This window comes from Amblyomma maculatum, chromosome 2 (assembly GCF_055883805.1).
Source record: "Amblyomma maculatum isolate TAMU_Amacu chromosome 2, ASM5588380v1, whole genome shotgun sequence".
NCBI lineage: Eukaryota > Metazoa > Arthropoda > Arachnida > Ixodida > Ixodidae > Amblyomma > Amblyomma maculatum.
This window is the reverse complement of record NC_139345.1, coordinates 149,185,828-149,330,006: the sequence shown is the minus strand read 5'-3', so window position 1 is coordinate 149,330,006 and position 144,179 is coordinate 149,185,828. Positions and strand designations below refer to the sequence as shown.

The window sequence follows — 144,179 nt, the reverse complement described above, 5'->3', positions numbered from 1 at the left end:
GCTGTCCAGTGTGATTATAACGCATGATCTGAGTACTAACACAACACCAAACAAGTACGAAAGAAAACACAAGCATGGGCTAAATTGCAGCTGTTTATTGTGAACCTTGGGACTTTAAATATACGCGAAGCAGCCCTAAGTTTCGTAGACGTGGAACCAGAGAATGTTTTCGCAAATATTCTGAACAGCTGAGTCTTTGCCAAGGTACAGATGTCGCTTGAACCATCTATCGCTTCAACCCCAATGATTTCTCGGGTTTGTTTGGAGCCATAATTAGGGATAACACTCCATATTAAGTACACAGTTTAGGATTTGAGTTTGCGGTTACTGCAGTGCACATGAGCAGAGGCTTACGCCTGTTCAATGCGGCGCAGCTGATCAAGAAGCAGAAAGATGATATCCTCTCGCAGTGCATGAAAATACAAATAAACGGCACATCTGGTGCGCAGATGCATAGAGCACATTCGTGCTCTATGCATCTGGTGCGAATATTGCTCCTTGTAGGCGCATATAAGGACGTTGCGCCATTACTTTGAGCATAGTTGCCAATTGTTTCGGCCAATTGTCTCCGCCAAAATGCAACAGCCTCGGCCGCGATGCAAGACCAAAATAGTGTCAGAATAATCTTTTTGATCTACTGTGCAGTAGTCAGTCTGTTGTTTTCATGAGCTCGCCAACCGTGCACAAAAGCTACAAAAGGTAGTTAAAAGCCATAGCGGATACATTGGACTTCAAACAAAAGCAGTAGTACTAAATATGCCTAATATTAACTTCAGCGGCGAGGTTGCACCATAGTGATTTCAAATGTCGCTTTATTGAATGTGGGGACACTTGTACTTGTGTCAACGTAAATTGGGTGCTCATTTTGACATTATTGTCGTTCTGACAAGTGATAATTATAATGGTCAGCGATTGAAAGGTAATCAAGTCCTTCCCCTTGGTTTATCAAGAGTTCAATAACGAAGAGTCTAGTGCGGGGGCGCCACTGGTCGATCCTCGGCTTGAGTTGCTTCGTTTGGATGTGCACTGAAAATAATAAGCGAGAGCTTCCAGTGCACACTGCCAAACTCTCAAACAGACTGGAGACTTCGGAGCGTGAAAAATATTTGTTGCTGACATTTCTGCAGTCAACCTAGAGGGACACAAAACGAAGTGAAGCGCGTATTAAGTCTTGATGTATTTCATTTTATTCTGCAGTCGGAGCGACGACGATTCGGGAGATTTCCGCGGCCACGTTCTCGTTGCTCGACCGACATGCGGACAAGGTGATCACGTGTGTTTGGGCCTTAATTATGCTATGCCTGCTGACATCTGCAGTGCTGCTGTACGTATCTCGGAGCGCTTCGAAGCGACCGTACCTCGGCAGCTGCGCCGTGCCCGCCTGCAACCGAGCTCGCAAAGACCTCGAGCACCTGTTGGACCGCGCCGTCCACCCTTGCCACGACTTGTATCGCCACGTGTGTCGCAAATGGCGGAAGACGGTGAACGCAGGCATTGATTTTCTCGACCAGGCAACGCGGCAGGTGCTGCTGCGAGTCAACACAAGCCTCCTTTATTACAGTGCAAAGAGCGACGCTTCTATCCCGCCCGACATGGCGCACTTGGCGCGATTCTACAATGCCTGCTGGCGATTCGTTCATGAGTACCAAGGGGACGCAAGTAGAATGCTCGAATTCGAGGAACTTCGTGAGCATGCCAGACTAGTTGAAATGTCAAAGTTCGCCGACATTCTTGAGCATTTGGTGAGGCTCTCTTTCGCTCACGGCATAGATACCGTACTCCGCCTTAGGCTGATTCGGGCAGCTAGCGGCGGAAAGCGTTTATACCTTGGCTGTGGCCAAACTCTGGCTCAGAAATTTGGCGAGCCCATGCTCACAGCCGCTGTACTAGACTACCTTAGCGAGTTGCTTGCGCGCGCCAAATTTAAAAGGCGCCTCAACGCAAGTGCCATCATTGACCAAGAGCAACATATGCAGGGATTTCTCTCACTCCCGGCGAAAAGGGAGCTCATGAAGTTGAGTGCCTTGCGATCGCTAAGTCCGCAGTTCGGAACGAAAAGGATGGTCTCCGCACTCAATTCTATTCTTCCGGAAAACCAGAGGATTTCGAGCCTGTCTAAGGTCATTGTGCACGGACAGGACTCTATCCGGAGCATTGTGGGCTTCTTTGAAGGGCTGGCGGACTACGGGGTTTCGTACTTCTACGTCCAGATCATAGCCGATGCCTTGTAGTTCGACTACATGAGGAGATCGGCGTCCATGAAAAGCATGGACGTCATCAAGGGTTGTTTGGAGGCGGCGCAGAACGTGATGAGACATGCACCCTACAGCATGGGAAGCCACATATTCGAATGGTCAGCCGGGAGAGAGGGTGACATGTCGGCAAACATTCTTAGCGCAGTAGTCGCGAGTGCTACAGCGCACGAAAGCGTCCAGTGGATGGACGCCAAGAATAGGCGCAGGCTGACTGCTGTTCTATCGGGGACACGTGTTCAACCGCAACCTGCCTCTATGCGCGGTAGCGTGATGCTGCGCTCGGAAGACCTGAGAGGCGATTCAGCAATGTCTGCGTTTCCGACCGCCTACTTGCGTCTCCGCTCAAGGACGCGGCATGCGCTGCTCCAGAATCCCCCGCAGGAAACCGAAAACTTGTACGCTTCGCACTTTCTTGACAGCCGCATTTTCTACGATAACGAAACCAAAGCTGTGTTCATTCCAGCTGCCATGCGGGAAGAGCCTGTGCTGTACTCTGCCGACGTTCCCCTCGAATTCTCGATGGCCACACTGGGGACACTGATGCTGAAAGAGATAATGAGCTTTATATTTTCACGCGAGAGTTCCAGCGGCCAGTGGGTAAACGCCGAGAAAAAACGCGTCTTGAGCTTTCAAAAATGCGTGCATTCAAGGGCTAGTGCCGTCTTCAATATAACTATGAAGGAACTACAGGACTGCACAACAGACCTCTTCGTTTGGGTGTATGCAGCGCGCTTGGCTTATGGTGCTCTGAAATCTATACTAGAGCCTTTGAACGGGGCGCCTAATTGGGACATATACTGGACGAATGCACAAAAGACGTTTTTTCGTCGTTTCTGTCTCCTGTCTTGCACATCAAAAAGTGAGAGCCACCTTCTTGCAGCCCGAATTCGTTGTGTGGTGCCTTTGATAAACCTGCAACAGTTTTCAAGTGTCTTCAGGTGCCGCCATGATGCTCCACTTCGTACGTCCTCTTTCTGCAACCTATAGAAAATTTGCCGGAAGGGGAATGTTAGTGATCCACTGTTTTGTTATCCTGATTAGCCGCGGGAAAACTACGGTTCTCCTTTGAGAGTGACTAGATTGTATATCGTAGACTTATATTTGTATCCACGTGTATAACTGTTTTTCTGAAGCATTTTGTTTTGTGAAAGATTCCTTCGAAAAGAGACCTAAATATGGACATGAATCCCGGTTTATGCTGGCATAGACGTTGTTCTGTATCAGTATTTGTGCTCACGTTAGTATTTGCTCGCACTCAAGTTGCCCTTTTACGAATTATCTAAAATGTGAATTTGTTGAGAAGCATAGTAGGCACCGAAATACTAATTGCAGATTGGTTCATCGAAATCTGTACTGCTGGCATCGTGCATTTTGTTCACTTCTCTCAGCGTAATAATTTCTGTGATAAAATGTGAGTAATACCTCTCTGCCTTCTGAACACAGCTTGCCATACAGCGCCATCTGCTTTGATATGTGAACAGCCGGACGTTATCGCTAGTGCAGAACGAATGCACCTTGTACTGTGTCACTTTTCTTTTATATCGTTTTACACACTGTATCTAATTGACATTGTGGACCAAGTTTATTGGCTGGAAAAATATGAGTGTTTGTATGCGTTATTTCATATAAGGTTCGCAGCCATACATCAATGATATTCGCCCCTTCCCTCCTCCCTTGTGTACTATGTTCGTTAACACCTAGGCTTTATCAGCACATAGACACTGAGCAACTATGATTATTGTGAACCACATTAAATTCTGTCAGTGAATATGGCTGCAGCGTGTTTGAGAATTAGAAAATGAAAACATAACCTTAACTAACTTGTGACGCTAAACATCAGGAGTAATGCCGGAGTGACGTGTCTGCTACTTTTTACTGCATCCTTCCCACGACAGTTTTAGCAGCATCGTAGTCATGCTATATGCACCTGCTAAGAAGAGTTTTCTTGGCCGACGTAACCCTACCTACCGCCTACATACCCCCTTTAAGTTCTTTACATGTTCCATTACGCTCTGAGGCAATAAACAACATTATTAAAAAGTGTATAGCTCGAATTGTTTACCACTCTTTGCAGTTTCATGTGACAGAAGAGCGCTGAATGAAGCCCCAGCGACAAAACACACCTGCATGTAGTATCAGCGTCGACTATACACGCAAGAGTGAAATGTGTCGCAGGCGTAACGCGCTTTTGGACGGCTCAGAAACCGCTCACGGGTATCGTTCAACGCCATTTCGCAGGGAATGTGCTTGCGCCTTCGTCCGTTTCTTTTCTCCCAGCAGTGCATGCAGCGCGCAAGGTCTTCGTGGCTAAAGACGCGGATTGAGAAACCTCTTGTTGGCATTATACTAAAGACATAAACGTACGCAGGAGACAGGACACAGAAAAGAGGCAAACAGGACGAGCGTAGTCCGGTCTACACTCGTCCTGTCTGCCTCTTTTCTGTGTCTTGTCTCCTGCCTAGTTTTATGTCTTCAGCATAACGTCTTACCAACTAAACCCTCATCACACACTCCTCTTCTTGGCCCCGTTTCCTCAGCTTTGACTATACCCAGATTCCTTCGCCTTATTTAGTTCTGCGCCCAGCCGCGTTGGAGTGCATTATTTCGCAATGTGTATGACTTTCAGTGACTACCAAGGCGGACGCTGTTTGATGTGGTAAGTTTATGGTCGCATCTCCATTTACACTTGCCGCCGCGTTCCACACATTTCTAATCTCGAGTCTTTATGAAGCTAACGTTTTATGACATAAGCGAGTATTTATTTCTTCAGTAATAGTTCCCCAACGCTCCTTCTGGTCACGAATATCTCATTGGTGTTCTATGTAGGGTAGATGTTGGTGTTGCCCATACAGAGGGGTAGCTGTGCACTAAAGGACATTGAGCCGCCGCCGAAACTACCAGCAGCCAGCGTCCTATTTGAAGTTACATTTTCTCCAAACGTTCCAAACGTCTCGAGGTTGACGCATTGTGTGCTAACTGCAGGATAAAAGAGAACCGCGCTTATTATATACGAATGCCTGATCGGAGCACCGTAAGAAACTAACTGGACAGCATAAACCTGTGAAATTTGGTGAAATTGCTGAAATTTGTACCGTGGCAGAAAACGCCACCACAGTCCGTGTGCACACCTAGTGCGTGATCGCTATGCTAAAGCTGCGGTCACTGATCTGCGTCGGACGGCTCGCAGATCGTCAGCAAATGCATTTTCTGCGCTGCGTTTTCTATTTTCGCACTGTGGTTTGGCGAGCGGCGCGGCTAAATCAGTGTACAACGCCATGGGGGCCCCCTCATCATTGAGATCGGATTAGTCGAGTGCTAGTCGATCAGAATGCCGACGCAGTGCCCTGCTGTCCACGACAACCATAAGCCGCCGCCTCCTTTTCTTGGGCACCCATAAGGCCTTAGCGCGCGGCTGCCGTGGCGCTGATTTTTATCTCTTTTTCAAGATTTTTTCCGCCGCTTGTTTTCGACTGTCTCATGAATTCGCGAAATAAATGCTTAAGAATAATGACACATCATTGTGCACTTCGCAATTGCGCGTGATATTTTCCCAGCGATAATCATGTTTTCAGCGCCGACGAATCGGACGTTATTTATAACGGGAAGTGAAGCTTCCCGCTGATCAACACCTGATAGTTAGTCGTTTTGTACAGCGGTATGTTCGGCAAGCATTTTCAGTACCTAAAAAAGCCTAAAATATTTCCCTCGAGAGGAAGCTGCCAGCAGCTTTTAGCAATTCTCGGCGGATCGAGTCACACCTGTTACAGTCTGGACAGGTCAGAGCTGAATGAGCGTTTATGGAGGGAAATGGTGCTCTTTATAGCGGCTAGTCGATATAGGCACGTGTCGCTTCGGTGCAGAATGTGGCTTGCAGGCACTGTGCATGCGTTTCTTCTACAACATTGAATCATTCGCCAGCTGTACACGCGTCCTGCGCAATCGTCGACATCGTATGAATGTGGCTAGAACTGCATTTACCAGTCATGGGCTGTATCGAAGATGCATGTATCTTCGATACCATCTTTCAATACATTTTATGTATCGGTATCAGGTATAGAGTGCTGAAAATGAAAGTATCGGAGTATCGGCACCAAAAAATACATTTTTGTGTATCGTGTATTTTCACGATACTCGCTACTCCGCAAAATATTGAAGCCGCTGAGTGTCTGATATTTAGTTGACGGCGCTCGCTCAGGTGCCAGTACAAGCCTGCAGGCATCTTAGCTTGCAGTGCAGCCTGATTTCCCTCCTGCTCCAAGTTTTCCTCAAATGCCCCGTCTTCTTAGCCTCCATCTATCTATATTCTCTTTCTTTAAAACTGAAGGAGCCAATGGAAAGTAGGTGCTCATGAGATTGTTTACTTGTTAGTACCTAGTGTGTACCACGAAGCCGCTAAGAGGTTCACGGACACGCAGAAGCACAGAATAAAATCGACAAAAAAAAAACACCAAAGAATACAAACGCCGAGTAGGGACCATGCGCACTTCATCTCTAGCTGCTATCCAGCCCTTAGCAATCCGCCTCCTTGTCCGCATCTGAGGCATGTGGTTCTTTCAAGCAACGTGCTCAGTGTGCTGACGAACGCAGTAATTTATGCACGACCCTAGCTCTCCAGACCCTTGAGCTTCGCATATCGGCTTTGCTTGGCGGCTAGAACAAGCGCGTCTGAGGCCTCAGTCGATGCAGTCGGCTAACCACCGTTCTTGTAGTTTACAGCGTTTGATTCGAAACAAACACTTTTCTTTCTAACTGCGCCGGGAAGATACTTCGACTAGGCTTTTTCCCTAAAGACTATTACGTCTAAAATATTAAGAAATACACGACGTAAATGATATGTAACAGCACTTCTTCAGCACATAAATTTGAATAACAAATCCATGGTCAAAGAATTTTTTTAACCAAAAACATTTCAGTGAAACGTGAATACAACTTGTGCAGATGCACTTGTTTCATAACTCATTAAACTGTTAAAATGTTTCCGAAATATGCGAATTGATTGACGTCATGTTAGCCATTCTCTCTTAAAAAGAAATATTTCTTTTATCTCTCAAGAGAAGGTTCTCAAGAGAAGGTAGTGAATCTTGGCTTTATTAACTACCTTCAAGATCCTCGAGTCGACGCAGCTATGCTTCATTCTTATCTACTGGTAAAGGGCCCCTTCATCAAATGAAACAACGCGGCGTGCTCGCCGAATTATACATAGAGGCTTTTCATTATTTGCCTCGCTTACAGAACGCTTACATCGCGGGGCTATTTCGGAATTATTAAAAACGTTCAGCCATTATATTTTGTTTATCCTCTAGCGTTTAACACATAATTCGAGCTTCATAAGTCTGCTATCTCACTAACATCCAAATACCTGCTGAGTTCCCCAAGCGCACGCTGCGCTAAGCCTTATAGCAACGAAAACCGAGAGGCCCATCGGGTAAGTAACGTGTAGTATATGAAATGGAAAGCAGCAAAAGAAGTTTCAGATTTAACTCTATGTAGCCGAGTGCTCATATGGTGATTCGTATGAAGAACACTATCTTAAAGACATTGTTAGTTAGGCTGCTTGTGGAAGCTTTGTAACCATGGCTTAAAATTCAATGTGAAGTTCTGACAAAGCTGACCAGACACCGGAGCTTCAAAAAATCTGTGCTGTCGGATTCTTTCAAGCCCTTTCATAGAAACAAAAGCTGCGATATTGGTACCACTGAAAGTTCTAGAAAGCATGGTAAAATTTTCCAGCTTCGCTAATATTACCGCCTTTATCATATTGGGATTTCAGAAATGTATCGAAGTATCGAAGATACAGTGTCGAGTGTCTGTATCGGAAATCTATTTCGGTTCGGTATCTTGTATCGGTATCGGAAATACAATTTTCAAGGCATCGAGCATCGGTATCGAAGACACTTTTTTGAAGTATCTTGTCCAGCCCTGGCATTTACTTTCATTCACTAAATCTTCATAATTCGCAGCCCGTAATCACCGAAACTACATTCGCGAATCCCATGGATTGATTTTGTCTACTCGTCACGTCTACGTCCGCTGTTTGGGCGTGAAAACATTAAATGTTCTTCAAAACCGCGGCCATATTTCAAGGTAAAGGTGAAGCCACTCATATCTTGCCCGCTATTCGCCGCTTCTCTTTCGCTACTACCTGCGTTTCATTTAGGGCAGGAAAACAAAAAGTCCTCGGCATGGTCCCACTTACAAAAAAAAAATTGCCCACAAATAAGTCACTTTCTAAAGCGAAATTTGAGCGCAGCTCATCAGCGGTTTCACCTTTTGGTTAGATTGAGGCAAAGATTTCGAGCAATGCACGTATCTACAATTACAGACTTTTTTTTTCACACATATTCCTTCAAGAAACACTCCACTAACAGTTCTTGGCTGTCGTGAAAGCTTTTTGGTAGGAGAAATGAAAAGAGCAATTGAGTTATCGGGAGGTTGCGGGAAGCAGCGCGTGAGCCCATAGGAACATTGCGCGGCAGATAGCAGCGACTGACTGATGCCGCTGACGCCGCTAGCGAGTGAAGCGAGTGAGAACGGGATGCACGCACCGTGATCCGCTGATAGCGAGCTGGCGTTTTGGCAACCGGAGAGCATCCTCACTGCTACACAGGAAGAGGAGGGACCCCCTCCTCCTCTTTCTGCATGGTGGCGACAGTGTTCTACGCAGTCACGTTGTCTTGACTCGCTAGCGACGGCAGCGGCATCAGTCAGCCGCTGCTAGCGCTGCCTCTGGCGACCCCCCTCCCCTCCCTCCACCCCCACCCGACTTCCTTTCCTCGAGTTCTCCGGTTGCAGCGCGCGCTCCTGCCCCCATCTTTCGCCTCCTCTGAGTGTACTGCCACCCCCAACCCCCTCTCTTCAGGCGAGGCTCCGGTTGCCGAAGCGCCGGCTCGAACTGGGGGCATGAAAGGAGGGCGGAGCTGGTTAGGGAATGACGTGGCCGACGACGACGCGAAATTCAGGAATGGGCGCCAAAAAGGTGCGCTCTAAAACATATAACCCAAACGCACAAAAATACAGTGAACGTCGAAATTCACCATCAAATGAATAGCTGAATGGCTTTCTTCCCGGTGGCAGTACAGCCAGCTCATTGAACGATTCTCTTCAGTGCACAGTGGCGCCGTGGAACGGAGTTACGGAGAAGTTTTGTGACCAACAAGCAATTAAAAACTCTGGTCAAACGGAATCAATGCAGCGCTATAAGACAACTGCACTACTTGCCTCGAATATGTGGAAGCTATGAACAAAGTGTTAAGGAATGCGGTTTAGACGACGTATCGGGACACGGAGCATGAGATCATGCACAGCACTGAGATCTAATTGCTAGTAAGGCCGTCATTACAGGAACCCAAAAAAGCAAGCAATGTTTGCTGTGTTGCTGGGCAGAGCTTTGCTTTAGTTATATTAAAGAGCAGTTTTTTTTGCGTGAGCGGTCGGAGTTAAATTCAGTGAAAGCCCCACTGTAGTCGTTGGCTTAATAAGGCGGAAACTTGGGCGAGTTGGAAAGCATTTGAACTCATCTTTTCTAGCGCTTCTTTAACACACAAGGGACATTAGATGAAGGAGGAACACATAAGAACAGGGCGGACGCTAGTCTTCAACTGTCGTTTATTGAAGCAACATGTCATATATACAACCCCAAAGTGCACATCACACATGCGTAGTGAGGGTGCCAAGCTTAAGGTACGATAGCTCTTTATCAGATAAATACACAGATAGAGTGCTGACACAGTTTTGTCCTTGTTTATTTATACATAGGGCTTCGACAATTTCCCTTTGTGATTGAGCTTTATTGGTTGCTAGTACGCGCGTGTTCTGAAGGATCGGTGTGCAGGGTACGGGGTTTTGGTCGCCGGGGTGTTTTTTGATGAGGCACCGTTTGCAGTGATCAGCGAGATTCCCCCCAGCTGATATCGATCCCGCAGCCAAACGATGCTCTCTCAGCCTTTCATTTAAGCATCGACCTGACTGTCCAATATAAACCTTGCCACAAGTGAGCGGAATTTCATACACGACACCGACCTTGCACGGGACGAACTGCGTTTGGTGCTTTTTAGCACAAATCGACTGTCTTGCCGTACCGTTCACAAGAGGGCACAGCCGCACAAGCTTTCTTGGGGCAGTCAATACAAGATCGACACCGCACTTTTTTGCCAACTTTTTTAAACGGTGCGACACGTTGTGCACATAGGACATAGACACAAGTGGAGTACGCCTATGGGGATCATCATGGTTTTGTCACCGTCCGAATCTCACTTCTTTCAGAAGTTTTTCAGCCACAGATGTTATGGTTTCTTCAGGAAACCCAGCGTTCTTTAGGCGAAGGTTTAGCAACGCCACGCTTTCAGGGATGCAATGTTGACAAGACTTGATGAGAGCAGCGCGGATAGCATTCATTGCGATACCTCTCTTAATCAGCTCAGAATGCGCTGACTGGTAGTTAAGAATTTCTTTTTTTGTCCTCGGCTGATACAACCAGCAAACGCGTGCCCTTTCAAATCTTATGCATATGTCAAGGAACTGTAACCTATCGTCAATTGGCATTTCCGTTGTGAAGGTTAAACTCTGGCTACTGGAGTAGAATACATCAAGCACATTTCCCACCATCTCTTCCCTATTGTCAAACATTTCAAGATTCATTACCACAAGGTAGTCGTCAACATATCTAAAAATGCGTTTTACTTTGTCAGTGTTTATCCGCGCAAAAATACGTTGGTCACAATAGTCTAAAAATATATCACTAAGTGCTGGGGCGATGCAGGAACCAATGCATATGCCGTCCTTCTGAACATATTCTGCATCTTCATGCTTAACAAGAGTCGATGAAAGATAAAACGATACAAGGTTTAAAAAGCTATCGATTGACATTCCAATATCATTCTGAAATGCAACTGGAGTGCCATTTTCAATGCAGTCGCGCAAAGAAGTCATGATATCCCCTTGTGGTATAGAATAAAAAAGGTCTTTTATATCTATGGAAAAAGCAAAATTGAACTGCAAAGATTCTTGGGGAGTCTTAAGATAACTTACTAGCTCATTTGAGTTAGAAATCAAAAAAGGGTCCTTCACTTTCAGGAGACTTAATTTCGCTTGCAAGAATCTAGAAAGAACGCCTTGCCATGCCCCCCTTTCTGTTACAATTGTCCTCGGCGGTACATCATCTTTATGCGTTTTCGCGGTGAAGAAAACGCTTAGCGCCGTTTCCTTGCTGTACCTGATCTTCTTGCCCAAGTTTTCCAATCCCATCTCTCTACACAACCTTAACGCCTGTCTTTTTGCTTTGTGGCTAGTCATAGTCGGGGTAATGAAATTCTTAGTTATTGCCCTATTTGCCTTCCCTTCGTACAGATCATTTCATCATCATCATCATCATCATCATCATCATCATCAGCCTGATTATACCCACTGCAGGGCGAAGGCCTCTCCCATATTTCTCCACTTAACCCGGTTCTGTGCTAGCTGCATCCACTTGACCCCTGCGAACTTCTTAATCTCATCCGCCCACCTAACTTTCTGCCGCCCCCTGCTACGCTTTCCTTCCCTTGGAATCCAGTTTGTTACCCTCAGCGACCATCGGTTATCCTCTTTTCGCCCTACATGTCCTGCCCATGTCCATTTCTTCTTCTTAATTTCCACTAGAATGTCAGTAACTTGAGTTATTTCTCTGACCCACTCTGCACGCTTTCTATCTCTTAATGTTACCCCTCCATTTTTCGTTCCATAGCCCTCTGGGTTGTCCTCAACTTAAGTAGAACTCTCTTGGTTAGCCTCCACGTTTCAGCCCCATAGGTGAGTACAGGCAAGATGCAACTGTTGTATACTTTCCTCTTGAGCGATACCGGTAAGCTGCTAGTCATAATCTGCGAGTGCTTGCCAAATGTGCACCATCCCAATCTTATTCTTCTTGTTATTTCCTTTTCATGGTCCGGATCTGCGGTTACTACCTGTCCTAGGTAGACATATTCGCCTACTACTTCCAGTATTTCGCTACCTAATGTAAACTGCTGTTCCTTCCCGAGGCTGTTGAACATTACCTTAGTCTTCTGCATATTGATTTTCAAGCCTACCTTTCTACTTTTTCTGTCTAGGTCATCAATCATTATTTGCAGTTCATCCCCCGAGTTGCTTAGCAAGGCAATGTCATCAGCAAATCGCAGATTACTGAGGTATTCTCCATCTACCCTTATCCCTAACTGCTCCCATTCCAAGTCTCTGAATACTTCCTCTAAACAAGCTGTGAATAGTACTGGGGAGATTGTGTCTCCTTGCCTAACACCTTTCTTTATGGGAATTTTGTTACTTTCTTTATGCAGAACTACGGTTGCTGTGCAGCTACTATATATATCTTCCAGCACTTTCACGTACGGCTCGTCTACCCCCTGATTTCGCAATGCCTGCATCACCGCCGAGGTTTCAACTGAGTCAAATGCTTTTTCGTAATCAATGAATGCTATGTATAAGGGCTGGTTATATTCCGAGCATTTTTCTATCACCTGGTTGATGGTATGGATATGATCGATAGTAGAGTACCGTTTCCGAAACCCTGCTTGATCCTTTGATTGATTGCAGTCTAAGGTTGTTCTGATTCTATTAGCGATTACCTTAGTAAATACCTTATACGTAACAGACAGTAAGCTGATTGGTCTGTAATTTTTAAGGTCCTTAGAGTCCCCTTTCTTGTGAATGAGGATAATGTTTGCATTCTTCCATGGTTCCGGTACCGTCGATGACACCAGGCACTGCGTATACAGGGTGGCCAGTTTTTCTAGCACGATATCCCCCCCGTCCTTCAGCAAATCTGTAGTTATCTGATCCTCTCCAGCTGATTTCCCCCTTTTCATAGTTTCTAATGCTTTCTTGACCTCGTCTTTCGTCACTGGTGGAACGTCTGACTGTTTTTCCCTACCGCCAATCTCATTACGGTAATGACTACTTTGGCTGCTGTAGAGATCTGTATAGAACTCCTCGGCTACTTTTACTATCTTGTCCATATTAGTGATGACGTTGCCCGCCTTGTCCCTTATCGCATACATCTGGTTTTTGCCTATGCCCAATTTCTTCTTTACCGCTTTAAGGCTTCCCCCGTTCTTTACAGCATGCTCAATTTTCTCCATGTTATACTTCCTTATATCGGCCACCTTGCGCTTATTGATTAGCTTTGATATCTCGGCCAATTCGATCTGGTCTGTTGGATTGGAAGCTTTCATACTCTGGCGTTTCTTAATCAAATCTTTCGTCTCCTTAGACAGCTTACCGGTATCCTCTCTAACTATCCTACCGCCTACTTCTACCGCGCACTCAGTAATGATATCTCTGAAATTATTGTTCCTTGCCTCTAGGGTAATGTCGCCATCCTCAGTTAGAGCTGAATACCTATTCTGTAGCGAGATCCTGAACTCTTCTGCCCTCCCCCTCACCGCTAATTCGTTGATGGGTTTCTTTCTTACTAATCTGTTGCGTTCCTTCTTCAGATTTAGGCTAATTCGGGACCTCACCATCCTGTGGTCACTGCATCGCACTTTCCCGATTACCTCTACATCCTGCACAATGGCGGGGGTTGAACACATTATGAAGTCGATTTCATTTTTAGTCTCTCCGTTAGGACTTTTCCATGTCCATTTCCGGTTCTTCCGTTTGCTGAAGAAGGTATTCATGATTCGTAAGTTACTGCGCTCTGCAAACTCAACTAGTAACTCCCCCCTGCTATTCCTAGAACCAACGCCATAGTCACCTACTGCCTTGTCTCCTGCCTGTTTTTTCCCTACCTTGGCATTGAAGTCGCCCATTAGTACAGTATACTGCGTCTTTACTTTTCGCATTGCCGATTCTACATCTTCATAGAAGCTTTCAACTGCCTGGTCATCATAACTACTTGTAGGTGCATAGGCCTGTACAACCTTCAGTTTATACCGCTTATTAAGCCTAATTACGATGCCTGCAACCCTCTCATTAATACTATAGAATTCATCTATATTACCCGCTATATACTTATTGACAAGGAAACCTACTCCGAGTTGTCGCCTCTCTGGTAAACCTCGATAACACAGTACATGCCCATCCTTCAGTACAGTATATGCCTCATTCGGCCTCCTAACCTCACTAAGCCCTATGACATCCCATTTCATGCCCTCTAGTTCCTCTAACAGCACTGCTAAACTAGCTTCACTAGCTGGGTTCTAGCATTAAACGTTGCCAGGGTCAGTTTCCAATGGCGGCCTGTCCAGCGGAGCCAGGCTTTCTTAGCACCCCCTGCTGCGTCACAGACATCATTTGACATGACCACAAAACCACCTTCCTTATCTGCTACTAGTAGCTTAAGATTGTTCGTGCGTAGATATTGAACAGCATCTTTGACGCGGCCACTCACACTTTTTTGAGTTGTTTTCTTTTTCAGAAGACGCCTTCGGAGATGCACCTTCCCTTGTCTTCTTCGTCGGCTTTACTTGAAATCTTTTTCACTACGGACAGTAGCTCCACAGGAGTCATCCTGGGCTCTGTACAGAACTTGGGGCCGAAGCTGAGCACCCTTTCCACTTCCTTGGGTACCGACGTGTCGAGGCTTAAAACCTGGCCTTGCTTGCATGAATTCTTTTGTTTGGTCCTTTTCCAGTCACACAGTTGTGAAACACTTCTGGCCCACAGGTACTCCGTCTTGGATGAAGCTTCGCGGTTCCATGATTTGACCATCTCTTTGCTGGCTCCTGCATATGGCTCCATAGTTGCCGCGTGCGCGCGCAGAACAGCTTGCAGGTGACGCACCTGCCTCCACATTTCAGCTCGCATAATTTTCATAATCCTAATCGCATGCCTTGGAGATGGGGACGCCGGAAAGAAAAAGGAACGAACTTCTGGTAGTATGAGCCGATTCCTGAGCGCAAATGAAAACGTTCTTGCGTGGCACGTTGCTACAGCGATGTGGTTGATGATAACACTTGAGAAATTATGAGGTAACACAGGATACAAGACAGGGCCCATTGTACTAGAAATGATACTTAATAAGGCGGAAACTTGGGCGAGTTGGAAAGCATTTGAACTCATCTTTTCTAGCGCTTCTTTACCACACAAGGGACATTAGATGAAGGAGGAACACATAAGAACAGGACGGACGCTAGTCTTCAACTGTCGTTTATTGAAGCAACATGTCATATATACGATCCCAAAGTGCACATCACACATGCGTAGTGAGGGTGTCACGCTTAAGGTACGATAGCTCTTTATCAGATAAATCCACAGATGGAGTGCTGACACAGTTTTGGCCTTGTTTATTTATACATAGGGCTTCGACAATTTCCCTTTGTGATTGAGCCTTATTGGTTGCTAGTACGCGCGTGTTCTGAAGGATCGGTGTGCAGGGTACGGGGTTTTGGCTGAAAACTTCTGGGGTACGGGCTATTGGCTGAAAAGCTTCTGAAAGAAGTGAGATTCGGACGGCGACAAAACCGTGATGATCCCCATCGGCGTACTCGACTTGTGTCTATGCCCTATGTGCACAACGTGTTGCACCGTTTAAAAAAGTTGGCAAAAAAGTGCGGTGTCGATCTTGTATTGACTGCCCCAAGAAAGCTTGTGCGGCTGTGCCCTCTTGTGAACGGTACGGCAAGACAGTCGATTTGTGCTAAAAAGCACCAAACGCAGTTCGTCCCGTGCAAGGTCGGTGTCGTGTATGAAATTCCGCTCACTTGTGGCAAGGTTTATATTGGACAGTCAGGTCGATGCTTAAATGAAAGGCTGAGAGAGCATCGTTTGGCTGCGGGATCGATATCAGCTGGGGGGAATCTCGCTGATCACTGCAAACGGTGCCTCATCAAAAAACACCCCGGCGACCAAAACCCCGTACCCTGCACACCGATCCTTCAGAACACGCGCGTACTAGCAACCAATAAGGCTCAATCACAAAGGGAAATTGTCGAAGCCCTATGTATAAATAAACAAGGCCAAAACTGTGTCAGCACTCCATCTGTGTATTTATCTGATAAAGAGCTATCGTACCTTAAGCGTGGCACCCTCACTACGCATGTGTGATGTGCACTTTGGGATTGTATATATGACATGTTGCTTCAATAAACGACAGTTGAAGACTAGTGTCCGTCCTGTTCTTATGTGTTCCTCCTTCATCTAATGTCCCTTGTGTGTTAAAGAAGCGCTAGAAAAGGTGAGTTCAAATGCTTTCCAACTCGCCCAAGTTTCCGCCTTATTAAGTATCATTTCTAGTACAATTGGCCCTGTCTTGTATCCTGTGTTACCTCATAATTTCTCAAGTGTTATCATCAACCACATCGCTGTAGCAACGTGCCACGCAAGAACGTTTTCATTTGCGCTCAGGAATCGGCTCATACTAGCAGAAGTTCGTTCCTTTTTCTTTCCGGCGTCCCCATCTCCAAGGCATGCGATTAGGATTATGAAAATTATGCGAGCTGAAATGTGGAGGCAGGTGCGTCACCTGCAAGCTGTTCTGCGCGCGCACGCGGCAACTATGGAGCCATATGCAGGAGCCAGCAAAGAGATGGTCAAATCATGGAACCGCGAAGCTTCATCCAAGACGTTGTACCTGTGGGCCACAAGTGTTTCACAACTGTGTGAATTTAAAAGGACCAAACAAAAGAATTCATGCAAGCAAGGCCAGGTTTTAAGCCTCGACACGTCGGTACCCAAGGAAGTGGAAAGGGTGCTCAGCTTCGGCCCCAAGTTCTGTACAGAGCCCAGGATGACTCCTGTGGAGCTACTGTCCGTAGTGAAAAAGATTTCAAGTAAAGCCGACGAAGAAGACAAGGGAAGGTGCATCTCCGAAGGCGTCTTCTGAAAAAGAAAACAACTCAAAAAAGTGTGAGTGGCCGCGTCAAAGATGCTGTTCAATATCTACGCACGAACAATCTTAAGCTACTAGTAGCAGATAAGGAAGGTGGTTTTGTGGTCATGTCAAATGATCTGTACGAAGGGAAGGCAAATAGGGCAATAACTAAGAATTTCATTACCCCGACTATGACTAGCCACAAAGCAAAAAGACAGGCGTTAAGGTTGTGTAGAGAGATGGGATTGGAAAACTTGGGCAAGAAGATCAGGTACAGCAAGGAAACGGCGCTAAGCGTTTTCTTCACCGCGAAAACGCATAAAGATGATGTACCGCTGAGGACAATTGTAACAGAAAGGGGGGCATGGCAAGGCGTTCTTTCTAGATTCTTGCAAGCGAAATTAAGTCTCCTGAAAGTCAAGGACCCTTTTTTGATTTCTAACTCAAATGAGTTAGTAAGTTATCTTAAGACTCACCAAGAATCTTTGCAGTTCAATTTTGCTTTTTCCATAGATATAAAAGACCTTTTTTATTCTATACCACAAGGGGATATCATGACTTCTTTGCGCGACTGCATTGAAAATGGCACTCCAGTTGCATTTCAGAATGATATTGGAATGTCAATCGATAGCTTTTTAAACCTTGTATCGTTTTATCTTTCAGCGACTCTTGTTAAGCATGAAGATGCAGAATATGTTCAGAAGGACGGCATATGCATTGGTTCCTGCATCGCCCCAGCACTTAGTGATATATTTTTAGACTTGTGACCAACGTATTTTTGCGCGGATAAACACTGACAAAGTAAAACGCATTTTTAGATATGTTGACGACTACCTTGTGGTAATGAACCTTGAAATGTTTGACAATAGGGAAGAGATGGTGGGAAATGTGCTTGATGTATTCTACTCCAGTAGCCAGAGTTTAACCTTCACAACGGAAATGCCAAGTGACGATAGGTTACAGTTCCTTGACATATGCATCAGATTTGAAAAAGCACGCGTTTGCTGGATGTATCAGCCGAGGACAAAAAAATAAATTCTTAACTATCAGTCAGCGCATTCTGAGCTGATTAAGAGAGGTATCGCAATGAATGCTATCCGCGCTGCTCTCATCAAGTCTTGTCAACGTTGCATCCCTGAAAGCGTGGCGTTGCAAAACCTTCGCCTAAAGAACGCTGGGTTTCCTGAAGAAACCATTACATCTGTGGCTGAAAAGCTTCTGAAAGAAGTGAGATTCGGACGGCGACAAAACCGTGATGATCCCCATCGGCGTACTCGACTTGTGTCTACGCCCTATGGGCACAACGTGTCGCACCGTTTAAAAAAGTTGGCAAAAAAGTGCGGTGTCGATCTTGTATTGACTGCCCCAAGAAAGCTTGTGCGGCTGTGCCCTCTTGTGAGCGGTACGGCAAGACAGTCGATTTGTGCTAAAAAGCACCAAACGCAGTTCGTCCCGTGCAAGGTCGGTGTCGTGTATGAAATTCCGCTCACTTGTGGCAAGGTTTATATTGGACAGTCAGGTCGATGCTTAAATGAAAGGCTGAGAGAGCATCGTTTGGCTGCGGGATCGATGTCAGCTGGGGGGAATCTCGCTGATCACTGCAAACGGTGCCTCATCAAAAAACACCCCGGCGACCAAAACCCCGTACCCTGCACACCGATCCTTCAGAACACGCGCGTACTAGCAACCAATAAGGCTCAATCACAAAGGGAAATTGTCGAAGCCCTATGTATAAATAAACAAGGCCAAAACTGTGTCAGCACTCCATCTGTGTATTTATATGATAAAGAGCTATCGTACCTTAAGCGTGGCACCCTCACTACGCATGTGTGATGTGCACTTTGGGATTGTATATATGACATGTTGCTTCAATAAACGACAGTTGAAGACTAGCGTCCGTCCTGTTCTTATGTGTTCCTCCTTCATCTAATGTCCCTTGTGTGTTAAAGAAGCGCTAGAAAAGATGAGTTCATATAGTCGTTGGCGTTGTTCGGTTTAGAAACGCCTGATCGGCTGAGGAAACCCTAAGTCATACAAATTAGAAACTTCATTAAATCATCACATAAATGTTATAACTTCGCACATTATTAGTGCAAAAGCGCTGCAATTACGAAGCGTAGGAGTTATCAGTGAGGCCTCAATCGTTGATCACTTAGTGCCTCACGATTTGGGAGGTGCTGTAAGCTGGAGCGTCGCTTTTGCTATGAGAGGGCACCATAAGTGTCAGTTTTGCAGGACCCTGCGAACACGCTGCACCTAAGCCACGTAAGTTTAGTATGGCTGGGTTAAAGGTCTGGTTGTACTTCATATAACCAGTAGCCTATCGCCTTGTGTTAATTAGTACGTGTGATATAATAGACACAAGTTAAAAGAGTAGTGAAGTGCATATACCTGAACGAGGATTCGCAAGGGGAACCAGCAAATGAGAGTCTTTCACTCTGGGGCTTCATACCGTTAGAACTGCGGCTTAAGCATCTACCCTCTCTCTGGTTTAAGCGGTTTGAGCAACAGCGGGGAAGAAGTGAGCAAGAGCATCATCTATCTCTACCATGTAAACAAGATACGCTGGGCCAAACTAGTGTTCTGGTATCTTAGGTAGACCATTCATATTAACGTCTGGAGGTTTTCTTACATGTTATGATATGGAAGCTGTTATGGGGCTGAAACGTCGAGGCTAATGAAAAGGGTTCTACTTAAGTTCAGGACAACGCATAATAGTTCTGGAGTGGAAAATGGTAAGCGTAATGTTCAGAGACAGGAAGCGTGCAGAGTGGGTGAGAGAAATAACTCGAGGTATTGATATTTTAGTTAAATCATGAAAAAGATGAGGGCATGGGCAGAAATACAGTGCGATGAGAGGATAACCAATGGCCGCTAAGGGCAACAAATCGCATTCCAAGGGAAGGAAAGCGTAGCAGGAGGCGGCTAAAGTTACGTGGGTGGATAATGTGGATAAGGAAATTTCGCAAAGTTCAGCGGGATGGAGCTGGCACATTACCAGATTGATTGGAGGAATATAGAAGAGGCCTTCGTCCTGCAGTACATATAGCCCGGCTGACGATGATGATAATGGTATGCAAACCAGTAGAGTATTTGTGTTGCAGAACGCATTGCGGCGACATGTGTGGTGAACCCGAAACTCATGGTGCGCGAAACGGACAAGCTATACCACTGTGAAATGCAGGCGCTTTTTTTCTGGCATGGAAGTTATTTTATATGATTATGCATATACAGTCGCCCAAATCATTAACTGGCGTGCGTGACGGCCACATTTTCTGTTATTCTTAGCGTTACAGGGGAGCTAACCTGCAAATAGTTCAAGTATAAGCAAAGGCTCACCAAGCCCTTGGGTTCTCTTGACATTGCGGCAAGTTTTTTTCTGCGCTGAGGTGCAGGAGCGAAGAAAAGGCCGCTATAGACCCTATTCACTATCAGGTTTAGCAGGCGGCAGTTGTGGCAACCTTGTATTGTGGAGACGCCCTAACGTTGGGCGGTTCGAAACTGAAAGCACAAAAAAATGTTTCCGACGAGTGGGCGCCGGTCTACCGGCGTCCTCCCTGCTGCACACCGTTCATTTGTCGGGCCCTTGAGACGCCGTTTGCAACGCCGTCCAACCAGAGCTCGGATTTCACCCACGTCGTGTCATGATTCGCCGCAGGTCCTCTCTGTCTCTTTCTTTCCCCCTCTCCAATGTTTCGTCGTGCGAGCCATGGTTGCCAGTAAAGCTGCAAGGACGTCACATGAATAAGCTCTATACAGGAAGGGGCTATATGCAGAAGTTATTTACATAGCATTCAGCTAGTGGTGTATCGGAACAAAAAGCATCTAGCGGAACTAAAATGGCGGTAACGGAAGACAGTGTCAAAAGTGGTTCCACGTCCAGAGAAAGGTCTCGCCATAAATATGCATGTGCTGAGGCCTCACTGACTAGAATCACCTCTTGATGAAGCAAATGGTTCAACATTGCGGTCCAAATGAGTGTTTCCCCTAACAGTCATAAATTAGTGACTCGCGGTTCCTAAGTAGGTCAAGCAGCTGCACGTTATCATGTTTAAGTGGTCATTCTGATGTATCTGACGTAGTGTGCGCTCCTTTAGGGCACTTGGCTGTTGAGGCATGCTCAAATTAACATAGATTAGATAAGATAGATTAGATAAGATAAGCTAGATAATATAAGATAGATAGATAGATTGATTGATTGATTGATTGGTTGATTGATAGATAGATAGATAGATAGATAGATAGATAGATAGATAGATAGATAGATAGATAGATAGATAGATAGATAGATAGATAGATAGATAGATAGATAGATAGATAGATAGATAGATAGATAGATAGATAGATAGATAGATAGATAGATAGATAGATAGATAGATAGATAGATAGATAGATAGATAGATAGATAGATAGATAGATAGATAGATAGATAGATAGATAGATAGATAGATAGATAGATAGATAGATAGATAGATAGATAGATAGATAGATAGATAGATAGATAGATAGATAGATAGATAGATAGATAGATAGATAGATAGATAGATAGATAGATAGATAGATAGATAGATAGATAGATAGATAGATAGATAGATAGATAGATAGATAGATAGATAGATAGATAGATAGATAGATAGATAGATAGATAGATAGATAGATAGATAGATAGATAGATAGATAGATAGATAGATAGATAGATAGATAGATAGATAGATAGATAGATAGATAGATAGATAGATAGATAGATAGATAGATAGATAGATAGATAGATAGATAGATAGATAGATAGATAGATAGATAGATAGATAGATAGATAGATAGATAGATAGATAGATAGATAGATAGATAGATAGATAGATAGATAGATAGATAGATAGATAGATAGATAGATAGATAGATAGATAGATAGATAGATAGATAGATAGATAGATAGATAGATAGATAGATAGATAGATAGATAGATAGATAGATAGATAGATAGATAGATAGATAGATAGATAGATAGATAGATAGATAGATAGATAGATAGATAGATAGATAGATAGATAGATAGATAGATAGATAGATAGATAGATAGATAGATAGATAGAAGACCAATTTGAGGCCACGTGGCGGCCTCGTGCGTCTTCTCAAGTTTGGCAACGCAATCTTGGCTGACGCAATAATCGTGGCAGCTGGTATCCACCCGGGCGGGGCCGGGGAGGACGTCATCTCGACGAATATTAGGCAGCACTCGATCCTCGTGGCAACTACAAGCGCCGAAAGGAAGAGACGCTACGCGAGCCTAACCCACCTCGTGTTCGAGGGGGAGAAGATCGAATTGACTGCCTACGTGGCGACGCCGGAAGATTGCGGCAAGGGCGTGGTACATGACGTGCCACTTACTTATACCGACGAAATCATCATGGAGAGGCTGAGAATCCACGGCAACCCGCCAGTTTTGGGTGTGCGGAGACTCGGCAAAAATTCCAGAACTGTACTAATTCTCTTTAAAGAGAGAGAAGTACCACGATGGGTTCGCCTGACTCCGATGGCGCAGCGGTGTCAACTTTACCGCAAAAAATATGAAGTATGTAATGCCTGCGGAAGACTCGGTCAAAGGGAGGACGTCTGTCCGGACCCGAGCAACCTCTAGTGCAGAAGCTGCGGAATTGAGGCCACCGCAAGGTCACCAGTGCGAGGCAAAGTGCCAGCTATGCGGCAAGGGCCACCTGCTTGGTGACCGAAAATGTAAGGAAATATACAGGACTCCGTACGAGGTGAAGAAGAAGCAATGGGAGAAAATGTCAAGGATAAGCCAGCGCATGACGACAACAGAGGGCTACCGAAAGTCAAGCAAGAAGGAGGAGGAGACTTCCGCGTTAGAGAAGACTCCTTCCCAATGTTGGACTCTACCGCCAACGAGACGCCACCGCAGCAGCGAGGGCGTTCCAGTTCTCGCTCCATGGGATGCTCCAGGTCTGAGTCCAGGAGACGCTCGAGTTCGAGGGACGCGGCCAACCCATAGACCAAGCGGAATGCCAGTGGAGACTGGAAAAAGGTAAGCTTCAACAGCGGGGCCTCCCAGGCTAAACCTAGGAAAGATAAGAAAGACGAGGAAGTCGAAATAAAAAAGAAATTGAGGAGCTTAAGGGGGTGAATAAAAAGCTAACGCAAAATCAAAATTTGAAACAGCATACGGAAAAGCAAGGGCCTCCCACTCCCGCGAAGCAGTTGCCACCTGCTCAGCCAGTCGCCCCGCCACAAGCGGCGCCACCGGCGAAAGGGGATGAGCAAATAGCGACTGAGGCGTCTCGCCCTCCCCCGGTGAAGCGCAAAATAATGAAAACAGACCCGTTCCAAGCACTCGAAAATAGGCTTGACGAAAAATTGAATTCATTCATGAGCCAAATGACCAAATTCATGAACCAAATTCAGAGCCAGGTACATGCACTTGCAGGGGAAGGGCAAAGATTCGAACCGAGCTCATAGCCGTCAACACGTGGCAGCAGAATGTCGAGCAACCCAGCTGCAAAATGGCCAGGCGCGTAAATGACAACCAAATTTGGCAGTGGAACTGTCGCGGCTTCCAGCGCAAGAGAGCGCTACTGCAGCAATACCTTCCACTCATAACTGAGACTCCCCTCGCAATCGCCCTTCAGGAAACAGGGAAAGGAGCCAAACTAATGGAATACCAGGTTTTCAACAGCGATAGAGGCGTGAAATCGACGGTGGCGACCTTTGTCAAGCGCAATGTAGCGGTGATAGAACACGATTTGAATTCGAGAGATATCGAGATTCCTCGAGATATTAACGGGACGAAAGAAGGATCCCAGTCTATTTGTTCTTAACATTTATAGCTCACCCAAGCAAAAGAAAATTAGATTTAGGGCCCTTATGCGCAAAGCCATCAAGGCGGCCGGGAATAATTCCTTGCTGATCGTTGGTGACTTTAACGCCAGATATCAAGAATGGGGCTATGCTATACAGGACACCAAAGGTAGGCAGCTGTGGGAGGACACGCACGAGCTAGGTCTCACCCTCCATACGGATCACGATCATCCAACGAGGACGGGTAACAGCGCATGCGTGTACACATCCGCAGACCTGACATTTTCAAAAAAACTTACAGGGTTTAGACTGGCAAAATTCTGAGCAAAATTTTGGCAGTGACCATTTCATTGTCGTTTCGGTCCTCAAAGAGGGTGTCAAGACGCACAGGGCGTGCCAACCGGCCGTTACGGAATGGGATCAATTTAGAGAAATCAGGGCAACCGAGCAATTAGAACGGATTAAGAACATTGAGGAATGGACGGAAGTACTCAAACGCCACGTTGGTGAGGCCACAAAGACGCTGGTAGGAGACGACACTCCTGGTATAGCAGATAGCCGATCGCTCCACATGTGGGACGCTAAACAAAGCATGGAACGCAGGCTGAAGAAACAAAAGTGGAACAATAATCTTAGAAGACGAATCGCGAGGCATAACAAGGAAATTGAAAGCTACGCGATCAAATTGTGCGAACAACACTGGCTCAGCAGATGTGACGAAATGGAGGGAGGCATGAATCTCTCCAAAATATGGGGCATGCTCCGGCATCTGCTGGACCCAACAAATTCAAAAACTCAATCGGGAATAAGATTGGCAAAAGTCAGACACACCTTTGAAGGAGACGATGCAGCGTTTATGAATAAGTTAGTAAAAACGTATGTTGCAGACAACCAGTGTTCCCCACTCCCGAGCTACGGTGGCACGCCCAATGAGGCGCTTGATGCCCCCATCATGGAAGCAGAGGTAAGGGCGGACATTGTAAGACTAAAAACTAAATCAGCTCCGGGCCCCGATGGGATCACCAATAAAATGCTAAGGAATCTGGACGATGACTCTATTAGTCTTCTAACGGAATTCATTGGAAAAGTTTGGGAAACGAGCCAGTTGCCAGATCAGTGGAAAACGGCAAACATAATACTAATACCCAAACCGGGGAAAACCCCGCAATTGGAAAATTTGAGACCGGTTTCCCTAACCTCATGCGTAGGGAAGTTGCGGGAGCACGTAATACAGATGAGATTAACGTGCTTCATGGAGCAAAACAACCTGTGGCCGCACGAAATGGTCGGTTTCCGACCACACTTGTGCACGCAGGACGTAATGCTCCGACTAAAGCATGATATCATAGATTCGCGATCGAGAGACGCCAAAGGGATCCTGGGCCTAGACCTGACCAAGGCCTTCGACAATGTCAGGCACGAGGCTATCCTCGAAGGGCTCGAAGTACTCGGAGTAGGGGAGAGAACGTACATCTACATAAAAGACTTCTCATCGGGCAGAAAAGTCTGCATGATATTTCAAAATTTAGGATCTCCTATGATGGAGTTAGGAAGCAAAGGCACACCGCAGGGCTCAGTGCTATCGCCTTTCTTATTCAACGTGGCAATGAGAGGCCTCCCGAGTAAACCTAACCAAATCAGGGGGCTAAATTTTAGCATGTATGCGGGCGATATCAACCTCTGGATTAACCATGGGAGCGATGCGAGTACGGAGGAACGCCTGCAGGCAGCGACCGACATCATTGTCGATTACGCGGCTAAAAGGGGACTTTCGTGCTCCCCGCATAAATCTGAGTTGTTCGTTTGTAACCCAAAGTACCTCCTCTGCAAGAATAGCGGGGAGTTTCATATTCAGGTGGAGGGCAAACCGGTGCCAAAAGTAGATCAGATCGGGATTTTGGGGATGGTCATTCAATCCCACGGCCATAACGAAGAGGTCCTGAAAAAAATTAGAAAGTTACGTGATGCAAACCCTCGGGCTCTTGAGGAGGGTCGCCACTAAAGGAAGAGGCCTCAATAAGAGAAATTTACTAAAACTAATCCAGGCATACGTAATAAGCAGAATCAGTTACGCCACGCCCTACCTGGACATCAAGGCCGGCGAAAAAGAGAAGTTAGACTGCCTGATTCGAAGATGCGTTAAGAAGGCGCTAGGACTGCCCATGGGTACCTCGAGCGAACGACTGCTCGAACTCTGGGTGCATAACACGTGGGCAGAATTGGCGGAGGTAGTGCGAGTCTCCCAATTAGAGAGACTAAGCACGACCGAGACGGGCAGGGTAATCCTTGAAAAAGTTGGCCTCAAACCAGACAGAGGAGTTCAAAAAAAAGTCACAATTAATAGTGAAATCAGGAATGCCTTGGTAGTCCCCCCCCCCCCCCTTCTAGGAATATGCATCCAGAATTTAATGTCGAAAGGAGGGCCAAATGAGCCGAAGCTCTGGAGCGATGGTTCAAGAACATGGGAGCAAAGGAAGTAGTCTATGTTGATGCGACAAGTGGCAGAACAGGTGCGGCGGTAGCTTCGGTAGTCGATGGCCGAGGGGCACCGGTATCCGCGGCAGCCATCAGAGGCCGCATCATATAGACTGCGGAGGAAGTTGCGATAGCGCTAGCTTGCGTGGGAACAGAAGCCGAGTTCATAATTAGCGACAGCAAAACTGCCATTCATAATTTTGGGAAGGGGAGGATATCGCCGGAGGCGGCCAAAATCATCACCCAAAAAACGATAAATAGGAAAATTCAGTTAATTTGGACACCCGCTCACGCTGGCGTCCCTGGTAACGAGGCTGCTCACGAGCTAGACCGAGCTCTCTACTTCCGGGTAGCCGTCGAGCCCCCCGAACACTGGGCATACGACGAGCGTCTGCAAAATTGCGGTGAAATCATCGACCATTATAAATTGGGACGTAGACTGGTACCCCCGCCAGATGTTAGACTAAATAATAGAGAAGCTGTCGCGGGGACGCGGCTACAAACTAATACGTTCATGAACTCGGTCTGGGCGTTTCACGCGCTACCAGACCTTAGGGACAATGATCTCTGCAAACACTGTGGGGCGAGAGGGACCCTCGACCACATAATTTGGGAGTGCCCACAATCTCCAGGGATAGGGCAAAACATTACAAGTAGAGAAGCCTGGGATACCCTGCTGCGAAACGCGGACCCTGCGATGCAGCACCACACCGTCCATCTGGCAGAAGAGGCCGCAAGAAGCCAAGGGCTACCTGCCAGCCTCTAATCCGCGGGCGCACGACTCCCGTTTCCGATGCAATTAAAAGTTGTACAACCAACCAACATGTGGAGCGCCACAGCTGGTTGCTATGGTTACAGCGCATTCGCAAATTGTAGCCTCGGACAGGCACGGCGAAACTCGCTTCTTCTATAGTGTAGCTTTCGCTATAAAACCATAGTTATTAATTTTATATCTAAAACCATTGTTATAAGATCATTGTTATTCATTTTATATCTAAAGCGTACGTAAGAAAGTACTTTTAATGCCCGCGAATAACGACGGACATAAGAAGCATGCGTCAAGAAACATTACACATTCTGCATTATATGACAAAAACGTTTAGAGCTTCAACTATTCTTGAACCAAATTTCATGAGCGTTAACCACCGGCCCCGCAGACACAGCTTCTGCTGCCGCTTCATACGGGTTCACTTCAGCGCTCGGCAACCTTCTCGGCAATGATCTAGTCTGGCTTTTCGTTGTTCGATTGTGTCGGGCAGCCGTTCTCAGCAGCCTGTCTGGCACGGCTGCGGTCTCTGTCTTTAGCAAAGTGGCGAATGGGTATAGTACATTTAGCTAGGGTAAAGGAAGGAGCGGCGCAGATGGAACTTTAATAGATGTTCAATGCAGAGTGCTAGAGTGTTTTTCAGTAAGAACTTAATGAAGACGACTTTTACTGCGCAGCGCGAGAGTTAGGTGCAACTTTATACGAGGCGTAATTGGCTGCAGCGATAGCATAGGGCTCGAGCTTATGAATACAACGATATTTGCTGCACAGTGCGAGCGTAAACATGTGGCACACTAAACGGCACACGAGTACGTGGCGCCATCTGTTGACCGTATGAGGCACTAGGCCAGAATCGCGGGGAAACTCTCAAATGAACGTTTACTAAGCGCTCAAAAATTTGGCTGTTTTATCGTAGTTAAAACGATTACGACGCGCGAAAGCTTTTGTGCATAAATTGAAGTTGAGGAGATGACGATATGCAATGTTGATCACAAAAATATGGTGAGTTTAACGCGCTCGTTCATCGGCGCGTTAAACGAGTCCTACAAAGTAAATGTATTGCCCCCGTCTTATGACAAATCCCACACAGTGTTGATTCCTAAACACAATGAAGCAGATAAGTTACAGCATATCGCCCTATCGCACTCACGAATGTAGACTACAAAGTTTTTATGAAAATTCTAGCCCGTAGACTACAGTCAGTAATTCAACAGTTAGTTGGACCACACCAGACGTGTGGGATCAAGGGTCGATCCATTGTTTCCAATGTGCATAAAGTGAGGAGTGTGCTTGAGTGCTGTGATCACACAAACAGTTGTGTAGCCATCCTTCAGTTGGATCTGGAGAAAGCACTTGATTGTGTCTCACATGAAATCCTGTTCTGCATACTCGACCATGTGAATGTAGGGTCCGTCATTCGCGAGGGAGTGGCCATGGCGTACCGAGGCTGAACAACAACCTTGATTGTAAATAATAATTTGGGGGCCCCCATAAACGTGCAGCGATCGGTGCGCCAGGGTTGTCCCCTCAGCCCTCTGCTATTCTGCATTTACATTGAGACACTGTGTTTAAATATCATAGAAAACGACAAAATTCATGGCTTCCAATTGCAACCTGCAGAGGTTAAGCTGCTGGCATATGCGGACGATGTGGCTGTATTCGCAGTGAATCGCGAAGGGGTAATCGATGCCGTGTCGTCTGTAAAAGAATTCACAAAGGTTTCCGGCAGTAAAGTTAATTGGTCAAAGTCCCTGGGGCTTTGGCACGGAGAATGGCCAACGATGCCCGAGAAGTTCGCAAACATGTCCTGGGTGACAACACCAGTAACGTACTTGGGAGTCCCACTAGATAGTTATCGCGATAGCGAATCGTACTGGAAGGCACAGACTCAAGCCATGCGGGAAAAGGTGGAGGGGTGGAAAGGGCAACAATTGTCAGTTTTCGCCAGGGCCACAGTGTGCAATATGTTTTCTTATGTCGAAGCTGTGGTACGTGATGCATGTGTTGCATTGTGCAAGGATGAACGTACGGAGACTGCACCGGATATTTGCCATTTTTGTGTAGGCAGCAGAATGGGAGCGATGTAGCCGAACCAGTTTGTTTAAGCGGGTGAAGGACGGTGGACTGGGTTTGGGGCATTTATTTCTACGACAGATTGTCAGCAGATTTCTTTTTGTTCGTGATGTAAAAGATCCATTTTTGCGTACTGTGTGCCAATTAAGGCTCGGAAATGCACTGCCGGACTTTCTTGTCTCGACCGAAAGTGTATCAGGACGCATTTTTGGTTATTTTAGAGAAGTTGTCGCTAGTGTGTGATTCCTGTCTGTTCGATTTTCTTATGAATATTTATCTTGTGTTAGCAGGAAGAAGCTGTAGAAGGATTTGTGTGACGTAGTTCTTCCCATACCAATGTACAGGGCCTTATACAGTGGCGGACCAGGACGCGACGTACTTAAGCGGGTGAAGGCGATGCAGGTGCCGTCAAATGCAAAAACATTTTTTCTTTAAGTTACACACGGAAACACTGCCAGTAAAGAAGTTCTTGGAAGAGAAAAATTTATTTTTACCTTGGGGTTCGCATTGTTTAATTTGTAAACAGCCAGAAACTATAGACCACGTTTTCCTGCATTGTTGGGAAGGGGTATACTTTTGGGATATTTTACAAAGGACTTTAAAAAAAAGGAATTTCCATTAGACTCGCATGGTATTAGGTACTTGCCAGTAGAGAATGCGGATGGGGTGCCATTTGACCTTATTTTGCTAATGGCCCTCCACTGTATTTGGCGCTCGAGAATGGCAGGATACCATTGCGATCCTGACGCACGGCCAGCACGGATCTATTTTCGGGAAAGCATGAATAGATATAGTGAAATTCAGAAACTTGCTCCTGAAGCTCCAGAGTGGCTCGGAAGATTGGAGCCATTAGCGACCCTAAGAGAATTTTAGCATGACGACGCCACAACCCACCTGGCTGATTGTTGCATTAATGAATGCTCATTGTGCCCTGTAAGTGGTTTTGTGTATTGTACCGAAGTCAGGCAATAAAGAAAAAAAAAGTTCATCGGCCGCGCCGATAGGTACGGAGCTCCATACTTCCTTCCCACAAGAAATTCCTGGGTTCGAGTCCGCTCCACTACGACATTTTTCTTTACGATGTTCCCATGCATCTGCTCCACAAGCTATCAAGACTCGGAGTGGTAGCCTCCAGATTAGTACCTTCGCTCTGATATCAACGCACTTTTCCTTGCGTGTGGCAAGGTCTCAGTTTTCTTGCGCTAACACTAGGTGATCATTTTAGGAAATCTAGCGTGAAGACATAGAAAGGAGTGAATAATAGACGAACAAAGCATGGTTGCACTCATGCCTAATTGCGTGGGGAAATATTGTCACCCGTACCATAGCCAGGCTATGTCCGTGCTAACCGTGTCAGTTGTGAAGGGGAAGAAGACGAAGATCGTGAGGAGTGCGCGTGGTTCTGGGCCGCTGTTGTTGTTGTGGCTGTAGGAAGAAGAAAAAGAAAATGCACGGGCCTGCCACTGGCTCCGTAGGTGAGCCACCTCCGCCGCCCCGTGCAGACAGAAGAGAAAATAGAGAAGAAAAGGAAGAGGGGGAGAAAGACACGCGCCGCAACACCAGCCGTCGTCCACCACGCAAACGGTGGCGGGTGCAGTGACGGCCCCCAACAGATAAAAATTTTGTGGCAAGCCAGCCCCCGCCGCAAGCGGCGGTGACCCACCTGTCCCAGCCCCATCATGGACCGCCGCTGCTTTGCCTGATCAAGCGCTTGTTCTCTGCCCCTGCGCCTCAGCGTCCCAACCCCGTCCTTTGACCCTGTCCTTCTGGAATGCCGTCCGGGTAGCAAAAGAACCCGCGACACTCTGATGGAGACGCGGGGTAAATGCAGCACAGCCCCTCAACGTCCGCTACTCTGAGTCCGTCCCCAAGTCTCAGCCGCCGCCCCTTCGATGAGGAGGTCGAGATACGTGCCAGCCGGCGACTTCAATGGCTTGCTCCCGAATTCGGTCTGTTGCCGAACTGCTATTCTCCACGACTTACCATGAGCCGTAGTACCACGACCCAATGTCAGCCGACGGACTCGTTTCTCGCACTGTCCGTGATATATCTACCGATGACTCCTCGTACGGCTGTCACGTTCCATGACGATGCCTCCGAAGATGTAGAGGATTGGCTGGAACAGTACGAACGTGTATCCTGCCATAATGGCTGGAATGCCGAAAACTGTCTACAAAATTTGTATTTTTGCCTGGACAGAAATTTGTATTTTGCCTGCTCGGCACTGATTTGAAAACTGCGAGGCCTCCCTTCCATCCTGGGACGTCTGTAAAAAAGAGCTGCGAAGAACTTTCGCCAATCAATATCGGCGACAGCGAGCAGAGGACCTTCTGCGAACAAAACTACACGATCGACCTGATGAAACAGGGACAAATATTGTTTAACACGTCTTACGACTTAACGCGAGGGCCGATCCCCGTGCCACTGAGGAATAAAAGGTGCGCGCACTCATGCGAGGCGTCAACCGTGAGATTTTCGGCGGGCTTATTCGAGATCCGCCGACTACAGTGGCTCAATTTGTAACAGAGGCGACGAACATCGAGCGAGCCCTGGTTACGCGAGCGGACTATTATCTTCGCCTTACTGGAGACATCGGCATTGCTGGAGGTTCCAGCGTTTCGAACCTTCCAGCTGCTCGCTTTCCGGTCGATTCCCTCGACACCGCAAACGGGCGAGATCATCCGCGAAGTTGTACGAGAGGAGATACGGCAGCTGCTTCCAATTGCTGATGGCACGACATACTGTGCCCTCACGGATGCTCTCCGCAAAGAACTACAACGTGCCCTTTATCCAAAGTGCTCCATTGCTTCTTCACCTACTCAGCCCGTCGAGACATACGCGTCCGTCGCTAGTCGCCCGCCGCCGCAGCAGCTACCAATGCCGCCTGTTCTCCGTCAGTATTTGTCTATACAACAGCGAATCCCTGCGTACGATCTTCGTCTGCAGCAGCACTGGATGAGCAAGGCCTACACGTGGAGGACAACCGACCAACGCCCGCTCTGCTTCCACTGCGGAGAAGTAGGCCACATCTACCGTCGCTGTCCTTACCGCGAGCTCGGTCTTCGCGGCTTCCAGCGGAACGCTCCCCGCCCGGAGTTCGGCGAACAACCCCGTGATATAGCAGAATATCTGCGCAGTTCACCACCACCCGACCATTATTCACGTCGCGACCTTCGTTCGCCACCGCCCCGCCGGTACGATTCTCCCCTTCGCAGCAATCGGCGGGAAAGCCTGTCCCCTCGTCGGGAACGCTAAGCCCGGCGACGTCTGGAGGTGGCTTGCCGAACCCGTTCCTGTTAAACAGCCTCCACGGGCCTCGCCCAGTTCCCCCACGCAGACCGACGACCAACCCGGCGACTTTCTGGCGACCTTCCCGACGAACTTCGCGCCGAACATCCCGCCGAACTTCCCGACGAGCTTTCAGATGAACCCGATGGAGCATTCGATGACCCTCCCGGCACAGTGTACAACAATCTTGATGTTGTGATCGACGGATACGACGCAACGGCACTCGTTGACACCGGTGCAGACTATTCTGTTATGAGTGGAGAGCTATGCTGCCGACTTCGCAAGGTAACGACCCAGTGGGATGACCCTGATATCAGAACCGTTGGAGACCACCTCATGCGACCCATCGGCAGATGCAATGCTCGCATTAAGATTAACGGCCTCAGGTGCCTGGTAACCTTCGTTGTACTATTGTATTGTTCCAGAAACATTATTCTCGGCGCGGATTTTTTGAGCGATTGTAGCGCTGTTATCGACTTTACCAGCCGCCGCGTCACGCTTCGTCGACCTCGATATACCTCGGCGCAAACAAAGCCCCAAGTTTGCACGGCACGCGTTTTGGCGGAGCACGTGACCTTACCGCCTCAATCTAGCGTGTTTCTCCCTGTCACGTCCGACTATGTAGCTTCTGGCGAAGTTCTGCTGGAAGCATGTGCTCAGCTGCTTCTTGAGCGGGGTCATGGCGTTGCTCAAGGTCTCGCGAAGCTGGATACTTGCTGCGCACACGTGCTTGTCACCAACTTTCGCGGCACTCCACAGCACCTCTTGGTACTATCGCGAGCATTACCGCCCCTATTCAAGCTGTTACCCTTTCCGAAGACGCTTTCTATTCCTTCTCTTCGCAGCAGAACGTTGCACCTTTGGGTGCCAGCATTACACCAAATCTTTCTGAGCGAGAGAGCCAAATTGATATCGCTGCTTGCGGAATTCCAAGACTGCTTCTCCACGTCATCCGGAGTTCGCCAGATGACCATTGCCAAACACAGTATAATTACCGATGACGCTGCGTCCCCTGTTCGTCAGTCGCCTTACCCGTTTTATTTCAAAGAACGCGAAGCTATTCAAAACCAAGTGCAAGAAATGCTGGCCGATGATATACTCCCACCGTCGCCCAGCCCATGGACAGCTCCAGGGGTACTAGTAAAGAAAAAGTATGGCACTCTTCGATTTTGTGTTGACTATCGCCGCATCAACATCACCAAGAAGGATGTTTACCCCCTTCCTCGCATTAAAGACGCACTTGATCATCTACGACATGCCCGTTACTTTTCATCCATCGATCTGGAAAGTGGTTACTGGCAAATCGAAGATGACCGCGACCGAAAGAAAACTGCGTTATGGACACCATCTTGTCCGGACTACAAGCTATAAGAAGCGCAAGCCTCACTCTGATGCCAACAAAGTGAAAGTTTCCTTACGATGAACTAAAGCTTCTTGGCCACGTTGTAAGTAGCACAGGTGTCCGTCCAGAACCCGATAAAACAGCCGCCGTCGCCTCCTTCCCTCCACCGTCGGACAAAACGCCGTGCGGAGGATTCTGGACCTCTGCGCTTACTCTAGGAGCTTTGTTCCTAACTTTTATCATATCGGTGCACTACTTACTCATCTCACGAAGGAGAATGTCCCCTTCCAGTGGTCGGATGAATAGCAGCGTTCACTCGACCGCAAAGCTTACAGACCTCCCCTGTACTCGGGCACTTTGACCAGGACGCCGAGACTGAAGTTCATACAGACGCTAGCAACAAGCGCCTAGGAGTCGTGCTCATTCAAAACCAGAATGGGACAGAGCGTGTAATCGCTTACGCAAGTCGAACATCATCGAAGGCAGAAACTAACTACTCGACCACTGAAAAAGAATGTCTCGTGGTAGTTTGGGCGATTGATAAGTTCAGACCCTACTTGTACGGACGCCCATTTCAGGTGGTTACCGACCATCACTTTATGTTGGCTCAGCACTCTGAGAGACCTTCAGGGCGACTTGCACAGTGGGCTCTTCGATTGCAAGAATTCGGTGCTACTATAGTTTATAAGTCCTGTCGCAGGCCCACAGATGCCGATAGCCTCTCGAGAGCCCCTATTGAATCAGCATCTTACAGTCAAGACGACGAGTATTAAGACGCTTTTTTAGGCGCCATAAGCACGGTCGATATGGCAGAGCGGCAGCGACACGACACTGAAGTGTGCGAGTAATCGCCCATCTGAGAGGTCAAGAAGACCCCATTCCACGCGTCTCTTTGCGCGTTCTACCCACATTACGCCTTCGACACATTGTGCTTTACAAAAAGAACTTCGCAGCGAGTGCGAGGTCTTGCCTACTAATTGTTCCGGCTGGCCTACGTAATGAAATTATGGACGCCTGGCATGACGACCCAACATCCGTACATTTGGGACACAGCCAAACACTCGCACGGATTCGTTCTAAGTATTACTGGCCTCAACTTGCTCAGACCGTTCGTCACTATCCAGGACCTGCCGCCAATGTCAACGACGTAAGACTCCGCATATACAACCCGCAGGACATCTTCACCCCATCCCGCCGCCTATGGCTCCGTTCCAGCAGGTAGGCATGGACCTGCTCGGACCTTTTCCTACGTCCAACTCGGGACACCGCTGGATTTCTGTTGCCACGGATTACCTCACGCGGAATGCTGAATCACGAGCTTTGCCTTCTGCAACAGCGGCTGATGTAGCGAAGTTTTTCGTCGAGTCCATCGTCCTCCGTCATGGTGCTCCCGAAGCCTTGATCACTGATCGCGGTTCCACGTTCGTGTACCAGCTAATGGCAGAGATCTTGCGTTTAAGCAACACGCACCACCTCAGAACTTTTACTATTGCATACCACCCCCAAACCAACGGGCTTACTGAGCGCCTTATTAAGACTATGGTCGACATGATATTCATGTATGTGGACGTCGAGCACCGTACATAGGACGACATTCTTCCCTACGTAACTTTCGCTTATAACACCGCAACTCAGAAAATAACCGGGTTTTCGCCGTTCCGCCTGGTGCATGGCCGAGAGGTGATTACCATGCTTGACGCCATGCTTCCCCATGAGCCGGAGGCCTACTCTTACGACGATGTCCAACTGGTAACCCAGCACACGTAAGAAGCCCAACAGTTGGCATGACTACGCATCCAAGACCGCCAGCTCATCGATGCACGCAGGTACAACCTCCGGCACCGTGAGGTTCATTTAGAAACTGGTGATAAAGTGTGGGTGTGGACTTCCGTTCGCCATCGCGGTCTCAGCGAGAAGCTCCTAAAACGTTACTTTGGCCCATGCGAGGTCGTTCGCTGTATAAGCGACGTGAATTACGAGGTGCGTCCGATTATTCCGAGCACATCTCGTCGGCCTCCTCATTTTTAAGTGGTGCATGTGGTTCGCCTCAAAACTTACTCTGAACGCTAGGAGCACGTATTATGACTCTGCGCTCCGCTCGCTTTAACGTTTCAGTTACGCCGGAGCGCGCATCGGGACGATGCGCCTTTCAGGGGGAGGAGTAGTGTCACCCGTGCCATAGCCAGGCTATGTCCGTGCTAACCGTGTCAGTGTAAAGAGGAAGAAGACGAAGATCGTGCGGAGTGCGCGTGGTTATGGCGCCTCAGCGCCCCAACCCTGTCCTTGACCCTGTCCTTCTGGACTGCCGTGCGGGTATCGAAAGAACCCGTGACAATATGATAGGAGAGCAAGTTCCGGCGTTATTTCCTGTATGAGCTCGTTGTGCGTTTGGTTGTGCGTTTGGTGCGTTGTGACGTGTAGAAGTTTATCTTTACTTTTTTTTACTTGCCTAAATTTTTATCGCTGTTTTTTTAATGTTTCCCTCTCCTAATTAGCGCTTTGTCTTCTAGTTTCTTATAGTTTTTAATTTTTCAATCTATAGTTTTCTGGTTTTGTTTCCTCGTGTTTCTTTTCTCTTTATTATTCTTGTTTATTTTTATTTTGGACTTCGTCGTTTACCTTACTTTCATTATGAATTTTTTTTCCTTCAGTCAACTCCCTACAGCGTGCTTGCTATAGGCAAGGGTGATTGTGGTCATATTCGCATGAAGGCAAGGTTGAGTAGTGGTTAGTGCGCTCGGATTGAACGCGAAGAACTGTTGTCGAGTCTTGGTGTGGACAAGATTTTTTTTCCCCTCTTAATGGACTGATGAAGAAATGCTGCGGTACACGCTGTGTCCAGATCTCCTGACATGGTCCCGTACATGTTACTCATGAGGTAAGAAATGATTTTGCATTGAAAATATGCCCATGTACTGGTTAACCCGAGGAAAAGCAGTGCTCGTTCGTGTCGATGTTGAAAAAACGAGCTCCGCTCGGGTCTCGATGCTTTTAGAAATCTTTTTTCGCTTAGATCAAGCCTTTAAAGTGGAGTGGGTGATGACGATGGGGACGCCGGATTCGCGTCAGCTGCAGCGAATGAAAGCAAATTGGTGTTGCTCTAGCTGTGCAGCTCCAGTCTTCTTTCGAAGCTAAACAAACCTAAAACCTGGTAAATAAGGACAAGCAAGCTAAGGAGACGGAGTAACGGACCTGGGTCACATTTAGATCAAGTAGGTATAATCGAGGAAACTTTTTGTGGCTTGAATCATATCTGCGCTGATGGCCGTTGGAAATGTTGAGAATATCTAGTTTACATGAAGTGAGGACGAATTATAACCAGTTTATAAGGCGAAAGCCTTTAATGGCTTATACTGCTGTGGACAAAGTGTGTCCCGCTTTTGCGGCGGCTGTCGCGTGGCGTTTGGCGCGCGTTCAAGTGTGGGATCGCAGATGGCAGGAATGCTAAAGATGAGACTTCTGGAGGAAAGGTGCAGTATCCGACTTTCTCCGACAAGTGTGCGTTTGGATGGTACGCCATCTCTCGTTACGTGGCGTTCCTTGGCGTGCGTTCAAGTGTGGGTTTGCAGATGGCAGGAACGCTAGACAAAATGAGACTTCTCGGGCTTTCTCCTTTCACTACTTTAGTCGCTAAAGTCCCTCGTAATTTTTATTTTAAAAATACAGCCTGAAGCGTTAGACTGTGAAAGCACGCCTAGTTTATTGGACTGTGAGCAGCATGTTTTCCTAATGGGGGAATATAAATGCATATGCGACCGGATTAATCTTGTAGTCTTCATTCTACGCGGATGAAGGAAAGCCCGCTCTGCCTTGTAAATAAAAACGAAAAGCTATATTACATGACAATTCAGCTCCGCTCCGCTTTTAAGCATTTCTAAGCGCCGTGCAAAGTGCCCACTGATGTTTTTCTCGTTCCGATAATTATTTGACATTAGCGAATTAGGTTTTTAAATATCGCGCTAAATGCTCAGGTATGAATGGTAAAGTTGTCGAGCGCAACAAGAGCAATTTAAAGCGAATGTTTTCGATAAAATCGCCTTATTTTGCCTCTTTTAAGCATGAAATACTTACTGTTTCCTTTGTTGGTGACCTTTGAGGTGACCTCCAGCCAAAAACCGAGAACCAACATCCGGGCAGCAATTTCCCGTCATCCGGGAACTGATTTCCTATCACCTGCGCACGGATTCCCAGTCATTCGGGCACCGATTGAGCCTTAAAGAGACGAATTCACCTCTCCCGAAGCCCTCTTACAGAACCCCGGCATATGACCAAAACTGTGTGTGTCCGTACCCCCCCCCCCCCCCAGGGTTTGGCCCTTTGGATCACCAAAGTTTACGTCGTCCAAATTTGACCAGCCTGGTATTTCATTTACTTAGGCGTGGCTTATTCAATGGTGATCATCTAATTTAGGTGGGCCCCACTAAATATGGCCTACCGGATCTCAAAAATATGACTTCGAGAACTCTCTTGGGCCCTAAAGAACGCTTTAATCTGGCAGTGTTTTTCTTAGTCTCGTATTAGAGTGCTGTAATTGTGGAGCATTGGGGGACACTGAGCACTCAGTCGTGTGGCATTTTTAAACTTCTAGAGCTTTCCTTATTTATGAATAAAGCGTACTATTCTAAGTCTACTCGTCGAGAACACCTGGGTTAGACTATTTTCTTGGCGCTCACAAGCTTCCTATTGTGATATCGCGTTTACAGTAATATTTTAAATGTTCATTAGGCAATGTCGACTAATAATTCAAGAAAGAATACCGGTGGATACTTTCCACGAGTCCTAATAAAGTTCACTCAATTTCAATTGGGGAGAACACTATGGTAAAATTCAATTTGACCCATCTTAGATGGGACATCCTAAATACAAGGTAATAACTTGATTAAAAGCTATTTGTTAACCATTACAAACTAAAACCTTATAATTGTTTAGCTTAAGCCTATACCATATTGCGGAATCTAAGCCGTTAGTTGTTTGAAGCAAACACAGCTTTTCGGTTTTCTAATGGATATCGAGAGTCGAATCATGCCGAATGAAACAAAGCAATAACGAGAACAAAATAAGGAAAAAACGCCACGACACGGCATTGATAAAAGACGACTCCGTAAATGACAAGAGAGAAAAACCGACAATAACAAAACACTGCGATAAAAGAAGGCTATAAAGAAAACAAAACAACTATTCCAGATATAATAGGGCAAGAGTTACCCAGTAAACACAGCGTAAAACTTCCAAGTCAAATGAAGGTTTAAACAAAGGCTAAAACAATATTCAATTAACCGACAGTTTGTGGCAAAAGGAATTTTCGCGGCTTGATTGTTCGTGGAGGCGTCGTAGCCGCGGAGTTGATCGCTAGCGGCTATCGTACAAGATGAGGAGAAACGATGAGTTCATCGAGGGCGCGGTGAAAAACAAAAGACACTCTCCCAGAGCGAGCGGCCGCAAGAGTTGCTCGAGAGACTGCATCTCTAAAGCCCTGCATCTCCCCAGAGCGCACTGCCAGGGGCGTGCTGCAGTCTGCCTTTTTATACTCTCGGCTGGTTGGTACTGCCCGCGAAGGGCGCTGTCCCGGAGAGTCAAGACTAAGCATGCTCGGAGGAGCGGGCAGATCCCGTAAAGTCCTCTCTACACATAAAGCAGCTTGTGACACCGCTGGTCTACAGGACGGCCACATCGGCACTTTCCAGAAGTCTGTCTGCGACAATGCTCGGTGAAAACCTTCGTGTCTATTTGTTCTGACTCTCTCGAGCATTGTTTATTGTTTTGAATTCTCTCTGTTTGTTATTAGAGCCTCCCTGGTTGCATGCTCTGAGTTTCTTTTTGTGAACCTTTTGTCTATGTGTTTAGCATTAGTGTGAATTCCTCTGTATCCTTGCTCTGTATAACATCTGTTTTGTTTGTTAACTATGAGTCCGACCCTATTCTCTGGCTCGAAGCGGATAAAGCTCGCCATCAAACGGCCACCCACTTCTGTCATTCCAGGTAGCTGACTCCCGGCTGAGCTTGTCACGCAAGTCCGGGGCACCTCCTTTGAGACCGGTCAATTGCACCCCCTCCCCCCCCCACACACACACTAAAAGGGTGTCTGGGAGTGCGCGCACCAGTAGTGGCGCATCTTCAGTGAAATTTAATTAATACCGGTTGACAGTCATCGCCTTTCCTTGTGAATCATCTGGTAATGTGACTTTGTCGTGTCACTGCACGACATCCTCACCTTTTTTATTCACTACGTACCATTCCACTATTTTTCGAACTCGCTCATCTGATATGTCTTTATAATCACATTAACGACGTCATCACTTCTTCCAAATTATTGTTGTTATGAGACATGAATTTGTGACGTCATCAATAAGCAATTAGCACATACAATTTCCCTACCTTTTCAGAACTTGTCCTTGTCCTTGGCGAGTTTCAGTTCGTCGATCTCGACGAAGACGATTACGCTTTGCATCGTGCACGGCCCAACTAAATGCGTACCATTGTGAAACTTGCCACGATAAAAAAAATTTCGCAATACGCAAGTTCTGAGCGCAGTTTCATCGTGGCCGAGCCAGCTATTGAAGCGGTAAAATGTTTTGCAAGTCTTTACGATCATAACACACAATACCGCATAAGGTTGTCGCCGATGAAGGAAGCAAAAATTTGGAGCCTTCATTCCTTCATGCCATCGCCTTAATAAACGCTTTAAAGTGGTCGAGCTCCGAACTTGTAGCGAGGGTCGCTAGGTATCAGGTGTACGTCTATCAAACTTTCGAACGTGGGCGGGCTTTCTCGTGAGTGTCAAAGCCTTAAGGTGATTCAGACTACTTGAGGTTCGCCAGTGCTCTTACATCGCAACGTACACAGGCGTCTTGTTTTTCCTCTCCGTCATAACAAGGCCACCGTGACCGGGATCGAACACACGTGCACCAGGGAACAAAAATCACTGCCTCTCTCATAAGCGAAGGCAGATGTAAGCGAGAAGTGGGTAGATGTTGTTCTTGTTGCGACTGAAGAAAGGAGGAAAAGAAAAAGCGCGGGCCTGCCAACTAGCTGTAGCTTAGCCGTCACCGCTGCCTCGTGCGGACAGTGAATTGAAAGAAATGACTAAAAGAGAAGGAAAAAAAATGACTGTGGATTAGCTAGGCTATGCCCGTTTATGCAAGCGAAGGATGTTTTATACTTCTTTACGCCCGTCCCTCAGCCGTTTCAGCCTTCCGCATGATGCGAGCTGCATCTCGTCTCCTCTTTAACAACCAGCGCGATATACCCAGGATTTTCAACTCAGATTTCCGCTTTCGACGCATGACCCGCGATGAAATATTCGGCATAGACGGAGCTGCGTACTGGCTCCCTTCTTTCATCGCTCACCATCTAACCAAAGTTTTTAATTTTAGCCGCTTTAACATGAATTGGAAGGAGGCGGCCTGAACGGCTCCTAATTTTTAAGCTATAGGGGAATCTCGTGCTCACAGCTGGCGAGCTGGCGGTCGGAGACTCAGAGCTGCGGGGGCGGCGGCGGCAGTAGCTGTGGTGAATCACGTGGTATTCCTTCTCATCCTAAAATTCATTCAGAATCGGCGGCACAGACAGAAACTCGCTCGGATAGAAAAATGAAGCTTTCACCTAAAAAAAAGAACAAAAAAAAAGAACAGGCGCGTCCAAAAAGTCGTCGTCCCCGCCGAACGCCGAACCGGCTGGTAATGCGGCATGTACAACAGACAACCCGATGGTAAGATGCCTCCACCCTTTAAGACATTCGCCCTTAGCGGTGGAGACTTCACGTTCGCGACCGGATGATACCGTTTAGGGGCCCGGATTACGGGAATTCGGTACTTGAAAGCTGTCCCTCGGTTACAGCTCGACATCACCTCAAGTCGGAGACAAAAGAAATCAAAAGCCTTTCATGTCTAACGGTGCAGAGTCCTGACCACTGACTACTGAGTCGCTCTGGCGCGGCACCATTGAGTCATTTTGCAAGCAAATTTCCTCAGTCGATATCTGTAACTGCAATTCCGATTTAGGAATAAAGAAAGCTCTGTTCAGTTGCAAAATTAATTGCGTTTCAATTCTCAGTACGCTGTCAAGAAAAAAATTGAAACTTTAATGTCTTATTATTTGTAAGAATTCAATGAAAACATTTCCGCCATTGTATACAATGCATATGTAGAGACCACATTGGCCTTTCATGGCATTTTCATAAAGCATATCCGTACGGGATAAAAAATAAAAACCCGGCAGAAAATAAAATCGAGATTCGAGATAATATACTGAGAAAATAGATGCACAAAACAGTTCTATTTTCCACTCAGTCCGATATTCCGTTTCTTCTCTCTGCACTGAACAAGCACAAGAAATCAAATTGATGAAACAAATGAGAAATAATTTCTGCCCATTGTTTTATAGACTACAACAAGTTCTGAGGTTGTATTTGAGGCAATACTCAAATCAAAGATACTCTCCCTGAAGTTCATGATAGCGATGTCTGCATAGAGACGTACAACCGGCCCGCCTCTTTAAATATAAACCACCTCTAGTTCTGCAACCCTAAGTGGAATCTCTGAGGGGAAAAATCAAGTATTCCCAATATGGTATAGACCTGCCTGAACAATCCGCTCTAAGACCCAAACATTATGACATTTATTGAGGGGTGCAAGGCTACCCTCTTCATTTCTGTCCTTGAGGTTAAGGAGTCCTCGGAATGTGTCATGGGCATTGACAACACAGACTGTCCCGCTGGAATCCCGGGCTATGGAACCCACCTACGCATTCCGCTTTCTTATATCCAGATAGTTTTCTGTCAGTCAGCTCTGAAAGGAGTCAAGACGGCACTAGAAGCCACTGGTGGTAAGGGCTGTTGCGTTCGAAGTTCGAAAGTTTGGGAGCTTTCGCCTGCTTGGCCACTCTTTCAAAAACGCTACCTTCGCATCTGTCATTAGCTTAACCAACGCAGACGCATCTTAAAAAATGAAAATTAGGTTAAAAAGCAAAAGCTAGTTTCTAGTATGACCTCGGACACTGTACAGCAGCGCATCTCGCAAGTTAATCACAAATCACTCTGCAATAAGGAGACCTGATGCAATTTGCACTCTGAACTCCAACATGGACGGCACGTTACAGCGGACAGGATTGGGCCACGGCGGGCACTGCTATAGGCACCGGAGCCGCGAACGTTCGCTACGTACGGGCCCCTAATCAAGGTAAATGTACAAAGGTCATCCAAAATATGTGCGAACACGGCTCAGCGTAGCCGCGCTCCGCGGAGCCCCACCACATCCGGCGCACGGCCGCGCATCGAAGCGAAGTAGCGCATGCGCACAGGAGCATGGAAGCGGCGGTGCTTCATGTCGTCTGCCGCAGCAGGGCATTCCTTCTAGGCGCATTTTTTTTAGGCTATTTACTCCGTAGCAATTCCTGTGGTCGTTTTTACCGGGACCCGCATTTCCCAACTTCAGAAATTGCATGACAACAGGAACGTAAATACAACGACTGGCTTGATAAAGTCCTGCGATGAACTAGAGGTTCATACAAGGTACTGTCACGCATGTGCAGAACACAATTTCACGCGCCGGCAAGTATTATTGGCGGGATATGTTTCCAAAGTGCGCCACTAGTTGCCTCTGCAAAACACCCTTAAACCTTGATATATATATATATATATATATATATATATATATATATATATATATATATATATATATATATATATATATATATATATATATATATATATATATATATATATATATATATATATATAACTTTTATTTGACCAACATATCTAGTGACTATCCCGCTCTTGGGACTGTCGCCTATAGTTTCAGGCCAATAGTTCTTGAACCCCGGCGGCATTTTCGGCCAGTCGAGCAATTTCTCGTTGAGCTCTTGGGTCTGAGCGTCGCAGGAGGGTCTACCATGTGTATTTTGTTATATTTTTAGCCTACCTGATGATATTATGTGATCTAGTGGTCCCCTTTTCTCACATCGGTCTGATCTTATTTCCTGCCATATATGGTTGGCCAGAACTGGGTTTGTTTACGTTTTTCTCTGTAGGTTTCTCCACGCTGCCGCTTCTTCTTTTCCTAGCATGGGGTCAGGTGATGGTAGGACTTTCCTGCTTAGTCTATAGTGCGCTGTTATTTCGCTATAGTTTATCAGATCCCGCTGCAATAGCCTTGCTCCGTTGGCACTCCTCCAGCCCGGTGTGTGAGATCTCGAGCTAGTTTCTGTGCCGCTTCACTTCCAGGCACGCCTGCGTGGGCTGGCGTCTAGACAAAGGTGACGTCTCTTTCTATCGGCTTTTGGTCGATGATTCTACCTGTGGTCGTCGCTATGATTCCGGTGGTGTAGCTCCTAGTTGCGCTTTTGTGGTCACTCACTATGTGTATTGTCTCAGTCTGAGCAAGTGCCAGTGACTTTGCAGCCTATTCCGCGGTCTGTATCGATATTGTTTTTTATGAAATTTGCTGTTACCAGTTCTCGCTTGCCATTGACTACGATTCCTAACGGATAGAGTTTATGCTACAAAACGTTTTTGGTTCATGAACTGAGTGGTGACCAGGCACGGCGGCCGAAAAATGGCGACCGAACGAACACCAAAATTTGGTCATGTAACCCACTATCTGAGCTGCCTATCAGACTCAACGATTTCTTATCTTTACGTAAACGAGCTCAGTGTCATGCGGAATTAGCTTACACTTTCTAGTTCACTCGCGTGGTGAGCGCCAGGCAATGCACTGAGGCTTCGCGTCCGAATTCGGCAGGTTGTATAACTGCCTGTTTTGAGGGTAATTTCACCCCGAAATCGAGCAATTCACCGCCCCCGCATGTAGCAAGCGAAGGCCATTTGGAAACCATGCGTAAGCAACAAGACGGTTCACTGCCAGCCTGACTATAGGCGGACCAACTTTCACCTCTATGAGCTGCTTACTATAATAAAGTTTTCAGTCAATAGAATATTTTCAATAAAGCAAAAGTTACTGGCGGCTAGGGCATACGCATCTCAAGAGACCTCATTTGGTATATGCAAGGAAAGTATTTCATCGAACCAATTCGTCATTCCGCCTCCGTGAAAAATTCTTTTCTTTGCCATCCTCTCTTTTATTCTTACTTTATTCTTTATTTTCCCCTTATTGTCAGTTTCAGTAGAAATTCGTTTACGAGCCGCAAACGTTCGCTACGTGCGCCCCTAACCAAGGTAAATGTACAGGGCCGTCCAAAATGAGCTGCTTACCACAGCAAAGTCTTCATTCAATCAACCGACTAACCAAGTACGTTTTTGGCACTGTACAAACCCGAAAAACATTCCAAGTGTCTTAAATGAACTGTAACCTGTATCGAAATGCAGGTGAATGTTGTGGGCTCAAATTGATTGCATGCATTCGGAAGCATACACGGGTGATCGGTGCCATGCAGCAACGGCATAGGGGGAAAATTTTGTCGGCCTTCTCGTGGTTCTCTCTAAGCAATGCAGGAGCCAGATTGTGGTATAGGCCATGTGGCAAGCACGTGCCACAGAATGGCGTCGTCGTTATCACTCTTTCTGGTTACATTGCTGCCTTCCGGCCTGCTTTTCTCATCCTCCTCCTCCTCAGTCAATCAACCAACTAACCAATTGCGTTTTCGGCAAGAGCTGCTTACTCTTTCTGGTTAACATTGCTGCCTTCAGGCCTGCTTTTCTCCTTCTCCTCCTCCTCAGTCAATCAACCAACTAACCAATTGCGTTTTCGGCAAGAGCTGCTTACTATAGTAAAGTCTTCAGTCAATCAACCAACTAACCAAGTACGTTTTTGGCCCTGTACAAACGCGAAAATCATCCCAGTGCCTTAATTGAACTGTAACCTGTACCGACATACCGGTGAATGTTGTGGGCTCATACTATTTGCATGCATTTGGAAGCATAAACCGGTCATCTGTGCCATGCAGCCGCGGCATAGAGGGCAAACTTTGTCGGCCTTCTCGTGGTTCTCCCTAAGCAATGCAGGAGCCCAATCTTAGTATAGGCCATGTGCGAAGCACGTGCCACAGAATGTCGTCATTGTTATAACTAGTCACTGTCGAGCGATAATACTCAAATTATATTCTTCTGTACGGATTCAGGATAGCATTTGGGTTAGATATAACCACAGTGAACAAACGACACTATTTTAGAAGAGCAGTTTATAAAAACATTAATGCCTGTCTGTAGGCGAAGACCGGATGGAATGTTGTGCGCTGGAATCAGCTTTTTTCTCTTTTTGAGGTAAGAAGACAGCGTGGACGATCTTTTTATTTTCCTCTCTCTTTCTTTACAGTCTCTTTTACGGGTTAACCTCCCGGCCTTTCCTCCTAATCTTCCTCCTCTTTCTCCTCCTCCGACAACGGTCGTTTGATGACTCTTCATTGCCCATTTCCTGCCAAAAAGAAGTACATACATCATAGCTCATTCGTGGCCTTGTTTCCGCCCATTCCTATCATTCCCCTTGACCCCTGCTATTGTGCTCTTTGGAAAAGCACATCGGGCAACGCTGTTTTAGACCAAAAAAATACAAATTCAGCTTGTGCTAAAAGGGGCACCTTGTGGTTCGCGACACCGGAGGCGCACTGAATCCGCGGATGTTTTCAGCCCGCAGGTGTACAGGCCACTTCCAAGCTGTACGAGGTAGACCACTTTTCTCGGGACAGATCCATCAAAGTGCGGATTTCAGATGCGCTACAGAAGTGCCAAGAAGATTATTAGCGTCTTTGTGACGTTTATGATCTTTTTGGCCATGTACCTGTGAGTACCCGTCTCAGCCACTCTAAGCACTGTGATACCGAGGAAAAAGAAGTTGGGCAGTAAACCTGCTGACAGTTTTCTAAATGAGAGCATTCGCTAAGAAATACACATTTCAACCTACCGCAGTCTCATAAACGAATTTCTACTGAAACTGGCAGTAAAGGAAAAATAAAGAATAAAGTAAGTACAAAGGAGAGGATGGCAAAGAAAAGGATTTTTCACGGAGGCGGAATGACGAATTGGTTCGATGTAATACTTTCCTTGCATATACTAAATGCGGTCTCTTGAGATGCGTATGCCCTAGCCGCCAGCAACTTTTGCTTTATTCAAACTATTTTTTGAGGACTAATTACCTACCTTTCTAGTTGTATTTAAAAACCAAGTGCCGTTTGAAAATTCTAGACCACCTAGAAAAAAATATATCTGCAATGTCTGCATCAAGGTATCATTTGCGCCGTCTTATTTACTTTACTTCCATGAAAGCCATCACATACCCACTTGCTGGCTAATGCCATTCAGCCAATCCGCCTCTTTCATAAAATGTGACGCCCTCCGGGAGTGGTTGAAACTTCGTCTGATACTGGTTCAAAACGTCCTTGGGAGATGCATCCGCCAGCGAAATGACGGTGCGTGTTCTTGACCGCTACCGCCATCTATCTCATATGCCGGTCACGAATATTAACTACACATGGCCTCCAAGATCAGCTACGGCTACGCCGATCGCGGAGGCCAAGAACTGCGCATGCGCAGTTGAGATTGGTGGTTTGTTTTCAATCAGAGAAGAATCGCGCATGCGCAGAGCGGCCCTGTGAAAAATGCGGATTTGCCCGCAACAACCCCATAGTGCAGAACGCTCCAGAGAAAAAAGCAGCTTTTCCTCGATCACGTTTTTTGATAGGCTAAATCATATCATTGTGACGTGGGAGCCTTAACCCTTTGGGGAACATCCCATAGGTAACCTGCGCTAGGTTTTTCTGCGACTCACATAGCTCAGTGTAACGGGCACCACACACCTCGATCGCTTAGTAGGATGACTGCGGCTACTCCGCCTGTGAGCGCGGAAGGGCGGCTGAATAACTGCCAGAAGTGAAGAAACACTCCTGCATTGAGAAATGTCAGGATCCGATAAAACGTTTGCTGTGTATTCGTTTCCATCGGGGCCGTTCGACCAAATTAGGCGAGCGATCGCTCTGTGTTGGATGTTTTTGCATTTAGCATTCGTTTTGAATTCTACTAATGGAGACCTTTTCAATAATACACATTTTCAAAGTGAAACGTTTAAGCAACTTTTTTGAATTCTATGTCATTAATCTCACTTTCTAGCATGGTTTTAGAGAACACTTTTAATGTGAAAGACAATTATTGGCATTCAATAATGATTTACTCTCTTCTCTTGACAATGGGTTAGAAACTAATTGCGTATATTAGATTTTTGCCATGCCTTCGGTAAAGTGTCTTTCAGGCTCCTTCTACACAAACTGACTAAGCCCAATATTGGACAAAAAGTTACTAAAATAGACTGAACACTTTGGAACTAATAGCACCAATTCGTTCGCGTTATGACTACCTGTCCTCATCAGTTCACATAACGTCAGGTGTCTCTCAAGAATCTCTTTTTGTTCATCCTTTATTTCTGATCTACATCAACGACCTGACTAACTAATCCACATCAACAGTCAGAATTTCTGCCTATGATTGTCTCATATATCGGTCAGTAAATGTACTTACGATCTCAATGTGTGTGCTTCTAACTGGTGTTTTTCATGGAAGATATGGCACTCAACACGACTAAATGCAAAGTAATATGAGTTCTTCTAGCTGGGGAGCATATGTGTGTGTGTGTGTGTGTGTGTGTGTGTGTGCGTGCGTGCGTGCGTGCGTGCGTGCGTGCGTGCGTGCGTGTGTGTGTGTGTGTGTGTGTGTGTGTGTGTGTGTGTGTGTGTGTGTGTGTGTGTGTGTGTGTGTGTGTGTGTGTGTGTGTGTGTGTGTGTGCGTGCGTGCGTGCGTGCGTGCGTGCGTGCGTGCGTGCGTGCGCGCGCGCGCACGATGCAGTGACCACATGATGGTAAGGTCTCGAATTAGTCGAAATCTGAAAAGAACGAAACAGATTAGTAAGAAAGAAGCTCATCAACCAAATCGCGGTAAGTGGGAGGGCAGAGGAGTTGAGGATCTCGCTACAGAATAGACAACGTTTTTAGATTAGGTTAATCTAAAAACGTTGAGAATAGATGTCCAGCTCTAACCGAAGATGACGACATTAGCCTAGAAGCAATGAACAATAATTTCAGCGATATCATTACTGAGCGTGCTGTAGAACTAGGCGGTAGGATAGCTAGAAAGGATACCGGTAAACTGTCTAAAGAGATGAAGGATTTGATTAAGAAACGCCAAAGTAAGAAAGTTTCCAATCCAACAGACAAGATAGAATTGGCAGAGATATCAAAGCTAATCAATAAGCACAAACTGGCCGATATAAGGAAGTATAACATGAAGAAAATTGAGCATGCTATAAAGAACGGGGGAAGCCGTAAAGCGATGAGGAAGAAATTGGGCATAGGTAAAAACCAGATGTATGCGCTAAGTGACAAGTTTGGCAATGTCATCACGAATATGGACAAGATATTCAAAGTAGCCAATGAGTTCCATACTGACATCTACAGCAGGCAGCGAAGTAACGACAATAATGAGATTGGCAGTAGGGAAATGCCGTCAGAGGTTCCCCCAGTGACGAAGGAAGAAGTAATAAAGCATTAGAAACTATGAAAAGGGGGAAAGCAGTTGGAGGGGATCCGGTAACAATAGATTTTTTGAAGAACGGGGCGGGATATCGTGCTCGAAAAACTGGCCACCGTGTATACGCAGTGCCTGGTGTCATCGACGGTACCGGAACCATGGAAGAACGCAAACATTATCCTAATTCATAAGGGGACGCTAGGGACTTGAAAAACTACGGACCAATTAGCTTACTGCCTGTTACGTATAAGGTATTTACCAAAGTAATCGCTAATAGAATCAGGGCAACTTCAGACTTCAACCAAGCAAAAGAACACGCAGGTTTTCGGAGAGGATACTCTACTATCGATCTTATCCATACCATCAACTAGGTGACAGAAAAATGCTCGAAATATAAGCAGCCCTTATACATAGCATTCATTGATTACGAAAAAGAATTTGACTCCGTAGAAACCTCGACTGTCGTCATCATCATTATCAGTCTGACTATACCCACTGCAGGGCGGAGGCCTCTCCTATATTTCTCCACTTAACCCGGTTCTGTGCTAGCTGCATCCACTTGACCCCTGCGAACTTCTTAACCTCATCCGCCCACCTAACTTTCTGCCGCCCCCTGCTACGCTTTCTTTCCCTTGGAATCCAGTTTGTAACCCTAAGCGACCATCAGTTATCCTCTCTTTGCACTACATGTCCTGCTTCTAGCGTCGCAAGAGTTTGCCCTCGCGCTTGTAATCTTGTTTTTTTTTTTTTGCTACTGTGTTAATATTGTATTGTGCGATTCTTGTATTGTTAATAATTTATTCATAACTTAAATGTAATGTACCGCTTGTTCTTCCCTTCTCTCCTTGTTTTCTCTTTTTGTCAAGTCCCACTCACCTTTATAAAGTCCACAAATTCAATTGGGGAATTGTAACATATAAGCAATTATCATCAGAAATTAATGAAGGCCTCCTATCAGTACAATGCAATTGCACTCTGTATGATATACCATTATATAAATTGATGCTCTAGCTTAAAGGCCAGATTTTAATAGCAACTCAATAACTCACGGTAAATATTTAAGTCTTATCATCTATCCAGTGCATTCATACTCGACATCAGCTATATACCTACATGTGCTGCTATGACATGATTCGAAGGTTTGACGCGGTGGCTGAAACGGACGCCGTTCATCGGTGCATGGCTTTTGTACTGAATATACATCTCGCTATAAAAAAGCGCTGGCACAGCTGGAATTATATGGACGAACCAGTAGAGTAATTAGTGTTGTTTCTCCTTTGTGTGCGGTTTGTAACGTTTATTTAATGAGGCTTTGTCTGTGGTACCACATATAAAATAATGTTTACTCTATTTGTTTTTGTCCTTTTCGCAGTTTTCAGGAGAGAAATGAGGAGAGTGCTTTCATTTGGAAGTACGCGTGAGCCCTATCTTCGCGCGCGTTATGTGAAGATACGCGTTTGTTTGTGTGCAGCTGTACTCGATTCATTCATTCTCAAAACAATGAATACATTATCTACCGGGACACTCGAAATACAACTGCAGTGGACAGATGTTAGCACTATAAAACGATCTTCGTTATCGTTTTTGCTCAAAAGTACGTAAAATTGCCCGGTTTTTATTAGTACCTTTTAGTACCTTAAAAGAACGAAACATTGCACGCTGTGCATAGCATCGCACACGTTCACTGTACTTACCGCGGGAAGTACGTGGGCATCCACTTGAAGGTTCACATGAAGAGAGTACGTGGCCATCTATTTGAAGGCTCACAGCAGAGAGCTAGTTCATTTTGGTGGGGGAAAAAAATATAGAAGTTCAACGCTACTGAACCAAATGTGGAGCTAAAGTTTTGGCTTCGGGCGTTCGAGCGTTGCATCCAACACAACAGTATTCTGTTGAATGCATTAAGTCGAACCGCAGTTCTAGGAAAAATCCACTGCTGTGCGGATCCACACGATCACCTTCCCGCGGTGGCGCGTGCATACGCAGTGCGGAATCTGCCCTTCTCTCCACGCCGGCGCGCGCATCACCTGGGACGTCGCTACCCTCCTCCTCCTCTTATCTGTAGCGAATGGCGTGGCGGAACAACTGTGAAACGGCCCAATTCCTTGTCATGGTAACAGCGCATGTACAGTAGTGGCCTCTGCCCGGCTCCACGACATGTGTTTCACTAGCCAGTGTAGCGTTCGCTACAAAACATTTCGCCTCCAGTAGGGATTTCATTGTACCTGAGGCTTGTTTCCTCGCCAACGTACATATAATTTGCTGTGCACAGCCACCGCATTGCGCAAGCCTCCAATAGCAACAAGAAAAATCTGAGTAAAAATTAAACATTTCCTTCCGAACACCCGCACAGTGCACCAACAGCATGTTAAGGTTAATGTAACGTTGCGAAGATTCTGCGTGGCCTCACGCAATCAGCCACAGTCACTGGGAACACAGACGTCTCGGACAGTCTGGTTAACAGCAGCGTTGGAACCCTGGAGGACCCATTACGTCATTGCGTCCTACATTTACAGGCAAATATAAAGTATACGTAAGGCTGAAAGGGTGCTCCGGGGTGACCACCTTGTTTCAAGCGACAGCCAACTTTGGTTCCAAAAATGTCCTCGGTCTTGGACAACCTTCCATGGTGTGCAGCTGGCGGAGCCTGACGTACACCAGAGCGAAGATGTGGGTGTGGCACTAATAACAGAATACATACGTTTCAGACTTTCCTATAACTTTTTTCTTATTTGTTGTCCTCAGTGACTACTGCAAAAAACGCAGATAATCAGGCTACAATTCTAATATCGTGCGAAAATGAGGTTGCACGAACTTTCAGTGGATATGAACCTGGTGCGCGGCAGTTTCATCTGTACTTGTGGCGCCATCTGGGAGCTGCCATTTCATAAGGCGAAAGTTTCACTGCGGCCTCTAGGATTCGCTCAGGTGTAAAAGCACCTGAGGGCATGCGTTTAACGCGTAAGCTACGGGAACGGAGGCTACGAGCCATCGTGGAAGCCGCTGGTTTAACTCTACTCGTGGCGCCATCTGGGAGCCGCCGCGTCAGACGTCGGTAGTTTAACCCTACTCAATCCTGCCTGTAACGACCGCAAGCACCAGCATGGTTAAGACGCTCGACTGCTGAAGTCGTTTGCTCACGTTCAAATCAGACAGGTTCCAACCCGCTCTGTGCTTTTTCTTTTTTCTTTTTTTTAAGCCTGCCATTGGTCAGTCATAGGCTCCATCTTTCTATGTTGGCTTACGAACTCGAGAAACCCATCGGGAAAATCGCACTTTGGAGGCACTATATCGGACTTAGTTTTAATTACCCGCGCCAGGCCATTGATTGTGCATGCCTTTCGCACTAAAATATGTTGAGACGAAAGACTTTGGCTCCTTAATTTCGATGGGGTCTGTAAGCCCGTGCTCCTCCACAGCCGTGTGCAGAACAACCCCTCCACGAGACGAAATATTCAGAAATGAATGCAGTCTAGGTGTGCTATGAAAGGCCAAAAATCCAGATTGAAGCCCAGATTTTCGCTCTATAGGAAAATAAATTTGTCTCGTTGCTTGCCAGAAGTGTTTCAATGACTGGCCTAAACACCGTGGACGAAATTTATTAACACAAATTTCAGAAAGCAGAAAAAAAATCGTAAAAAAGTATTCAAATTTATTTGCTTCGAAGTTAGAAAAGAACTGAAGCACATATTGTGTATTCTGGAATTTATTGGTGTCTTTGACTACTGTGGTCAATTATTTCCAAGCTTCTTATGCTAGTTTTTTTTTAATATTGTGTAAATGAGACTTTGTTTCTATGATATTAATGAAGCTTAGGCATTTCAATTTTGATTTTTTATGACAACCTTTCATTTATCAGGACTTCGACACATTTTATAGCAGCATTGAATAAAATAGAATGTATTAAAATTTTCTGAAACCAAACCAAATTTCTTGTCGGCCTGATGTCCTGAACGAGTTTTAACTCTAAATAACACTACACCTAGGTACCTCAAATTCTCACAATTAAAAAAGAGACAGTTTAGCTGATTTTGCTTATTCTGCAGATAGTTTTCCTATGCTTTCTTTAATGCGAGAATTTAGCGTTTCTAACATTTCAGAGTATCTCTCCAGAACATTTTAGGCTTTGAGGTTCTTAAAGACTTTCCACGTAGTTTAGGTGTGTTATTTTTTGCACCTGAAAGCCCCGCCGGGGTGGTGCAGGGGTAAGACGCCCCACCACTGTGCCGGAGTTCCCGGGTTCGAAGCCGACCTCGGCGGCTGCGTTTCGATGGAGGCGAAACGAAGTGGCGTCCGTGTGCTGTGCGATGTCAACGCACGTTAAAGATCCCCAGGTGGTCGAAATTATTCCGCAGCCCTCCACTACGGCTCTCCTTTCTCTCTCTCCACCTTCACTACCACCTTCCTCTCTTCCCTTACGATGTGGTTCAGGTGTCCGCAGAGCAAGTGTGACAGATACTGCGCCTTTCCCTTCCTGTGAACCGATTATTATTATTATTATTATTATTATTATTATTATTATTATTATTATTATTATTATTATTATTATTATTATTATTATTATTAAAGCACATTGACTTAGCTGGAGTTTTCTGTACGTTATAATAAAAATTTTACGCCGTGGCCTAGAGGTAGTTGATGTGATAGCTATCTTGTAGTTTGAAAGGAGGGGGGGGGGGATACTACTTTACGTAAACGCTAGCTTACTTTAGACAATTCATTCAACTATTTTTCAAAGTAATGTACAAATTCAGTTATGACACACTGTTGTGAGTATGGTGTTTGGTTCTTATCAGTGAGCACGGGCAAATAAGAAAAAGCGCTCTGCTGGTTCATTGGCATTTGCTGCGGTGCAGTGTGAATGACACATTTTCACATGTACAATGTTCAACCTTTCTTTTATTTTGTATCATTGCTGGTTTGTGCAAATATATATAGAATTCTTAACTTAATCTGGAGGCGCTCGAATTCGAAATCGCACTTGAAGGCACTTGAAATGTCCTCAATCACTGTGCTGTTTGGAAAATTAGGATAATATTTATTGTGTCGGTTCATACATGCAACATTCTAAATCCCAAAGAATTTTTCTAAATGCATTCACGTTAAAATGTGCCGGTGCTGGAAATACAAAAGTAGTCTCGCTTAATATGTATTTTGCGTTCTTCTCTGAAATTGCTTGTTTTAAACGCATTACTGTGCGATGGCAGCGCTACATCAAATTAATGTGTGTATAACTGTATGTATTTGCGTTCGATTTGCTTGATATGCTAGTATTTGAGAAGTTGAAAAATTATAGATTTTTGGCGCAATTCTCGCCAACAATACATATGACACAACGACCCTATGAAACTATCTGTTAAAAGGCTTTTTGTCTGTTCTCTGCATTTTGTTATAGAATGCAGAAACATATACATCATTTTTGTAAGCATTATCCTAATGTAACACGCACTCGAATAAGATTGTAACAGACTAAGCGGACTTAAGCGCGGACTTAAGCGCGGACTTGAGCGCGGACTTTCTAAATCAAGGCTTTTGTACTGTTTCACACATCACAATTATAATAGTTTCAGAACAGCCACCGGGATAACACTTTCGTTACGGCGCGTTTTAGTTGGCGTCGTAGAAAGCTCTCGCTGTTCAAGAGGCTGCGGATTCCCGGCCCAGAACCGAGTCTTATATGGGGCAACATTAAGGAGATCAAAGCGAAGGTAAGTTTCCAATATTGCATTACACACGCTTAGGTAAACTGCATGTACGCTGCCGATGTTCCGCCCTCTCAGAAAGTTCTCACTCACCACAGCAAACCTTCTTACGGTTTCTCTAAGGATCTATGAAATGCTTTACATAAGGAACCTGAATTTGCTTTTTTGGAGCATTCATAGCACATTTTGTATAATCAGTGCACGTGGAACCTCTATGATACTATGCTACATTTATGGAAGGACTAGAAGAGCTCTAAACCAGGAAAAAGAGTGCAGCCTCAGCTCGCAAGTCGAGCCATCGTTTCGACAAGTGGACTTGTCTTCGTCTGGGCTCACTACACTTGTAGCCTTTGTAGCTACAAATTTACACTTGTACCTGTTAGCTTATCAGATCTCTTTGGAATGCCTGACCCCTTTCAAGCAGAACCTGTTAGGATCGAGCCTGCCTTATGCATTGACTCATTATATATACCTTGCATTGGGGTCTTTTCTGCTACTGCTGTTTTATATTTTGTATCTTTCAGGTCACGGGACCACCGGTTCCAGGCTAGAAAATTCATACCTAAGAAAACATTCACTCCTTGCACTGCTGTTTTCTCCCCTCTCTGTGACTTTTCTTCTTCGGAAGCAAAATCATATTTAAACCACGCTAGTGATGATCGCGCTGCCCAGACGAAGACAAGACCCGTTGTCGAAACATTCGCTCAGCTTGCGAACTGAGGTTCCCCCTCAACACTCGTTCACTGCTCTTTCACACTGTGTAAGCCATTTCCTTTCTCTCGTTAAACCCATTTAGCCACCTAGGAATTCTAAACCAGACACCATGTTTTAGCCGCTTTGCTTTGAGAAAAGCTGTAGCGGCAAACTTATACAAGTGTCCTAAATCATCGGTTCCCCATCGAAGTGCAAAGTAAGATGCAGCCGTTTGAAGTTCGAAGAGATAGACAATTTACATACGCAAAGTGAGTCAAGGTGATGATCGAAATCAATATGATCGAAAAATTGCTTGAGGTCACATTCAAGCGTTCGGAATTCCCCAGTTACCTATCTGGAGAAACTTGGTTGTTTCCTAATTACCAATCGCGTTCGTTGACGTAACCAGCCAATGATAAGGCGGTGCTTTCCCATTCTCGCGAGTCCTTTCACCGCGACGCTGGTCGATTGACGTTTAATGCACCCCATTGCTCCTCGGAATTCTTCGGCGCCGACGAAGGGGATGTATGCCCGTCCGCTGTCGGCCAGTTGTCAGGCTTGCATGTGCTCGATTGTACAAATGGTCGCGTCTCCACCGACTGCCGATTTATGAGCCGATTTCAGGTCAGATCATCGATGCTTTGCTGTACACGCACTGCAAAGGATATTGCTTCAGTAGTACTGAATGTACGGTTTACTGTTGAAACGGCGCGAAGGACCCGAACACAGGAAATAAAGGACAGAAAAGCGTGTACTACAAACAGAGTTTATTGCAATAAACGCCATCTTTTTCACTACAGTTCTGGCTGTAATAATGCGCCGGCGTTTAAATGTGTTTTCCGCGCTTATCTCAGTTGATAGTAGAGGCTGTATCTGTCCCCAATAAATACCTTGCGTTCGAGTCATTAGGGAAGTTTATATTTATGCTATAGCTTACCCTTAAACAAAGCTGCATGGCTCTGATGTCATCGATGGCGTCACAAATGTGCGGTTGATTCCTGTACTGCCTAGGAGGTTGTTCCAGCCAATTCTGCATAGCCGGCTTCATTCAGCATCCTGCGCCCAGCTTCTGCTTGGTCAGTTCAGTTGCACAAGGCACTCAGAGTCTCGTTACAGCAAAAACACTCATACGAACACTAGAGCCGAGTAGAGAAATTGTATCTTGTATGACCATTATATATCCCGAATGGCCCACCGGATTGCGACGTCATAGTACAAATGCCCTGGAACATATAGTTGAAACACAGCTTTCGCACAAAATCATTGGTCAAGTCAGGTTAAATCCTAGATAATATTAGCGCTAAACAAATCTACAAGCAAGATGTCTTCAGTTATTTCACTCCAGAACAGCCAATAACCATGCCGGAGGAAATGTTGTACCATTGGAAAACTAGCGCGTGCCCGGCTGTAATGATGATAGAGCCCAGCACATCTCAATTGGCCAATGAATGCTGTAAAAACAAGGCGATAGGTTTGATATCTCTACAGAGTGTGCAGTATATTATTTATTTATTTATTTATTTATTTATTTATTTATTTATTTATTTATTTATTTATTTATTTATTTATTTATTTATTTATTTATTTATTTATTTATTTATTTATTTATTTATTTATTTATTTATTTATTTATTTATTTATTTATTTATTTATCGAATACCCAACCCCATCCGGCATTAAAATGGAAGGGGGGGGGGGGGGACACGAACACAGAGGAAACACTATAGAGCACATATACAAAATACAAGTTAGGTCAGTTACACTCACAAAAAAAAGAAACAGAGCTTTAGAAGAATGAAATACAGACCGAAAAGGACAATAACACCTTTCCATGGCTACACTTTGGTGGATTTAGACAAAATGCGAACACACGCGTACTCGTGCAAAAAAGAGGAAACAAGGCTGGCACCACATTTGCTCGTGACCAGAAATTCCGTGTGAGCCGTGAAGCAAATCCCAGTGGGAAAAAAAATAATAATAACTGCAAAGTATGAACACACATGTGCACACGCTTGGATAATAACAGGGAAAACAATGCATTCGAATCCAGTCGCGACCCAAAAAACCTTGTCAGCAGTTAGAAAGACAGAGAGAGACAAACATTTATTATGAGCAGGCGTGAAATATTCAGCCGTAGGTAGGCGGCCTCCTCAGTCCAGGAAGCCGTGCACCCGAGCCATCTCCCGAGTCCGGTTGACCAGACAACGCCGAGCCTCCAGGCTGGGGCTAGACAGCTGTCTCCCACTGCTCTTCGGTTATGGCCATGGTAGTTATAGTACCAGTTGGTCCCTTGCATTCCCACACCTTATGTTGTAGGGTGTTTGTTACGTTGAAAAATGCGCATTCATATCTGTAGGTGGTGGGCGAGATTCTGTGTACTAAGGTGCCGTGGACGTGGCTGTTGATTTTGATTTTTCCGAGGGTGACTGCTTCTTCTCTGGTTAGTTTCTTGTGGGGTGGGGAATATTTTCTTTTATCAAGTCTGTAATGCAGGAGGATGTCAGTATATTTTTTGGGTGCATCCTGTCCTCCCCGAAATCCCTCTGGAAATGGTGCCCGGTTAGCATATCCTCGCGCTGAGGCGTTGGCGGTCTCGTATCCTTCCAGGTGAGTGTGTCCCGGAGTCCATATGATGTAGATATCTGGGAGGCGATGAGTTGTGGTGCGACGCAGGATTGCTTAACGAAGAGAAAAACAAAAAAGGGGGGGGGGGGGAATGAAAAAACGGTGAAATATCTTCGAGCCATCAAACTGCTTAACGAAGAAAGAGAAAGATGCGTCACAAGGATATGCATGCAACAACAAATGAGGGCAAGCGGTTCCACTGCTGAATTGTTTTCGGGAAAAAAGAACTGAAAGATTCCGTTTTTCCCTTGTACTGGTGAACTTGTTTCTCGTGATCCAAACATAAGAAGATATAATGAGTCTAAAGTTGTATTTTTCCCGCGAAATACCAGTTTGATAATGAGAAATGTCATAAAACACCTCTAAACGAGGCACGACAATGCGATGTTCTAATGATTCTCAGCCTAGTGTGTGTTTAGAAAGGGCAGCACTAAACAATGTCTTTGGCCGAGTTTCCTAAAACGTAACGGGTAGATTGGTTTGTCACTTTTCTAAGCTTATCTTAATGAGGGCAGTGGAAGGATCCCATACCATGCAGGTATATTCTAGAACAGAGTGTGCACGTTTGACTTATATAATTCTTCACTGGTCACTTGATGAAAATTTCGTGCGTTGCTGCGTAAGAAGCCAAGGGATTTAAAGGCTTTGACAATGATGTAATCTACGTGCCGGTGCCAACTTAAATATGGTGTCAGATATACGGCTAAATATTTATACTTGCTAACTAGTCTTAATGTTTTACCGACTAATATATAGCGGAAATCATTTGTTGTCTTCTTTCTTGTAAATCTCGTGTACACTGTTTCTTTTAGGTTTAAATTCATCCTCTATTTTATGCATCACGCCAGTAATGAATCTAGGTCATTTTGGATTGCTTGGCATTCGTCGTCTTGTAAATTTTCTGTACAATGTGCAGTCGTCCGCGGACAATCGCATACGCACCGATACCGGTACACTAACGAAGGGAACGAAGGATCTGCTTAAGAAACGCGGAAGCATAAAACCATCAGACCCAGCAGACTGAATACAACCGGAATAGCTAGAAAGGTTAATCACACGCACCGTCAACGGCATAAGTATAATATGGAGAACATGGACCATGCTCTAAAGAACGGTGGTAGCCTGGAAACTGTAAAGAAAAAAAATATAATTTTCGTCTTTTATCAGCGTCACGGTGCAGCCATTTTTATTAATTTTGCGGTCTGATTCCCTCACGTGCTCCGGGTTAGGTACGCCTAGCGGATGCAAGCAGCAAGAGCGCTATAGCTTTGGCACAGGTCTACCTATATACATTTTATACCCACACCGAGTCAGCAAAACACACACCAAGAAAAGAAATACAGCCATTACAAAGGCGTGACAGGCGTGAGGCAGTGAACATGTGCTCGAACGCGACAGCTGAAGCAATATAAAGGCACCTTGCGGTTTCCAAAATCATAAAAGCCATGTTTTCCAGGATTCTCGTTTTGGCCATCTCGCGGCGAAACTGTGCATTCGTAAAAGTTTTTGACACCTTTCTATAAATATTACAGCTTAACCTGACTAGGTCATCGGGTTTCTTCATGGAATACGCCTCTGTCATTCGCTACGCCCACCTTTGTTCAGCTTAAACGAACGACCGTTCGTGACCTAGTGAAATTCCAGACAACAAATAAAACAAAAGCTTTCATGAGCAATGAGAAAACCACCGATCTTACAATCCCACTTCATTAAAATTAATGAAATTTTTCTTCTAGCCCAGTTACTTTCATTTGGTTACTGGCACCTTCCTGAGAAATTTGGCCTTAATCCGAATACTTGTGACCTGATCCTGAATTTATATGGCACCGTTGAGCGCATTGCGAACGGCAAGACGCATAGACCAAGCCAGAGAATTATGTATCTGCTAATTGCATTCGTGCATTAAAACCGAAATGCTCCCGCGCTTAATTCGCGTTTAACCTAACCACTCAAGTTGTCCGTCGTTTTTTCTTTTATTTATTGTCGATGAACCTCGGGCTCTGTTTCCCTGAATCATGTTGAAGAACTTCAAGTATGCCGTTAAAAGGCTTATCATACTATTTGCCTCCGAGAAATAAGGCAATGCTGAAACCTACATTTCGAACAATTTGAGAAATATGTGTACCAAATTTCATTAATATCTGATGCAGTTTTTCGTCCTTTCGTCCACAGCAGGTATACATTGGCTATTTTCAGCGTTTATATAAAGCACACCAGCTGTATGCATTTGTGATTTATTACCAGTGGTCATAGGAAGCACTCCCTTGTATGTTTTGCTATTTTTTTTTTGTGCGACTCCGCAACTTAAAGTTTTGATCGCAGTCTGCACGTAGGGTTCAGCGGCTGCTTTTTCTGACAGGACGAAGAAGTACGGCGACATAGTTGGGTGAGTACGGCTAGTCCGCTGCCGAATGTATTGAATTTTAGGGGGGATAGCGACGTAAAAAGTCGTGTTTCACGGAAGTCCGCATATTATTGTTAAAAGCAGACTTTTGGTGTAATTGATTACTTTTCCGGTATAGCAATGCCAGTGTTGGCGCAGATTAAAAAACATATCGTTACTAGTAAACTGGTTCCTTGAATACTGATACGTAAATTAAAATCTGTTGTAGCAGCGCGCACCGGCGTGAGTGTCAGTGGGCAATATGGACTCTCTACCGATACTCCTATGCTGTGTTGTCTAGCTCGATTGTATTGCAAGGCAGACATTATTGGCGTGCATATCAACAATAAGAAACTGTTGCTTAATTCGAATAAGTAAGTTGAAAACCTGTACTTGACGTTTTATGGGCCGGTACCATTAAAACGAAAGTTCATACCCCTGCAAGCAGCTCGCCCAAACTGCTGCCTTTCTGAACGGGACAGTTACTGCCGATTAGTGATAGGTCTTTGTCGCTCAGGAAACCTAACCTGAAGGTTTATGTTGATAGGTGCTCTGCTGAATAGGTGACATTGTGCTCTGCTCGCAAAACTAGGGTTTAGAGAAGTAAATGTGGGTACACTTTAATTGCTTTGTTTTAATACTAAGTTACAGTACGACTATATGATTTAATTTCGCGTTTCCTCCTTTTTTTCGCGCAAGTTTCACCGGTTTCTTTTTTTGCGCTCGCGGGGCTCGAATGTTGTTCTTATTTTACAGGTTAGATTGCACGACACATACCATAACTGCTGCCCTGTATCTTTGGCCATTCCCCAGGGTACTCAGGAAAGGCTAAGAAAGGAAATCATGACTGCCTTGAACAAAGAGGTACCTTCATTTTTCTCTTTGCAGGTTTCTACGTACCCGTTCTCTCATTATACTCATTTCTCACCAGGGCAAACTCTGCTACTACACAATCGGTCAGTTAAAGTTTCTCGGCATGGTCCTGAAGGAGTCTATGCGCCTTTATTACCAGAATGTTGAGTGCGCATATCTCTTCCTGATTTAAACTTCACTGTGCAACAATTAGAGAAAATGAGTTCGTTGTGTTCATACTGCTTTAAAATCGGTACTCTTCTCTCATGGGGAAAGCTGCTGATCTGCTCTGCCTCGGAAAAACAAAAACAGCTGTCTGGCCCGAGGCAATGGCATCCTCGTGGGACCCCGAAAAATGGGCTTTCTCCAGGAAGGCTTCCTTCCTGGCACGCAAGGAGAGCTAAATCTCACATTTTGCCGACTGTATCCTCTACAAGACTGTAAGTACTGCGTCCTAGAAAGCCGGGATACAAGTTCGTTCACGGTAGAGTGTTCATACACTGAGCGCACGCCAATCAAGTCAGTCTTGTTCATGAAAAAAAAACATTTACTGAATGCTCAAGGGCAACTGTTTACTATTTCACTGGCTTATACGTCATCGTTTCCGGATATTAAGCTGGCGGTTTATAAAACGGTGCGTGCTTTCTTCAAATCATCGGGATATCAAAAAAGTGCGCGTGCTCGCGATACGTTTTATTTCTGCTTGTTCATCATCATCATCATGATCAGCCTGATTATACCCACTGCAGGGCGAAGGCCTCTCCCATATTTCTCCACTTAACCCGGTTCTGTGCTAGCTGCATCCACTTGACCCCTGCGACCTTCTTAATCTCATCCGCCCACCTAACTTTCTGCCGCCCCCTGCTACGCTTTCCTTCCCCTTGTTTCTGCTTGTTACTCGCACGCTTTCCGGCAACAAACTTGAAGCCCTGCATTGAAATTAGCATTGTGGTTGTCACCCCGTTAGGCAGTAGGTAGTTATGACTTTTCCCTGGAACATTTATCCTGCGGAAGTACCTTAAAGGTAATCATCCAAGTGCGGTGACACTCCTGAATACCTCAGTGCCTTCGGCATTCGAATTTGGGTCCCAAATGTTGCGGTGTAGGATTCCGGCTTGGGTGGCTTCATTTCAATGGAGTCAAACTTAGCAATTCTGTTCGCGCTATGCGATGTCAGCCGCCATTTATACACCTCAGGTGGTCTACAGTAATGCAGTTACCTACACTATGCTTCCTCACGTCCTATGTGACGCATCAGGACCCTAAAGCCTTCATACAAGTACGACACCCCGCACAGCAGTGTCATGGCGCCATTACACAGCGCTGTTGGTACTCATCGCGCGAAAACATTCAGTGGACAGTGTGTTTTAGTGGACAGCATGCTTTTTTTATTTCCGGCACATGCCGCAATAATTGATTTCGTCCGTTGCAGCTTCGTAACGAGGCGCGCAGTCGGAGACTTCGATTACAAAGAAATCAAGATACTCAAGGGCGTCAGTGTCACGGCTGCTGCAAGCTGTTTGAAGCGGGATCTAAATATCTGGCTGAATCCGACAGAGTTTGATCCTGAAAGGTGGGACGCATTTTTTTCCCTTCTGCTAGCTTAACCTGGTGATGTAGGCTAAATTCGCGATGCTTATTTTTTCTCGGCGAACAATCAATGCGCACACGGCGCCCCGTATTTCGCATTCAAGTGACACTCACTGTGTTCCGGTCTGCCTGTCATGACGAAGCGTCAAAATGCTATATCGCCCGCAGGTGGCGCTCCAAAGTTCTTATATATTTATGCATGACTTCCACAAAGGGCTACGAACGAATAAAAATGGCCATAATAATGTTTCTTATGCCCATTTTTATTCCCTTCAACATGCGACAGAACATTCATATCTGTGGGATTGTTATATCAGAATAAGCCTGCAAGGATCCTTGCATTCTGAGTCACACACGCTACACGCAGGCCACGCAGGTACGTTCATATAGCTTGGCTAAAGCTGACTTTTATATGCCGGGTGGTAGTCTACGCCTTCGCATCACATTCTTAAAGGTGGACCTTAAGTATCCCCTATAATTTTTTCCTGTTCGTTATCTAATTGGCAGTTTCAGCTCCGTCTGGCTTCTTCCTGCCACCGGGTCAGGGTCTTCTCCTGCCCCTCGCTCGTTTTCAAAAGCTACAGGTTATCATGCAACTACATGCGCTTTAGATCAGTTTTTTTTTTTTTTTTCACCAAAATGTGAGGGGATAAAACATTTACTAACCCTGCTTGTAAAATGTACCTAACTACTGAATTAGCACGACATATCCTTCCGAATCTTTGCCCTGAGTAGCAATCCGCCCTTCCAGCGTTTTTTCTCCTTTTCTAAAGCGGACTGGAAGTCAATTTTTGCAAACGTATCCACAATATGTTGCGATTCGCACTACAAAATGGTGACCAGCGAGTTGTCTTCATCCCCAAAGCAAATACGTTAGCTGCCGTTAAACCTGGCGGTAGGTGGGAACGGAAACAATAACGTGGCTGTGCTTGGTGGGAAAGTGTGGTACATATTTTCTTCTTCTCAGCATTAAACAGTCTCAGTAGAGAAATTGGGAGGAAGCTTAAGCTCCGCCTTTAGGGATACGATGATCCCGGCCGCGGCGGCCGCTTTTCGATAGAGGCTCTGCAATTTCAGCGCATTGTGAGCTCTCCACGGATCTTCTTTCATTTGTACATACCATGATCTTCTTCTTCCTCTTGTACATACCATCATCATCGTCCCGCGCCGCCGGCTCTGGCGCGCGCTTGGGTTTTCTCCATCAGATTAAACGCTGACACGGCATACCTTGCCTTGCCTTCACGACCTTTACGCACCTATTACGCACCTTGGCGCCCCTCTCGCCCAGTGTGCTATTATTGTGGAATTCGAGGACATATATCTCGCTTTTGTCGCCGACGCATTCAGAACGAGCGACGTGGTTATGACGCCTTCGAATGTGACATACCTGCATATTATCAGCGACGACCAATTCCCAACCAACCTCGTCGATTCTCTCCACCGCCAGTATCCTCGTCTGAACCAAGTGGGGCTCATGTATCCCGACGCCGGTCCCCTTCCCCATACCGCCGCTCTATTTCGCCACTTCGACCAGCAACAACTGTTCCTGTCCGTAATTCGGAAAACTAAGCGATGCAGTTTCCGGAGGAGAAACTGCACTTTGCGAACTTACAAAAAGTCCTCCTCATCGCCCGTACAATATGATTTCCATTTTAGCTGAAGGATTCCCGGTCGAAGCTTTGATTGACACAGGAGCTGCACTTTCTGTTATTCATGCTGATTTGTGCCACCGTTTGCGGAAAGTAACGACACCATATGATGGACCTCAACTTCGTGGAGCAAATGGCGTCCCTCTGAACCCTTCAGCAAAATGTACAGTTCGAGTTGTTATAGACGGCGTCCGCCACCATGTGCAGTTTGCTGTGCTTTCACCGTGTGCGCATTTGATGATTTTAGAATGGGTTTTTTTTGTCAACCACTTCAGCGTTAATTCCTTGTGGCGACCGTGTCATCCATATGACAGTGATTTTTCATCTGACATATCTGCACGGCATCATTTCCTCATTACCGCAGCTGATACTGTATTGCCTCCACAGTGCGAAACACTTATTACCGTTGTTTCCGAACACAACAGTGACGGGGATGTACTCATCGCACCATCTCATCGTCATCTTGCACGTGGAATCGCCTTCCCATCAAGTCTTGTACGATTCCGCAGCAGCTCAGCAATGGTAGCTGCCACGAACACTTCCCATGAATCCCTCGTGCTGACTAAAGGAACTTCCCTGCCATGCATAGTGGATGCTCACCCTATATCCATGATGGTGCTCACTGCCCCGCTACCTCCGCAACGTAATTCATCGCAAGTCTCTTTCCATGCTGTCGAAGACAATCAATCCGAACCTCGTGCCACACCAACGACAAGAATTGCTGCAATTGCTTCAAGCCCACCAAGCCATTTTTGATGCCACTTCCCCACCACTGGGACGGACTAGTGTTGCACATCACCGCATCCTTACCGAAGGTAACTCAATTGTACGCCGATGACCTTATCGAGTTTCTCTCTCGTAAAGAAAAGTAATTGAAGAAAATGCCAATGACATGCTCCGTCACGATATTATTCGTCCGTCAACAAGCCCATGGTCCTCCCCAGTAGTATTAGTTAAAAAAAAGGACGGATCGGTCCGATTTTGTGTTGATTATCGCGCACTCAACAAAATTACCCGCAAAGACGTCTACCCGATGCCGCGTATTGATGATGCCCTTGACTCTAAGGTGCCGAATATTTCTCGACATTGGACCTCCGCTCAGGTTATTGGCAAATACCTATGCATGAGGACGACAAAGAAAAAACCGCTTTCGCAACTCCCGACGGACTTTACGAGTTTAATGTTATGCCCTTCGGCCTTTGTAACGCACCCGCAACATTTGAAAGAATGATCGATACTGTACTTCGTGGTCTCAAATGGAGAACCTGTTTATGTTACTTGGATGACATTGTTATCTTTTCGTCAACTTTTACTGACCATCTCACGAGCCTGAATGAAGTCTTCACGTGTCTTGCTTCAGCGGGCCTTCAGCTGAACACCAAGAAGTGCCACTTTGCAGAGAAGGAAATTAAAATATTAGGACATCTGGTTAGCCATGACGGCATTCGCCCAGACCCTGAAAAAATAACCGCGGTCTTGAACTTTCCTCGTCCGCAACGGACTACAGATTTGCGCAGTTTCCTAGGCCTGGCGTCGTATTTCCGACGATTTATAAGACATTTTGCAACTATTGCTGCGCCACTTCATGAACTACTTAAAGCGCGCAGCCCTTTCGTGTGGACTGAACAGTGCAACACTGCTTTTAACGACCTAAAGCACGCCCTCACATCAGATCCAGTTCTTGGCCACTTCAGCGACAGCGCTCCTACCATCCTGCACACTGATGTCAGTGGTCACGGTCTTGGCGCTGTACTTCTGCAGCGCGATGCAACTTCACGTGAGAAAGTGATTGCCTTCGCCAGTCGGACCATGACTCCAGCTGAGAAAAACTGAAAAACTACACCATTACCGAGCAGGAATGTCTCGCCGTCGTCTGGGCTGTTCAAAAGTTTCGCCCTTACCTATATGGTCGGCATTTCACAGTTGTGACCGATCACCATGCTCTTTGCTGGTTATCTTCGCTGAAACATTTGACAGGCAGACTTGGCCGCTGGATTCTACGCCTGCAAGAATACCATTTCGACGTCGTTTATAAATCGGGCCGCCAACACCAAGACGCCGACGCTCTTTCTCACTGCCCGGTTTCGGAATCAGCCTGCTGTTTTTCTTCACAATGCATTTCTACCTCTGACCACAGCCGATCATCGCTTCCACCGACACATATTACGGCAGTTTCTTTTGACGACTCTGAGAACAAGCACGCTCTCCGCTCACAGCAATTAGCTGATGCCTACTGTCGGCCCATCATCGACCGCCTTATCGGCGCTTCGAGCCCACCCAACGCTAGGCTTCGCCGACAGCTTCGCAATTTCAAGCTTGAAGATGGCATACTACGCCGCTACGTGTATTATCCTGATGGAACTCGCTGGCTCCCAGTAGTACCGCGTGTGCTTCGCCCACGTATACTAGCGGCTTTCCACGATGACGCTACTGCAGGTCACCTTGGTTTTACCAAAACATACGACCGCGTAAAAAGACGATTCTTTTGGCCTGGCCTGTCTACCACCGTAGCTAAATACGTTGCTTCCTGCCACCTGTGCCAACGTCGCAAGCGGCCGACTTCTTCCCCCGCTGGTCTTCTACAGCCCCTTCCCTGTCCCGCCACACCATTCGACGTAGTCGGCATCCACTTATATGGTCCCCTACCTCTCTCCAATGGTGGTAACCATTGGATTATAACAGCTGTCGACCACCTTACACGCTATGCTGAGATGGCCCCCGTACCGACTGGTTCCGCTGAAGAGGTAGCTAATTTCTTTTTGCGGTCAATTGTATTGCGTCATGGCGCTCCTCGGGTGCTTCTAAGTGACCGCGGGACGGCCTTCTTATCGGCAGTCGTATCCGAAGTTCTTCGTGCGTCATCGACCCTCCATAAGACAACCTCAAGCTACCATCCCCAGACTAACGGTCTGACTGAGCGATTTCACCGCACCCTATCGGATATGCTATCCATGTACATCACACCGGATCATCGAAATTGGGATACTGTTCTACCATTCGTCACATTAGCCTATAATACTGCAGTACAGCAGACTACCGGTTACTCCCCATTTTTTCTCGTTTTCGGCCGTCCTCCCACTACAATCCTCGACACTTCCTTCTTCTCTACGCCCGACTACTCATCATTATCAGCCCAGTTCTTATCCCGTGTGACCAGATGCCGTCATCTTGCCCGCCTCAACACAGAAGCGTGCCAGCAAGACCGCAAGAGTCGCTACGATTCGAAGCATCGCGTCGTCTCTTTTCGTCCTGGTGACGAAGTACTGCTCTATACACCACTGCGCACCCCTGGCCTTAGTGATAAATTTCAGCACCGCTATCTTGGTCCCTACAAGGTAATCAACCAAACTTCCCCAGTAAACTACCAAGTCACACCTGTTGATCGCCCAGCTGACCGACGCCACCGTGGAACTGAAATTGTTCATGTATCTCGCTTGAAGCCGTTTTTGCGCCGCGGTACATCGGTTGGTTAGGAGCGGCCAGGCTGGCCGCTTCCGCCGCCCCGGGCAGATTGTGTGAGCTCTCCACTGATCTTCTTTCATTTTTACATACCATGATCTTCTTCGTCCTCTTGTACATACCATCATCATCGTCCCGCGGCGCCGGCTCTGGCGCGCGCTTGGGTTTTCTCCATCAGATTAAACGCTGACACGGCATGCCTTGCCTTGCCTTCACGACCTTGCCGTCTGGACCTGGCCTTCTTTCACAGAATGTTAAAGAACCAAAGGTGATCGAAATTTTGGGAGCCCTCCACTACGGCGTCTCATAGCTTGAGCCAGTTCGGGACGTTATATCCCTTAACTAAACTAAGCTAAAAGCATTACGACGTGATCGATATCCTTAATGTCTACTCTTGCGGATCCTTGTTCCCAAATATCCATTTCGATGCTCGCTTAATGTCTTGTCCTTTAAATGGTGTCTCTATTATCTTGTACGTAATCATTAGCGTACCACTTGTGAGCCGCCTAGCCGTCGAACTATCAACCGGAGATATCCATAACGGCCCGTTTTAAACAAGCCGTATGAACATGCGTGCAGTGCCTAAGGGTTGCGTCCTGAAAGACCCAATTCCCACCTTAGCCACCTATCTGAAGTGATATGCCCAAATTGCCAGCGCCTAATATAGTTCAAGCACGTTATGCAGTTTGGTGACGGCGCACAACCCGAAGATCAATTGGTGCACGGCCATGTAACCTGCCCGTTACCACCTGTCATAATCATGGCCCCGAGTTTTCGATCACAACCATTGTGCCTGACTTTCTACGGAAAGGGACGTTACCGCCATTGAGTTAATTAAAATAGCAGTGACCTGCACACGTTCAAATTCGATATTATGGTGTGAATATGACGGCATTCGCTTGTAACAAGCATCAACAAAGTCTGCGGTCCCCATGATCGTCCGTCGACGATCATGCACAGCTGTACTAGCACTTCCCCCTGTTCTCAGGGGGTGTCGCTCATGAAAGGCTTCCTTATGACCATCGTTCGGTGACGCTCTTGCATATCCCACAGAGTTGTGCCATTTGAAACATCACATTAGATTTATTACCTTTTCGCCGTCTGTTTAACGAAGAACGCGACAGGTATCTATAGCTTATTTGCCTTATTTCAGACAAATTCACGTTGGTTCGGCGCCATAACTTTTCCTCATGGGCGGATGAAAACCAAGCCGTAATCACCTCCCTACGAACTCTCTGTGTCACGGCGCAGCATCTAGCACGCTGTGTAATCAAGGCTTCCTGTCGCTGTTTGTTTATTTACTTTTTTCTTAATTTGTTTGGTTGTTTATGTATTTACAAAACGTAAATTCTTGAGCTCATTACCAAGCTAGTGCGGACAAAATAAAAAGAAAAATTATGCACTCTTGTAAGTTTTCAAACATGCAATAAGCGTCTTCAGGTAAAATCTGCGTCATGAACGGTAGATCTTAACTAACCCTGATATCTGGTGACTGTTGCATGCCAGGTTCAACGACGAGAACAAACGCCACATCCATCCTGCCTCTTTCCTGCCCTTCGGACACGGCCCTCGCTCCTTCGTCGGTCGGGCGTTTGCAACGCTCAACGTTAAAGTGGCTCTTGCTATACTCCTCTCAAGATACAGGGTGCGCGTGGACAAAGAACGCCATGCGGTGGGTGCCTAGGGTTATTTTTTCACTGTGCTCACACTTGCTCTTGACACATTCATCTATTGTTCTTATTTTAATACAGAGTGTATAAGAGCTGGCCCAACACTTTCATTTGGCAGGACTTTTGCGAATATCTCATAAACTTGAAATGCGTCTACATTTTTAACCCCCCAAAAAAGAACAAATGCGTCCTAAAGAGACTCCTGAGTGCTTCCATGAAATTCAGAATTTTTTTCATAGCATTGAACTGCAGTTCGTAAGTAGCCCATCACAATCGAGGTTCATGAACCAATCAATTGGGATAACGTAGTAAAACCGAAATTTGGCCTTCTAGCTCCTTCAAAACATAACACATCTATCATCTCCAGTGACAGGAGCTCGACTGCTCGCAATTTGCCATCAGAAAATAAGGCGGCTATAAATATCTAGTGGGGACATAGCTGTACTTCGAGAAGAAATTATGAGGATGGGCAGGCATTAAAAGCGTTTTGTGTTAATCACATTTAACGTGAGAAGATCAGCCAGTCTGACATAGCTGTACTTCGAGAAGAAATTATGAGGATGGGCAGGCATTAAAATCGTTTTGTGTCAATCACATTTAACGTGAGAAGATCAGCCAGGCTCCTATTCGCATTCATTTTCTGCGTTGTACACCAAACTGGAAAACTGGAATCTCGTAAGTTCTTTTTTTCCTTTTCATCTATAGCTTGATACCAGCATTTCCTTCCAGATCAGTATATATCAGGCACATGCTTGTAGCCCGGTAATATTTGACCCAGTACTATTCACAGCTTGTTTAGAAGAAGCATTCAGAGACTTGGAATGGGAGCAGTTAGGGATAAGGGTAGATGGAGAATACCTCAGTAATCTGCGATTTGCCGATGACATTGCCTTGCTAAGCAATTCGGGGGATGAACTGCAAATAATGATTGATGACCTAGACAGGAAAAGTAGAAAGGTAGGCTTGAAAATCAATATGCAAAAGACTAAGGTAATGTTCAACAGCCTCGGGAAGGAACAGCAGTTTACATTAGTTAGCGAAATACTGGAAGGAGTAGGCGAATATGTCTACTTATGACAGGTAGTAACCGCAGATCCGGACCATGAAAAGGAAATAACAAGAATAAGATTGGGATGGAGCGCATTTGGCAAGTACTCACAGATTATGACTAGCAGCTTACCGGTATCGCTCAAGAGGAAAGTATACAACAGTTGCATCTTGCCTGTACTCACCTATGGGGCTGAAACATGGAGGCTAACCAAGAGAGTTCTACTTAAGTTGAGGACAATCCAGAGGGCTATGGAACGAAAAATGGTAGGGGTAACATTAAGAGATAGAAAGCGTGCAGAGTGGGTCAGAGAAATAACTCAAGTTACCGACATTCTAGTAGAAATTAAGAAAAAGAAATGGACATGGGCAGGACATGTAGTGCGAAGAGAGGATAACCGATGGTCGCTGAGGGTAACAAACTGGATTCCAAGGGAAGGAAAGCGTAGCAGGGGGCGGCAGAAAGTTAGGTGGGCGGATGAGATTAAGAAGTTCGCAGGGGTCAAGTGGATGCAGCTAGCACAGAACCGGGTTAAGTGGAGAAACATGGGAGAGGCCTTCGCCCTGCAGTGGGTATAATCAGGCTGATGATGATGATGATTATTTTGATGATGATGATGATGATGAATATTTGACCTATTTTAAAGGCAAAAATCCTGTCTTAAGATGCTCATCAGGAGAATGCGCCGATAGTGACTGTTCGAGGAATGCGTGACCGAAAGACAAATCCCAATCAAATCTAACACAATCCACATACCAATCAAAACAGAAAAAGTAACTACTAGCCACACTAGTCATAGCCCAAATCTAAGTAAGCTCAAAATTAAATCCATGATCCAAATAAAAAGCCAAGCCCAAAATAAAATTCAGAATCCAAGTAACAAGCCAAGCCCAAAATTAAATCCAGAATGCAAATAACAAGCTAATACCAAATCCATTCAAATTAATTAGATATATTGCCTTTATTGCACTGCATATTGACTTGCAACGTTAGTCGTATCCCGAATCGAAATCATACCCCAGAACCCAATCTGGAATTCATATAAGCCAAATGCACTCAGGATTGTCTATAATGACTTGCGACATTTGCCGTCTCTAATCCAAGTCATAGATAGATCCAAATTCAATCTAACAGAATCCACACATGCCAAATAAGACAAATTGCCGAATCATGATTACTTGGATGTAATGCCTTAATCACATTACATGGCTAGCCGCACTTTTCATAGCCCGAATACAAATCATAGCCAGCAATCCAATCTAGAATCGATATAACAAGCCAGTACCGAATCCAGTTAGGATCAAATGGCTTTGTCTTAACGAAATCTAATCTAGAATACGAATCCAATCCCGAACAATTGGCTATAATGTCTTTTTTTCGAAAAGTTTGCCACAAGGCATAAGTTGAGAAAGGGGGAATGGGACGCAGGAGATAGAAAGTTAAAAGAAGGAGTGAAGTCCAGTTGCGGTTATGTATTCGCAGAGGTTGGCAGTGTAGCGATTGTCCATTGTCCATTTCTCATAATCACAATCGCGATTCCACCGCAGGCCCACCTTCATGATTATCCGTTGTCTAATGTGAGTCGTTGATGGACACGTCCACAAGTGACGCACATCGCAGACGTCAGGTGCAGTGTCACAGTGAGGGCACCTGTCAGTCACTGGTAGATCTTTTTCCCGCCATCGATGTCGAACAGATGGGCAGAGCCGCCCCTGCCCGGATCCGGCGCACTGTTACCTCCTCCTGCCGAGTAAGACTACGGGGGAGAGGGTGCGAACACGGAGGAATGAGAGCGCGTGTTCGCTGGCGCAGCACTGGCGAATCGGAAACGTGGGACAGGAACGGATCTGGGGGAAGAGGGGAAGGAGGTGGATCGCCTGATGTGTTTATGTGCGTCATAGCATACGATTGAATATTATGTGGATCGCGAGCATGTCTTAAAGGGACAGAACACTGAAATTTAGGTCTCGATTTTTTTTTTCGCCGCAGTGGAATGATTGATGTCTAAAACGTTCGATTTCATAGCGGTTTTGTTAGAAACGGTGTAGAAAATTTTTCCCGGGAATTTTTCGATAAATGCGTGCGCCTGTTTTTATTTAGTCCGATGCTGGAAACCATGAGCAGCGACCGCGATGACGACTGGTGGTCGACAAAAAAGGCGTACCGAAAACAAATATAAATTTCACTCGCCCGGCATTAATTCGACATTTTTTGCGTAGAGTAACGTCCTTTTCAGTTTCACACTCAATGCTGTTACGACACAATAACGCACGCCCTCGTCGGCGAAAGTTTTAATGGACACTGTCATTGCTTCATTCACGAAATTGTAAGCACTGTGGCGCCACCTAGTGGAAAAACCTGAAAGCATACCTCTCGCGGTGCGAAAGTAGGGGTAGTTTTTATTTAAAGACGCACTGGAGAGAGCACAAAATATAATAAATTATGGCAAGCACTCCTAGAATAAAAAAGAACAATGTGCAGATACGAAGATCAGCGATATTTTGCTAACATGTAGCCACGTGGAGGGCTACACTGAAAGTACTAGGATTTCTCCTCTAGATAGCGCCTTGGTTGTTTTTATGCGATTTTCAATGGCAAATTAAAATTGTAAAGCCTCTTTTCTTTGATATTGTAGTGCTCGATCTGTACCATAGAAGGCAAGATCTTTTCATTTCATGACATATTTTGGCCAGTGTTCTGTCCCTTTAATGACATTGCATGGCTAGCCACGTTAGTCATAGCGCGAATCTAAGCCATAACCAAGAATAAAATTCAGAAGCCACATAACAAGCCAATACCGAATCCAGTCATAATTCGGATATAATGCCTAAAGGGCAAGGCATGGCGACTTGGAATACTCTGAATGCAAGTCAAAGTAAAAATTGAATTGATAATCCACATAAGTCAATATCAAAGAGTAATAATTGCCTGTAAAGCCTTAATGGCGATTCATAATGACTAGTGATATTATTCATAGCCCTAATCCAAGACATAATCAATAATACAATCCAGACTCCACACAAGCCAACCAAAAGCAACGCAAGACGCCCCTGTGTGCTTTCGCATTATCGCATGTAAATAGACTTAAGTGCACCATTTGAATTTTAATTTGTTTGATGCTAGTGATTTTGTAATTAGAGTTCCTCGCTCCTTGTACTCCATCAAAGGCGCACCATTACAAACAAACCATAAACTATTTTATTACTAGCAAGACATGCTAGCAACAGCATTGTAAGCAACTGGACCAGTACACAACAAGCAACTGCTTTTTTGCAGATCGTTTACTTCTGTTCCTATAGACGTCACTTGATTTGTGCAAAATATATCTTATAAGCAAAAACACGTCAAACCTGTAACAGCCTAAGAACTTTGTTAGGACCCCACAGAGAAGTTCGCGTCAGCACATGTGCATAGAGATTTTTGAATATTATGAATGGATTTCTACGCACGATGTCATCAAGCTGCGCAGTGGTTTCCTGACTGCATCCCTGCCGAACTCGGTGTGGCTAGTTCGAAGACGTCTTATAATTTCCATTCTGTGCACATCTTTGCTAACGTTTTAGACCGCAAATAAAATACCGGGAACATAAATGTGCACATTTGTTAATCTATCCGCAGCGTCTGTGAAGTATTTAGCAGGCCTGTAACTGCCACACTGAAGAAAACCCGTGTGCTGTACAGACGGTAAGGAACATCATATGTTAGGTATATAAATGCACCTAAACCACAGTATATACAGATAAGCTGCACAGAGAAGCCAAAGAGCATCGAAAATAATTCGCAAAGCGTAGTCCAGTCCCTCGCAATTTTTCTGCCATAGCATGGTTTATGGGGTTGAGGCCACCCTTGTGCAAGCAGTCAAGAAATCGACATGTCATCTCGTCCAAGTTAACGTCGCAAGCACAGAAACTTATATTCAGCTTCGTACAAAGAAATAGAAGTGTCGCTAATACAAGCTTCAGCTTTTTCCTTGCTTGAAAGGCTTCAAGTGCCAACCGCGTGTGTTAATTTTTGCTTCTGCCAAAAATTGGCGTCTTATCATACAGCGGTAACATTTGCATGCAGGAATATGAGACACGAGATGAACACCTTTGTCATCATTCTTCTTAATATATGTAGCGCATGTTCCCTACGTCGATCATTAATACAACTGCCTGCCTTCTTGTCTGCTTGCACAAGTACGGCCTCAGGTCTACATATGCGTTGTTGCGAAGTAACATAACGTGCAATAAGAGAGTAATTACCCATTGACATCCACCCAAGCGCAGCCTTGTGGCTAAAAAGGAAAGGTATACAGCTTTCATACCAGGGCGAATTTTTCTTTATCTACGAAGTTTCTGAGGAAGCTGTATAACTTTTCTTTGTAACCGCATGGCTGCGCTTGGGTGGATGTCAATGAGTAATTACTCTCTTATTACAAATCCGCTCCAACTTGCGTGTTTCCTCTAAATATTCGATCAACAAAATTCCCACTTCGATTTTTTGATCAATTTGCTCTCGCCCTACCATCTGTTCTGCTGATCATCCTGGTTAGTTCAGTTTGTAGAGCGACTGCCCCGTAAAGGCAGTGGCGCCAAGTTCGACACCCGCACCAGAATAAATTTTTCTTTACAAAGTTCCTGAGAAAGCTGTATAGCTTCTCTTTGTAGCCGTGGGGCTGTGCTTGGGTGGATGTCAATGAGTAATTACTCCCTAAATACAACTCTACTCCACCTTGGGGATTTCGCCTTGAATATCTGATCAAAGTTCCTGAGAAAAGCTTCTCTTTGTAGCCGTATGGCAGCGCTTGGGTGGATGTGAATTAGTAATTACTCAATAAATAAAAATCTACTCCACCTTGGGGATTTCGTCTTGAATATCCGATCAAGAATGAAGTACTTTGAAGGGGCTACCGGCGATTTGCGATGAACTTTTCGCGTTATCTCCGAACATTTTACATCGCTTACAAATGCAGATGTGTAAATTAAATGAGAAGCGTCACAAGAGGAAGCATTCAAAGAACTTAAGCACCGCTTACGGTCCCCTCCTGTCCTTGAGCACTTTGATGAAAGCTCCGAGACAAATTCATACAGATGCGAGCAATGTGGGTCTAGCGCCGTTCTCATTCAGGAGAGTATCCTCCTGCTGTCTTCAAGGGACAGTTGTTGGTTTTAACTTTACGCAGTGGAGTCCTCATAAAGACGAACTTCGCACTAAAAAAAAAACACTAATCTCCTTGTCGTCAAAAAAGATCCCCGGGGAAATTCTGCAAGCGTCCTAATTATGAACCGACATCAGGACATCTCGCGTTTGCATGCACGTTGCGCCGAATATAACAGGAGTATTATTGGCCGACGTTCGACATTACGGGAAACCATGCCATGAGTGCCAGTGACGCAAAACCCATCAGACCTGTCGTGCACTGATTCCCATACCACCCCCGACCGAACCCTTTAAACAGATTGGGATGGATGTCCTCGGTCCCTTCCCAATATCATCTACTGGTAACAAGGGGGTTATCGTAGTCAACGACTGGCTACTTGGCCCGTTACGCCGAATCCTTAAGCAATGCCCTGTGCCACCACAAGGGAAGTCTCAGTTTTTCATCGAACATATTCTCCTGCGACACGGCGCCCCTGAAGTGCTCATCACGGACAGAGGAAAAACATTTACGGCGGAGCTCATACAAGCCATCTCGAACTGCATCTGGACATTCAACCGGAAGGCGACGGCGTATCATCTGCAGAAAACCACTCACAGGAAGTCTGCAACAAAACTATTGCTGACATGCTGGTCATGTACTACATGGACGCAAAACATAAAACATGTGATGACATCTTGCCACACGTGATCTTCAGATATATGACACAGCCGTTCGGGAGACAAGGACGACACTGTTCCAACTTGTGTATGACGGGAAGCCCTGGACCCCGTTCGATAAAATGCGGTCGCGTGTGGCCGAAGAGAACAAGGTCGACGTGGCCGCCTACAATCACTGAGCAGAGGAAGGCAGATGACCCGCCTGGCTGCGCATTAAAGACCAAAAACGAACCGACTCCAGACGCTACAAATTACGGCGACGCGATGCTGAGTGTGTACAAGCCGGGCGACTAAGTATTGGTTTGGAAGCCAATTGGCCTCGTGGACTGAGTGAAAAGTTTTTGCGCTGATACTTCGGCCCGTACAAGGTCCTTCGCAGATTAGGACAATTAGACTACGAGGTCAGGAATGACCTCGTAATTCCTGCCATTCCCGACGGCATGACAGCATCCCAGCGACGCCACGTGCACCCAGAAGTAGTGCATGTTGTACGCCCTAAGCCCCATTACGCGTACTAAACGCCATTGATGTTTAATTCCTAATGTTTATGTCCGCCTTTGTCTATTTAGTTTGAAACATCGAGCCAACTTTGGGGGGGGGGGGGGGTGGGGGGGGGGCTGTAATGGCGCGAACCATTGAAAGCTTTATTTGTTGTTTTCAACAGCAGCCAGCACGCTTTCTTATCACTGTGATCGTAGGGCAAGGAACAATCTGGTTCATGCTCGTTATCATGAGACGGACTTTATCACCTTGTAGCGCAAGACGCTCGGACATTTTTCACAAGTGTCACCGCGAAGCACAACTGCTTTCTTATCGTTTCAGACTTTTCCGGGTTCCTTCGGCAGGTTATCTACGTGGTTCATCGCCAACTTTAAATTGAGCGCTGCCGAATCCTACGGGCATTTGTAACTCGACGACCACAGAGCATGACTGCTACTATCGCCGCTGCCTAGTTTTTAATTTTTTTGAGAGCCGCAAGTCAGCACAATAAAAAGTTCATTTCTGTAAAATCAAAGAATGTCCGATTCTTGCCTAGGGCCCAGTCACTACCACGTTACAGTATGACCTGTTTAGTGAACTAAGTGAACAATAACATATATTCTATTGATGTACGAAGGCAACACATAAGAAAGTTCGAAGTTCTTGACACATTCACAGCAGAAATGAAATGTTGCACTGTCCGTGCTGGTTTCGCTACAAGCAGGACAAGCAGAAGTAAAAATAAAGTTTTACAAAATATTTTCAAAACGAATATACTTCGGAAAAACCCAACACTGCAAAGAGTAATAAATGCGCTGCAACAACTGCGTTTAAGATGTCGTATTCCTTGGGAGACAGGTACTGCATTTTGTTCAATGCAGAATGCATTACCTGCAAAAGAAAACAGTTGCATCCTGCAAAAATATGTGTTCAAAGTATAAAGATAGCATTGTTCTGGCATCATCATGCCCGGTTTCGCCAACAGTTCGTCGGACCCTGGTGCCACTAATCACCAAAGAAGGAACACTTGACCGTCATCGTGGCACACCCGAATGCCTCGGAGTAGGCAGCCACGTGTCGGAAGAGGTCGTTGCAAACCCGGCCAAGCGCACATCGCATGCGGCAGAACGCGACGAATAGCAGCATCTGCGGTGTAAGGCGAGTCTCGAGTTCGTGGAGATCGTAGTAACTGCTTTCGATGGCCACTGAGGTGTGGTAGGCCTTCAGGAGCACCGCCGCTGCAGCCTCGCCCATCAGGACGTCTTCACGCTCGGCGCACACCGCCCTGTCCAGGAATGCCTGCCGAGTGGTCCTAGAGAGCCAATCGCGCAACTTCCGTTCTCGATCCAGGAAGGTGCCAACCTGTCAGTACAATGCAAAGAACACATCGTCCATGGTGGACAACCGGATATAAATAGCGGTGTAGCGACTACTGAATGGAATGCTAAGTCCACTGGTTATAGAAAAAAATATTGTGTACGTTTCGACCGTACCCTCAGTCCCTCCTCTAAATCTAAATGAGAGGCGATTTAACTGGTTAATCACGGATATCGCGACAATGTGATGTGATGTGCTAACTTTATTTTTCCATCAGATAAGGAGGCCCCCATCCCCGCCTCCGGCACGCAGGCCTACGGGACGGGAGCTGAAATCTCCGCGATCAGAAGCAGGCAAAGATGTCTTGGCTCTTCGCGGCTTCTTCCGCAGGCGGATGACTGGTCGCTCTGGAGCAGGGACCTCGCTCGTTAGCAGCAGGGTGTTTTTTAGGATTGTGTTTACTGTGTCTCAATTAATCAAGATTGTTTTGCTCTGTTAATCAAGTGACCATGCTTCCAGACCACACAATATATGTGCTTTACAGATACGATCTTATTAAAGTATTGTTTTTGTTAGCGATAACTTTGAATATGAAGCACACTATGTACGAAAGCCTGAACGTTGCTGCTGCACACGGTACATTGTGCATCCCTTGTCGAACACAGCTGTTGTTGAGACTGTAGGAAGAAGGGGGAAAATGCATGGGCCTCCTACAGGCTCTGTGGCTGAGGCATTTCCGGTGAGGGCGGAGGTGGTGAAAAGTAGCTGCTCCTGGCCCTACGGGGCTGGGACTGGTAGGTCAACGCCGCTTTCGGCGGGGGCTAGCCAGCCATAAAATGTGTATCTGTTGTTGGCCGTCATTACACCCTCCACCGCTTAGGTGGTGGACAACGGCTGTTGCGGCGCGCATCTTCCTCTCTGTCTTCTTTTTCTTTCTTCTCTACTTTCTCTCTTCTGTCCGCACGCCCCGCCGCGGTGGCGCAGTGGTAAGACGCCCGACTACTGTTCTGGAGTACCCGGGTTCGAACCCGACCTCGGCGGCTGCGTTTCGATGGAGGCGAAACGAAGTGGCGTCCGTGTGCTGTGCGATATCAGCGCACGTTAAAGATCCCCAGGTGGTCGAAATTACTCCGTAGCCCTCCACTACGGCTCCTCTTTCTCTTTCCACTTTCACTCCCACCTTCCTCCCTTCCCTCACGGCGCGGTTGCGGTGTCCACAGAAAACAAGTGAGACAGTTACCACGCCTTTCCCTTCCTATAAATAAATCAGAGGCACCGGAGGTGGCTCAGCTACACAGTCAGTAGCAGGCCCGTGCATTTTCCTTTTCTTCTTTCTACAGCCACAACAACAACAACAGCGCGTCTTTCTCTCCCTCTTCTTTTTCTTTCTTCTCTACTTTATCTCTTCTGTTGTTGTCGCTGTGGCTGTAGGAAGAAGGAAGAAGTAAAATAAGATGCACAGGCCTGCTATTGGCTCTGCAGCTGAGCCACCTCCGCTTCCTTGTGCGGAGAAGAAAGAAAAAGAAACAGCCGTCATCCAACACCGAAGCGGTGGCGGGTGCAATAACGGCCTGCAACAAATAAACTCATAGCCTGAGTCTCTTTGGGACGTTAAACCCGACAAACCAACCAACCAAATAAAAATTCGTTGGCTGGCTAGCCCCGCCGAAAGCGGCGTTGACCTGCCGTCCCAGCCCCGTAGAGCTAGGAACAGCCACCCTGCCCCCACTGTACGACTCTAACGTGCGGCGACATATCTCATCTACTCTGGGATTGCCCTGCTTTTTCTACTGGACGCTCCGAGATCAAATCCGACCGCATTGAACTACAGTTCCCTTCTAGAAACGGATGCTAACACACAGAAATTTGCCAAGTATGGCTCCCTTAGTGGCCTGGTTAGAGCAATATTATTTGAGTGACGACCTCAACAATGAAGATTTTGTCTGCTCCCTTTACCCCGATTCATGGCCATGAGCCTTCTCACTCAATAAAGGACATGCAATGAATAAATTGCCACGAGGCAGCGGAGGTGCTGGTAGAAACACTTTATTGCCATTGAACAAACAGTGGGGGCGAAGCCCCCTGCATGGCACTTGGGTGCTCATTTACTATGCGGGAAACACCCTCATAAAGCAAAAGAAAGTCCTTGAAGAGCAATCCTCCTCATAGCACTGGAGATATTCCGTTGTTCTTGACTTGAAGTGCTCTTCAAGAGAGACTCCCAGTAAGACTCTGCGACGTTCGGTAATGGGGGATGAGGAAAGATGGGGCATGTAAGAAGGATGTGTATGAAGTGTGCTGGTTTGCCGCAGAGTCTGCATGATGAGGAAAACTGGTCTGGGTATCTGGTATGTAGTAGTGTAGGGTATAGAGCACTCCGAGTTTGCAAGCTTCGCCAGTGTACGGCCTGCGCTATGGTGAGAGAGGGGGCTGGGGGTGTATATTCCCTTCGTTTGTCCCGGTAGTACAAGAGCTCAGCTACAGAGCCAGTAGCTGGCCCGTGCATTTTCCTTTCCTTCTTTCTACGGCCACAACAACAATAACAAGCCACCTGATTGATTATGATTGAACTGATTTATTGGAAGGGAAAGGCGCGGTAACTGTCTCACTTGTTTTCTGTGGACACCTCAACCGTGCCATAACGGATGGGAGGAAGGTGGGAGTGAAAGTAGAAAGAGAGAAAGAGGTGCCGTAGTGGAGGGCAACAAGCCACCTCTGCTGCCACGTGCGGACAGAAGAGAGAAAGTAGAGAAAAAAAGAAGAGGGAGAGAAAGGCGCACGCCGCAACAACAGTCTTCCACCACCTAAGCGGTGGCGGGTGCCATGACGGCCTACAATAGATAAAAATTCGGTAGCAGGCTAGCCCCCGCCGCAAAGGACGTTGACCTACCAGTCCCAGGCCCGTAGAGCCAGCCACCCTTCACCTCGAATACAGCCAGTGTTCAGTTAATAATAATAATAATAATAATAATAATAATAATAATAATTGGTTCAGAGGAAGGGAAAGGCGCAGTATCTGTCCCACTTGCTGCAGGGTTCAGCTGAACGCATCAAAGCTCACCGGCGTTCTATAATTAGTTTACAGGAAAGGGAGGCGCGGTATTTGCCGCACTTGTTTTTGTGGCCACCTTAAGTCCCTCAGAGAGCTCAAAGGCCAAATTGGCTTCATGCATCTGGTTTCTGCGAGGGAGGAAGGAAGGAAAACCTTTAACCCTATATTATTTTGGCGGTTTTTGGGACGTCTTGAGATGTCTGCTTGTTGCATCTCGTCCACTTCTACACAACGGTTGGTGCCCTCAGCCCAGGGCTCCGCTGGCCATTGCCTGCCGCCCGTTCAGCTGGCTGTACCAGACCTTGCTGGTCTTCGCAGCGGTCGCTGGACAGCAGTCTCCCATTGCTCCGCACTCGAGTTTCGAATTTTGGGGAGCCTGCCTATGCTTTGAGAGGCCCATGTGATGTGATATAGTGTGGGTTTTTCGTCGCACCACGGACATCTGTCCGCGTATATTGTAGGGTGCATTTTGTTCAGTATGTGTAGGTTTGGATATGAATCTGTCTGTAATTGTCTCCAAATGACAGCTTCCTCTCTGTTGAGAGAACTGTGCGTTGGGGATATCGCATTCTTCTGCCTTTATAGTATGCGGGTAGTAGTGCTGCAGCACTTAAAAAAACGATGCAGATTTATCCCTACCTAAACTTGGTACAGAGAGCGATAGGACCTACCGCACTGACTCAGTGATTAAGACGCTTGCCTACTGATCCGGAATCCCCAGGTCGAACTCGGCAGCGGCGGCCGAATTTCGATGGAGGCGAAACGCGAAGACGTCAGTGTGCTGTGCGCAGTGCACATTAAGGATCCTCAGGAGATAGAAATTATTCTGAAGCCCTTCACGGCTCTTCCTTTGTCTCTCTGCTTTCGCTCCCACCTTTTTCCTACCCTTACGGCGCTGGTCAGGAGTCAAAGGAGAGGCGTGAAATTTACTGCACCTTTTCTTTGCTATAAACCAATTTACATTCATGGGCAGGTGCGGTAATACATGGTAAATTACGATTGAAAAAATTGTAATTACATTAAAATTACTCTTCTGAAAAGCACAGAAAGTAATTAAATTACATTACTCATTACTGCTACCAAAAAGTATTGAAGAAACATTAAAATTACTTCGGCTGAGTAATTCAATACCTTTTAAATTACTTTATAGTTTTCCTCCATGCGGAAACTAAGTAAAGCTAGTAAACAAAACAACTAGTTCTCCCGACTCAAAGTACACGCTTTTTTTTGTATTCCTGTCAAATTCCATCCCGGAGACCTATTCCTTCCCTATTCCCTACAACACTTGCCATTACAAAAATAAGACAACCGCAATAAAAAAACAAAAGCAGAAGCATGGTCGGAAAATTTGTGAAAGGAGCGGCGAATCCGGTGTCTTGCTGGCCCGGAGCTGTCTCCGTCATTTGAAGGGCTCGAAGAGTCTAGGTTATTTATCGATTGGAGGTGGTAAACGGTGACAGTTCCTGGCCCTACGGCACTGGGACAGCAGGACAACTCAGCTTGCTGCGGGGGCTAGCCAGCCACCGAATTTTATCTGTTATAGGCTGTCATTGTACCCGCCGTGGTGGACGACGGTGGTTGTTGCGGCGCGCGTCTTTCTCTCCCTCTTCTTGTTCTTTCTTCTCTATTTTCTCTTCTGTCCGCATGACCCGCCGGGGTGGTGCAGTGCCCTCTGCACCGCTTCAGAGGGCACTGCACTTTGGAGATGTGAAAGAAGTCACTTATGAGCAGTGGAACAGCCCGGGTTTTGAAGAGGCCGAATCGACAACTCGGCTAGTAAAAATATTGCTCAAAGAGGGGCTTTCGATCGATGATTCGCCCCACATGTACAAGTTTTACGGAGGGCTTGTGTTAGTGGTGGTGCCTGGACGGCCAGCAATATGCTTAAGATGTAAGAAGACAGGCCACATTCGACGTGACTGCCGCACTCCGAGATGTAGTTCGTGTCATATCTTCGGGCACGACTGGGAGGGATGCGTCCGCACCTATGCCCGTGTGGCCACGGGTATTGTGCCCCCTCAAGACGACGGGAGCGAGTTGATCATGGACCAGGAGGAACTGGAGAACGCTGGAGCCATGCCCCCTACAGGATCCGGAGAGTGATGTCCAACAGCCGGAGCACACCACCGGCGGAGGGAAGACGCAAGTTAGCGAACCCGCTGCAGAAACGACTGGAAAGGGGGAGGAGGCTGCTATGTCGTCAGATCAGCCAACAGCGAAAGGCACTTCGGAAGGAAGCGTTGCTGAGTCCCCGATGGATATGACAACCGCCTCCATGAAGAGACCACGAGACTACGAAAAGGTACCAGCTACAGAACGGGAACTGCGTCGACTAGAAAAGCAGTGGAGGGTGGAAGGCGCTAAGAAAGGCAAGTTAGCCTTATCGCAAACCGCGTTGCGTTCCTCGTCGCTCACTCGCGACGAGACTGAAGAAGTGAGCCTTTAGTCATTGTTTGTTAGCTGGGTTTAGAGTATGGCTTATTGGAAAAAACCGCTAAAAGTATGCACTCTAAACGTCCGAGGGCTCGCCTCGAGACGGAAGCAAGTGCAGTTGAACCGTTTGTTGAGCGAACTAGATTTAGACATCGTAGCCATACAAGAAACAAAGGTTGAGGATGAGAAGCAAACAGATAATATGGTGTTTGGTTTTCGGTCACGCTTGAATGTTTGCGTAAGCCATGCAGTCGGTTTGTCGGCAGGTTGCTGTCTTTTCCTGAGCAAAAGTGTAGGCATAGCAGTGGGGCAAGTAATAACTTGTGCAAGGGGGCGTTTCGTCGTGTGCGACATCATGTACAAAACCTGTGCGGTGAGGGTGGTGGTCCTGTATGCACCAACGACACAAAAAGAACGGCGCGACTTTTTTGAGCAGTTGGTGCCATTCCTTGAATGCAGTCGTGCGCTTATATTTTTGGGAGATTTCAACTGTGTTGTAGACTCTAAGGATCGTTCGAATAGAAATGTTGGAAAAGACCAAAGTGCCGAATTGCTGAAGTGTGTCCTCAATGAGTGCAGCTTAGAGGACGTATCAGTCCTGGTGAATGGTGAAAAACGCGTGCATTTCACACATTTTCAAGGTAGTAGTCACGCGCGACTTGACAGAATATATGTGTCGCCAGAGTTTTCGCCTACCTGTGAACAGTATGAAGTGAAACAAGTGTCATTTAGCGACCATTGCTTAGTTACGGTCACGCTGGGCGGAACGAAGCAGTGTAAATCAAAAATGAACTGGGACTTATGGAAAATAAACCCGAGGCTTACAGAAGACGAACTATGTTTAAGAAAGGTTAAGGAAAGCATTGATATTTTTTATGAGAGCTAAACAGGCGGTATTGAATCCTGGGAACGATTTAAACAGGAGGTTAAAATGAATGCAATTGAGCGCTCTTCCATTATTAAGTATGAGGAAAAGAAAGAAGAAAAGCAACTGCAAGAGCTCTTAAAATATTTAGGGTGTGATGAAGAACGAATGCCGGGTATGTTCATGCTTAATATAAAAGGCATCAAAGTTAGGCTAGAAGCTTTGGATGCCCAGAAGTACAGAGGCGCTGCGATAAGACCTCGCACGGAAAAATGGCTGGGTGGCGAGATGCCAACAAAACGCGCCCTCGCTGATGAAAAGCGATATGCGAGCGCGAACGAGATAACGGTTATTGAATACAAGGGGCAGAGGCATGATGAGCAAGACGGAATTACGAGCGCCTTCGTGGAACATTACCGTGAGCTGTTTTCGAGCAAAGCACCAAATGAAGAAGGGTTTAGAGATAACTTTTTGCCTCTGATGCCAATATTAGGCAAAGAAGTTACTGAAATAAGTGTGGAGGAAATAGAAAAGGCCATTGATGAATTGAATGTCGGAAAGTCCCCGGGTCCAGATGGTTTGAGTGCGGCCTTTTACAAGAGTCCTAAAAGTGAGTTATCTATCACGCTCTATAGGCTTTTCAAGGAGTGCTTTGATGTGGGTTATTTGCCACCATCGTTTAGCAACGCGCATACGGTCTTGGTTCCCAAGACTGAGGAGCCAGCCATGCTTTTAAAAGTAACAAGCTATAGACCGACCACGTTAACAAATGTTGATTATAAAATTCTGATGAAGATGTTAGCTAAGAGATTGCAATACATTATAAAATATATTGTTGGACCTCATCAAACATGTGGAACAAAGACCAGAAGCATATTTAATAATATTGTTACTTAGCTGTATTCGCTGTTCGTGATGAGGATGAAGAAGTGCAGCAGACTCCGAGACGACGACGACGCTGAGTGTTGTGAAATCGGTGCCCTCATCAACGTTAGTTGTGCGGACAGCTTTGGGACTGTAAATCTTCCACGTAACATCTCTTGGTGGAGGTTAATCTATTCGATCCCCTGTCACAAGCTGGATCTCCGCAGCGGCCGCCACATCGGAACCACCACGATGACTAACGACGCCTCTACCTCTACAGCCGCCGCCCCTGCTGTTGTAATGGCCCACCCCCGTGACCCCGGAACCTTCTGCGGGACCGACGACGTCGACGTGGACGACTGGCTAGCCCTATACGAGCGCGTGAGCAAGCACAACCGGTGGGATGCCACACTCATGCTCGCGAATGTAATATTTTACTTGGCTAGGACCGCGCGGGTGCGGTTTGAAACCCACGAAGACGAGCTAACATCTCGGGATATTTGCCAACAGAAGCTGCACGACCTACTCGGAAAGCCTATTGGCCGCCACATTGCCGCCAAAAAAGCGCTCGCCTCTCGGGCCCAAACGTCTACGGAGTCATACCTCACTTACATACAAGACGTCCTGTCTCTATGCCGCAAAGTCGACCAAGGCATGCGTGAGGAGGATAAAGTCGGCCATATAGTAAAAGGCATTGCCGACGATGCCTTCAACCTCCTGTTGTGCAGGGATTGCTCCACCGTGGACTCTGTGCTGCAGGTGTACCGACGTTTCGAGCAGGCGAAACAGAGGCGCATATATCACCGTTTCGACCGGCTGCCGAACACGGCTGCTAGCTCCTCCTGTATCGATATCCCGACTCCTCGACCGCCTGCGAACGACAGCACTTTGACACGCATTGTCCGCCAAGAGCTTGAGGCAATGACTCCCGCGGCCTCGCTGTCGCATACACCCGACAATACCCTGGCTACCATATCACTTATTAAGGCTGTTGTTCGCCAAGAGGTTGCGAATATGGGCCTCCATTCTACCAGCACCACCGACACCACGGATTCAGGACCTGCCCCTCCAGTAATTGCTGCCACCTCAACCAACGCCGGTTTCTCGCCCCGATATCGTTACCGCAACCCAAATGAATGGCGTACCCACGACAATCGCCCCATCTGTTTTACTTGTTCTCCCGTTGGCCACATTTCCCGCCACTGCCGTAGTCGCTGGTACACGCCATCTCGTCAGTACACCTACGTTGACCGCCGCGGAGACTATGCCCCTCGCTATTCCCCACCTCGCCCCGACCAGACCCTTGCTGACCCCGGTTCCACTGTCCGTGCTGCCACCCGTTCACCATCCCCGCAAGCACGACGTTCGCGTTCTCCTCTTCCTCGCCGCAATTCGCCACCGTCATATTCTGGCCACGTACCGGAAAATTAGCCAATGCAGCTCCCGGAGGTGACGCTGCATTTATGACCCGGACTGAAAAACCTCTGTTGACCCCTGCCCTACAAAATAACCGTATCGACGTCCTTGTGGATGGAGTTCCCGTTTCTGCTCTACTTGATACAGGCGCCCAACTGTCCGTTCTCAGCTCCCCATTTCGCCGTCGCCTCAAGACAGTCCTTACGCCAGCCGTCTCGTCCACAGTTCGCGTCGCCAATGGCAGCCCTGCTGCCGTGGTTGGCATTTGTACGGCGCGAGTTACAATTGCTGACCGTCATGCCCCAGTGCTGTTCACCGTCCTACATGAATGCCCCCACGACGTTATCCTTAGCATTGATTTCTTAACAGCCCACTCTGCCCTTATTGACTGCTCTAGCGGCCTACTTCGCTTGGACCTTCCGCTCTGCTCTGAAGACCCCTCCTGCTCACCCCGACTTCAATCAGCACAGTTTAACCGTCTTCCTCCTGAAACTGCCGTTTACATCCCTATGTCTCCATTTCCACCCGTCACAGATGGCGACTATCTCGCTTGTCCCATTACTGATGTCATGCTGCAGTGGCACGTCACCCTTCCTCACCTAATTGTGCACATATCCCAGAACCGCACCACTCTCCCAGTCCTTAACTTCAGCTTTTCAACTCAAGTTCTGCCCGAGGGAATTTCATTAGCTTCGCTGTCACCGATGACCGATTGTGCCATTTCAGCTCTGTCTACATATCATACAACTGCCGTCCCTGTCAACACCCCCTCGTCGTCCACATCGCGCCCTGATCCGCTTAACAGCATGATATCAGCTGATCTGCAACCTGAATTCGCCGCTGATTTACACAAGCTTTTGTTTACCTACAGTGACCTTTTTGACTTCGGCACCCGCCCATTGGGTCAAACGACAGTTGTAACCCACCGCATTGACACCAGGGACGCCAGTCCTATCCACAGGCGGCCCTATCGTGTTTCGCTTGCCGAGCGACGCGTCATTCAAACGGAGGTCGAAAAGATGTTAACGAACGACATAATCGAGCCTTCCAGTAGCCCCTGGGCATCCCCTGTCGTGCTGGTCAAGAAGAAGGATAACAGTTGGAGATTCTGCGTTGACTACCGTCATTTGAATAAGATAACCAAAAAAGATGTATATCCTCTTCCGCGCATCGACGACGCGCTTGATAGTTTGCACGGAGCCAGCTACTTTTCATCCATCGACCTTCGTTCCGGCTACTGGCAGATTTCTGTCGACGAGAGAGACTGTGAAAAGACAGCGTTCATTACCCCTGACGGCCTCTATCAATTTCAAGTCATGCCTTTTGGCCTATGTAACGCCCCTGCAACTTTCGAACGGATGATGGACTCATTGCTGCGCGGCTTCAAGTGGACGACTTGTCTTTGTTACTTAGACGACGTCATTGTTTTCTCGTCCACTTTTGACAGCCACCTCTCTCGCCTTTCTACCATTCTCGAGCTATTCCACCGCGCCGGCCTTCAACTCAACTCAAAGAAATGCAGTTTCGGCCATCGGGAAATCAAAGTGCTTGGTCACTTGGTTAATGCTTCCGGTGTTCAGCCTGACCCTGACAAGATACGTGCCGTCAGAGATTTTCCCACTCCGCGTTCATCCAGCGATGTCCGAAGCTTTATTGGCCTATGTTCCTATTTCCGACGATTCGTCCCGAACATCGCAGTCCTTGCTCGTCCGCTCACCCAACTCCTCAAGAAAGACGTTTCATTCTATTGGGGGCCTGAACAAGTTGCAGCTTTCTCAAAGCTTATTGCTGCACTTACTACTCCACCAGTCTTGGCCCACTTCAACCCTTCCGCCAATACTGAACTCCGTACCGACGCAAGTGGCCATGGAATAGGAGCTATTCTCTCTTAGCAACAACACGGCCGTACAAGGGTGATTGCGTATGCCAGCCGCCTCCTCTCAACACCCGAACAAAATTATTCTATTACAGAGCGAGAGTGCCTGGCGCTTGTCTGGGCTATTACGAAATTCCGCCCTTATTTGTTTGGCCGCCATTTTACTGTGATAACAGACCATCATGCCTTGTGCTGGCTTTCCTCTCTCAAAGATCCTACTGGCCGTTTGGGGCGCTGGGCGCTACGATTACAAGAATACACCTTTTCCGTCGTCTACAAGTCCGGCCGGCTTCACCAAGATGCCGACTGTTTGTCACGTCATCCCGTCGACTCCCCTAGTCCTACCGACTCTGACGATGATGCATATGTCTTATCTGTCTCCGCCTTTGCCAACATTGCCAAGGAACAGCACCTAGATCCTTCTCTGCATTCCATTATCCTCCGTCTTACCTCCGACCGCCCTGACCCATCTCTCGCCTTATTTGTGCTCCACGAGAACACCCTATACCGACGTAATATGCGACCAGATGGCACAGACCTTTTGCTCGTCGTTCCACAACCCCTGCGTTCCACCCTCCTTGAACAGTTCCATGATGCTCCCACGGCTGGCCACTTGGGTGTCTCTCGCACATACGACAGCCTGCGCCGACGTTTCCACTGGCCGGGGCTCTACCGCTCTGTCCAGCAGTACATTGCCGCGTGTGAACTGTGTCAGCGTCGGAAGAACCCCACAATTTTGCCTTCAGGTCATATGCAACCAATATCCATACCAACTGACCCATTTTCCCGTATAGGCGTTGACCTCCTCGGCCCCTTTCCAGTTTCCACCTCGGGGAACAAATGGATTGCCGTCGCCACCGATTACGCTACTCGGTACGCTACTACCCGAGCCATCCCGACCAGCTGCGCCACAGACGTCGCTGACTTCCTTCTAGAAAACGTAATTCTTCATCATGGTGCTCCTCGCGAACTACTAACTGACCGTGGCCGCTGTTTCCTGTCGCGAGTGGTTGACGAAATTCTCCGTTCGTGCTCCTCCGCCACAAATTCACCACCGCATATCACCCCCAGACCAACGGCCTCACGGAACGTCTAAACCGTACCCTCACAGACATGCTGGCCATGTATGTGTCTGACGACCATCGAGATTGGGACGTTCATCTCCCCTTTGTCACATTTGCCTACAATTCATCTGTCCATTCTACCGCTGGATACTCCCCATTTTATTTATTATTTGGCCGACACCCGTTACTACCCTTCGACACCTCTCTACCCGCGGCAGACGCCACCAGTACTTACACCAGTGATGCCGTCACACGTGCTCATGATGCCCGCCGGATAGCTCATGCCAGGCTCTTTGCATCCCAAGACTCTCAAAAGATCCGGTACGACAGCCGCCACCGTGATGTCCACTACACTCCTGGATCTCTCGCTTTGCTGTGGCTCCCGTGCCGTCGAGTGGGCTTGTGTAAAAAACTTTTGCCCCGTTACACTGGCCCTTACCGTGTTTTGCTCCCCGTGACCGACGTCACCTACGAAGTTGAATCTGTGGTTCCGAAGTCCACGTCCACAGCTCCAACCTCCGAAATAGTGCATGTGTCCCGTCTGAAGCCCTATCATCAACGTTCTACTTCGCTAACATAGACCGCACCGGGACTGTGCTTTTCCCGCGGGGGGGTAGTGTTACTTAGCTGTATTCGCTGTTCGTGATGAGGATGAAGAAGTGCAACAGACTCCGAGAAGACGACGACGCTGAGTGTTGTGAAATCGGTGCCCTCATCAACGTTAGTTGTGCGGACAGCTTTGGGACTGTAAATCTTCCACGTAACAATATTCATGTAGTGCGTAGTGTGTTAGAGTGCTGCGATGCTCTAGACAGGAGAGTGGCCATGGTTCAAGTGGATTTCGAAAAAGCATTTGATGGTGTGTCTCATGAAATATTGTACTGTTTGTTGGGACATATTGGTGTTGGTGCCGTTGTATTGAAAGGAGTTATAATGGCTTATGCATGTTGTTCTACACGCCTTATGATTAACAAAGTGTTATCTGAAAGAATTGATGTAAGAGCATCTGTGCGGCAGAGATGTCCACTGTCTCCTCTCCTCTTTGCTATATATTTGGAACCATTGTGTTGAATGGTAATTGCTAACGACTATATCCGTGGTTTTAAGCTGGGATTATGTGAAGTGAAAATATTGGTATACGCTGATGATGTGCTTTTTTGTGAAGATCGTGAAAGCGTTTCGGAAGCTTTGAAAGTAACACAAAGGTATTGCAGGAAGACTGGTAGTGATGTTAATTTAAAGAAAAGTCTCCGAGTCTGGCACGGAGAATGGGAAGAGGAACCGGAAATTTTCTGTGGAGTAAGATGGGCTACAAAGCCCGGAGTTTATTTGGGAGTCCCATTGGACAAATACGGGGAAAATACGAAATACTGGAATGAAAAAGCGGAAGAAATACGGGAAAGGACGAAAGGATGGATAAGACGTAACTTCTCGATTTTCGCCCGTGCGACTGTATGCAATACCTTTTTGGTGGCAAGAATAATGTATTTACTTCAAGTATTGTATTGTGCTCGAAGCAATATACAAAGGTTCCATCGTGTATTTGCGGTCTTCATTTTGTCGTCCATCTGGGAACGAATTAGCAGAGATAATCTCTTTCGGCGAGTTAAAGACGGAGAGTTGTCTCTAATGCATCTATATGTGCGGCAGATGGTTTTAAGGTTTTGTTTCCTACGTGACCAAAAAGATGCAATGAGAACCTTTATGCAAATCATGCTATCCAGTGCAATTCCAGAGCTTATAGTGTCTTCATGCTCTGCTAGGGGATACACTGTGTCACGCTTCCTGCGGGAAGTGGTGTGGTCGTTCAAGTTTTTGCGCGTGAGGTACTCTGTAGAGTATTTAGCGACGGTACCACCTAAGCGACTGTACAAGGATCTTATTTCACAATTGTTTCCAGCTCCATTGTACAGAACCTTATACTGTGAAGGCCCAGGGAAAGATGTGCTCAAACGAGTTAAAAACATGACTGTTGCACCGGGCATAAAAACATTCTTTTTTAAATTGCATACAGGAACCCTCCCAGTCAAAACATGGATGGAAGAAAAGGGCCTTTTTGTACCTTGGAGCTCAAACTGTCTACTATGTAGGAAGCCTGAAACAGTTGAGCACGTGTTTCTGGATTGTTGGGATGCGGTGTTTTAGTGGGATGTGTTACAAAGGACACTTAAAAAAGACCTGCCATCGACGCCACGTGGAATTCGGTACTTGACAACTATTAATGATGATTTTCAGTACGACATCATCATGCTATTGGGCCTTCACAGTATTTGGAGGAGTAGGATGGCTTATAGACACTGTGATGTCGATGCACGATCTGTATGTGATTATTTTGTTGAACAAGTGTATAAACTAAAAGAAATTTTGAAGCAGCAAGAAGCTGCGGAGGAGGTCTTGAATCTGATGGGCGAACTTGTGGTAATGAAAGTCTTTTAGACACGGTTGTCAGCCAAGGAGCATGGCAACCACGATCTTTTACTGATGTATTTGTACCAATTCATGCAACAAAGAAAAAAAAGCCGGGGTGGTGCAGTGGTAAGACGCCCGACTACTATGCCGGAGTACCCGGGTTCGAACCCGACCTCGGGGGCTGCGTTTCGATGGAGGCGAAACGAAGAGCCATCCGTGTGCTGTGCGATGTCAGCGCACGCTAACATCGCACAGCACCAAGATCCCCAGTTACTCCGAAGCCCTCCACTACGGCCCCTCTTTCTCTTTTCACTTTCACTCCCACCTTCCTCCCTCCCCTTACGGCGCGGTTGAGGTGTTCACAGAAAGCAAGTGAGTCAGTTACCTCGCCTTTCCCTTCCTATAAATCAAAATCAATCAGGCAGCGGAGGTGGCTCAGCTACGGAGCCAGTAGCAGGCCCGTGCATTTTCTTTTCCTTCTTCCTACAGCCACAACAACAACAACAACAACCGAAGCGGTGGCGGGTGCAATGACGGCCTACAACAGATAAAAATTCGGTGGCAGGATAGCCCCCGCCGCAAGCGGCGGTGTCCAACCTGTCCTAGTCCTATCAGGAGAGTAGCACTTCGAGGCTAGCAGCCGTCGTTGTGATTGGCTAAGCCGTTTTGTGAGGTCACAGCCACATGGCTTCGCGAAGGTAATTCAAACTAAGTCCGGTTAATGGCTCAAACTCGTGACTCTCCCTGCCAGGTCTTTCAAGGTCGCCAGCCAACGGAAGGAGTGGAGCCCACGACTGACCAACGATTGACCATGACCTCTTGTAGTGCTTCCGGAATAAAAATGAATCGATTGGAGCGGTACCAACCCTCCCAGTTCAAAAGCAGGTACACAGCTTCAGTAGCCGAGTGTGTTAACCACTGAGGCACCGCGGTGGACTCTCACTCGTTATAAGCAGGTGGAAGGTTAAACCTCCGCCATTTGACGCGGGGCTCCCAGATGGCGCCACATCTACAACTAAAACTGCAACGCGCGAGGTCCTTAGCCAGAGAAAGTGTGTACAACCCTCTTTCTCACGACACTAAAATACTACACGAAAGTTTCTGAATTTTAATGCTAAAAGATTACACACCAAAAGCGGTTTACGTAGCAGTACACATGGCCACTACGCAACAAGCAAGCAAAAGCAATTTAAAAAAAATGAAGCCATACGCGATCAACGTAATTCGTGTGCTGGTGTATACATAACACATAATACTGCCTGCCGTCTACGTCTCTGCACTGACTTGGCTGTCATACAACCTGTTTGTGCCTTTTGTTTTCATCGTGGTTTTGTGCCATCGGGATGGATGGATGGATGGATGGATGGATGGATGGATGGATGGATGGATGGATGGATGGATGGATGGATGGATGGATGGATGGATGGATGGATGGATGGATGGATGGATGGATGGATGGATGGATGGATGGATGGATGGATGGATGGATGGATGGATGGATGGATGGATGGATGGATGGATGGATGGATGGATGGATGGATGGATGGATGGATGGATGGATGGATGGATGGATGGATGGACGGACGGACGGACGGACGGACGGACGGACGGACGGACGGACGGACGGACGGACGGACGGACGGACGGACGGACGGACGGACGGACGGACGGACGGACGGACGGACGGACGGACGGACGGACGGACGGACGGACGGACGGACGGACGGACGGACGGACGGACGGACGGACGGACGGACGGACGGACGGACGGACGGACGGACGGATGGATGGATGGATGGATGGATGGATGGATGGATGGATGGATGGATGGATGGATGGATGGATGGATGGATGGATGGATGGATGGATGGATGGATGGATGGATGGATGGATGGATGGACTAAACTTTAATGTCCAGCAGATAAGGTGATCTACCCACCCCCCGACACGCAGGTCAAGGGGCGGGTGCCGCCGCCTCAGAGGCAGGCCGGGAGGTCTTGGGTCCCAGCAGCCTCTTCAGCCAGTTGGACGAGTAGGAGCTGGAGCTCAGGGTCCGAGCTGCGCAGCAGGGTCTCCCAGGTGTCTCTACAGCCTATATTGTTCGTCCTGGGAGAATACGGGCATTCCCATATTATGTGGTCGAGGGTCCCTCTCGCCCCACAAAGATTGCACTTGTCACTCCTAGCCTCAGGGAACATGTGGTTCGCCATAACCGGGTGCGGATATGTATAAGTTTGCAGTCGCCTCCACGCCACTGCTTGTCTGCTGTTTAATTTCGGGTCTGGTGGGGGTACCAGTCTACGATCCAATCTGTAGTGCTGCGTGATCTCCCCATATTTTAGCAAGCGCTCTCCGCTTCCTCGGTCATCAAGTGGCCCTGTAGCGGCTCGGCGGTAGAGATCTCGAGCCAGCTTGTGAGCCGCCTCGTTGCCGGGGACGGCTTCGTGCACAGGAGTCCAAATTATTTGAATTTTCCTATCCAACTTTTTCTGGCCTAGAATTCTGGCTGCTAAGGGCGAGATCCTGCCCTTGCTAAAATTTTGTATGGCAGTTTTGCTGTCACTGATGACAAACTTCGCTTCCGTTCCGACGCAAGCTAACGCGATCGCAGTTTCCTCGGCTATTTCTTTGCTCCGCCCGCGCAAAGTGGCAGCTGTCACGGGATTGCTCCGGCCGCTGACGACCGTTGCTACCGTGAAACTGCCACCACCTCCCGCAGCGTCTACATAGGCCACTTCATGTTCCGAAATTTCGCCGAATCTAATTTCTAATGCTTCGGCTCGTTTTTTCCTCCTGTCTTTGTTATATTCCGGGTGCATGTTTTTTGGCAGCGGGGGGATCACCAAATTTTGTCTGACTTCTCTAGCTACCTCCACCTTGACCGTGGGACCCCTATCCGGATTTATTCCAACTTTCGTCAAAATGACTCTTCCTGTCTTCGTGGTGCTAAGTCTCTCAATATGAGAGGTTCGCACCGCTTCCGCAAGTTCTGCCCATGTGTTGTGTACCCCTAGAGCCATCACTCTCTCGGTGGATGTGCATATAGGCAGTCCCAGCGCTCTTTTTACGCATTTTCTCATTAGAGACTCATTTTTTTCTTTTTCCACCGCTTTCAAATCTAGATACGGCGTTGCGTAGCTCACTCGGCTGAAGATGTAGGCCTGTATCAGTTTCATCAATTTTTTTTCCTTTAACCCTCGGCCTCTGCTGGCCACCCGCCTAATTAGGCTCAGGGTCTGCATCGCGTGATTCTCAAGCCTCTTGATGGTCTCGCCATTATGTCCGTGTGACTGGAGAATGAAGCCCAAGATTCTGATTTGCTCGACTATTGGTACCTCGTTACCCGCCACTTTAATTTTGATCTCCGACGGTGCCTTGCACCTTAAGTGCTTCGGATTGTATATAAACAATTCTGATTTCTGCGGCGAGCACGCTAGGCCTCTCTCTGCCGCGTAATCGACTATAATGTCGGTGGCGGCTTGGAGCAGGTTTTCGACGCACGAATCACTTCCCCGGTTGACCCAAAGGGTGATATCATCCGCATATATACTAAATTTTAATCCTTCCAGCTTTGCCAATTGCACGGGGAGTTCCCTCATAGCCACGTTGAAGAGTAGGGGGGACGGCGCTGATCCCTGGGGCGTACCCTTACTCCCTAGCTCTATTGCGGGGGATTCCAGCGTCTGGAACTTCATGCAGGCCGCTCTACCCGTCAGAAAGTCCCTGAAGTACCGATATGTCCTGGTACCTACATTAATCTTGTTCAGCCCTTCCAGGACCGCCTCATGTTTTACGTTGTCGAAAGCCTTCGTGAGGTCGAGCCCCAAAATTGTTTTCGCATCTTTAGACTTTGAGTCTATTATGTCATGTTTGATTTGGAGCATGACGTCCTGCGTACACAAGTGAGGACGGAACCCGACCATCTCATGTGGCCACAGATCACCCTGCTCCATGAAACTCATCAGTCTGGTCTGGACGACGTGCTCCATCAATTTCCCCACGCATGAGGTTAAGGAAATTGGTCGTAAATTTGCTAGTTGAGGAGGCTTCCCTGGTTTCGGTATTAAAATAATACTTGCCGTCTTCCACTGTTGTGGGAGCTCGCCTTTTTCCCAACATTCCTGCATATACTCCGTTAGATACCTAATGGAGTCATCATCTAGGTTCCTGAGCATTTTGTTCGTTACTGCGTCAGGACCTGGAGCCGACTTCGTTTTAAGTCTTACAATCTCCGCCCTCACTTCCGCTTCTGTGAGACTTCTGTGGTACTCTCGGTGTGTATTTGGTGAACGCATGTAGGTGTGAGATGCGCCCTCCAGCTCTAGTGGGTGCCTTGAAGTTGTAGGCTTCACACAATGCCGAACGCCCTTTTGCTATAATGGGCATTCCAATCCTTCCGCTTAAGGGAGGGTGCCATGAGGGACACATTTAACTTCAGCGAAGGCCTGAAAGAGACGTCTATTTTGGGAACGAAGCACGGAGAAATTCGCACTTGCGCGGAGCAGGTTGTGCAGTCTGTGGACAGCCTTTTGCTTAATTCGAATCTACAGTGTGTTTAACACGTTACTAAGGCTTACAGGAGTGTAAGGCTACGTTTCTGGGATGAGCAAAGATAATGTGGTAAATAGCAGTCAGAGCGAAACAGGCTGAGATCGATTATCGCTGTAATTTTTAAACAATTCCTTATATTTATTCCGTTCGGATAATGTTGGTCCTGCACACTCCTATTTGCCTTCTACTTTCAATAACCTTCACAAAGCTACCTAAGCACGCGCACTTTGCATCTCACAATAAAACTTATTATGAGATCCAAACAAAGTACACAGGCAATTTCGCTACATCATGGTGAAATCTGTCGGAATAGTGTTGAACAATGTAATCTCCAACGGTTGTTTTAAATAATATGTGATTTAGTTTTATTTTTCTTCATTATTAAGGCGTATTAGTAATCCTGTATTTTGTGAACAATCCGCGAAGATTTCTACACTTTTTTCCATTTTTATGTTTGCTTTACTGCTGCTTTATCTCTCGCATGTTAGTGTTAATATCGGCTCGGGAACGCTCCATCAGTCCTGATTCTCGGTTTGCCTAAACTTTCTCCTTGAGCTTTGATATGAAACCAAACAATTTTCCAAAAAGAATTTCCTAAAACATCTGTTCATTTATTCAGAGCACATTAGGGCAGTTTTACATATAACTACATTCACCGACCCTTGCACATCATCTAATTTGCGCCTGCACCAACCATTGAACATCAGCCTGAACCAACATTGTTCGTAGAGAAGACTCACAACGCTGGGCCACGTTTTCTCCCTTTTCTCTGGTTACTGTCTTTTGCCAGCTCTCTGGGATTTCAGTGTTGACTCTCAGAAGGTAAGCCTGGTGAATATATCAACCAGCATATCTCTTCGGAGAGTGCACTGATCCGAGATTTGAAAGCAATTAATCGTTTACCCAGGCGCGAAGGGTGTTATAAAAGAAGTTACCCTGTAGTCCAAAGCTTGAACGACTACTTGCGCCAGGATTCCTCCAAGGCTTCCGTAGAGGGCCGGCGGCGGCGCATTGGCATCGATCAGTAGTCCCGTCACAACGCCCGGGCTAAGGTGCACGCTATTCCACCAGGCGTCGTACTCTACCGGCCGAGAGTGGTGCTGCAACAGCGAGTCATCCAAAGGCCAGTTAGCGGCGAAGAGCTTATGCTGCCGCGCTACGTCCAGCCATCTGTCGAAGACCGTGCGGTGTCGGTAAGGCCGTTTCCCATCCCTCGCGGCGCCCAGCAGGAGTGGAGTACGCCGGTCCCTGGCTAGGCCTGTACGTTCTAAAACCAATGCGGACCAAGGCTCCAGCGTCATATTGCCGACGATGGCGACGGCTTCTGTGCGTGCCTCCTCGTCCATCCACCGCGCTGCTTCGAGCAGCTGAGACGTTGCCGCCTTGATGTCTCCGAAGATAGTAGTCACGGCGTCTAAACCCGACTGCTGGAGACTCGAGGCAACGCGCTCTGGTAGCAGCACTGACTCGTAGCGGCTTTCGGCAGCTGCGTAGCAGCTAGCTGGTCTGATGAAAAGAGAAGTTGTTGATACAAAAGTCGTTAAAGACGTTATCAATATCGCCAATCGTCGCATCCGTTATATAAGATGAGAATTTATCACAGTCACTTAATCACCCTCTCCTCTTTAAAGTACATTATCTGAGTGACGTTTTCAGGCATTTCAGTGTGCCCCCGCCGGGGTGGCGCAGTGGTTACGGCGTTCGACTACTGTTCCCAAGGATGCGGGATCGAATCCCGGCCTCGGCGGCCGCTTTTCGATGGAGGCGAAAAGCAAGGCGCCCGTGTGCTGTGCGATGTCAGTGCACGTTAAAGAACCCCAGGTGGTCGAAATTTCCGGAGTCCTCCACTACGGCGTCTCTCATAGCCTGAGTCGCTTTGGGACGTTAAACCCCACAAACCAACCAACCAACCATTTCAATGTGAAGCTCATGCGAAGAGGCTGGCACATATCGGCAGTGATGTTACAGCAAGAAGCAATCGAGAGCAGACCGTTAACATTCCCCGACCAAGCCTGTCATTTGAAAATATTTGGCAGGCGGTTGTCAAGACCCTCTACCACTTCTGCTTTGCTCCCAAACCTAATAATTAAAAAGTTAGTTAAATACATTTTAACGCGAAAGCATTTCTTGTCACGTAATTGGCGTCGTCAGAGCGTGTCCGCACACTACTATCAATCGTTAATGAGAAAAAATCGTGTCTACGTCAGGACTCCAGCCACCATCTTTCCTTGCCGCCGCCGAGCGCCCTTACCGCTAGACTAGCTGACTTCACGGGTACGTGTCCATACTTCTTCTTGTTTAATGTAAGGACGCTGGAAGGCGTTCAGGGAAGGTAAAAAAATAATAAGAGTGATAATAGAAAGCAAAATATATAGCGAGTGAAGAAAAATAAAAACGGTAAAATTAAAAATAACAATGAAGACTGAAACACAAAAACAAATAATGTTTAAGACTAAAATTTAAATGAAGTAAAACTAGAAACTATAAATACAAAAATAAAAACACTAAAGACACTCAAAAGAGTTAAGTGAGTGAACATAAACTTGTAAACGATAGAAAAACAATGAAACGCAGAACGAGCTCATAACAGAACTAGGCCCGGAATCACTTAATGCTTTTGAATTTCCGCACGTGATGAGGCCTAGTGCACCCTGTCGTTTTTTTTTTTTGTTTGTTTCCTAATAAGGTTTAGATGATTGCAAACTTCAGTAGACTAGTTCATGCAGCGCGCAAGAACACTCCCTTAATTTCATTGGTTTCGGGTATAGAGATATTTCTAAAACATTCATCACACTTTGACGGGACACCAGGTATATATGCCCCTCTACGTAAGCTTCATGCGATCGACCTTTCGTTGTGCTGCCTCTCAGACAGCAGACAAAATTAAAATATCCCGGTGCAGACACAGCAAAAAAAAATCATACTGTTTGCGAGTGGTTTTGGGAGATGCAGAGCGAATTTTATTCTTTGTCCATTTAAATTTAAGCCAGTGTTTTCCCATCAATCTTGTTATATGGCGTATATGTTTCTGCACGTGTCGATCATCGCTACAAAGTTGCCATACCTCGCCAGAACAGAATGACGTTTGGACACTCATTTCTACCAAGAACATGCCATCACTGGAACCACTTACCTGCTGCCTGCTGACTTGGTCGCTATCACCTACAACCATTACTTTCGCATTTCTCTCACTAACTTACTGTGAAACTTCAGGTGGCACATTACCACTGCTTGAGGTTTTTATTTTTTTTTGTTTTTTGTAGTTAGCACTCAGTGGGCAACCAAGAAATCCCACTGTCATCCCAGCATGTTGTTTCAGATCTTTTGCAACACCCAGCACCTATTGAAGCAGAACTTTATCGCCCATTTAGCGGATTGAATGACAAAGCCCCTGCCCTAACTGTAAACGAGCTTCTTGTTAGCTAAAACGATTCGAACATATATGCACGTAACTCTTCTAACAGGGCTTCTGCTGTGGAACTGCGTAAGAAATTTCTGAGCGTGTGCACCTGACGCTAGGCTACACAGCAATTCGTTCTCGATTTCGACGCCAGGATTTTGAATCCATTTTCTTGGAAAAGGGAGGGTAAAAAAAGTGGGCTTGAAAAAAGGGCAGCCCAATGCGGAAACTACCTAGCATCTTGGGCAGCGTGTCCCATTTCGTGGATGGAGTTCAGAGCCTGGCCTCGGACGATGTTCGCGTGCTCCTGGACAAACCACCAGGCGACGCAACGCAGCAGCTCGCCGTTGGTAAAGCGGGCCAGCAAGCGGTTGAGCAGTGCGAAGGGTGCGTCGTCCGTGAGCAGCATCCGATCGTAGGCGCGCAGCTCGTGCGGCCGTAGGTGCGCACCCAGGAATGCCATCCACTGGGCGCTGCTTACGTTTGGGGTGTACAATCCGGCGTCGCCCAGGCGCACCGATCGAGCTTCGCGGGAGGCGCCATGCACTGACCTGCGGGGCACCCAACGTATTGTTTTTTTCTCTCTCTCTCTCTCTCTCTCTCTCTCTTTGGACTGGACCACGCCACCCCTGACGCTGAACCGTATAAAGAGCGGTGAAAAGAAAACACAAGAACAGAAGTGCGAAAATCACTGACTTTTATAAATATACATTTTGTTTGAGCAAGAGTAGGCGGCTTGGGGTTCAGCGGCCAAAGAACAGTATTGTCAAGGAGTGTGTTATCGGGCTAATATCGGGTGACCAACCTAAATATAACCAAGGTTTTAAAAAGTTCAGTTAGTCCTAGCACAGTGAAACCAATTCAAAACATTCAGAGTCATCTGCACTAATCTGCAGTATTTTTTCGTTCACTAAAGTTAACTAATGTTAGAAATATTAGCTGACTTCTTAATCACCGAAATAAAAAAGAAGTGTCAAAGCGAAAGTTGAAGATTAGCTACGCTGTTTCCATCAAGCTAGCATTTACGTTCAGTGATTTTCGTACCAACCAAAACCGATACCTGGATAATTAAAGAAAATTCCTAGTGAGAGCAGCGCCACTTTAAAGCCCCGAGAGGCATCCCACACAAAATTCCGCTTTCCTCTGCAGTTCTTTGCCCGACGACGCTAGGTATACACACTTGGCGCATGATTTAAATAGCACCTGGTCACATAAGACAATTTTTGAAAGTCTATAAGTAGAGGTGCGTAAGGCGTAGCTTCACTAAACAACACAGCTAGCCGTTTTTCGAGAACATTTGCATTGACACTTTCCATCTCAAGGCAATAATTAAAAAAATTATCTGATTAGTCTTCACTAATTATTCAACTTCGATGAACGAAAAATACAGCACATTTTAGTATAGGCGACTCTGGACAGCTCTGATTTGGTTTCAGGGGGCTGGGGACCACCGTATATTTAAGACCTTGGTTACATTTAGCTGCGCGCGCGCGCGCGCGCGCGCGCGCGCGTGTGTGTGTGTGTGTGTGTGTGTGTGTGTGTGTGTGTGTGTGTGTGTGTGTGTGTGTGTGTGTGTGTGTGTGTGTGTGTGTGTGTGTGTGTGTGTGTGTGTGTGTGTGTGTGTGTGTGTGTGTGTGTGTGTGTGTGTGTGTGTGTGTGTGTGTGTGTGTGTGTGTGTGTGTGTGTGTGTGTGTGTGTGTGTGTGTGTGTGTGTGTGTGTGTGTGTGTGTGTGTGTGTGTGTGTGTGTGTGTGTGTGTGTGTGTGTGTGTGTGTGTGTGTGTGTGTGTGTGTGTGTGTGTGTGTGTGTGTGTGTGTGTGTGTGTGTGTGTGTGTGTGTGTGTGTGTGTGTGTGTGTGTGTGTGTGTGTGTGTGTGTGTGTGTGTGTGTGTGTGTGTGTGTGTGTGTGTGTGTGTGTGTGTGTGTGTGTGTGTGTGTGTGTGTGTGTGTGTGTGTGTGTGTGTGTGTGTGTGTGTGTGTGTGTGTGTGTGTGTGTGTGTGTGTGTGTGTGTGTGTGTGTGTGTGTGTGTGTGTGTGTGTGTGTGTGTGTGTGTGTGTGTGTGTGTGTGTGTGTGTGTGTGTGTGTGTGTGTGTGTGTGTGTGTGTGTGTGTGTGTGTGTGTGTGTGTGTGTGTGTGTGTGTGTGTGTGTGTGTGTGTGTGTGTGTGTGTGTGTGTGTGTGTGTGTGTGTGTGTGTGTGTGTGTGTGTGTGTGTGTGTGTGTGTGTGTGTGTGTGTGTGTGTGTGTGTGTGTGTGTGTGTGTGTGTGTGTGTGTGTGTGTGTGTGTGTGTGTGTGTGTGTGTGTGTGTGTGTGTGTGTGTGTGTGTGTGTGTGTGTGTGTGTGTGTGTGTGTGTGTGTGTGTGTGTGTGTGTGTGTGTGTGTGTGTGTGTGTGTGTGTGTGTGTGTGTGTGTGTGTGTGTGTGTGTGTGTGTGTGTGTGTGTGTGTGTGTGTGTGTGTGTGTGTGTGTGTGTGTGTGTGTGTGTGTGTGTGTGTGTGTGTGTGTGTGTGTGTGTGTGTGTGTGTGTGTGTGTGTGTGTGTGTGTGTGTGTGTGTGTGTGTGTGTGTGTGTGTGTGTGTGTGTGTGTGTGTGTGTGTGTGTGTGTGTGTGTGTGTGTGTGTGTGTGTGTGTGTGTGTGTGTGTGTGTGTGTGTGTGTGTGTGTGTGTGTGTGTGTGTGTGTGTGTGTGTGTGTGTGTGTGTGTGTGTGTGTGTGCGTGTGCGTGTGTGCGTGTGTGCGTGTGTGCGTGTGTGCGTGCGTGCGTGTGTGCGTGCGTGCGTGTGTGCGTGCGTGTGTGCGTGCGTGTGTGTTTGTGTGTGTGTGTGTGTGTGTGTGTGTGTGTGTGCGTGCGTGCAAAAGACGCTAGAACGCAATTTCGCAAGAAGGGAAACGCCTTGATTCTTCTGTTCGTCCACGTCCTTGCAGCTCTTTATTCTCTTTAACCATTCCACCGTAAGATACATTGCATATTTAAATGGACCTTAAGGTGCGTGTTTGCATAAGTCCATCTTTGGCAGTTCAGCCCGTATTGTCCTTAGTGCGCAGCATGGCAATATTAGTGCGATGTCCGCAGGGGAATATCTTAAGCTTGAGTATATTTCAAGTAAATAAGTTATACTAATTAGCATTCAACCAAGCGCTGCCCTACGTATTCAACAAAAAGCTGCCTAACTTTCATAGAAATATTCATTGAAAAAGAAAAAGAAATTATAACTGTCATTGGGATCGAAGCTTCGACCCCTGCTTGTTCAGGGTTGCTGCTGTACTAGATTTATAGCGTATGCTAACCAGGACAGCTAGCTAGCAGATGACGCAGTGATGTCGAACTGTCCAAACAAAATTATCTATACGGCTGTGCTTATATAGAACCTGGCGACTAACTACTAATGTAGTCAAATAGGGGACTACATGCGTGCAAGGTCCATCGACGCTCTACCTGAAGCTAGGAGGAGCGACGGCTCGAGTTATGTATTTCCATTCCTTCTTTCCTATCCCACTAACTCGAATGTTTCACTGGATGGAGGTTATCATATTCGGAGCTAGCCTTCTGTGGCTATGCAGCCAAGGCTACTACGACAGTGCGTTACTGAGTGTTTCAACTTTCAACCAACACCAAGTATTTGAGTCATATTTGGCATTAGTTAAGGTCTGGGTTTCAGCTCCATCTTTACATTGAATAACAAATTTTTGACCTGCTAATTACATTGAAATGTGCTCCTTACACCACTGCAGGCATATGTGAACATAAGTTCCTGACTAGCGATTAACTTACGAGACGTAAGTTGTCAGAATAAGCACGTTGCGAAATCGTAGACAAACTGATGAGAAGACGAAGCGGACGTGCCCAACGTACACTTCGAGAGACTGCCGACAAGCAGTGCAGGCTTCGGCATGCGCATGGCACATTATACTGACCTTAAATTGCTCTGCGATAACATGGTCTATACTAACACATTACTGATAAGTATTGCACTATATTGTAATATAGTTGTCAAGTTAATAATTTGATAACGGTAAGACATTCTAGAGCACGATACGCGATAGTTCAAGAGAAAATTTATCCTGCTGCGAAGTAAGCTTGTGCGTGTCGGTTCTGCAGCTTTGTTGCATAGTCACAGAAAGTTTTGCCGGAGTGTAGGAAGCCTGCCTAATTTGGATGGCACGGAGTTTCAGCCAGATAGCCTTAAAAGGCCCCGTTCTCTGGAATAACTGGCGACAGCCTTTTCGGCGTTGTAAGCGAAAAATAACGGGTGTGGTTCAAGTATGCGGTCGTTGGTAAGTGGCACGGCCGTGCAATGACGATTGGTGGTCAATGTGTGTGACCCAGCGAGGGCACATGACACTGTCGAGTTGGGAGGGACTACCAACTCGAGCTTTGTATTTTATCTTGTAAACGAAGCCTGGTCGTTTCTTTTTTTCATGGTAGGTTCCCAGCGCTTTATTTTGCCTGCTTTCTTATTTCTTTTAAATGATACCTACTGCCTGGAATTTATTTATTTATTAATCAGCCAACATCTTGTGCGTGTTTCCTGGCAATTGCTGTCTTTGTCTTTACGATCAACCGGCATTGATTTCCAAATTATAATTTAATTTGAAACATATTTTTGCGAAGAAGATCGGCAGTTGCGCAAGAACAGCCCTCGCGCTAGGCCGGCCATTAAATCATCTTTCATCCTGTTGCCATGCTGTGCCATCTTCTCTCTTTTCGCCACGTATCATCTTGGTGCAGTGCGGTTAATCCCCCTGCTTGCCTTGAAGCGCCGACGCCATCCGTATGTCAGAAACCGTCGGCCAAGAGCCCGTGGACATCGCCGCGCAGCTCCGCCCCAGCCCTTCTTGCCCAGACCCAACCAGGTGAAACTACTGCCGCCCCGCGCCAAGCCCGAATATGAAGGCAAGTCGCACATACGAACCGACCAGAGCCGATACCAGACCAAGGAACTGAAGTATCCGAAGGACAGAATACGCTACCCCCGGCCAAGCCATCCGACGTGACGTCGTGTCATCGGCCCCATGGTTATTTTGGAAGCGGATGGTTGAAAATCTCCAGGGGAAGCGGATCACCCAAGCATCAATCATCGTGGTTTCAAGCAAGCTATTTTATTCTCTTCTATGTTTCCTTCGATATCATCGCCATCACCTCATCCTAAACTTCAAGGAACAGATCGGGACTATGACTCGGAGACACCGAGAAAGGTTGCAGAATATCGGCAATGGCTTGGGAGGAACCGTCGCGCTAGGCCAGTCATTTAATCACATTTCACCCTATCGCCACATTGTGCCATCTTCTCGTTTGTCGTCACGTTTCAATATTTCAGGCTTTCTTTTCTTTCTAGTCCCAGCTCATTTATTTTGACTTAAGCCTATTATATGTATGCTGAGGTAGGCATTTCCTCACAATTTATTTTTTAATACGTTATAGGTCACTTTAGTACAAAATTAAAAGGATGTCTGGCAGTTGGTAATTCATATGTGACACGATCATGCACTGACTGGTCGTCGAGTTGCCTGACGTCATGAGATGTGTCCGCGAAACGTCGTAATAGGTTCCGACGTCAGAATAATTTCACCGTACAGGATGTCGCAATAGGCTCTGATCTCGGTATAATTTCACCGTTCGGTAAGTTAGGCCTAGTTCCTATAAAAACCGCCGTAGAGCTGCGTGTCACTTTAGTCCCGCATGTCTAGGATAGAATTCCTGAGATGCCGATGTCGTCGACGACGAAACCAAACAAAAGGAAGAAACGAAATTATGACAAGTGCAGAAGCACACAAGATAGAGGTAGAAAAGAACAAGAAGAAAAGATTGAGCTCCTAAGCTAAGCTAAGTACAATCCAGTAATTTTTTTTTAACGTCGTAGCTTGTTTCGAGGCTCACACCACAGTGTAACAAGAAATATTCTTACACCATAGCTTGCACTGTTTACATACTTAATCTGATCGAGGCTTTCAAGCATGCAAAGTAATTAAATGTATAAAAGAATGGGCCTCTGATGTTCCAACTTTGCGAGTGCCATCTATTTCATCCAAGCCTTCATCGATAATTCTATATAGCTATGTGGTGGCTTTATCACGGTTAGCAGATGTCGGAAAAAATGCGAATAAATTTAACTTCCGGCTGGTTTTTAATTTCAGAGTTAACTATTATTGCTAGGGAGCTGGCGAAAAAAGATTTGTTCGTGACCATTAGTACAGTCATATCTTCTTCTAGAGCTTTGATAAATGCAGCTCGAAAATCCCACTACTGGTGGTGGTAGGGAAAGCAATTTATTGTATACTAAAGGAGAGTACTACATGTAGGTATGCTTTGGCCGACTTTTACAGAGCCGACCCATACCACACTAGGTGGAGTCCTTAGTGTGGCCTCGACCGTTGCCCGGGCTCGCTCGACCAAGGCCTTTTGAGCTTGTAGGTATGAGCAGCTGAGCAGCGTCGCCTTGCCGCTTAATCAGTGACGCCCATTAAATCACCTCACTCTGTGCCCCGCGTGCCAAGTGCCTCCCTCTACCACCCACGCTGCGATGCTCGCTGCTGCAACTGCGTTTGCTTTGGACCCAGGAGACGAAAGGGTCATAAATCATGTACCGTGTGCCACTTGGTGACCTTCACTGGCCTACATCGGTTGGCTCTTTGGGCTTTGGAATTAGGCGAGAAATGCCAAAATTTCTTCCGCTACAGCCCCGAATGTAACCGCATTTCCTAAGTTCGAAGAGCTAATGTGGCTACCACTGATAGCCACATACCCCTCATCTCAACCAGGTGCACATCAGTACTGGTTAGACACTTAACCATTAGAATTTACTTAACAGCGTTTCAAGCTAACGTCGCTCACTCGTTGTCTGAAGTTCGCCAATGATAGCACTACTGTTGAGCAGGAGACAGTTGTTTTACCTTTAGAGGCAGTAGCCTTGAAAAGCCTCGTATATCTACGGATGGACAGAGACTTACCTCGAAACGATGTTGTTGACGGCGTCCTCAGTCTCCAGAAGGTCTTCGATCCAAGATGTGGGCGTGTCGTCGGCGTTGAACACCGCGTAAAAGGTCTTCGCGTAACGGATCCGTGCGCCATGTTTCGGCGTCAGGCTGAGCCAACGGTGCCAGAGTACGTTCATAGGAATGCCGTTCACACGCAGGCTGTACCTGTGGAGACAGTACGCTGTAGCAAGTTCTCTTGGCCCATATATATACCGAGTGTTTATGTTATGAGATACGTATATGAGATTTGAAGTGACAACGGAATGGAAACTATGGCAGGCTGTATACCTGTGGAGACAGTGCGCTGCACCAAGTTCTCTTGGCACGCATATATATATATATATATATATATATATATATATATATATATATATATCGAATGTTTACGCTCGGTATATGAAATATGAATAATTTGAAGTATATGAGATGAGAATGTTTACGTTCGGTATATGAGATTTGAAGCAGGAACGGAATATATTAGTGGTAAAGAAGCCCATCAAAATATTAACAGAAGAATGAAAGCCACAAAATCGGAATCTCGCAGTACAATACGTATTCGGCTGTACCCGAGCAGAATGACATCAGTGTAGAAGCAGTTAAATATAATTTCAGACATATCATTACTGAGGACTCAGTAGAAGTAGGCAGCAGTATACTTATACAGGTTACCTGTAACTGTCAAAGGAGACGAAATGTCTGCTTAAGATCGCCAATGCATGATAGACGCCAACCGATCAGACAGGATGGAACTGGCACAGCTGCCAAAAGCTAATCAAAAATTCTAGGAGGCACATGCATGACACCTAAAGAGCGATAAGGCGAAAGCATTTAGGACTAACTCTACTCTAGTGGAGAACGGTGGAGGTAGGAGCGCGTGCTGCAATTGGAGAGCATGCACGGTAGAAAGAGTAAATGGTAGCGAAACTGCCATAGAAGCCTGCGTGTCGAGTCTGATCGAGGCTTTAGTTTCTTCGCGCGCCCCGCGAACTGTGCAGCAAAGCAAACATGTGACGTTGTAACGTTACAGAAGCTTATGACGGACGTCCAGGGCGTCTTTCAGCCTCCATCGAAAAGAGGCTGCTAGGGTCAAGGTCAGATCCGCGCTTTCGGGCTAAGCATTCGAGCGCCCTAACCTCTCAGCCACCGAGACGGGTAGACTGGTCAGTGCGGGCGCACTATAGAGGAACACAGATGATCACAGTAGCGGCGGAGGTGGTTTTGTGTCAAATTACTTTAAGTAAAACGAAACATCTTGTTAGATTCAAGGAAAACATCTCACTTCCAATGCTCACAAATTTATCTACTGAGTCGGCACTCCAAATTAAGAGAGAAAAACACTGCAAACTGTACATGCTCAATTTTGAAGAAGACGAGCAATACGCATTGCAAGCCCTGGTTCAAAATGCAAATACATTTTGATAACAAACGGAGATTAGCACTGGCAATTTACAATTAGTTGACTTCTTGTTGCACCTTTTGCAACACTTCAAAGTTTTACAACACCCCTTTAGATAACATTCGCCGAAAATAATATTTATGGTTTTCCTTCCAGCTATTCAGACCTATGAAAGATTGTTTCTCTCCCTCAGTGAAGCTAGGGTGCTCTAGAATACAACATGAATTCTTAGACACCTGCCTCGACTCCCCGGGTAGTCGTCGGAGACTGAGCTGGAACCACAGCTGGACACCCCAGTTGATGTTCAAGTCCAGGACAACGTCAAGGATGTGTCTGTGCCGAGCTTCGGCGGAATGCGGCCAGGGCAGGCCAATCTCCTTCAGGAATGACACCACCGACCGGCTCTCGCCGGCGGAGTCCACGTTATCGGAGATGCACGCGTTGTAAAGTGCGAATGCCTCTGCAGTACAGAAAATACAGGTATACAGCCATTCACGAAAATTTACGCAAAGAAAATGTCCAGTAAATATCATATTTTTGATGCCTCCTTACTAAAGTTCATGGTGCATTACAGACGGTGTCTATTCCTCTCTCGCATTGTATTCTTCTGTTGTTGTTTTTTCCCTCGGCGCATGACATCTTATCGCTTTTAAGTGTCTCCTCTCCGGCGTATGTATTAGAATACTTCCCAGACCACATTTGAAGCACTCCTATTGTTTGAAACGCATTTCTGACGTGGAGTTTTTCAGCAATGTAATAAGGTGTTAGAAAATATCTGAACTGTGCTAACTAGTAAGCCGGTAAAATGTTTCCTCCCTAACTGCTACAGTGAGGAATCTGTTGAGAATTTGCCTTCTTGGCTCGTCATTAGATATATAAATTTTATTAAAGCGATTGATTGCCTTCAAATCACTGTGAGGCAACAAAGCTTGGCCGTCCCATAAAAATCTCCTCTTTCACGTCTGCGTTGGAGCAGGGGCGTCCAGTGCAGGGCGTCCAGTGCAAGGTGTCCAGTGCAGAGCAGTGGGGAGAGGGAATGTCCCGTGGTACGCGCGTCATGAGGTGACGTATACTAGCGAGCATTGTAGTGCAGGCTCAAACCTTCAACTTCAGCCAAACCTCTGAATAATAGCAGCTGATTACGTGCACTTCCACAGAACGTTAAGCTTAATGTGGTTTGAAACCTTATGCTTGCCATTTTAACTTCCTCCAGTGTCATGAAACGAGTGTTTTAGCCGAAGAAGTAGAACCACTTTTCTTCGCCTTTTGCAGATACTAATCTTACTCATAATGCGAAAGTGCGAATACTGCAGTCATGAAACACATGACAAACGCCCTCGCCACCCCTCCCCCCGACCAATCTCCGTTTCCCGCCCCAAGCTCTGTGGTCATATATATGGCCCTGCGTCAGGGTGGTGGAACAAAGCGTTGCAATTTTGATACGTTTAATGAACTATATAGTACACTCCCCACTGTCGATGTCAACGTGATTCCGCGTTCTTGCTTCGGTAGTAACTTAACTGTCACAATTTAGTTTAAAAAAGACATCGAAAGCGCTATTAATTAACATGACGGCTCACAATGGGCGATTAGGGAGATTAGTCCCGCTTTTACACATTTGCGATTAAAATTGCAGCATTAGGCACGCCACTCGCAAACAAAATGATTTAGTACAGCTAAAAACATTAGTAACTATTTAACGCATCTGTTTGAAAACTTTTATTTGCCGATTCACTCTGCTCATGGTGTGCAAGGGCGGGAAAGCACTGATATAACGGTAACGCAACCGGCGCACAAGCGTTGAGCGCACAGCAGTTAAACTCGCGCATTTACGCTGTGGGGCATCAATAGTTTTTCCTTCGCTAAAGATATTCCAATGATCGCTTGCTGCAAATACTCTTTACTCACATGGTGCGCATATACGGGCAAAGCCTGGGAGAAATATTCAGTTCATATTGATTTTATTCAGCACCAACTCCATTTCAGATAGTTGAGGTGTTCGGCCACTGTCAAACGAACGCCCGAAATGCAGCGCGATGTTATCACGAAGCTGGGATTACACGGCGCAAAGGCGCTACAATGTTTTTTTGTCGACTTGGTGCGAAATTTCACGTATTAATTAAAGCTATGCCGTCGCGTCTACGAAATAAAATTTTCCCGCGAAATAACGCCGGCAGCTCGTCTTTGGGGTCTCACCTGCCGGCCTCCGGTGCTTCTCGAGAAAGCGACTCCCACGAACTGACCACTGCCACTGCATCGCGTCCAGGGCGCTGGGAAAGAGGTCACTGTGCCAGCGCATCCGACGGCAGGCGTAGGCTTCGGCATCGCAGCATGCATCGTAGCTGGGATCCATGCCGGCCGCCAACCAAGTCATGTACTCGTGGCAGTGCTCCGATCTGCGACGTCGAAGAGCGTTGGGTAAACCAACCTCAGCGCACTTTTCTATTCATACCCTCTCCGCATTTTTGATGGAAGACGCGAAGAGAGTGACTTCACACAACAGCAGCTCTTGTAACAGCAAAACACACGGATATTCTCTGAATAAATCGCGTATTATTCTTGCAAATAAGGATTACATTTTCTAGTCGGTACCATACCTAACGCTATAAGGGGAAGATTAAAACAACTAAACGTTTCCATTTTCTGCAAACGTTTGTTATAATCACGCTACTTTAATCTGGAGGACTGTTTTTAACCAGCTTTCGAGGATTGCAGATACAGACAGTCGTTATTTCTATAATGTAATAACATGCTATATTAGCGTCTGAACCCAGTCTGAAAAAACTACAGAAAATTTTCTGTCGTCACGACAGAATTTCTGTGCGGTGTTTGACGGGAAACCTGTTGTGACAACAGAATGTTCTGTAGTAACATCAGAATTTTCCGCAGTTACAACAGAAAAGTGCTACAGGATTACAGACAACAGAAATATACTACAGAAAAACTACAGAACTACAGAAAACTACCACAGAACTACAGAAAAAAACCTGAAGTTTACGACAGAACTAGAGAGTATTTTGTCGTATTTTTGACATGGTTCTGTAGTTTTTTTCGACTGGGAAGGGGCCAGTACAACGTCCTCTCTACGATGGGCGAGAGGGAACGTAGTAATGGCGGGCCTTCGGATTAGCTGTGTTTTCATGACCGAGGCGCTGGCGTCAACAAAATCGGTGTATACCAGTGGAGCCGTCGGAATCCCACTGATATGTCACGCCATCGTTTGCGATTATAAAACTAGTGGTAGCCTCTACGCTACCCAAGTGCTCGTGCGCAGATGGCCACGCCTCTCGGAAATAGCTGTGCGGATGGCTAACAACTCTGTACACGCGCCATCACGTGTTATCTCTTGCTAGCCTTTTCCATTTATTCCTCCTCTATTACGCGATACCTAAATAGCTCGTTCCGCCGAGAAACCAACTCCGCCTCGATAGACAGTGATTGGGAAAAGTTCTGATTGATCGACATGGTCATGAAGTCGTAGCCACATAACCTCGCGCGGAAATTTCCAGCGCCGCATTCAAATAGAACTAAAGGATTGGGGAAGGGTCAGACTGAATCCAAAATTGGCTAAAACGTTCCTATAAGGGGCTATTTCGGAAAGTATTTCGTTAAAATAAATTTGTTGTTCTTAGGCTTGGAACCCACACTCTATGCATCCCACGAATGGTTACAGGGCCACCTAGTGAACACATTGTAAGGCGTATGATTTATTAACACCTGTTTAGAATGTGTTGTAATGTTACAGTAAAAGTTTTAAAAATGATTTTTAGTAATAATTTTTAAAGAAATCGCGCAATAGAGAAACGCTCTAAAAGCACTGTTATTCTTGTACTTGCCTACTGAAAAAATTGTATTAGGCAATAACCTCGCATTTTCTCACACAATCTCACTCAATTTACATAAAAAAATCACATACAGGTCGCATATAACTGCATAAGGTCTCATAGTTTCTTGTACATTACCATAAATTATGTACTATATTTTATGATAATGATGTGAACCGTATGAGAGTCTATGCGATTAGATGAGGTTATTGTCAAAGTTGAACTTTTAGTTTTTCAGTAGGGTTCTGCTTCGAAATTTCAGCGCTCATTCTTCAAACTGTTGTTCGATTGAGGCTTGTGCTGTTGGGATACACTACTCTTATACACCTAGATGTATAGCCTATTAACGACTCTAAATGCATCCGCAAATAATTACACGTACATACCTAGGCGTTCATATTTCAAGCAAATAAATTTGGAATGTCCATGTCACCCACGTAAAAAACTTTACAGACAGCGTCCTTGGGTATTTCCGCCACAATTTTTCATCAGCCCTAAGCTCTTTTAAAGCATTTTCCTACAAGGCATTCATGAGACCGAAACTCGAATACACTAACTTCGTTTCCGATCCCCATCAAACTAACCTAAATAGTGGCATTGATACAGTCCAGAATCGAGCAGCCAGGTTTGCTTCATCTGACTACTCTTATCATACGATCATCTCAGGACTAAAACCACGATTATAGTTACCGTAGTTACCTATCTAGTCACTCGTCCTAAATCAGCACGTCTACGTTCATTTCATAAATTATTTCACAATATTACAGTATCGAACCAAATCATACATCACGCTCGCGTCGCTTTTCCCGTCATAACTGCCGTATGACTGTATATTCTGAACGTATCCATAATACAACATTCCAGCAATCTTTCTTCCCATAAACTACTCGTGACAGGAATGACCTCCCGACTGAAGGGCCATCGTCACCAACCTTCAGCTATTCAAGTTCGCCATCGAGGAAGCGCATTTATCGTTGCGATTCATTGACCATAATTTTCAATAATGTGCGTTCCTTCTCGCTGTGTTATCCTCACCCCTTATGAAATGTCATGCAAGGAATCTTTGAGGAATAATAAGGCCAAGCTTAAGCGTTGTCCTAATTTTTTCCCTATCCGTCCAGCCAAATCTGGTATACTATACCTGTGCACACAGCGACAACTACGCGGAGCACGAGAGGTGGAGTTAAAATGTATTCCTCTGTAAACAAAAACTTTTTTGTTGACAAAGAGAAAACATAAAGCAGTGCCACCGGTTAGCCCGACCTCTACTCCCGTTTCTTGTCATAAAGCTACCGAAGCTGTTTCTTCACTACCCTACTGAAAAAATTGTATGAGGCAATAACTTCACATTTTCTCACATAATCTCATTTCATTCACATAAGAAATTTCATACAAGTAACAATTGCATAATGTCTCATAGTTTCTTGTACATTATCAAAACTTATGTAAGATATTTGTGATAATGATTTGCACCGTGTGAGAGTCTATGCGATTAGATGAGATTTTATGAGGTTATTGCCCTGTAGAACTTTTGGTTTTTCAGTAGGGTAGGAATCTACCATATGGCTCAGGCTCAACTGTGTTCGGCACAGTAGGGCCGAAGAATGTTATATAATTTTAAACACGTGAGAAATAAACGTTGCCGTTGTGTAAGAGTGTGAATAAATATCTACCAATATTGGTATCTGTAGCGCGCGCTGACATCGCGCAGTTCACGAGTCGCTGCACTTCACATCCATCTAAACGCCGCTGCCCCGCCGACTGCCCTATAAATACTCAGCCACTGCAGTGAACGTAATGCGATATACTATATCTGTATATGCCCATGTTGATCCCGGAGTACGCCACGCAGAGCCATGACTCTAGGTTATTTATTGCCGCTTTCTGCGTGAATGCAGGGGAAAGCTGTTTCTATAGCGATGCCCATGCAAGCCAAAATGCATGAGCACAAAAGCACTGGAAGCCCATCGCTTGTGTTGCTTCTGGGCTCAAAACATGTGTCAAATTAGAGCGCCCGAACACTCTGAGCAGCTCATCAGAACGGACCTCAGCGGGAGCTACTTCGAGATATACCTTAATCTCACCTCTCTAGACAGCGGCCTCACCTGCAGCCCACCATCGCCACAGCAGTGTGGTGGTACTCCATGACCGCCAACAGAGCCCATGCGCCCATGGAGAGCACCAGAAACGACAGCAGCACCAGCAGGGCCCCCACCACGCGGGACCAGAACCGGTGGCCTAGCAGTGGCGTCGCCTGCGAAGAACATCTCCTTGAGTTGTGCCGCTTGTGGTCTCCGCGTGAACAAAGTCATGTGCGGCCATTCAGTGTCGCGTACGCTTGCAAGAGATTCCAATGACTAGTCCAATGAGGAGGGCCTTTGTCTGTACGACACCTAGGAGGTCGGAGTATGAGAAGCTCCGATTTGGCAAGAGGACAAGCCAAGCCGGCATTTGCGGCAAAAGATACTACAATGTCTGCTCCGGCTTGTAATGTATTTTCCATGGCGTCAATACTACCTGTGGTGGTCCACAGTGTAATATCATCGGTGTATAAGGATTGGGACATGGCAGGGATTTGGTTGAGGGCGTGTGTCATGGGGATAAGGGTAATATCAAAAAGCAGTGGAGAGAGGACAGGCTTGAAAGATGGAGACGAGAGCGAGCCGATGGTGATTTCTGCTGTGCGGTGACTAAGAAAGGCGGGCATGTACTGAAAGGGCAAGAATTGCTCGGGTGCGCTTTGCGTGGCGGGGGTGAAGGACATATTCTGACATCATCATCATCAATCATCATCATCATCAGCCTGATTATACCCACTGCAGGGCGAAGGCATCTCCCATATTTCTTCACTTAACCCGGTTCTGTGCTAGCTGCATCCACTTGACCCCTGCGAACTTCTTAATCTCATCCGCCCACCTAACTTTTTGCCGCCCCCTGCTACGCTTTCCTTCCCTTGGAATCCAGTTTGTTACCCTCAGCGACCATCGGTTATCCTCTCTTCGCTCTACATGTCCTGCCCATGCCCATTTCTTCTTAATTTCCACTAGAATGTCGGTAACATGAGTTATTTCTCTGGCCCACTCTGCACGCTTTCTATCTCTTAATGTTACCCCTACCATTTTTCGTTCCATAGCCCTCTTGGTTGTCCTCAACTTAAGTAGAACTCTCTTGGTTAGCCTCCACGTTTCAGCCCCATAGGTGAGTACAGGCAAGATGCAACTGTTGTATACTTTCCTCTTGAGCGATACCGGTAAGCTGTTAGTCATAATCTGCGAGTGCTTGCCAAATGCGCTCCATCCCAATCTTATTCTTCTTGTTATTTCCTTTTCATGGTCCGGATCTGCGGTTACTACCTGTCCTAAGTAGACATATTCGCCTACTACTTCCAGTATTTCGCTACCTAATGTAAACTGCTGTTCCTTCCCGAGGCTGTTGAACATTACCTTAGTCTTCTGCATATTGATTTTCAAGCCTACCTTTCTACTTTTTCTGTCTAGGTCATCAATCATTATTTGCAGTTCATCCCCCGAGTTGCTTAGCAAGGCAATGTCATATTCTGACAGTTGCAGCATAACATCCAGTGCGGAAATATGTGGCCGGAAGCCGACCATTTTGTCAGGAAAGAGATTGTGGTCGTCTATGTGGTTCTGGAGGTTTGCGAGCACAACATGTTCAAAGAGTTTGCCAAGACAAGAAGTGAGAGATATGGGTCGGCGATTCTTGATGTTGAGTGGTTTGCCGGGTTTATGAATAAATGTGATACGGGCGTGTGTCCACTGGGCCGGAAGGGCTCCCGAGCGCCAGTATTGGTTGAAGAGGTCCGTGACCGCATCGACAGACGGGTCATCCAAGTTACGAAGCATCTTATTTGTGACTCGGTCCGTCCCCGGAGCTGATGTCGTCCTGATCCTGTGCATCGCTGCCCTAACTTCAGCTGAGGAGATTTCATCTTCAAGGGCAGGGTTGGGAGAACCGGTGTAAGAAGGGAGGGGGGTAGAAGGGGTTGTAGTGATGTACTGATATTTTAAGGTCTGAAGGAGGACGTCATCATCTAGGGAGAAGCTGATGAATAATGCGGGTAATATTCTTGCGCTGCGTGGCCTTGGTGTGCCCAAGAACAAGGAGGTAGCGTAAAAGCGACCAGGTGTCTTTAAGGCCTAGATTACCGCTCATGCGGTCACAGACCTACCCCCACTGCTGGTGAGCGAGGTCCCTTGTATGAGCTTCAATTTCTTTTACAAGGCAGGAAATTGACCGTTTGAGGGTGCGATCATGCTTTTGGGACAGCCAGCGTTTCTGAAGGCTGGCGTGTGCTTCCCTCGGCTAGTTCCGTACGCAGCTAATCAGAAACGCGGGATCAGTGGCACAGCATGGGCATTTGGTAGACGCTCATGCTATCACAATGGGGCCATTGAACACATGTCACGTCATGCGGAAAGTATCCTGGGACCTCCTCCCCTCTCGTCCCCTCGCCCCAGCCCCCCCTCCCCACACACATACACAATCCCACAATGTGGGCACAGCTTATCCCTGTTAGGATCGTAATGTTTGATTATTGCAGGACAGCGCAGAGTGCCTGTTCGCAGTCGTCTTAAAGTTCACTCCTTCGTCTTATTCAGCTCCTTCGCAGGAGCCGGGAAGAGGCAGTTTTGGTCGCTATGATATTTTATGATGTCTTAGAACAGCAGAAGCAGCTGGTTTGTGTGCGAGTTAGAAGAGCTCTTTTGAGGAGTCCAGTGAGTAAGCGCTCGGGCAACCGCGGTCAGCGGCCTCATTACCTCATAAGCCCATGTAGCCAGGAGCCCAAATGCGGTGCGTTTCCAACGAGACACAATCGTCTATGTTAGATAATTAATTGCATGTTAACCTTCATTTTAATTAGACATACAGCCTCTTAAGATTTTGTAAATACATTTCACAAAGTGAATCAATGGTGCGTGTTCCGATCGGGCTTTTATGTCTAGCCATTTAACCTTCTATTATGAACTGTATTTCAAATGTCTCCCGTTTAGCTGAAAGATTCTGCCGAGGGGTGTAATTAAAGATACATAACGACCACGGCGTTTCAGAGCGATGTACAAAGTTTGAAAACTAGGACTGTGTCGCCATTCTCAACAACGCATCCATGCTCAGAATTCTGGTGCATTCTAGTGAATTTATTCACGATTGTTTTCCCTTACGTTTGCGTAATATACGTTTGCTTAATATAAATATGTAATGAAAGCGCATATAAAACTTTCCAATACGAATCGAATGCAAATATGAAAAAAGAAAATATCTTCAAACATCGGATCAGATATCAAATATGTGATCAGTAAATAAGTTGGACATTAAACGATAGCAAACTTCTTGGTCTTGCTTACTTTAGAATTCACATGAATTTGCAAAAACATTTAACTAGAATTGCACAGAAATGTATACTCTACTGAAAAATCTGGCGTAAATTTTATGCAGAATTTTTTAAAATTGTTTTACCTACATCCTTAAGGACCTCTCTAAAGCCACATGAAGCTGTCATGACACTACAGGGAACTCTAAATAATTCAACCTTCAAGGAGCGAGAAAAAAATGTCCATCAAATGGACCTGAACAAACGGCCGAGAGCTTATCCTCGCAGTAATTTTATCTGATGAATACCTGCACAGTGGTTTTCTGCATTGAGAGCGAGGTGAGAGCGACGTCTTTCCCAGTTTCGTAAAGTTCTTCTTTGAGCGAACATTGTCGTGAAGGCCCTCTTCGTAAAAGGGGAACCCGCGAAGGTTCCTCTTCACAAAACGACCCCTTCGTATTTTAGGGATGCTTCGCTGCACAACCTACAAGGGCAGCACTGCGACGAAGCATCCCCACATCGCGACGGGGCCTTTTTGTGAAGAGGAACCTTCCCCTTTTACGAAGAGGGCCTTCCTGGCCCTGTAAATCCACGTGGTCAAGCATTGCAATGAGGCGCACAGTGTGCTGAAGCTGCGGCGACTTCGAACATTCTCGGTATATTCGATAATTTTTCAATACTCGGAAATTCTGAATATCAGTTTTTCAAACACGAATCGAATAACATCATCATCATCATCAGTCTGACTATACCCCCTGCAGGGCGAAGGCCTCTCCCATATTCCTCCAATTAAGCCGGTCCTGTGCTAGCTGTATCCACATGACCCTTGCGAATTTCTTAACCTCACCTGCCCACCTAACTTTCTGCCGCCCTCTGGTACGCTTTCCTTCCATTGGAATCCAGTTTGTTACCCTAAGCGACCATCGGTTATCCTCTCTTCGCGCTACATAACAAATATATTCAATTTGTATACGAAATTTCGAACATTAACACGTCCCTACCTTTAAGCGATTCATCAATGTAGAAAATTCTAGCATGGCAGCTGTCCAGTGGGGGTGACATATGGCTGTGTACAGTATCCATTGTCATGAAAAGATGGTGCGACTTGAGTGTTACGCGACAAGCCATATTTTCTACAAGGTGCGCAACATATGCAGGTTATTAAGAATTGCTTGTTCTCTTCTTTTTATCACTGCAAAGAAAGAATTCGTGAGCTTGCCTTCCCGTGTACAATCCGAGGTCCTTATTTGTTAGATATCTCGTCTCAACCGGTCAGTCGTCTGGCAAACTATATAATCCCGCTCTAAGCCGTAACCAGCATGATAAGGTTTTGAGAAATAGAGCGTTGCCTATATAGTGCGAAAATAATCGGTGCCTGTCTCAAAGCACTCTAGTGCAGCTCACCAGGTTCTCCATGTGTTCCAGGAAATGCTTGTGCACGCCACCTCTACGAGAACGCGCCATGTTGCCGGTTCCGCCGGCCGTTTCAGGAGCTCTGCAGGCCACGCTGCCCGAGCTGCGATCCGGGTGGAGGACACCGCTGCGCTGGGAAAACATGGCTGGTAGGCGTACTGCTCCAGCTGACTAGCTGAATTGAGGCACCGCTGGGGCTGACATGGTGGCAGCTGAGCAGTTCCTTTTCTTCTTTGTCGAATAACGTGATACACGCGCAAAGATGCAGTGAGAGAATGCGGAGGTGGAGGTTGTTGGCTACAGAAGACAAGGGACGGTTGCTGGTCTTATTCTGTTTTAGGAGTTATACGAGCTTTTGTGAGACAAAAAAATCAAAGTACAATAATTACACTCCTTACGCGAAATTTGAACGCAGCTATTTAAGCGCTTTTGCGATACTTTGAGGCAATAATTTGAGATGTATGTAAGTATGTATGTATGTATGGTTTGGTTTGTAGGGTTTAACGTCGCAAAGCGACTTAGGCTATGTGAGACACCGTAGTGGAGGACTCCGGAAATTTCGACCACCTGGGGTTCTTTAACGTGCACTGACATCGCACAGCACACGGGCGCCTAGCTTTTCGCCTCCATGGAAAAGCGGCCGCCGAGCCCGGGATTCGATCCCGCGTCCTTGGGCACAGTAGTCGAGCGCCCTAACCACTGCGCCACCGCGACGGGGTGTAGGTATGCGCGTGTATGTATAAATATATATTGCCACCTAGCGTTGCTAGGTGGCACATGACTGAGGAGTGAAGGAAGACGAAGTTGAAAGGGCGAGAAAGCGTCGCTTTCGCGTTTGCGTCTGTGCTGCTTGCTGCCGTTGTGTCTGGGCTACCCCCCTGCTATCCTTGGTATCATTAATCACCGTGTACATGACAATATATATATATATATATATATATATATATATATATTGTTACGTGCTTTGTACGCACGGGGGGTTTATTTACATGGATCGGTACAAACAGGACTGCGGCGAAGCGTACAAACGTTCCTCTGCCCTCTTCCTCTTCCTCTTCCTTCCTCTTCTCTCTCCTCTTCTTTCTTCTTCACCGATCTACCCGACCACTCTTCTTCATCTTCCGTCGACGTTTTACGAAGGCGCGTGACAATATATATATATATATATATATATATATATATATATATATATATATATATATATATATGTGTGTGTGTGTGTGTGTGTGTGTGTGTGTGTGTGTGTGTGTGTGTGTGTTTATGTATGTATGTATGTATGTATGTGGGTATGTGTATGTATGTGGGTATGTATGTATGTATGTATGTATGTATGTATGTATGTATGTATGTATGTATGTATGTATGTATGTATGTATGTATGTATGTATGTATGTATGTATGTATGTATGTTGGTTGGTTTGGTTGGTTGGTTTGTGGGGTTTAACGTCCCAAAGCGACTCAGGCTATGAGAGACGCCGTAGTGGAGGACTCCGGAAATTTCGACCACCTGGGGTTCTTTAACGTGCACTGACATCGCACAGCACACGGGCGCCTTGCTTTTCGCCTCCATCGAGAAGCGGCCGCCGAGGCCGGGATTCGATCCCGCGTCCTTGGGAACAGTAGTCAAGCGCCGCAACCACTGCGCCACATGTATGTATGTATGTATGTATGTATGTATGTATGTATGTATGTATGTATGTATGTATGTATGTATGTATGTATGTATGTATGTATGTATGTATGTATGTATGTATGTATGTATGTATGTATGTATGTATGTATGTATGTATGTATGTATGTTTGGTTTTGTGGTTTTGTGGGGTTTAATGTCCCAAAGCGACTAAGGCTATATATGTATGTATGTAAGCGTGTATGTACGTACGTACGTACGTACGTACGTACGTACGTATGTACGTACGTACGTACGTACGTATGTATGTATGTATGTATGTATGTATGTATGTATGTATGTATGTATGTATGTATGTATGTATGTATGTATGTATGTATGTATGTATGTATGTATGTATGTATGTATGTATGTATGTATGTATGTATGTATGTATGTATGTATGTATGTATGTATGTATGTATGTATGTATGTATGTATGTATGTATGTATGTATGTATGTATGTATGTATGTATGTATGTGTGCGTGTGTGTGTGTGTGTGTGTGTGAAGTTACAAAGCACGCTATTTTTCTCATAAGCCAAAGAGAATTTCCCAAAAGAGCCACGAGCGAGCGGCGCAGCTTGAGCTTGGCTTTTTTTTTTTGTCGTTTAAGAAATCTTTTTTTTGTCTCATGACTCTCTCGTGACTCTCTTTCGCTCGGTTACACCGGCAATGACGCCAACGGCGACGTGGCTCAACCGCCGAGCGGGAGCACAAAACCTGCGCTCTGACACGGAGTACAATGAAGCTTCACTTGAACGAACTTTAATTGACCTTAGGAAAAATTTGGTGCGTTGAAAACTGAAATAAGTGCGTTGAAGCTTGTTTCCATTAGCTACAAAAAATATCGGGTGTTCGAATCATATCTGAACTCATTTATCTGTCAATGCGCTCTTTTGCAAGCGAAGAATGCAGTAACCTTTTGCTGCCCGTTTGTACTTAGCGCTTCGGTGGTCTCGAACTCAGTCACTGTGCCCAACCTCTCGTGAACCTTCTTTGGCAGAACGGTCTGCTGGGCAGTCAAGACCTCAAGCAGATTATTGCTTCAGCAGATTATGGTTAACCAGCATTCATATATTTTTTGAAGCTCAACGACCTTTTCTGGCGTTGAAAGGCCTAGTTCGGCTGAAGCTCTTACTCGACTGCCTATGGAGCCAATTAAGTGTGCAAAGCCACCAATAGATTCGGCGGGCTGCTAGCTTATTCAGATATCGAGTACTGTTTAAAGCTAATTAACAGCCACATTTCGTCGCGCTGGAATGAAGCATGGTTCTCAACGTACAAACATGCCACAAAAATGCGGGTTGTGCTTGTTGAAGTGTTCAGTATTACCTGGGAGGCACAAGATGATGCCGCGGAAAATATCCACAGAGTTGAAATGATTAATACTCAGAATTTCGATAAAATGAAGGGTGTTGGCATAGCGTTCAATAGAGTTTAATAATTATTGGTTCACAGGAAGGGAAAGTCGCAGTATATGTCACACTTGCTCTGTGGACACCTGAACCGCGTCGTAAGGGAAGGGAGGAAGGTGGGAGTAAAAGTGGAAAGAGAGAGAAAGGGGGGCCGTAATGAATGGCTACGGGGTAATTTCGGCCACCTAGGGATCTTTAACACAACAAAAACATCGAACAGCACACGGACGCCACTTCGTTTCGCCTCTATCGAAACGCAGCCGCTGTGGTCTGGTTGGAACCCGGGAACTCCGGCACAGTAGTAGGGCGTCTTACCACTGCACCACCCCGGCGAGACTCTATAGAGCTTCTATGGGGGATTTAAGAAATTCGTACAACTGAACACTTGGCTTAAATGACGTTCGTTCAAGTGGTATTCTATACTTATGCACCGCGTTGTACCGAGGCATAAAACTCCAGTGTTCATTTCCTGCCTAAGGGAGCACGTTCAGCCTCATGGCTGCAAGAATATATTTATAGGGATAGTGACATCTGCGTTCATGCTGCTCTCCTTGGACATATTTGAATAGGGGTACCATTTGCGTGATTTTACCCATGAAATCATTTTAGCTTCCGTTATCGGCGACTTTAGGCGGCGTCGAGCTAAAACACAGTCAACATCCGGGAACTGATTTTCCGCCATCCGTGAACTGAAATGGGATCATCCGGGCACCGAGCGAAATTAAACGAGACGAGTTATTCGGTTCTCCAGGGTGACATGGACGCTTAGCAAAACAATGGCATCCATAAGGATGGCGCCATGTCGCGCATGCTCAGTCCGTCGCTGTGCTGTGGCATCAGCTCATGGCATGTCTCTTTTTCGCAGGCGGATTCATACACACTAGCGAAACACTCAAACGCGCTGCTTCTCCTACATTCTTGTCAAGATCTGTGTCGCGTCGTGGCCGCGTATAGTCTTCTGCATCATTCTGCATTACAATGTCATCACCGTCACAGCTGCTTAAGCCGAGCAATGGAGCCTGATGAAGGGTGAGGTAGGAAGCTTCTTTCGGAAAGCGATCGCTTAGCGAATTATACGCTACAGCAGAAGACTGCTCATCCCTGCCGACAACGGGCTATGCCCATAAACATTTCATGCTTACATCTACTCTCCATTACGGGAGATGCAGTAGTTTTAGTGCTCTGGCGGTTAAGATGTCACTTGTGCAAAGTTCGTTATGTCTAGGCGTTGCGACGCTCAAGTCAGACTCATTTGTTCAAGAAGCAGACGTTCCACTGCGGACGCTTCTCGGTCCTTCCGTTCTTTTGTCGTTTAGGTGGAACATACAAATTTTATGTATTGTCCCTTGCGAAAACTCCATTGTATCAATAAATATCGGCAAAAAAAAATGGGACAGATACCGCGCCTTTCCTTTCCTGTAAAGCAATTATAATTATATGCAGCACTGCAACGAACGCCAATAAGAGGCAAACGATGACAGGCAAATGATATATGAGGAAATATAGGCTTTCGCCATTCTCCTGGTAAGAGATATCTAAGAGACCATCTGATTTTTTTTTACTCTATAGAAAAATACATCTCAATGCGAAACACAGTTGAAGACACGTGCAATCTGAAATGCACCCTTGGAACCAACATCAACACCAAAGACTCGTATATATGGCCAACACGAAAACTTTGGCCAGCCAGAAGTGTAAAATGAAACGTGACTGTCGCGTTCTCTATTTGGAGGTAAAACGAAAGCTTTCTTGGTATGCAGTTTTAAGCTATTCATCCAACACAATTTCTCGGTTTTAATTTCAGCTTGCAATCGGCGGCAGTCTTCTATATTCTCAATCTTATGGAATGATTTGAAGTATTCGGCGACCAGCAAAATTTTCCAGTCTATTACATGTAACGGCAAATCATTAATAAAGAGTAAAAATAAAATCGGCCCTAAGTTGGAGCCTTGAGGCACTCCCGATGATTATATAAATTCGTCAGGCACAAAATTGGAAAATCAAACAACAATATGGCGGCTGCCAAGATAGATAGATGGATTTATTGAAAGGAAAAGGCAGAGAGGTTGGCCCGAATAATTCAAATCTGGCCTGCTACACTGCACTGGGGAAGGGGAAGGAGAGAAGAAAGAAGGTCATGATGGGTGACGACGTGGGAGAAGGCATATGAAATATATATACAGACACAGCAGCTTGCTTTACAAGTGCGAATCAAGTCCACTGGCGCTCAAATAACGGCAAGGAGCACTCACTGCCTGGACGCCCTTCCCCTTGTCCTGCCAAGAGCCCAACAGCAGTTCCTCCGACAGAGGCCTCTTGTCTAAATGCTTCAAGGAAGCAGCTAGCACATTTCTTTCGTTCGCATACTCTGGGCACACCAATAATACATGGTCCACAGTCTCTGGGATGCCACAAGTTGAACATTCCGGTGAGTCCATCTGTCCAATTAAATGTAAGTACTTGCGCGTGAAAGCCATGTTTAGACGAAGTCTATGTATCAAGCATGCCTGATGACGCGGAATATCACGCGGAACATTAAATTTAAATGTTCGATCGAGCCTTCTTAGACGGATGTGTCGGGCGTCTGGTTGAGCCCAATAAGCTGCTGTAGCAATATTCATACAACTCTTTAGAAGACACGTCGTATCCGCCCTTGAAAAAGGCACAGCTGTTTGGAAGCCATTGATGAGTGCGCTTTTCGCTTCAACATCGGCCTGCTCATTCCCATGGAGGCCGCAGTGGGCAGGGATCCATTGAAACATTATCATGTGGCCTTGCAGCTGGGCAGATGTGATGAGCTCCATAATGTTTAGTGCCAGGGACTGATAGGCAGTGTGGCATAAGAAGTTTTCCAAAATTTGTAATGCAGTCTTCGAGTCCGTGAATATACACCATTTTTGAGGTGGTTCCCCGCATATATAGCGAATAGATTCCCGAATGGCTACAAGTTCGGCAGCGGTTGATGTAGAGGTATGTCCCAAAAGGAAATGCAGAGTCGTTTTCTGAGCTGGTATGACCACAGCTGCAGCGGATGCCTGTGCTGACACAGATCCATCGGTGTATACGTGAATATAATTGGGATATTCTGACCAGATGTGTGCCAGAGTAAGTTGTTTGAGTCCACTAATTGGTACCATTGATTTCTTTAGTATTCCGGGAACACGAAGGTTCACTAAAGGTTTATCCATCGTCCATGGTGGTTGGGTGGGACGATATGGGAGGGCATATCCTGTCGGTACTTGCGACTGATGGCAGCGGAGTGCACTTGTAAAACTGCAGTCCGGCCTCTCATCCAGAATCTTGCTGAGTGGGTGAAAACGGTGTCTTGTAACTGCTAGTAAATATACACGAAGTGGTTCGTGTGACAAGTATATGGACATTGGGCGAGCGTGTGCCTCTTCAATTGTGCCTTTGTTAGAGGTGCATCTGGGCAGTCCAAGGCATATTTTCAGTGCCTGCGCTTGCACGCTCTCTAAAGTCCGCAAGCAGGAAATGCTCATACTAGAGAGTACTGGGAAACTGTACCGGATGTAGCCAACAAACAGAGCCTCGTAAAGCCGTATTAAGGAGCGCTCAGTTGGACCCCATTTGATTCCAGCTATGTAACGAAGTACATGGCAAAAATTTATTAGCCTTTTCTTCACCATAGCAATATGTTTCGACCAAGATAGTCGGTGGTCAATAATTACTCCCAAGAATCTGTGCCTGGAGACGTATGGTATTACGACTCCATGAAGGGTAATCGGGTATCGGCTGACACATTTTCCCGTAAACGCGATTACTGCACACTTTTCTGCCGCTAAAAATAAACCTTGACGCCGTAAGTACATCGATGTTGATGACACAGCTCGTTGCAGTCTCGTACGTAGTTGTGGGCGCGTCGAACCAGAGGCCCAGATGCAGATGTCAGCATATGCACTTATGTGGATGTTAGTTGGCAGTTCACTCACCAGGCCAATTAGCGCAACGTTAAATAAAGTTGGGCTGAGAACTCCTCCCTGTGGAACTCCACGACCGACCTGAAAGAGGGTAGTATCTCCTTCAGGCGTAGTCATGTAAACAGAGCGGCCGCTGAAATAGCTTACAATCCACAAGTACAGCCGGCCACCAACTCCCACGTCGTCAAGTCCATCAAGAATAGCTTCATGGAAGACGTTGTCGTAAGCTCCCTTTATATCTAAAAATGCAGCAGCTACTAGTCGACGGTGACGCTTTTCGTGTTCTACTGTCGCCACAAGGTCGATGACGCTGTCAATGGAAGAGCGTCCGCGGCGAAATCCAGTCATCATATTCGGATAAAGATCATTACTCTCTAGATACCACTCAAGTCTTGCCAGCACCATGCGCTCCATAACTTTTCCAACACAGCTTGCTAGGGCAACTGGCCGGTATGAGGTATAGTTCGAGAGGAGGCTTTCCAGGCTTCAAAAGAGCAACCAGGCGGCTAATTTTCCAGTGTTCCGGAATAGTACTAGAAGCCCATATATCATTGAAATAATTAATTAGTGCAGTTCTACCATCCTTGCCTAGGTTCGATAAGGTTGAATAAGTAATCCCGTCAGGACCAGGTGCAGATGAATGCCGACAAGAAGCAAGAGCGGCGTCTAATTCAGCTATTGTAAAGGGCACGTCGTATTGATCATTCGGCGAAGGTGGTGCAAAAAACCTCTGAAATTGGTAACTGTGCCTGGTTTGTGCCCACAACCATTTTACAAAAATCTTCAGCTACGTCAACTTCATTACGGCGTTGGTAGAGGGCCAGGGCTCGAAAAGGGTGCCTTTCTCGCGGAGGTGTGCGCAAGCTTCTCGCAACATGCCAGATACGCGACAGGGGCTTACGGGGATCCAGTGATGGGCAGAACTGTCTCCAACGTTGTCGTCCTAACCTCTCCAGGTGGCGCAAAACTTGTCGTTTAGCTCGGCGAGAAAGTGCGAGATCTTGCGCGGATTTTGTTCTTCTGTACTTCCTCTCAGCCCGCCGACGGATCGCGCGAAGCCGCTCGAATTCCACGTCGATGCTGGACACTGACACCGGCACACTAACATAGCGAGTGTTCTCACTGAGAGAGGAAGTAATGAGTCCCTCTATTTGAGATGGTGACTGGAGGTCCACGCTGGAAGTCTCCACCGCTGCCCTAAAGGCGGGCCAGTCTGTGTATTGCACACGAGGTGAAGTGGCAGGTGCCAACCACTTGATGCATATGTACGTTGGTATGTGATCAGCTCCCATGTGTTTCCACATCACTACACCAAGAAACGGAGGGATGGAGGCTTCTGGAAACAAACGCCACATCCAAGCAGCTGCTGTAAGTTGTTCCGCGTAGAAACGTCGGTGAGCCGTCGTTTATATTGACGAGATCTTGCGTATGCATAAAGTCTGCCAGGTCTCTTCCTCTATTGCTCATTATGGCACTACCCCACTGAGGGTGGTGAGCATTAAAGTCCCCCACAATAATACGAGGAGCTGCACAACACTGGATTGTTGAAAATAGATATGATTTGTCCAAGCCATCCCTCGGTGGAATATAAGCGCCAATTACAGAACATACTCGTCCTTTCAGGGTTAACGTCAAACAAATGTAGTGGTTCGTGTTGTGGGGCTGCAGAGCATGGCGGACGTGCGCAATGTCTTGGCGTACACATACCAGCACTTTGCTTGTTTCGTCTGCTTCTCTAGACCATAGCAGAACATATCCAGAAAGGCGGAAAGCAGCCGGCATGTTGGGCTCACTGATCACAATCACAGGAAAGCGGTACTTCTGTACCCGCTGTCGGAAGTCACTCAGCCGACCACGCAGGCCTCGGACATTCCATTGCATCACTACACTGCGGCGCAAGTGCATCGTCACAGAGGTGGGGTTAGTTTGTCGCGCCATTGTGAATTATTTCAATGCCGCCAAGAGCGGCTCAAATGCGTCCAAAAACTGAACAGCAAACTTTGCTGTTTGCGTGTTGATGCTGGAGAGCAGCACCCGCATTGAACGAACCAGCTGTTCCAGCATTTCTTTTACCTGCTGGCTGTCGGGGTTGTCAGAATTTTCAGTACGTGTTGCAACCAAACTGGGATGAAGCCTGGCGTTGGCCTTTGATGGTAGAGCAGGCCACTCAACATCAGAGGCGGTAGGTAATACAACAGCTTCTGTCTGATCCTTGGCCTGTGACACTGTCTGCGACATTACAGCAAGAGTACTCTTAATGGGATTAGACTCAATCTGTTGTGGCACCTGAGTTGACGTTAACCTGAAGTTGACTTATCCAGGCTAGGCTTGCCTTCCGATTCCTTGTGTCGGCGTCGGGAACGGTGCTTGCGACGACGAATAGACGCGGCCGCTTCTTGATGAGTCGAGTTATCTCTCACCATCTTTTTTAGTATACGTTTTTCGTTCCGAAATTTAGGACAGTCCTTAGCCGTCGCTTCATGGGAACTCGAGCAGTTCGCACACTTGACAGTCTCCGTCTGGCATGTGTCATGAGGATGCGTACCGCCGCATCGACGGCAGGATACCTCGTTTCGACAAACGGCGCTCGCATGTCCGATCTTGTGGCATTTGTGGCACTGAACAGGTCTTGGAACATACATCCGAACTGGGTGTCTCACATAGCCCACTTTAACGTGGGATGGGAGGGATTCAGTTTCAAAGACTAATTTAACGCACTTTGAGCGGCCGAAACGATGAACATCCACAATGCTCGCCGTAGATTTGATCAGCGTGCAGAGATCGCTTTCACTTATCTCGGGGTCAACGTCGGTGATTACACCTGCAGTAGTCGTTTTCCCATGTGCAAGGAAGGAACGGACCGGCATGTTGCCTAGCGCACCAATTCCTTTCAGCTTGTCCACTGTAGCCTGGGATTTGACACCGACGGTCAGGACATTCTTCCAGGGATTAATCCTGACTTCGTCAACTTCACCGGGAACCAGCTGGTCGAAAAGCTGGGTCAGCTGTGCTGTCTCTTTATCACATTCAGATTCGCTGTTGCCGTTGTTGGTACGAAGGCCACGGAAAATTTCCCTTGCTTTTCGGCATTCTTCTTTGGTGTCTCACTCATTACTGATGTTCGGCGCAGCTTCCTTTTCAGGCGGCGCGACTGTGCAGGCGTGTAGCTATTGTCAGAATTCATCTCAGTCACTGTGGAGTCATCTGCCGAGTCTGGAAGCTCCACGTCCGCGACGTCGAGGTGACCCGTCGAGTACGCCGTAGCCTGTTCGATGGTGGCGGGTGGGCGCAGGGGTCGTGCGCCTGCCATCCCGAAGGATGTCGAGATCACAAATAGCTCACAGCGATATAAAATCCAGAAAAGTGGAAGAGCGCTAGCTTCAGACGTTCGGAAACCTCCACTTCTCGGCGGCTGCCAAGGTAGCTCTTTAAGCCATTTGCAGTACATGTATGGGACAAATTCCATATTTTTTCCATCTTCATCAGAAATGCCTTGTGCCTCGTGAGAAATCGTGTAGAAAGTTTTAGTCATTTCAAAATAAACTGTGTTTACCTGACAGAATTAAATACGTGAGGGCAACTGTATTCTTGAAACGTAAGGATCAGCGCTCGGCACCGATTCTAAAAAAAAAAAAAAACACGTAATCTGGCTGCGAGCTTTTTCTGCATTCGAAATGGGTTGCTGTACGAAACGAATTACTAGCCTCGATGTGAGCACTTTCTCTTGGTCCTTCCAGCTAGTCTCTACTCTTATGTCTTCCGCGTAGTGCATGACGACGTGGCGGCTGGGCATCTGAGTAAGGGCACCTGAGGAATTGATGAGAGCGCTCAAGTATGAGCGTGCTGCCGAGGCAACGGGGCAGCGATCGTTAGTCCTTTGCCCCGTAGCAGAAAGTACTAGTTCAGTTGAGGGCTGCCCCTGCCGGTATTAGACGAATGCGGAAAGCCAGGACGAGCGAAGCGTTGCTAGCTCAGGGCAGGGAGCGGCAGAAACTGATAGTGCAGCCCCGCAGGCGCAGCTAGAGGAGCTAGCGTTAGAGGGCGAGACGAACTGCACGAGCATTGCCTTGGCGCGGATGAAAATTCGCGAAGATGTGGAGGAGCCCTTGGCAGGATCAGCTATGGCTAACTGAACGAAAAATGAACCAGACATTTCTGTGAACAACTCTTTGCGGTCACACGATAGCTAACGTTCACAGATTCACCTTGCTCCTAACCGTCCATGCAGTGCGCTTCGCATGAATATCTCGCCGAGATTATCTTTCTCCGTATTATAAAGAAGAAAGCTGTCTACCCCGTGCTTCTTTCGGGGAAGTTGAATCCATAGAACATCTTTCTGTCTGCTGTCAGCAATTCGTACTTCGGAAAAGGCCACCTGAAGATCCCGCTTCCCTTGTCACTACCCGTTTTGCTATCGTTTGGGGCGAGTGCCGCGTTGTTGTTGTTGTTCTCCTCTAATGTGATGGCACATACACACACGGGGTGATCGGCCAAGAATTGGGGTGCAGAGATATTAGATTTTGAGATGTATAACTACATCGAAAAAAAAATAATAATAATAAATGCTAGGGAATGGAAAAGGAAATGTAAATATGATAAACCAAAATATATAAGAGTAAATACTAACACACGCAGTAGGAGAATAGTAAGATTTATATGTACAGATTAAAACTTCAAAGCATATTAACCAGGTAGACGTTTTGTTTCTATTAAGAAGTTTTGAATGGCGTGGAAAACATACCTGTGGCTGTACCCAAGCATGATGGCACCGAACAATAATAAAATTTGGCTGCTCAAATTAAGACCCAGCTGTTGTAACGGCTTCTCTAAGTACCGCTTTCTCAACATGGTAAAACAGCGGCAAAATATCAAGAAATGGTCTATTGTTTCCGGTTCCCCGCAGAATGCGCAGACAGGAGAAAGCGCCAAACCAGACCTGTGCATATAGAAATTTAGGGGCGGAATACGACAGCGTAGCCTGGTTAGAGAGACCTCAGTCTGCCTTGATTGACATGATTTCCTATTCCAGGAATACTTGAGGTGCAGGTAGTCATCCGAGGATAAAATAGATCCAGACTGCGTGCTTAATAAGGCACGCCGCCGAAATCGTGCTGCTGTTATGTACGCTGTTGCCGGGAGGATGGGCAATACAGGGCCGTTCAGAGAATCTTTGGCTAGTCTGTCTGCAACCGCATTGGCTGTCACATTGCTGTGTCCTGGTACCCACGCTATATATGTATGAGGCTCAAATGTGAGGGGAGCAATGAAAGAAAGGTGTTTAAAATTGGCGAGTCCATATTCGAAGAAAGCCGCGTGCAGAGTAATTCCTTCTCCTCAACGGTAGGGTCCCGCAACTTCTTTCTCGTCACTGGTTGCCTCTCAGCGGATTAAGCGGCGATTGTTACCGCTTACCGGAAAGCGTGGCGTGACATGGTCTATAGGGTCACGAAGAGTCGGACACGACTGAACGACTGAACTGAACTGAACTGTTACTTAAGGCTGGAAATAATTACGTTGAAAATAAATAAATAGTGTTAGCATTGTCATGCTGTCGTCTCGTGGCCGTGTTTACGGTTGGTTTTGTGGCTGTTAAAAAATAAAAACATGACATGATGCAACCTAAAGGGGAACACCCCCCAGGAAAGATATTGGTAGCTTATTTTAATGTTGCAATTTAAAAATCAAATTCAGGAAAAATGTTACAAACGCAGGATTCGGACATATATTTCATTTGCTAGGTGCTCAGGAAAGCAACGTTAATCCATTGCGCCACTGAGGCAACGAGTACAGCAGGCTTTAAATATGCTGTTATTCATTTTTTCAATATCTCCGCTATCTGTCGCCAGGTGACGTTGCTCAGAGGACCCAACCACTGAGAGAACGGAATCACACACGAGTGCCATAGGATTTGTATTGGGTATGTATTTGGATTTTTCCATGATTGCATACATTCTTTGAGATAGTTTTTTCTCAAAATCGTATGATTGTCATCTTACTCCAAACATTATTTTTGTGTTGCATCGTTGCATTTCTTCACAATCCTGCTTTGCGCCTATCTTTCTCCCGTAATTTCCGATAGAAATTTTCTTGTGTACGACGCCGCACCTCGGCCAATGCCCCCTGGTGGGTCCATGCCGCGTTGAAAGAGGCCAATGACAACAGCTTATCACTTCACGACGAAGAGGACGACGAAGGACTGCAGAAAAATGGGGAGGTCGCAGAAGGCTTTGATTCCGTCCCGGTGTGGCCAATCCGCCTCGCGACTACATGCACAGCAACGCGACAGTAGACCGCAGAAGCCGAGTCGAGACAGTCTCACAGGTACAGAAGAGTCAGAGATCGACCACCCCGTCTCCAGTACCAAAAAATGCTTTGTCTTCGTGGTGACATGCGCCGCCATGTTGTTCCTGTTTAGTGTCGTCCTTCTCACGCTTGTTATCAACTCCATGACACATCGGGCTCCGCAGGGGGAAGAACTGAGAAACCTGCCGAAGACCCACGGCTTTTGCTGCGAGACTGAAGTCATTCAAGTTGCGTCCGTTCTCAACGCCACTGGTGACCCTTGCAGCGACTTCTACAGCTACGTGTGCTCTACGGCAGCGCTTCCGGACTCCAGCTACGTTTCGCCCATGTTTAGGGTGCTGACCAAATGGCGGCTCGCGCGGCTCCTTCGCAAGGAATCGAGGCTCAGCGCATCTGGTGAGCTGCTCACAGTTCTCCGTAGGGCAGTACCTGCGTACGCGCCAGACGCGACACCTCAAGGCGTCATATTCAACTTGATATCCGCCATAGCTGCAGCAGCAAGACCTGCTTTGACTGCACCCGACTTGCGCCGAATAGTGCGCTTCTTTATGGAAGCAAGCATGAGGTACGGTCTTCCGTCGGCCGTTTCGTTTGCTGTTAGGCCCGCCTCAGCTTCCCATGATTCATCCTCGATGCTTAAACTGTCGAGAAACACGAACTGCGGTCCAACGCTGGAGTACTGGAACATGACTGCAGCTGCAGCCGTCGACGCCTTCAACAAAATTTTGAATGTTTCTGTGGACGTCGAAAAGGTGGTGGATTTCGGCCGGGCTCTTTCCAAGCTCGGTGGTAGTAAAGATTCTAACAGCGTTACGAGTGCTACCATGGACACGGCTTTCTTAGCGCTACCGCACGACGAATGGGCTGAAATCCTGAAGGAATTTGTGCTTCCCGTGTACCCGAATGTAAGCTCTGTTCATCAAGTTCAAGAGGAAAGACTTGGCGACATTCTCAGTGCTATGGCAGACGCCGGCAATCACCCCGTGTCAGCTGCCTACATTGTTGCGTGCACAGCACTGAACGCTTACGAAGCGTTGCGACCCCTGATGAGTTACCCGCCAACGTGCGAGCAGCTGGGCGTGTGCGAAGTGGAGGAAGTCTTCAAAGCAGAAGTCATATCTACGCAGGAAGCTGACGGTTACATTCGGGACTATTTCTCCCATGTCGTCGACACAGTTTCGACCAAAGCTTTAAGTTCTTTAACACCAGGACTATTTTCCCGGAAGGACAGGGCAGCCGTCATTCGATACTTAAAGAGAATGAAGCTGATGTTGCCGAAAGAGATAGCCTGTTCCGATCTGGTTGTTCCAGAATATGACCCCGAAAATTCTTTTGCCCAAAATCTGCTACTTGCTCGTGCCTACAATTACGACCTAAGGAAAGCTCGAAAAGCTCGAAACATTCCCAGCGCAGAGGACCTGTCCAAGCCAGAAGTGATGAGGCGTGGAGATACTGTCTTCGTCCCTTCCAACTTATACATGCTGCTGAAGGTAAACGCGAACCTACAGGACACCATTCATATCCCGACCATTGGTGTGGGCATGGCCACAGAAGTGTGGTCATACCTCATGGAGAGAACAACGTGGTCGCATGAAACTTCAAAGAATATTGAGGCTCGCATTCACTGTTTTGGAAACGGTAGCAGCTCAGTACAGAAGGCTAACGGACGGTGGCTGAGAGCATACAGTATGACATTAGGACTCGCTTCGGTCATCGATTCACACAGTCAAGAAGGCTGGGGCAACAGCTACAGAGTGGGCAGGAGTATCTTTACTGAAGGACAACTGGCATATCTCATCTGGGTCTATAACCACTGCGACTCATCACAAAAAGCGGTGTCCGAAGAGGATATTAACCTGGCCATGAAGAATTCTCCAAGCTTCGCGGAAGCGTTCAATTGCCCGGATAATTCGCTCACGTTACCAAAGAACTGCAGCGCCAAGCCAAGAGCTCGTACGTTTACCTAATCAAACATGCAGCACAGTAAGATATTTGCCCGATTTCGTATCATGTCCATTTTCAGTGATAAATGATTGCCAGCTGCTTGCTGCAGCTTACATTTTAGCATGGCAGCCAAATGCGAATTGGTGAGGTCGCACTTCGGTTTCGTGCTGCACAAACTCCCTGGCATAGAGTCGTAATCTACAACAATATCTGGAAGACCAGCCGACGTAGATTAAAACCCAAGCTTTAACCAAGCCGTACATTCAGGGGTGGTCAAAAAGTTCCCAGGCCACTTAGAATAGCCGAGGAGCTGCTGCTCTCCATGCGCGCCTTGTCGTGCACCAGCGGCAAGGGGGGTCTTCCTCTCTCTCCTGATGGCAAAGCAGTGATAAAGATAATGCGGCGCGCGTCTTCGCTCTTCGCGATTCATCTTCGGATTCCGCTATAGTGCATCACGTGGCACGGCAGACCGCTCGCGGAGTAAAGCGTGACGCTGCCTTCAATATTTGAGACATATCTTTTTTTTTAATCGATATTTATTGCCTCAGGGCATCAGTAGGGTATGAGATGAAGGATGAATAAATGACTAAATGAATGGAGAAAGGTTGGCTGATTTTATGATGTCCAGAAGTGAGCGATGATGAGGTCCCTGCGTCCAAGTGATGTATGAAGCAGGATTGGTTGCTGAAAGGCCAGCTATGCTCAGGTGCCGGATTCGGGTTGGTTTGAGTGCTGGGCAGTCCCACAGCAAGTGGTGGATGTCGGCCTCACTATCTTCGTTTTTAAGGCTTATTGGGGTAAGATATAATGTGTTTACCGTAACATCAGCTTTTTTTGCAGCGCGCGGAGCCATCATTGTGCATTTTCGGGTGCCATATATCTCGAATCGTTTCATTTGGTGGAAATCTACTACACATGAATTGGGGAAGAACACGCAGTGTTTGCTTTTGCTTCTAAAATATTTTGGTTACTGCGATATTTCCAGTTCCATCCCTCGAGCATTGTATTAGCAAATTTGTTCCACGCTGAAAACACTCAGCAGGCACGTGGTGACTCACGTATGTTCGAGTGCTAGCCCGAGTTGTTGATGCTTCTGCGAAGTAGTAGTAGTAGTAGTAGGAGTAGTCGGAGACTTTATTGAGGCGCAAGACTTAGGCGCCTATCTGCGAAGGAATTTCATGGATTAGTACGAAGTAGGAACTGTCAGGGCTACGTTTGCAGCACTTGTGCTCGCCTTTAATTCTGCTCTCACGAGAATAAGAGTGCTTTGCATTATTGTCAGAAAAGAAGCGGGCAGCGAATGCTTTTCAGAAAACGCGGTCATGTAACCAATTTTTTTTATATTTAGTGAAACGCTCTTCAACCGATTCCTTGATTTTATTTCCTGTGCTTCGCGTCGTGCGAGCAGATAACTGTCGTGCGAGCAGATAGCTATCGCTGTGGAATGATAGTCAATATTTGTGAATACCTGTATTTGCGGTCGGCCTTGCAACCGGACTGTTGAGAACTCGTTGTTCAAGCATGTGGCGTTCCGCTCAAGAAGGAAATGAACGATTTGGTACTTAGGCAGTCATGCGCATCCTTAGTGTATATATATATACAACATGGAGGCTAACCAAGGGGGTTCTAAAGTTGACAACCTAGAGGGCTATAGAACGAAAAATGGTAGGGGTAACATTAGGAGATAGGAAGCGTGCAGAGTGGGTCAGAGAAATAACTCAAATTACCGACAATCTAGTGGAAATTAAGAAGAAATGCGCATGGGCAGGACATGTAGTGCAAAGAGAGGATAACCGATGGTCGCTTAGGGTAACAAACTGGATTCCAAGGGAAGGAAGGCGTAGCAGGGGGTGGCAGAAAGTTAGATGGGCGGATGAAGTTAAGAAGTTCGCAGGGGTCAAGTGTATGCAGCTAGCACAGAACCGGGTTAAGTGGAGAAATATGGGAGAGGCCTGATATATCATCAACCTGATAGTCAGGCTGATGATATATATATATATATATATATATATATATATATATATATATATATATATGGGCTTACACTCCTACGTCGTCACTTTTGAATTGCCCAGCAAAACTACATTCCATACGATGGCAGTAAAATGTCGTTAAAAGAGGATACATGGTCATGACGATGCTCTTACAGTTGAATGAGCGACCTGCGCCAGAGAACAGTTAGCTTATGAACATGTTCAAGTCAGTAGACACGTGTACCTTACGAAATAAACTGTGAACTATACATACCGTGGCACGCACACTGTACACGTGCTACATTTACGAACTGCTCGCTAATAGACAACTTCTTGCTTAAGAGAGCAAATATTGTCATGAACACATGGCTCCTTTTTCGTGAAGCTGCTACGGCATTTTATGAACGTTTCCTGGGCAAAGATAAAAAGACAACGCAGAAGCAAAAGCATTTTGCTTTCAGAGACACGTGCTAAATATCAGGAATGCGTACGACTGCGCAGGCGTGAAAGGAGCAGCTAATTTCACGAGTTGAACGCAACATGGAATAGCACAGAGACGTCGACAGCCCAAAGGCAACTCCCACCGCAAACACATCCCAGAAAATACAGGTAATCACAGATGTCGATTTTATGCCTATCAGGCGGTGACGAATATATCGTTCCATTCGGCGAGAGGCGAGAAGGCACAGGTTCTAGAACGTCTCGCTTAATTTCAAGAATTTATCGACATTCCCGCGTGCCTTAATTGAAAAGCATACGTTGGCCGCTTACTTCTGACATAATGGCAAGATACTATTTTCCATATCTGGAGAGCAGAAAGACGAGCGCAAACGCTGAAAACGTAATCCTGATAGGTAATACTTCATGTAAATGCATAATTAGCTTACAGAATGTCTAGCTACACGGCATAACTACCCAGCCTATACGCGGGACTTCACATGCTTTACTTGCATATGCTGAGAGAGAATTAAAAACAACCCAGCAACCAAAAGCCTTCAGAAACGCAATAAAACAATGCGTGCTCTGCGTCGATTCGATTGTAGTAAATTTAAAGTAAATGAAACAATTAGAGATGTATGACAAGAGACAAGGCGCAGTGGCGGCTTCGCAAGCTGCGAAATAGTTGATCTCATGATAAGCGCATGATATAGAACGCCAATAAGCCGAAAAGTACGGAGAAGCGTCGAGCTAAATATTGACGCCAGAATCACGCTTCACTCTGGCGAACTGTCGTCTGCCGAGACATGCATTGCAGCACAGTGGAATCCGAACTAGGAACCAGGAAACGCGAAGGTGCGCCACACTATGTTTTTCATGCTTTGTCACCCAGGAGAGAGAAAAAGACCTCCCTCTCACGCATACCCTCCCCAGTGGTGCGTGGCAAGCATTTGATAGCAGCGCCTCGATAGCAAAGAGCCGCCGCTCCCCAGCTATTCTGAGCGGCCTGGGAACTTTTGGCCACCCCTGTAGGTGCCTGCGTTATTTATTAGTTGCATGCATTACTTTGATTCCGTTGGGCCCGGTCGGTTCGATCCCCATTTTGGAAGTGCTGCCCAGGTTGGCAGCTAAAACAGGCGTTTTGGAGACGTACACACTCATTTGCATGAAGTCAACCTATCGCACGAACACCCGACTGACATAGTTATGAAGCCTCGCTTTAATAATCCTCACGAACGCGCCTGTATGACCTAGAAATATCGTGTTCGATTAGAGTGTCCAAGGGCCCTGATGGATTTGATGGCGTTCTTCTGACATCATAGGTCGAACCTCTAAAAGCGCAGTGGGGAGGATGATTACAGCAACAGCTTACAGCCAGTTGCATCTGTGAAAGTGCGTCACATCAGCTGCAGCCAATGAGATGGAGAAGTGTCCGCCCACTGAAGCGGAGGCGTCGCGCCATATGTATAACTGGTAGAGAGAGTGTGTGTTCCGCGGGCCCTCTCTCGAGGCTAAGCAAAACTAAACAAAGTTAAGCAAAGGTAAACAAAGGCAAGACTATCGGCACGTAAGTCGCATTTATACCAGCTAGGTAAATCAGGAGCCATTTTAGAGTGCACGTTTGCGGCAAACCTTGTGGTGCACGCGAGAAATAAATTTAGTCGACGATGATGGGACGTCATAAGCTTTGAGAGACTTTTAAAATAGGCTTTTATGTATTTGTGAGCCAAACCGAATTAATTTGCAATAATGAGAGCAGCCGAAGGAAGTAGGTTTGAACTAATGCCTCAAATATCATCTTGCACATTACGAAGACACTTCTAATCCGATTGCCTGCGGCTGCGTTTCGATGGAGGCGAAACGGAGTGGCGCCCGTGTGTTGCACGATATCATTGCACGTTAAAGAACCATAGGTGGTCGATATTTCCGGAGTCTTCCATTACGACGTCTATTGTAGTCCGAGTCGATTTTGGAACGTTAAACTACAAACAAACCAAACCAAACTTCATTTCTTCTTGATTGCTGGCTTCGGACAAAACAGCAGCGTACAAATATGTTTGGTACAAAATGCTCAAAATCAGTAGCTGACGAGTCAACCCAGGTGCTCAGAACTGTTTTGATGAACACAAATGTTCTATCAAAAATTGGAATTCTTGACCAAGATATCAATATTTTAACACGCCATATAACTCAAGCGCATTTTCTTTGATTTGTCTACAGGGCGCGCATTCTCACCATACGTGACAAAATTTACTTTTGAAAAGTTAATAAATTACACTTCTGTACCACTTCCGTATATTAATGCAGTTACTTTCAAATTACTTGCTGGGTTTCATCCATGCTTTCCCGCTAGATTCCATCCCAGGCAACTATTCCCTCCCTCTTTTCTGCAGCATGCACTATTACAAAATTGAGACAACCAAAACGAAACAACAAAAACAGATAACTGGTAGAATGCTCGTAACTCATTTAAGTTGCGACATTTGAGTTTAAGACAAACGAGCAGCGAACCCAGCTTCGTGTATTTCCAGAGCTGTCTCCACTGCTTGAAGCCATTAGAAATGTTATTTATTGCTTCCGTAAGTGGTCCTAGGAATCGAAACACGACACCCTGCACTCAGAAATTTTCACGTTATAAATCTTACAAACTTTCAGCATGAGGGAAAGCGTAATTATGACACTAGCTTAGCTGATGTGTTTAACAACCTTTTTGTTCAACAAGCATCTCAGAGTCAAATTGGCAGTAGTCAAGATTACACTGCATTCTTGAAAGGAAGCAACAGCTCATAATCACTTTTTTTTTTGCCCCGACAAACTGTGCAGAAGTTTTCTCGTGTATGATTACAATTGAAAAATAGCAAGTCAGTGGACACAAGTGGCCTCCAAATAGCGCCCATTAAACATGTTCTTCACCTTATATGCCCAGCCATTACGCATATTTACAATTTAATATTATCTACCGTTGTATTATTTATTTGTACATACTATCAGTCCATCTGGACTAAGATAGGAGTGGGTTTGACATCAAAATTCATAAACGCAGGCCAGTACGATAAAACAGCAAGTACAGTCAATAAAACACGGTTCATAAAATACAGTCAATGTAATGTACAAATTATGTGCACTCCTGCGTTAAATATTTGCATATAAGGGTAGCAAATTGCTCTCGGGATTGAGCGTTCACAACGTGGTTAGGAAGGCTGTTCCAGTCGGATGATGTGGCAGGAAAAAAAGAGTATTTAAAACAGTCCTTAAAAAATTTTTCTACTTGGACGTGTTTATTATGCTTATTACGAGTGACGCGCGTCTTTGCTTCGTTTATGCATCGTTCTTTCTTAACCAGGACTAAACCATTTATTACACAATAAAACAAAGTTAGTCTTTTTTCTTTTCGTCTGTGGGAAAGAAGAGACATCGGCTTGAGCATAAAGAGGGGTCACTGAATCCAATCGTCGATACCGGGAGAAAATGAGCCGTAGCGCCCGTCTCTGTATCTGCTCAAGCTTAGAGACAGATTTTTTTGTGATATGGGTCCCATATTTCCCATGCGTAATCAAGTAAAGGCCGTACAAGCATCTTGTACGGTATCAGTTTTGTGTCCGTAGAGGCCTGTTTTAGGACGCGTCTAATGTAGCCTAATCGCTTGTTTCCCTTCGCGACAATGTTGTCAATATGTTTTGCCCAGCTAAGATTTGAGGTGATGGTCACGCCGAGGTACTTGCATTCATTTACTCTGGAAAGCGGGCTACCTTGCAAGCTATACACATAGTTCAGGGGCTCAAGCTTGTGAGTAATTGTCATGCAAACTGTCTTGTGTGGGTTTAGTGACATCTGCCATTCCGTGCACCAATTATCAATTTGGAGTAGATAATCATTAAGCTGAATTTGGTCATTAACGGATCTGATTTCATGGTAGATAATACAATCGTCTGCGAATAGCCTCGCTTTTACTGGTGAATCCCGGATCATGTGATTAATGTATATCAGAAATAAGAGGGGGCCAAGAACTGACCCCTGGGGTACACCTGATCTAACCTCGCAACAATCGGACCTCTTATCCCCGATGACAACATACTGTCTGCGACCTCTTAGGAAGTCCTCTACCCATCGAACTACACAGTTATGTCCCAAAACAGTTTTTACCTTAATTAGAAGCTTTCTGTGGTTAACCTTGTCGAAGGCTTTTTTGAAATCTAAGAATATAACATCCATCTGGCCCCTGCAATCAACCACTTTACAAAAATCATGACAACATTCCAATAGTTGTGTCACTGTTGACAAGCCCTCCCGAAAGCCATGTTGGTATTCACTAAAAAAATCATTGCGCGTTAAGTGCTGGCGAATATGTTTTGATACAATATGCTCTAAAAGCTTACAGCACACTGATGTTAGTGCTATTGGCCTGAAATTTGAAACGTTAGCAGCGTCACCATCCTTAAAGACTGGGGTAACCTTACCAATCTTCCAATCATCAGGAAGCATACCTGTGGCTAAAAATTTCTTAAAAATTACGAAGAGATACCTGGCCGTCCATTCAGCGTACCTCCTTAAAAATAAATTCGGTATTTCATCCGGGCCTGCAGCCTTTGAAGTGTCTAGCTTCAGCAGTGAAGCCAGAATTCCCTCGTATGACACTTGCAATTCGTCTAATTCGGGTAAATTGTTATGCGACGCAAACTGTGTCGGTTCTCCGTCATCCGAAGTAAAAACACTTGCAAAGAACCCATTGAAAGCCTCCGCAATTTTAGCCTTATCCTCAGTGAGACCCTGATGCGTATTCATTTTTGTTATTGGTGTCTTGGTTGCCGACAAGTGTCTCCAAAACTTTTGGGGAGATTCACGAAGATATTTACTCATTGTGATGTTGTAAAACTTATGTTTCGATTCTTTAATCATTAATTTCAACCTTTCACTTAATGTCGTTAAGTCCTCACGTAACGCCGGGTTCACTGATCGCCGCAACCTTGCTTTACGTCTGGACACTTTTCTTTTTAGTTGAAGAATTTCTCTCGTAATCCACGGATTGTGGATACGTTTTTTCTTACATTTCAAGGGTACATATTGTGTTATACATTTGTGAACAGTTTCTTTGAAAGTTAGCCATAGTTCATTTATGTGTGCGGACTCATCGTGGCTTAATTTGTCAAAGTAGTCATAACGGTAGCTTAATTCGTCAAATATGGTAGTGTCATCAGCTCTATTGAAATCTCTGTGGTATGTCAGGTGTTTTTGCGTACAAGAGAATGGACCTAACTGCAAAGTTACACTAACTAACGAATGATCCGAGATTCCAGGTAGAATGGCAACTTTGTGCAGCCATGATGAGACACTGTCTGTTATGAAGACTAGATCCAGAACCGATCCAGCATCACCGTGAACACGAGTAAGCTCCCTGACTACCTGTGTCAGCCCGTGGGAAAAACACATGTCAACAGCAGCTATCCCAGCTTCATTCTCATCCCAGCTTCATTCTCCCGTGAACCCGGTTCCATTTCATCCCATTTTACATCCGGAAGGTTAAAATCTCCAGCAACAACAACATGTTTGTGCTGTGCGCGCAGGTCATAAAGAAAATCATTTAGCTTATTAATACCGTTTGAACCGGACCCAGGTGCACGATACACAGCCGCTACAAACAGCTCTTTTGTTCCTAAAACGATTTTACACCATAATGTTTCAATGTCGGTCATTTTGCAAATGAATGTGTAATTAATAGACCTTTTAATGAAAATAGCTACCCCGCCCCCTCTGCTGCCACGGTCGTTCCTAAGCACGTTGTAACCAGGCGGGCATATTTCAGAGTCACGTACATCATCGTGCAACCAGGTCTCGGTCATGACAACAACATCAGGGTCATGCTCAATGAGCACATGTTCAAAATCAACACACTTGTTTACAAGGCTACGAGCGTTAAGATTCAGCAGCCTGAACACTCCGTCATGCGCAAGTCAATCCCCTACGTGAGCCACTGGCGCTTTATCAGATAGCTGTTCTTTCCCACGACAGCGCCGGTTTGTCGCTTCGCCCACGCGTAAGTTACACCATTTATCTTAATCTTGTCGAAAACAAGTGTAACTTTTTTTCAACTTTTCCTATCGTTTACTGCGCTGCTCCAAAGACGTTGTCGTCTTCTTCTTACTTCGTATGAAAAGTCTTCGTCAATAAAGATCTTTGTTCCTTGCAGTCTGGTCCGGTAGCGCAGTATTTCTTTCTTTTTGTTATAATTCCCAAGCCGCACAATGACTGGTCTCGAGTTTCCCGTAGAAGGCTTTCCAATTCTATGTACCCGTTCTGCACTCGTCACTGCTACGTTAAGTTTTTGCGCGAAGACTCCCGCAATCACTTTCTGCTTCAATTGTTCCTCGGTTTCATTTTGTACCTCAAGAATGCCCCGGATCACCAAGTTCTTACTGCGGCTGCGATTTTCAATGTCATCAAGCTTTTTTGATACGCCCCCAACACTGGAGCTCAAATCTACAATTTCATGTTTAGCCTGCTCAATCCTTTTACATTCTTCTGAGGTCTTCGAAAGCCCCATTTCTAGGTCAACGAGCTTTTGCTTCAATTTAGCTATACCCTCTTTAATTTCATGCTGCCCGTCCAAAAGCATCTGCATCATACCTATTATGTCACTGTCAGGACCTGGATTTGCTTCAATATCCCCGCAACACTTCAGCAACAGTGCCATTGTGTCCCAAAAGTCAGCAATAATTACACAAAGTGCCTGTGGGCTTGGCAGCACAAGTAGACCACGACAGTCGTCTCTGATAGTAGATATAAAACGCTTTTCACCAACCTGTGCGAACAACAGAAGAGGGTTGGTCATTGTTGTTGTCAAACCGGTGCCGCCAAGCCCACTGACGGTACGACGGAAATCCCGGCCCGAAGAAAACGGATGGATGGATGGGTGGATGGATGATAGTGGCTCTGCCCATTGTATCGGACGGCAGCTTGCGCCGCCTAGCCAAAAAATTAAAATAAATATATTTATCTCTTCCCCATTTTTAGCTTCTAATTCGCCCGTATCTGCCCCCCTCCCTTTTTTTTTCTCTCTTTATTCTCTTGACTTTTTCCACCAATCCTCTAACCTCTCTTTTGTTATCAGA

The 144,179-nt window shown here is 46.4% G+C and overlaps 1 protein-coding gene across 3 annotated transcripts; it reads right to left on the bottom strand.

The window, feature by feature from the left end:
- Window positions 1-77,398: 77,398 nt before the first annotated feature.
- LOC146200151 (uncharacterized) lies at window positions 77,399-143,960 on the bottom strand. 3 transcript variants are annotated; one of them, XM_084595386.1, is made up of 9 exons: window positions 143,870-143,960; window positions 119,382-119,517; window positions 114,754-114,902; window positions 111,021-111,220; window positions 109,065-109,284; window positions 107,402-107,593; window positions 100,691-101,008; window positions 97,993-98,563; window positions 77,399-78,572 (listed from the first exon to the last, which is right to left on the bottom strand). In XM_084595386.1, the coding sequence occupies exons 2-9, from the start codon at window positions 119,439-119,441 to the stop codon at window positions 78,216-78,218; spliced, it is 2,067 nt and encodes a 688-aa protein (XP_084451512.1). In that variant the 5' UTR covers window positions 119,442-119,517; window positions 143,870-143,960; the 3' UTR covers window positions 77,399-78,215. The 3 variants fall into 3 exon arrangements, with proteins under 3 accessions (XP_084451512.1, XP_084451511.1, XP_084451513.1); XM_084595385.1 differs by having other exon boundaries at window positions 119,382-119,522; window positions 143,870-143,955; XM_084595387.1 differs by lacking the exon at window positions 119,382-119,517 and having other exon boundaries at window positions 143,870-143,958.
- Between the last annotated feature and the right edge of the window lie 219 nt (window positions 143,961-144,179).

Excerpts from the sequence above, each read along its gene's own strand:
- LOC146200151 (XM_084595385.1), bottom strand. The coding sequence starts at position 143,899 with ATGACCAACCCTCTTCTGTTGTTCGCACAG. Across the intron at positions 107,594-109,064 it reads CGACTACCCGGGGAGTCGAG|GTACAGCCTGCGTGTGAACG; the intron begins GCAGGTGTCTAA and ends CTGTCTCCACAG. Across the intron at positions 98,564-100,690 it reads CACGCTGCCCAAGATGCTAG|ACCAGCTAGCTGCTACGCAG; the intron begins GTAGTTTCCGCA and ends TCTTTTCATCAG.